The sequence below is a fragment of the Polypterus senegalus genome, chromosome 10 (assembly GCF_016835505.1).
Source record: "Polypterus senegalus isolate Bchr_013 chromosome 10, ASM1683550v1, whole genome shotgun sequence".
In the NCBI taxonomy this organism is placed as follows: Eukaryota; Metazoa; Chordata; class Cladistia; order Polypteriformes; family Polypteridae; genus Polypterus; species Polypterus senegalus.
Genome location: NC_053163.1, coordinates 67378029 through 67522207, shown reverse-complemented (window position 1 = coordinate 67522207; position 144179 = coordinate 67378029). Strand labels below are relative to the sequence as shown.

At 38.9% G+C, this 144179-nt stretch overlaps 1 protein-coding gene and 1 long non-coding RNA gene across 3 annotated transcripts; both read right to left on the bottom strand.

Moving 5' to 3' along the window:
• Positions 1–3349: 3349 nt before the first annotated feature.
• LOC120537164 lies at positions 3350–39850 on the bottom strand. The gene is made up of 3 exons (XR_005635273.1): positions 39769–39850; positions 39611–39693; positions 3350–3398 (listed from the first exon to the last, which is right to left on the bottom strand). It is a non-coding gene; the product is annotated as an uncharacterized LOC120537164 (long non-coding RNA).
• Positions 39851–62448: 22598 nt separating this feature from the next.
• On the bottom strand, positions 62449–126398 carry klf5l (Kruppel-like factor 5 like). 2 transcript variants are annotated; one of them, XM_039765893.1, is made up of 5 exons: positions 126345–126398; positions 126037–126199; positions 92249–93077; positions 87322–87381; positions 62449–64779 (listed from the first exon to the last, which is right to left on the bottom strand). In XM_039765893.1, the coding sequence occupies exons 2-5, from the start codon at positions 126127–126129 to the stop codon at positions 64601–64603; spliced, it is 1161 nt and encodes a 386-aa protein (XP_039621827.1). In that variant the 5' UTR covers positions 126130–126199; positions 126345–126398; the 3' UTR covers positions 62449–64600. The 2 variants fall into 2 exon arrangements, with proteins under 2 accessions (XP_039621827.1, XP_039621826.1); XM_039765892.1 differs by lacking the exon at positions 126345–126398 and having other exon boundaries at positions 126037–126338.
• Positions 126399–144179: the final 17781 nt, after the last annotated feature.

The following is a 144179-nucleotide window of genomic DNA, read 5'->3' as shown; positions in this document are numbered from 1 at the left end:
TAATTCAGCTTACAGAATGGAGATATGACAATTGGTAGATTAGTGCACGTGCAACAATGTGAACAAGACAAAAGAGATGATCGCTGACTTTAGGAAGACCCACGCTGTCCACACTCCATTGCATATCAAGGGCTCTGCTGTAGAATTTGTCAAGAGCACCAATTCCTTTGTGTGCACCTGGAAGGTGACCTTACCACCTCCACAACCTTAGAAGACGTGTCTCCACCCATTCTCACCCCATTCTACAGGGGCATCACTGAGAATATTCTAAGCAGGTGTATCACTGTCTGATTTGGGAACTTCAGTGTCTCTGACCATAAGGTCCTACAATAGGTAGTGTACACGGCAGAAATGATCATTGGGATCTCTCTCCATCAAAGACATCTTTATAAAGTGTTAAATCTGCCAAGCCCATAGCATTGTGAAGGGTCTCTTCCACCTTTCCCACACTCTGTTTGTCCCAGTTCTGCCAGGTTTCTGCAACAGCTACTTCGTTTTCTGGGCTGTCCAGACTCTCAACTCAGTGCTGTCCCACTGCCCTCAGATCAACATTTCAAAATTTTTCAAATAAACTGGTACATTGTTTAAATAAAAAAAGAACTGAAATTTTGTATAGTAGTTTTTCATGTGAAATTGCATTATAAGAAGAGAAAAATAATTGAAATTTTATATTGTCGTTAGGGTAACAAGGGTAACATGCCTTTAATGACCTCTTGGGCACAGCCATCAGCAGTGTGTCTGTCTGCGGAGAGAGTGCCGACCTTGTCGAGAGGTTTACTTTGCTTGGCAGTGACATTCATGTCTCTGCTGACTCTTCCTATGAAGTCAGTAGATGGATTGGGAGAGCATAGGGGGTCATGAGGTCACTGTGTGACGCTCCCGATATCTATGCAAAAGGACGAAAGTCCAAGTCTTTAGAGTCCTGGTGCTTCCTGTCTTGCTATATGGTTGTGAGACATGGACGCTATCGTGACCTGAGATGAAGGCTGAACTCCTTTGGTACTGTGTCTCTTCGCTGAATCTTTGGGTACCGTTGGTTTGACTTTGTGTCGAATGACCGGTTGCTCATGGAGTCCCAAATGAGGCACATTACCTGCATTGTGAGGGAGCGTCAGTTATGGCACTATGGCCATGTGGTGCATTTTCCCGAGGGTGATCCAGCTCGTAAGATACTCATTATTGGGGACCCAAGTGGCTGGACCAGGCCAATTGGTTACCCATGTAACACCTGCTGTGGCAGATAGAGGGTAATTTCTGGAGGGTGGGACTGGACCACGTGTCTGCCTGGGGGGGGTGCAAACCGGGATCCCAAGTTGTTTTGTCGTGTAGTGGGTGCGGCAACGCACGGTACCAGTGCATGCTCCCCAACTTGACTTGATTTGACTTGGTAACACACAGATATTGAATTTCACCTTAATCAGATAACCAGAAATGATATCTTAACAGGTATCAGCACTATTGCATATGCATTACTACCATTATATAAACAGAGATAAATAATTTAAATTTTGTATGATCATTACTTACTGTTAGATATTAAATTTGACCATGATCAGGTGACTGGAAGTGGTATATTACTTACCACAAGAAACAATCAGATTTTAAATTTCAGTTTGATCAGATCTTTGCCAATTAAATTTGCATTATAAACAAAGATGAGTGATTGAAATTTTGTGGGAAACACACAGATATGAAGTTTCATTATATTCTGACAATTGGAAGTGGTATCTACTGTACCTGAACAGGTATAAGGAAAGTTGAGTGGAGAACAATCCAGATTTTTCATGCTTTATGTGTGGTGCTTTATGAAAGACTGGGAAACTAGGCCTCATCAATGTCCTTAACAAAATAACTAACTATAGTTAGTATACGAAAGTATACTTCTGACGTTTGGTATGGGTCACTGTCACATATCTGGTATAATAAAAGTTTATTGCTTCTTAGGATTGATGTTTTTATAGGTGTCGAATTTGTGTCTTATTTACTCAGAACCAGGGATTTTCTAGAATTTACCCCACCACTTTGATTGACAGTTGATTCTGTGATATTGTTGAAGAAGGTTTATCTGTTAAAGAAATGATCATATTTTGACATTTAGCTACTTGTTACTGACATTCTTAAAGCAACTTGTGTTTTACAATTGTTTTGAGCTGTTTTTTTTTTTTATTTCTTTTTTGCTTTTTTTGGGTTTGTGCTTCAAATACACTACTTTTAGTGATTTAATAGTGTTTGTGACATTTTCTTTATTGTGCTGGTTCTGAATTTCCATGAAAGGTTATTAATTTAGTTAACTTAGTGTTAATAAATATTTGTGTTCAATTCTTATGTATGATTGGCTACATATGAACACTGTTTGGTTTTCATTGTCACACATTATTTTGCCATCAGAAGACGTCTGTATTTTTGGTAATTACGGTGGTTGTTTGAACTAATTTAATAAATTCTATTGCGATCAATGAAATCATTGTTTTATAATTTTTCTGGTAAGAGATCATTTTTAATTAAAGTATAGATATTCTTTAAAATTAAAAATTTTTACATTTACATACTGTACCTTTCACTTTGCGGGTCCTCCCTGCATGGAGTTTGCATGTTCTTACCGTGTCTGCGTGGGTTTCCTGCGGGTACTCCGGCTTCCTTCCACAGTCCAAAGACATTCAGGTTAGGTGCATTGGCGATTCTAAATTGTCCCTAATGTGTGCTTGGTGTGTGTGTGTGTGTTTGTGTGTGTACTGCAGTGGGTTGGCACCCTGCCCAGGGTTTGTTTCCTGCCTTGTGCCCTGTGTTGGCTGGGATTGGCTCCAGCAGACCCCCTTGACCCTGTGGTTAGGATATAGCAGGTTGGAGGATGGATGGAAACACAAAATAATACCGTAATTGGAAATTTATATAATCAGGTAAAAGAACTATGAAATAAACTTATGTCACAAGTTGACATATTCATACAATTATTCTATAATCTCTGCGTATATGAGAAAGCTGAGTGGAGAACACTCCAGATTTTAATTATTAGATTTACTTTTATTATTTACTAGTAACAGCGGACTGCACAATAACGTGCAGTGAATACACTTGACTTTAGCATTCCTAGTTTTCATCCTTCTTCTCTGTAGGTTTAGCATTCATTTGCTCAGAGTTTGATGCACTTGCTGCTTCCTGAGCAGCTCTTCTTTTCCCCACCCTAGCGGCCCGCTTCTTCTCACCTTTTATCGGCATCTTTTTACATTAAAGACAGTGTTTGTGTTGCAATTACTTAGTAAGTTTTCTTTAATTTTTCACTTAAGCTGGGACTTAAGTCTTCAATCTGCCTCAAGAATGATTTAAGATATGAAGAGGTAGGGGAAGTGATGGCGATGGTGGTAGGGATGAGAACAGCTGCCCACTGGCGAGAGTTGATCCTACAATCAAATAAACATAAAAAGAGTAATAATTCCAAAACTGTTTGCTTTTAATATAAAGCTATAGTGCAGAGTTTCAGGGTAGTATATGTGTACCAAATTTCAGGTCAATAGGTCAAACAGTTTACGAGCTACAGGTGATTTTAAAATCCTGGACAGACAAACGGACAGCCACTGAAGTGTATTATATATAAAGACTAGCAAAATACCCGCGCTTTGCAGCGGCGAAGAACTGCCTTAAAATTTTTATTAAGAAGAAAAGTAAACCTTTTTAAACTGAGGGAAAATATACCAATAATTATTTGTTATTTGTATGCCACGCTGTCAGTTCGGCCCTCCAGTTGAAACATGACCAAGCTGTGCACTGAGCTTACTCTTGAGCATGCAACGTACAGTTTGCCATGTGAACAGTAATCTTGTCTCAAATCTCACTGCTTGGATTGCTGCTGTCATAATCGGTTTGAGTTTCATGGTTTGTTTCAATTACGACAGTATTTGCAGGACTTGTTGTGTTGAAGTGACATTCGGCATCTGTCAAGCGTTGTAAGCACACAACCGGTTTCATCGATAAAATCACATCCAGCTTTTGAGAGTTTAAACATTCATAAACATCAAAGTGTCCACTACTGAAATCGTCACCTGTGAATCTAAGATGTTTAAGAGGCATTGGCGGTTGTCCAAAGGTGTAAAATATTTGGCCATTTCAGTACACTTGAAAGCGACAACCAAACAATTCAGCGGCAGCCATCAACTGTAAACTGTAAATCACTATAAAGCCACTTGACTTAATATTCATTTAGTGTGATTTTTTTATGCCAGTTTGTCATCACTGGTCTTGTTAACCTAACACACACAGAGAAACACAATGTTTGTCCCTCACTCCCTCCCATAAGGTTTATTTGTGGCAATCTTATTCTTCGGCTGGCCTACAGTGCCACTCGTACCAGGCAGCTGCAGTGATCTTTACTGTGCCTGATCTACTGCCTGCACATGCACATCATCTGCACCTGTGTTCCACAGCTCAGTCAGTGGATCCAAACCATAATCCTTCCTGAGACTTGTTGGTAGTCACGTTCCAAGATCAATGGATGTAAGCAGAGGAGCAGGTCCTGTAAAAGGTGCTTTTCAAGTGTTTGATCAGATCTCTGTCTCTTTCTCACACGCACACCCTCTGTATAGTTTTTCTGGATGGTTCTGCAGCTTTCAATAGCATCTTTTCCCCAGGCCTGTGTGATCCCACCAGAATTTTCATTCCAAAATGTTACTGGTCTGGATGAGTTAAAGATATGCTGTAGGCCGATGAGTCTTTAGAAGTGTTGTATGTGTTGTCTGTAGTGGGTCGATATTCGAATCTCAAAAGGTACCACTTTACAGTCACTGCTGCTACACTCTGACATTAGCAGTGTATGGGAACCATCCTCCCATCAGTTTTCAAAGTTGTTTCAGCCAGTTCAGGGTTGCAGTAGTGCAGAAAATAAACAAGTAGATCTATCATTTTTATCTCCACTTCAGTTTTCACATTTAGAAATCTAATGTTATCAAATCCAATCTACACAATGTCGTAATGCTTTGTTGTAGTTATGTCAATGTGGTGGGTGGCTGCACTGAATGAATGAATGATAATTGCTCAGTCACCGGAAGCAAATGCGTGGGCAGCTTTCCTCCTCCTTTAAATGGTGGAGGATTCTGAAAAATGTTGTTGAACCTCCTAAGAATCAGAATGATGACACCAGATGACTGATTCATAATTACACAATCCGTTCACACATTTCTAAAATAGCACCTGGTCAGTTGTGAATAGGTGCAGGACCAAACTGAATCATTAAAATGAAGAAATTGTTGATCTTGGATTGGTCTAAATGTCATGAATATAACACAACAATGGAGGTTAGTCTTGAGTAATCGTATATGTCTGAGCCACAAAATGAACTAAGAGGAACACTTTCGGGCCAAAATTCCTAACATCAGATTTTTATCTGTTTATATGAAAACCGTGGATACTTAGGAACGTTTCGAACATGCCAAAGCTTTGCTTGTATCTGTGGAACAATGACTGTCATCATTGACATGCCCTTGATTAATGCTCCTGTGGAAATAACAGATTTATCTTAAGGAGCATGGGTCTTTCTGGTCAGATCATCTTTATCTAGTACCATACTCTAATGGACAGTACTTGATCACTTGGCTAGACTTTAACGCATAAGGTTACAGATTAATTCCGCTCTTACTTATGGTGGAGGATTTTATATATGGGGATTGCTACCATAAGCTATTGGCCTTACTGATCTGTCTCCCTTTCTCAGCAAAAACAGTTCATCATTTCTTTCTATATTCTACTAGGCTAACTGAATAAGACTGTTATGGAAACAACTGAATCCTAATCTTTTAAGCTGGCTTGAATAAAAACATTAGACAATTTTGCCATCATCCTCTTCCCCACAGCAGCTTCAGGAGTGTCAAGGGTTCATTCGGTGATGGAGCAGGCTTTCCTGATAAATTTGTTCAGGCATTGTGCATCTTCTGAGCTCAGGTTGCTTCCACAGGAGACTGCGGCATAGAACACCACACTGGCTACTTTGGATTGGTAGAACATTTCCAGCAGCTTGCCGCACACATCAAAACACCTGAGTCTGCATAGCAAGTACAGTCTGTTCTGGCCCTTCTTGTACTCTGCACCACTTTCACGTCCTCCATCTGAATGGTGACCGGTCTTAGAGGCTCCTTGGCATGCAGGAAGTCCACCACCAACTCTTTTGTCTTGCTGATGTTGAGTTGCAGGCGGTTGTCTTTGCACCACAAGGCAAAGTCCTCCACAGCCTTCCTGAATTCTGACTCGTTTCCATTATTAAGGCAACCTATGATGGAGGAGTCATCTGAAAATTTCTTTGGGTAGCAACTGCTGGTATTTTACTGGAAATCCGTTGTGTAGATTTGGCTGTATTATCTGTCCTCTGAGTCTGTATCCTTGTTCTTTATGTTTTTGCTGCTGTATGCACATGAATTTTCTCATTGGATTGATAAAATTTATTTAATCTAATCTAAAGGCTTTTTATATTTAAAAAAAAGACAAGATGGTCTCTAACTTTTCTTTACCATGTGAGTAATGTATAGTTAATTTCCTTTCGCAGATATACACTTAAAAAGCCCTTTACTATCTACACATGTTATTAATAATAAAAATCATAAATATACAAGTGTATGCTTTCAGCTCTGAGCAGGAATGGGTGGATGTATAATATAAGCAGTTCATTGAAAACACTTTACCACTAAAAAAAAGCAGTTGCCACTTTTGGCCACCAGGGGGCACATGCTTTCAAAATTAAGGATAATTAAACACAGAGGAAAAAAAAAACAGTTTAATTAAGAGACAGGTGCACAAGAGTTATAAATGGTATATATTTGTTTATAAAGTTCACAGATAAGATATTCCCACCCATTCTTGCCCTTTTAATTTACTAAAGCTATGTAGAAATACAAGATTTACAGGTTGGACCTCCTTGAAAAATACACTGCTGTGTATTTATTGCGGTTTAAACATTGATCCTTTTAAAATTTGCCCTGAAGGCCTTCCTATCTTCTTTTTTTTCTATTTTCTTTTTATTGTCAGTCAAAGGAAGTTTCATAACTCCGACTTGAGCAGGTCTTTCGGTCTCATTGTCACAGAATGAAAATAAACAATAAAAATAAAAGATTGTGAGGATGAATGATTAACATGGGGAGAGCTGGCCTTCAAGAAGTCAATAAGAAATGGCCGCCTTTCCTGTTTTAACAATTGTTCCTATTCTTTGTGAGCTTTATTTGCACAGGCTTGTTTTCTTGAATCTAATAGTTGCCATCGCCGCTCAAAGAAATATTTTTAGAGGACTCGCTTTGATGGATCAAGAAGCCTGGAGGATTAATGCAAATAAAATGAATACCTATTATTACATTTCAAATGAAGTCACGCACTATATTTAGAGCAGCTGCTTTGTTTGTTCTTTAGCCTTAATTCTCATTTTTAAATCAAATGCTGCAATTATCTTGTTCTGATGTGAGTGCTTGGTCTTTAATAAACTAACAACCTTAATGTAATATAGCACGTTTCGGTGTTTAATCTCTTCATTGTGTTTTAAATTTTGAAAACTAACCTAGTGTGATCATTTACTATAATTGGATCACATGCGCCATGTTTTCTTGCTTTATTTATTCTTTCTTCCTGGGGTCCTTCTATAATGAACACTAACTCTCTAAGTACATTTTTAGAAATAGCTCTTTCACTGAAATACTCACATTTGATGAGTCCAGGACTAGTTTAATGTTCAAATAGGAGTGGTGGCTCTGAGGCTAGGGATCTGCACTGGCAATCGGAAGATTGCCAGTTCGAATCCTGTAAATGCCAAAGGGGACGCTGCTCTGTTGGGCCCTTGAGCAAAGCCCTTAACCTGCAAATGCCGAGTGCTTTGAGTAATGCAGAAAACTCTATATAAATGCTAAGAATTATTATTATTATTAAATAGCCTACACCACAGCCACTTGCTCTTCTTAACAGCACCTTCTGCTTATATTATATTCTTTACATAAATGTAGACATGCTATTTTAAAAAACTCTTCAATGCTGTTAAAGCAGAAGCTTTGTTCACAGGTCCAAATGAATCTTCTCTTCAATTAACAAGTAGATGCTGATGATTTTCCGCATTTTTAAAAATGCAGTGGCATTTTGTCCAAATTTTATAAACTTAACAGCATTTACCTTTGGCAATAATCAACCCCTTAAAATTGAATGTAATGAGATTGAGCACCAATTTGATTGAAGTCAGTCTGAAATTTGCCTGCAGTTACATCTCAAGCTTTATGTCAAGCTTTCAGAATGGTGGAAGATTTACGACACTGTATGAGGTGAACGGTTCTAGATGTGGTATTTCCAAGTGAATACATATCACATATCATCCTTGAAGACTCTCTGTCTATGATACGTAGTTCTTATCTATCTATAAAACTGTTTTAAACATTCTCATGCATAATTTCAGAACTGATGAAGATGACGGAAACCATCTTCTAATCATCAATGTCTGATGGTGACCATTTCCTGTGCGGAATAGTCTCAGATGGAAACTTTGTGTGTTTCTTCTGTTTTGTCATCTGCAAGATCACAGGTACAATGGAGAACAGTAGTCAGGAGATTTGAAAAATTGAGTGCTGTAACACAAGTCAAAGACAATGTCAAAGTGATATGGCACCCTGCAGCTAAGCCTGTATAATTGAAAGGTGGAAAAATAGAAAAAAACATGTGTACATGCAAAATGAGTCTTCCTCCAACTTTTATCTTCTCAGACTGACTACCCAAGATGGAGTCTATTCCGGTTATGAGGAATCCTGGGAGGAAGAGGAAGGCCATGAGGTCATGGAAACAAGAAAGAGCACTGGTAATGAAAAATCAGGGGAAACTAATACAGGTGCCGAGGTGTGAGGGCCTGCTTTGGTTCACAGAATATGGTCTCTGCTTTCTCGTCCCATACCACTGTATTAGGAGCTCGCTTCTTTGTTAGATCAGTTAGAGGCGCTGCCTTCTTGGAGAACTGAGGAGTAAACTGGTGGTAGTACCCTGCAAATCCCAGAAAGACTTGAATCTGCCTTATAATGGCATCAACTATAGCACACTATGGATGTATAGTACCTCTGCCTAATAAATTACACAAATTTTTGCCCTCAATGTTAACTCAAAATAACATTTTTTGGGGATTATTTTTAGCCTGGCTTCACTCGATGCCAGGAATAGCACATGTGCTTTCTGCATGTGATCCTCCCATGTGCTGAAGTAGATCACAACATTATTGAGGTAGATGGCACTATAGGATTGGTGGTGTCAAGTCACTCTATCCACCAGACGCTGGAAGGCTGATGGTGCCCTGTGTAAACCATGAAAGCGAGCATATAAACTTTTTTTTGTGGTTTTTCAGTTTTTTCAAAATTCATGCATTTCCATTACCATTTTTTTGTTTCGCAATTTCAAAAAGCGTATTAAGGAGGTTAATGGAAATGCAGCTAGAGTCTGAGAAGCAGGCTTTCAGGAATGCTGATTAAGAGACAGAGGAAAGGCACTGAAGGTACATGTAAGGTAAGAGATAGCAAATATTTTTGAATAATTCTATTACCTACCTTCGACATTTACCAGACTAGTAATTAATAATGCTGACTAGCTTTAGTTTAAGAGTAGCACAGTGGTGCGGTGGTTAGTGTTGCTGCCTCTTAGGTCTAAGGGCCTGTGTTCAGTGCAATGGCTGGTCAATTTCTGTCTAGAATGTACATGTTCTTCCTGTTTCCACATTGGAAAATATGTAATATATTATATATATATATGTGTAAAATAATATATGTATATGAAAATAGTATCTGTAAGTTCATTGGTGCTCTACAATGAATATGTCTTGAGTTAAATGCTTCCTATTAACCATGAAAAGAATTTCAGGTTTGGGAAATCAATGAAGGATCTATGTTATTAGACCTATAAGAAACTTATCACAGAGATTTTATGTTGAGTCAGGGCAAATCTCTTTTCTACAAAAAATGTGCTTTACTTAACACAATGAAATCCTAAATAAACACAAAGACAGATGCAGATTTCCTTTGATGAATGTATTCTCTGAGTTTAATGTTTTGCTGCCTAATAGCAGGGAATAGAGGACTTATCTAGTGTAATGAAAGCACAGACAATGATAAAGAGTTGGGAACACCTCCCTGGGATCGCGTATCATTGTAGGGAAAACATAAAAGACAGCCATTAGCAAAATATTAAGGTACTTCCAGACATGAGTTTAAAGTAAAACTGGTTCAAAATGGCAGAGTTGTTGGCTTTAAATGATTCCAGCAGGAAGGGGGCAGGTCCAGGAGGGTGGGCAACGGTGACATCAGTGGTGAAATGGCTGCTAATCTTCCATTCTGCAGAAGGAGGAATGGAGAAGGCATTAGATAACAGTGCCACCTCCTGGTTTAGTGGGTTATTACCATCGTCAGTGCCCTTAGGCTGCCTCCAATGCGTACGTGCGTAACACTAGAAAGATAAAGGTGCAAGGTGACTGAGAAGGCAGTCCATCAAAATCCACATTCATGATTCTTACTGGCACTTGATCACAGGAGGCATATTATCACCACCAATTATTTTAACACACATTACATTAGGGTGTTAATGTAAGCCAATGGGGTGGCACGGTGGAACAGTAGGTAGTGCTGCCGCCTCACAGTTAGGAGACCCGGGTTCACTTCCTGGGTCCTCCCTGTGTGGAGTTTGCATGTTCTCCCCGTGTCTGCATGGCTTTCTTCTGGTTTCCTCCCACAGTACAAAGACGTGCATTGGTGATCCTAAATTGTCCCTAGTGTGTGCGCGTGCCCTGCGGTAAGCTGGCATCCTGCCCGGGGTTTGTTTCCTGCCTTGCGCCCTGTGTTGGCTGGGATTGGCTCCCTGTAGTTAGGATTTAGTGGGTTGGATAATGGATGGATGTAAGCCAGTGTGAAAATGTGCAGAACATGCAAGCACCACATGAATTTTTGTGCACCTGGGAAGTGAACTGAACATAATGAAGAGGAGTGTAAAAAAATAAATTGACTTGACTTGGTTTATACTTCTTTACAAATAAAACAAATTTGGTCATACATTAAGGAGTAAGACTAATAGCATTTTATTTAATTTTCCTAATTTAGGAAACTACCCTGAACTTCACTAGATTTTTGGAGTGCTTGTCAGCTGTCCTAACTAACTAGAAGCTGCTGGTAGATGAGAAAGGCAGAAAGTTTTAGAAAAGGTGGACAACAATGAAATCATAAAAAAAATCAGTTTAGAGGGATGGAATAAAATTTTTAACAAATGTTGTACATTCCATACACACGAACAAGCCGTATGTTGTCAGACCAAATGACAGTGTGATAATTTAAATGAAGACAATGATTAAAACATGTCACAACCAGCAATTTCTTGAATTTTGCATTGAACTTTAAATACCTTTGCAACATATGAGGTAATACGTAAAATACAACATTTCACCGCCACTCCATGTGAGGTAATGTTAAACCAACCTGTACTCAAACAAATTGGCATATAAAAATCATTGCCTAAAGTGTGGATCAGCACAAATAAGGGAACTGCAAGCGACATCACTGCATCAATACACAGGCAGTCATGGACGCAAACTGTATTGCAGTAGCAAGCATATTACTCTGTTAATAAGTGTGACAGGATGGGTGACTGGATGTGAAATGTCAGACAGGTGTTCTGAGCTTTGCATTCCACAAACTCCTGGAAAATTAACTTTACCACATACATGCTTGGTTAAGGTTCAAGAAGACAGGTGTAGATTCCTGGGATGTTAGATAAATAAAGCCTCACAGATCGATCTATTCATCCATCCATGATATAATGCATAATCTATCTATCTATCTATCTATCTATCTATCTATCTATCTATCTATCTATCTATCTATCTATCTATCTATCTATCTATAATATAATACTAATCTATCTTTCTATCTTTTGAACTGAAGACTTATTCCCGTATGAATAACCCAGCCACAGAGGATGCAAAAACCAGTGTGTTTCTTCATGTCGGTCCCAAGCCCAGATAAATGGGGAGGGTTACGTTAGGAAGGGCATCCGGTGTAAAATTTGCCAAATCAATATGTGGACTACAATACAAATTTCCATACCGGATCGGTCAAGCCCCGGGTTAACAATGACCTCCGCTAGTACTGTTAGCCAACCGGGTGCTGGCGGAAATTGGGCTACAGTTGGCCGAAGAAGAAGGAGAAGAAGGGGGGGAGACGTGGCAGAAGGCAGGAGAAGGAGGAGGAAAGTAAAGAGAGTGGAACTGAGGGTAGGAACTTTGAATGTTGGCAGTATGACTGGTAAGGGGAGAGAGTTAGCAGATATGATGGAGAGAAGGAAGGTTGCTATATTATGCGTGCAAGAGAAAAAAACGAAAGGGGTGTAAGGCCAGGTAGATTGGAGGTGGATTCAAATTGTTCTATATTGGTGTGAATGGGTGGAGAAATGGGGTAGGAGTTATTCTGAAGGAACACTATGTCAAGAGTGTTTTGGAGGTGAAAAGAGTGTCAGGCAGAGTAATGATTATGAAGCTGGAAATTGGAGGTGTGATAATGAATGTTGTTAGTGCATATGCACCGCAAATTGGGTGTCCAATGGAGGAGAAAGAAGATTTTTAGAGTGAGCTGGATGAAGTGATGAACAGTGTACCCAAGGGAGAGAAAGTGGTGATTGGAACGGATTTCAATGGGAATGTTGTTAAAGGGAATGGTGGAGATGAGGAGGTGATGGGTAGGTATGGTGTCAAGGAGAGGAATGAAGAAAGTCAGAGGTTAGTTGATTTTGCCAAAAGGATGGACATGACTGTGGTGAATACGTATTTTAAGAAGAGGGAGGAACAAAGGGTTATGTGCAAGAGTGGAGAAAGATGCACACAGGTAGATTACATCCTATGCAGAAGAGTTGATCTGAAGGAGATTGAAGACTGCAAAGTGGTGGCAGAGGAAAGTATAGTTAAGCAGCATAGGATGGCGCTGGAGATCAAGAAGAGGAAGAGAGTGAGGGCAGAGCCAAGGATCAAATGGTGGAAGCTGAAAAAGGAAGACTGCAAGGTTGAGTTTAGGGAGAAGATGAGACAGGCACTGGGTGGCAGTGATGAGTTACTAGACAGCTGGGAAACTACAGCAGACATAGTAAGGGTGACAGCAAAAAGGGTGCTTAGTGTAACATCTGGAAAGAGGAAGGAGGAAAAGGAAATCTGGTGGCAGAATGGGGAAGTACAGGAGAGTATACAGAAGAAGAGGAAGGCAAAGAAGAAGTGGGATAGTCAGAGAGATGCAGAAAGTAGACAAGAGTACAAGGAGATAAGGCACAAGGTGAAGAGAGAGGTGCCAAAGGCTAAAGAAAAGGTGTATGATGAGTTGTATGAGACGTTGGACACTAAGGAGGGAGAAAAGGACCTGTACCATTTGGCTAGACAGAGGGACCAAGCTCGGGAAGAAGTGCAGCAGGTTAGGGTTGTAACGGCCGACCCCTTACTTGGCCGGCAGCTACACCTCCAAGACCTGTGGCATGGATAAATTACTGAGGTTGAATTTAATTATCAAGTCGTACCTTTAACAAATTAAACTTTTCCCCACAATCGATGGTGTAAATAAGGACAAAAGAAAAGGAGATATGTAAACTTAAACTGATAAATTGTATTAAATGAAATATATATGAATGTATGTATATATATATACATGTATATATATATGAATATAACAAACCCTCCCTTGCCCTTGTAACATATAACAAACAACACAAATAACAAAAATAAATGAGATACGGAAATGAACGGTCGTGAACTTGAGTCCGAGTAGCAATTGTCCTGAATGCAGATGACTGGTTAACCGATATATGGAGTGTTTGTAATTCTCGGAACAAAATGGAATACCACAGATGCAATGTTTGCTCTGAGGATGTTGATGGAGAAGTTTAGAGAAGGCCAGAAGGAGTTGCATTGCGTCTTTGTGGACCTGGAGAAAGCATATGACAGGGTGCATCGAGAGGAGCTGTGGTATTGTATGAGGAAGTCAGGAGTGGCAGAGAAGTACGTAAAAGTTGTACAGGATTTGTATGAAGGAAGCGTGACAGTGGTGGCGTCTGCGGTAGGAGTGACGGATGCATTCAAGTTGGAAGTGGGATTACATTAGGGATCGGCTCTGAGCCCTTTCTTATTTGCAATGGTGATGGACAGGTTGACAGATGAGATTAGACAGTAGTCTCCATGGACTATGATGTTTTGCTGATGACATTGTGATCTGTAGTGATAGTAGGAAGCAGGTTGAGGAGACCCTGGAGAGGTGGAGATATGCTCTAGACGGGAGAGAAATGAAGGTCAGTAAGAACAAGACAGAGTACATGTGTGTAAATGAGAGGGAGGTCAGTGGAATGGTGAGGATGCAGGGAGTAGAGTTGGCGAAGGTGGATGAGTTTAAATACTTGGGATCAACAGTACAGAGTAATGGGTATTATGGAAGAGATGTGAAAAAGAGAGTGCAGGCAGGGTGGAATGGGTGGAGAAGAGTGTCAGGAGTAATTTGTGACAGACGAGTATCAGCAAGCGTGAAAGGGAAGGTCTACAGGATGGTAGTGAGATCAGCTTTGTTATAGTGGCACTGACCAGAAAACAGGAGTCAGAGCTGGAGGTTGCAGAATTAAAGATGCTAAGATTTGCATTGGGTGTGACGAGGATGGATAGGATTAGAAATGAGAACATTAGAGGGTCACCTCAAGTTGGACGGTTGGGAGACAAAGTCAGAGAGTTGAGATTGCATTGGTATGGACATGTGCAGAGGAGAGATGCTGGGTATATTGGGAGAATGATGCTAAGGATAGAGCAGCCAGGGAAGAGGAAAAAGAGGAAGGCCTAAGCAAAGGTTTATGGATGTGGTGAGAGAGGACATGCAGATGATGAGTGTGACAGAACAAGATGCAGAGGACAGAAAGATATGGAAGAAGATGATCCGCTGTGGCAACCCCTAACAGTAGCCGCCAAAAGAAGAAGAAGAACACTTGTTCCCGTATGAATGCTTTTTCTCTCGCTGCATGGATATTTTTATGTTTGCTATGGTCTAGTATTGTTCTCCATAGATAACCATTCTAACAGGAAGTTTGTTATTTTTGTTTTGCATGAAAACATGAGATTAAAATTGTTTTTCAGTTATTCCTACTAATTACAAGTGCAAAGCAAAAAAATATATATAATTTTTGGGTAGAGTATTCCTTTAGGGCAAAAATCAAACCTGTTTGAAAACCTGTTTGATTTTGTTGGGGCGGGTAACAGACTGGTTAGACTGAGTCGTTGGGGATGCAATTGCCCTTGGCTTGTTAAGATTATGTCATTGAAGTCTGAGACTAAATATCACTGGAAGAATCATGTAATGTGGCAGGACCCTAATTTGCCATATGTTAGGGTTGCTATATTTTTTATTTTGCTGTCTAACTTTACAAGTTATCATACCAAGACGTCCATAATTAAAGATCCTTGTCTTAAGGTTCATCAGCAGGGTGGAACACCTCAGAATCTTCTACAGACTTCTCAACAGCCAGTGTAGTTAGACGGCTGCTTTTATAGCCATACTTTCTGAAGATTAAGAGATCTGATCAAAGTCCTGGATGTTTTCCATAAATACCTGGAGGGACATTCTGTAAATGTTTAACAGCCATTTACACACAATGCATTATAACCTTCTGTAAAACTGATGGAAAGTTCATTTTTTCAACTTCAAGATTAAAGTATATTGCCCTAAGAAACCACAAGTTTTAGCAAATTCTGTAAAGAGTTAAGTTGCTGAGTAGATCACCTTTTAATCAACTCTCAAAAGGTTGCATTCCATAAGCAATAAATTGGAGCACTTTTAATAAATGCCTCTGTGTTTTCCGAGCTGATCTAAGTTTTGTGAAAGCATGAAGTGGCCTTTAAAATCAGCCTTGATATAAAATTGTACCCTAAATATTAGTGTGCTTAAAGCAGGTCCTCACTGTAATGCTATATGTTTGACTGTTTACACAGGAACATGTGTTTTCATTCATTTTAATTGTCAATAATAATTATTTGTATTTATGTAGCACTTTTCTCACTACGCAATGCACTCCCCACACATGGAGGACCCAGGAAGCAAACCCACAACCTCATTACTGCAAAGCAGCAGCGCTCCCACTGCACCACCTGCATGTTAAGGCTGTGCTCCTGTTTATTTGCCAGTAAGCATTTAAAAGAGACGTCGGGTGAACAGCACCCAAGACCATGTATGGCACTATAAAAGATCTCATGCCATTCACTCCTCTACCAAAACCCAATGTTACATTACTCGACTTTTAGCCATTGGGTATGTTAGACTTGCCAGTTGATGTTGCTGATCTCGTCACCAGATCATGTCAATTAACATGACTGTCACTCACTGGGCATGTTAAATTTAGACAGCCTATGATGACTTTCTGGCAAAGTCATTGCTCAACCCTTATTCTGATAGCCAATAGCATGCAGATATGGTGAGTTCAGCTACAGTCTCAACCTTTTTTGTTTTTTTCCATTTTGTTGTGGTATGTAAAATATGAAACAGATGAGACAGATGGTCCTCTCTTCTGTTAGCAAGGTCCAAAACTCCTGCATTCTATATTCCACATTATTACATTCGATGCTTTGTGTTCCTGGATGAGCATTCATTGGTTGGCAGCTCTCAGATGAGCATTCATTGGGTGTCTGCTGTCCTGCACATAGAGCCCACCCGTATGACTAAAGACAAAATCAAACCGTTTTTTTTTGTCAGTGTGGGTCACGGACTATTTAGACCGACTGGACAATTGGCCTCTACAGTAGCACATTGCTGACTGCCTTCGATTTACTATTGTTATGCAAATGAAGGCTACAACTGAAAATTGCTGGTAAAGCCATCAAATGTGACATTGCCTTAAATGGATGGATGGGAAAGTAGGCAGCTGACCCTATTGGCTGGCATATACATACAGTTGGGTGTTGTTATCTTGGAAAATGGCATTGGGTGCCATTCTACAATAAATAATAGAGCCTCAGTGAGATATACAGTACTTTACTATGTTTAGGCATACTGTACAATTTGTTTAAGATGTTTATTTTTTCACTCCTGCATTATTGTGTCAAAACAAATTTTATCAATACATTTGTGTATTTTGTTAAAGAAAGTAACTTTGCAGTTATTTAGCCCAGTGCATGATAAACAAAGATGACAAAGCGGTGCTAATGATCAATGACATAATGAGCTGATTTAAGAAAACTGATTAAATGAAATGGGTGGAGAAAGAGTCAAAATAAAAAACAACCAAGCTTGAGGGCTTCACCCTCAAATCATCCATGGCAAGTGTAAGCAACGAGTCCCATCAAAATCAGCAAGGTCTCTCTTTGAAGAAACTTCCCAACAGACAGGAGTTTCCAGATGTGTTGTCCATCTCCTTCTGAAAAAGCACATGTCAGAAGGACAGGCAGTGGTCAGCCACAGAATGTGAGTGCAGCTACATTAAAAGTACATCAAGCTGATGTAACCTCGAAGTCTGATGAAGTTTAGAACTGTTTATCAGCACTGAACTCACAGAAACCACTGCAACCCAAGCCCCTCCCCACCCCCTACAGTTCAGGGACATCTTGTCAGAAACCTGCTGTCAGAAAGCCATTCCTCCAAAGAGGAAAAAAAGCTAGGAGACTTTGTACAATAACGCAAGAACTAGGATGCTGAATGATGACAGCTATTGCTTTGGACTGTAAAACTTTTGGTTCAAGTGGGGGCAGTTTATCTGTAAAAGAACTGAAGAGCAGTACATGGAAGAGACTTTTCAACCAGCAATGAAGCATACTACAGGTTTACTGCAACGTTTTTTCTGCATTTCTGCAAAAAGAGTTGGTGTTCTTCTCAGAATGAATGAGATCCTCAATAGTGAGAAGTAAAAGCAAATTTTCATCTATCTTGCAATATTATCAGAGAGACGTTTGATCTGACCAAAATTAATTTTTGCGGCAGGGCAATGACCAAAAAACATAGCTGAGTGCATAATAAACTATCTCCAGCAAAAAGAACAATCTGGTGTTCTACCACAAATGGCATGACCTCCATAGTTATCTTATCTTAATATCATCAAGGCTACCTGAGATTAGCTGGAGAGAGAGAAGCAAGGGAGACAGCACAAAGTCTGCAGAAGAGCTGTGGCAAGTTATGCAAGATGCTTGGAAAAAAAAACACCAGACAATTTTCATATCAAACTGCATTGCAGTCAACCTAATTAGATGCAGTAGTAAAGGCAAAAGGTCATCACACTGAATATTTATATTATTTAACACTAGACTCCCTGAAGCCTACGAAAAAACTTGTAATCCTTGTAATCTTAAATCCCTTTGCACCTCTCCATTAGCTTCTTTTGTGTTGTAAATGTGTCGATCAGCACAAACAGCAAGCAGCCTGCTATCCCATCCTCCCCACTGCCAGAGCTCATCTCAAGCTAAAAGTTCTCCCAGCTCAAGCCTTTTTATCAGGGTGTGAGGTGCCTGGAGTTGCATAGAGTAAATAATATATCGTTATTTGAAATGCATTTCATGTGTGTTCCGTGTCTACAACAATCTGGGTAAATGCAGGATTACAGGAAATGTGAGGCAAGAAATGTTGAACACATAACTAAAAAGGAAACATTTTTCATGTTATAGTACTAATGACAAAATTTTGACATGGAGTGTATAATGTGTGAAGACTGAAGTCCAAATATCAAATAAACACTTTCATAAAAGGTACACGTATAACAAAATAGGTGGGTTTTCATTCACGAATATAAAACAAGAAAAAGAAATTGGGACAGGGTATAACACTGGCATGAATGCTTGGGTGGCGCAGCGGTAAGAACTGCTGACTCATAATCAAGAGGTCGTGAGTTTGAATCCAGGCACTCTCCAGAATTACTATTTTGAGTAGTGAGCTGCTCTTATTCTTACTATTACAAAATAAAAACATACATTTGATTTGAGTCTGTAACAGCCGGTGTAAATGGTACTTGTAAAGGTTAGCTTTGTTTTTTTTATTCAGTTTTATTTTCTCAATCACGTTCATGATCATCCCGATCTGACACTGCTGTTTTATAAAAAAAGACGTGCTATAGCAGAGGTGAACTCAGATGAGGATGAGGGTTCTGCATCAGAGAAAGAGAACAGAAGCCCTCCCCACAACAAAACATCAACTCACACATAAGAACAACACATGCAGCAATCCTGCCAGTGAATCTGACACATGCATTTCCTTCAGTGAAACAGCAGGGCATGCTGAGCTCGCCAATGTATTGTGCAAAGTCCTGTTTGTGATTATGTTTTGTGATGGTCTTTATATAAAAAACATTCATATGTTACTTATATAAAAGCCAGATCGAATGTTATAATAAGATGGCCTGGGATTACAAGTTTTTTCATAGGCTTCAAGGATTCAAGTGTTAAGACTTTTAAAAGTATTTTTTGATAACTGGAAACTTTTCATTTTTTTAATTTTGAAAGCATCTTCACTTTACAGATTGTCTAAGATTTTTGCACAGCACTCTACCTATTTGGCAAAAATGTCGCTAAAAAGCAATAGAACTGACTAACTTCAGACCATGACAAGTGGTGCTGTGACATTGTGCCACTTGGACTTCACTCCTGTCATGTCATATCCATGTGTGAAGGTAGGAAACATCAGTCAATACAGAGGAGCTGAGCCTACTGTACTATGGCAGTCTACGCTGTTTGAGTCCAGACGTGGTCACCAAAGACAAGTGCTCATTGACCAACATTTTAACAGATGCATTGGATTTATATCCTCGTGAGCCTTTGTTCCATAAAAATATAAATAACCTATGAATCACTGCAAAAAAAGACATCCACAAACTGCAGAGATGGTGTGCTTCAAAATCGTCAGAACCTTGCAGAGCTTTCTTTAGAAACATATTACCTCCATATTGTATCATATGCTGCAATACATTGAGGTGACCACCAAACTACTAGAAAACCAATGATCTGTCTTCTATCAGGCTCGATCAGCTAGGCCGACAGTTGACAAATTTGTCATTAAAATTACATGGTGGTCTGTAAAAGTGCCTGATGGTCAACAGTTGTCCACTTTTTATAGAAAGGTGAAGTGGCAGATTGACCATTTAAATAAGGTTCAGCACAATATGGACCAAGCACTGAATATACATTATTTTATATATTAACAAATACAGAGAGTGCAGAAGAGACAGTAAGGACAAGAGAAGAGGGGAAATAAATCGTAACAGAATGAATATAAAATGTCACCTTCAGGATGCAACAAAGGAGAAGTGAGTTTAGAGCTGGGGTCTTAAAATATAGAATAAAGGAGCATCACACGCAGACATGAAACATATTAATATGGAGGTGTTATTAGACTTAACTGTGATATCTGCAGTAGGAGTTGTGGTATATGCCCAGCCATTCATCCCGGCCAATACTCCCAGGCCACTAGATGGAGCCCTCCCTGCAGCATGGAGGTGCCCGGAATGCCAGCAGGGAATCATGGGCAATGGAGTGTTTATTCACACCCCTGCTGGATACCATGGGGGCTACCAGAGGACGCTGCAGGGAGGATCAAGGACTTTTTTCCCTATAGCCCAGAAGTATGTCCCAGTCACATGGACAGAAGAAATGACGTACTTCCGGGTTGAAGAAAAAAGGAGTTTTCATTAGACCTGGAAGTGTTGCCAGTCACATGGACAGTGAGAAGAGAAACACTTCCGGGTCAAGAACTAGAGTAGAGTATTATGGAGTGGAGGGTGCTTTGTGACTTTATTATTGTAATAAAGTCAATTATTGGACTTTTATCTCACTTCTGGCATCTGGTCTGAGGGTTCAAGGGGCACCCCCTATCTGTCACAGTGGCATAGCTGGTAGGATACTCTGACCGTCGGTTTGGCAGAGGACCTGAACAAAAATTTCTGTGGTCAGAGAACCCCAAGAAGACAGTGTCAAGACATGCAAAAAAAATCGCCAGAATCCACGATTACCAAGTTCGTCATAGGGAAGAAAAAGGGTAAGCAGAGCGACAGCGACAGTGGAGGATCCAAGCTCATCATGGATGATTCTCGGGATGAGCTATGGAGTGGCAACACGAGTAGGAAGGGGCCTCCAGAGAAGGAAGACTACCACGAGGTATGTGCCGGTGATTTAATTGACAATATCTTTAAAATAACTAATTTCGTCCCGTGCACATACCTCGGAGAAGATCACCTGGAGGCTCTGTGGGAGGCAGAAGAATCTCTTGAAGACGGTGGTGTGCTCCTGTTTGAGCCTACGAGCGAAACGGACTTCTGCATTTCGGGTGCTGGTGAGGAACACGTGACCTACCCCGATGGTTTGTGGGACAGAGAAGGTCCGCGTCCTGCTGCTTTCGACTTCGCCCTCAAGAAGACGAACTTGGACTTTCTGAAGGAGAAGGGGGAGGCGAGTGAAGCGCTGCTCAACCCACAAAAAGGTAAGGAGGGCTGGGAAATGACTGATTGATCCGCCGTTAAATTAATTCAGGCGGATCGCAGTCAGCCAAAGATGGCGACCCAGTCCTCTGAGAAAGAGAACTCCAAATCCCAGCCACCCTTGCAAAGCCTGTCAGAGCACGTGCCAGGAGTCGGCGTGCTCATTGGCTCCCGGCCGGGAGGTAGGTCAGATGATGGCTCAAGCCCACCTCCACCCGAATTAACTAATATTATTAACTCGCAGGAGCTGGAAAAACTAATTCAGCCCATGAGCAGTTTCTTGCAGGTGTTAATGAACATTAAGAAGATTATTGAGAAGCTGGGAGCAGCGGCCGAAGTGCCTTTAAGACAGGTGGATGAGTACCTGAAACGATTTGGTCGAGAGCCTCCTATAATGATTGATTCAGTGGTAGAGGTAAGCGAGACCTGTACTGTATATCATAAAGGGACGCAGTGTTAACCGAGCCTGCAATTGGTTAGTAGAGGGTGCCAATTCTCTGCGAGCCCTACAAGGGAGTCAAGTACATTGACCGAGTGGACGGGGGAAGAACCGAATGAGCCGGAGCAGCTGAATAGTGCTGTCTCCCGGAGCGATGCGGTTCTGAAGACGCCGCCACTGGTCATTTACAAATCAAAAGGGGTCCAAACAGTAAAGGGTCTCTCTTTGACAAATAGAGAGACTCAGACTGTGGGAAAACCCCAGATTAAACAGGAGATCCCAAAAGTGAAACGGGGGTCTCCTGGCAAAGTAGAAAAGGAAGCTGAGAGCTCAGGTGCAGCGGTGGAAACGTCCTCAGCAGATAAAGAGGCGGAGCCTGAATGTCCTAAATGCTTCCAGTCTTGCAGAGGGATACAAACGGGGGGACGGTGGCTGTGTTAAGAATGCTGCTGGCCGGGCCACATATGGTGAAGTTGTCCTCGGAGGACAGGGGATAAAATCTATTTATATAATGTTCCCCCTAGGTTCTCCTGGGATTATTAAAGACAGTGCCAAGGCCCGACCAATAGCTCCTCCTGGAGGAAGACGTCCCTTGCGGGGCTGGCCGCTTCGAATCATGATTCTTCGCTGGGGGGGGGAGTACTGTGGTATATGGCTGGCCATTCATCCTGGCGAATACTCCCAGGCCACTAGATGGAGCCCTCCCTGCAGCAAGGAAGTGCCCCGAATGCCAGCAGGGAATCATGGACAATGGAGTGTTTATTCACAGCCCTGCTGGATACCATGGGGGCCACCACATGATGCTGCAGGGAGGATCAAGGACTATTTTCCCTACAGCCCGGAAGTACGTCCCAGTCATGTGGACAGAAGAAATGACGTACTTCTGGGTTAAAGAAAAAAGGAGTTTTCATCCGACCCGGAAGTGTTCCCAGTCACATGGACAGTGAGGAGAGAAACACATCCAGGTCAAGAACTATAAAAAAAACTGTGGGAGATCCCAGTGTTGAGCTGAGTTGGGAGGAAGGGTGACAACACGTCTGGGAGTGGAGGATTTGGTTATTGATTGTGGATTTGTGTATTGTTTATGAGTATTGTGGAGTGGAGGGTGCTTTGTGCACTTTATTATTGTAATAAAGTCAATTATTGGATTTTTATCTCGCTTCTGGCGTCTGGTCTGAGGGTTCAAGGGGATGACAGTGCCCCCTATCTGTCACAGAGTATTTCCAGTTACTATAAATATCTGCACTTCATGCTGAATGAAATGAAAGCAGAATTCACAGGGCACAGAATGGACATCCAGGTCTAACAGACAAGGGAATACAATGTTTTAGTGGACACCTCCATGCATAAGAAAAGGCTGCCCATGCCCTTCGGCTCAGACTTTCAACAACTAGGTGTCATTGTACTCCTCTACAATAGGGGCTTTTCTGAAGACTGAAATGTGATACTGTAAAAAAAAAAGGAAAGGTTTGGAGTTTTATCGCAGAGTTGTCCCACCTGATTAAAAGCAAACAAGTGCATTAGTGTTGGGGAATGCTGTATTCATTTTAAAGCACGGTGTCTCCGAGGATACAGCTATGCACTCACTCCATTGCAATGCAATCACATGCTTTAAAGTGGCTTTTTGCCTACTGGCTCAGAAAGCAGTTGGAAGAAGATTGGAACTTGACAGATATTGTAAGCAAAACAAAAAAGTGGACGTTTTGTAAGAAGCGGGTTCTGCCAGATACAATCTGTCTCATTAAAAAAATTCAGATCTGATATACTGCAGATGTGCAGTATACAGTATATAAAATATCCATGTATATATGAGTGACATGTGAGGGGCATAGCAAACACCAGACACAACTGAAGCACACAAGTCTTGGTTTCAAATAAATTAAATTTATTTTATCAAAATACCTTCTGCCAGGTTTTCCCTGTGTACGATTCTCCTTCTTCCTTAATTCTTTGTCTTCCTCCTCCACTTCTCCCCGGTCAGCGTTGCCCAACTCCACTCCCAACTCTGATGCACCCTGGGAGTACTTCAGTGCAACAGCATTGCCATCAAAAAGCACTTCTGGGTCAGGCTTAATCTCCCTTTTGGTGGGTAGCACCCAAGTTCCCTAACAGGGGGATCCATTAGTACTGCAGTTCCAATGTTGTCCTGTGGATGCAGAAATCTGAGGTCCAGCAGAGAGATGCTGTCACCCAGAATACAGGGGGAGATTCATATCTCTGGGAGGAGGTCTCCCACTGTCCTTCCACTGTAAAGGCCTTGTGGCTAATAGAGGCAACCAACACATCCGGAATGCTCGCTTATCCACATCCTTTCATTCTAAATGCTTCTTGGGCACGAGATCAGCCAACGCAATGTGTGGCAATATATACAGTTAGGTCCATAATTATTTGGACAGTAACACAATTTTCCTAATTTTGGCTCTGTACACCACCACAATAGACTTGAAATTAAGCAATCATTATGTGATTGAAGTGTAGATTTTCAGCTTTAATTTAAGGGCTTTACCAAAAATATTGTATGATCCAATTAGAAATCACAGACATTTTTCTAGATAGCCCCTTCATTGCTTTTTTTCAAATGCATTGTGGTGGTGTACAAAGCCAAAATTAGGAAAATTGTGTCAGTATCCGAATACTTATAGACCTAACTGTATATACACAGTATGCTGTATATACTTACACAAACTATATATATAACCTAATATTCTGTTAGCCTTCCTAATGGCTTCAGAGCACTGACTGTACGTTAATACAGGGTTTATTAACAGGTTCACTGGGACTCCAAAGACCTCCTCATAAGGTATACTTTCAACTTTCCAACCTGCCATTAAGTATTTATATTTAACATTTTTACTTCCTGCATATAATACTTTACATTTACTTACATTAAATTTCACCTGCCACAAATCTGCCCAAGCCAGTATGCTGTCCAAGTTCCCCTGTAATGAATCAATGGATTCTCGATTATCTGCCAATCCATCCAGCTTGGTATCATCTACAAACTAAACCAGCTTGTTATTTATAGTCCTATGCAAATCATCTCTATATATTAAAAATAGCAGCGGCCCTAGCCCCCTGACCCCTGAGGGACACCAGTCTTAGCATCATCCAATTCTGATCACCCCCTGGGTCCTGTGTCTGAGCCAATTCTGCACCCATCTACACACAGCACCCTGAACTCCCACAACTTTTAGTTTGATGCCCATCCTCTCATGTGGGACCTTATCAAATGCTTTATGAAAATTAAATTTTATACCATGATAAATAATATCTTAAAAATAAATATTATGCAAGATAAATAATATCACAGATATTATCTTACACTGTCATTAGAAAACATAACGTTAATTTTCACTCGTACGCAGATGACTCCCAGTTTTACCTTTCTTTTAGACCAAATGAAGTTTCTCCGATGTTATCTTTAATTAGTTGTGTTAGTGAATTAAAGAAGTACAGGGTGGTCCAGATCTAATTATGCAGATCCAGATCGTCTGGTTGACTTTGATTTATATGGGGATGATTCCAGTTCAGCACGAAGATGATTCTTCATGTCGTCAGTTCACACACTTCTCCATGGTCCGGGATTTTTCGGGTATTTTCTATGTAATAAACTTAATAAGTTATAGCGTAATGAAAATTGCATAATTAGATCTGAAGCACCCTATAGATGGATGAGAACCACTTGTCTTTAAACACTGATAAAACAGAGATGTTAATTATTGGAGGGAATGATGCTGATCACAACAATATATTGACATTATTTAACTCATTTTACTGAATCAGCCCGCAATCTCAGTGCTATCTTTGACTCTAGCTTGTCATTTAGAGCACACATTACAAAATTGGCCAAATCGTGTTTCTTTCATATTAAAAATGTTAGGAAATTGAGGCATTTTCTAAGTATGTGGGATACTGAAAAATTAATTCATGCATTTATTTCTAGTTGGACTAACTTATCAATAGCACCTGATGACTCTGACTCTTTCGATACACTAACACAATGTCTTACTGATATTTCTGAATGGATGAATAGTAATTTTCTCAAACTAAATAAAGAGAAAACTGAAATTTTAGTAATTGGCAATAATGGATTCAATGAGGTTATCAGAAATAAACTTGATGCACTAGTATTGTAAGTTAAGACGGAAGTAAAAAATTTAGGGGTAACCGTTGACTGTAATCTGAATTTTAAATCGCATATTCATCAGACCACTAGGACAGCATTTTTTCATTTAAGAAACATAGCTAAAGTTAGACCTCTTATATCATTGAAAGATGCTGAGAAATTAATTCACGCTTTTGTTTTCAGTCGACTAGATTACTGTAACGCACTCCTCTCAGGACTACCCAAAAAAGACATCAATCACTTGCAACGAGTGCTGAATGCAGCTGCTAGAATCCTAACTGGGAAAAGAAAATCCGAACACATTTCTCCAGTTTTGATGTCACTACACTGGTTGCCTGTGTCTTTCAGGATTGACTTTAAAATACTGCTTATGGTTTATAAAGCCTTAAATAATCTCGCTCCATCTTATATATCGGAATGTCTGACACCTTATATTCCAAATCGTAACCTTAGATCCTCAAATGAGTGTCTCCTTATAATTCCAAAAGCTAAACTTAAAAGAAGTGGTGAGGCGGCCTTCTGCTGTTATGCACCTAAAATCTGGAATAGCCTGCCAATAGGAATTCACCAGGCAAATACAGTAGAGCACTTTAAAACACTGCTGAAAACACATTACTTTAACATGGCCTTTTCATAACTTCACTTTAACTTAATCCTGATACTCTGTATGTTCAATTCTTCATAATAACTATTCATGGTGGCTCTAAAATCCGTACTGACCCCTACTCTCTCTTCTGTTTCTTTTTCCGGTTTTCTTTGTGGTGGCAGCCTGCGCCACCACCACCTACTCAAAGCATCATGATGCACCAACATTGATGGACTGTAAGCCAGAAGTCTACGTGACCATCATCATCAGGTCCTTCCATGAAAACCCTAAATACAAAGAGGACTGTTTCATTTATGTTAGGTAGAATGCCCAGAGGGGACTGGGCGGTCTCTTGGTCTGGAACCCCTACAGATTTTATTTTTTTCTCCAGCCTTTGGAGTTTTTTTTGTTTTTTCTGTCCACCCTGGCCATCGGACCTTACTCTTATTCTATGTTAATTAATGTTGACTTATGTTCATTTTTTATTGTGTCTTCTATTTTTCCATTCATTTTGTAAAGCACTTTGAGCTACATTTTTTTGTATGAATATGTGCTATATAAATAAATGTTGATTGATTGATTGATTGATTGATTGAACTACTGCAATGCGGTGTTCACTGGTTGTTCAAATTGTTCTTTAAACAGCTTCCAGTTAACCAAAATGCTGCTGCAAGAATTATTACAAAAACAAGAAAATACAAACACACAACAGTTCTTAAATTCTTACACTGGCTCCCGGTTAAGTTTAGGGCAGATCTGAACATCCTCCTTTTAACATTTAAAGCATTAAATGGCCAAGGTCCGGCTTACTTGTCTGAACTTATAATGACTTACAAACCTGAGAGCACATTAAGATCTCAAGATGCCGGTCTGCTTATGATTCCAAGGATTAATAAAATAACTTGGGAGGTTGAGCTTTTATTTACAGGGCCCCTAAACTGTGGAATGGTCTGCCCACTACTATAAGAGATGCCCCTTCAATCTCAGCTTTCAGATTCCGGCTGAAGACTCACTACTTCAGTGCAGCATACCCTGACTAGAGCTGCTGATTAACTGTGTATATTGCATTACTGCCATTAGTCATTAGCACTAAAACGTAAGTAATATGATAGTTATAATTTGTTACTAAACTTTACTTATTCTATTTCTCTTCTTGGTGCTCAAATGTGGCACTTGGTCCAACTGCCCTGCTGCCGAGTTGTTTGCCTGCTTAAGAAAAAGTCTCTGATGGATTGTTGGGAAGAGGAGTCCTTTCATAAGACTGCCTGGCCCAGCACTGACTCAGCTGTGGAATAGCCAGTAGAGGGACAGCAGCTTGATGGCTGAGGTCTTCAGGACTCTGAACAAATCATCTGCTCTTGCATTCTGCTCTGTATTTGTAATATTACTATTATATTATCGTATTGTATTGAGGATTACTTGTGTTATGTTCTGTGTATTGTATTGATCCCTTTTTTATGACACCAACTGCTCACCCAACCTACTTGAAAATGGGTCTCTCTTTGAAATGCCTTTCCCAATATTTCTTCCATATTTTTTTTTTTTGTCTTCTTAGAAAGTCAAGGCTGGGGGGCTGTCAAAAGACAGGGCCTGTTAAAGCCCATTGTGGTACTACTTGTGTGATTTTGGGCTATACAAAAATAAATTGTAAAATTGTATTATATCTTAAGTATAGTTTTTCAGATTCAACTATGCTGAAACTTTAAAGCTCATTTTTAACATTAAGAAAAGAAGAGCAGCATGTAGATGTCTAAATGTTACCATTAAGAATCTTCTTAGATCAGCAACAAGGATATAAAACACATAAACAATCATTTATTGATTTGCTATTGTAACGGAAATACCACTTATGCACTATCTTTGCAAAAGGAAAGGAGTATTTAATGTCAGATAAACTCGCACCCCACCCTCTCTTGAAAAGCTGCTTGCTGGAACAAGTGACATGTCTATTATGAAAAGCTACATTAAGAGCTATTATATACTTTCTTTCTGCTTTGGTGCCTGTCACAACATGCTAGGCTTGTGAAAGAGTGCTCTGAAGAAGGTAGCCAGAGCCTGTTTTAGTTCCTTCTCTTTTAATCAGTTACTTTCTCCTGCTTTTTCAGGTTTCTGTGCTCTTTATCATAGAGATGAGAGCCTTTGAACTTTGTGAGCTAAGGAGACTGACAGATTGTATCTGCATTCTGGTGTAGGCAAGTTTCCCACAATTAATAACAGAGGCTTAATGTTAATTCATAAACAACACATATATTCAATTGCTTTTGTTATGTCATAATACTTGTTTTTAAGATAGTTTTCACCACAGATTTAAACAAAGGTTTTTAAAAAATGTTGTTGAGTGAGATCATTATGTCTTTATGCAGGTCAGACTCAAAATGTAGGCAGGAGCAGAAGCAGTTGGAATGGCTCTGACTGAGGCAAGGCAGAAATGGCAATCAACTGTTGTCAGAGACAAAAATCTGTCCCCTCATTTTCTGTCATCTTTTTGCCATTTTTGGGCATGGGATGATGGAGCCAATCCCGAAGGAAAAACCTCTGTAGAGAGATTTAATTCCCTGCAAGGATGAATGCTTTTTTGCCAGTAGCAAATACCAAGCACCATCGGCGAAACCTCAGGCACTGATTTACCATCACTGATTTATTCACAGGCCTATATCGCAGGATCAACAGAAAAAAAATAACCAAAATGAAAATAAAAAATTGGACTTGTAAAAGAATTCGCTTTTATTTTTGTTATTGTATCAACTGAGTATATTTGTGGAATGGCATAGGTAAAGAAATCAAAGGTTTATACACTATGTTTTTTAAATGGCAACCCTGTTGTGTCATCTGTCTGTCATCCACACCGCCTCTCTATCAATGTCCCTACTTTCGTGAATTTGTTTTTTTTGGGTGTGATTGGATTCAATAACTGCAGTTACTCCTTGTTGGGTTGTAACCATGAACACTGTCATGTCTGACTTGTCCTGTTAGTTCAAGGCGGACAGTTTATAGTAATTAAATTATGAAGAAAAGCCAACAAAGGAGTTAAACAGCAACTATTTGATTCTGCTTTGAGTTACACTGCACTTCCACTGTTGATCAAGCCTCATCTAACACCCCCCTGCAAAAGTACATGATACTCCTTTATATATTATAGTAGATAAAAGCATGTGATATATATACATATATAATGTTAATATAATGTTTAAGATCTGGTCACTTTGTCTGCTAGTCTGGATTCAGTCTGTTAGGATGTTTACCTTGCTCTGAGCCTGAAGGTGTCATTGTTGTACAAACTGTAGCAAAAAAAAAAAAAACATTGGCACCGTCAAGGTCAAAATTTTGAGTGCCAATGTGATGTGATGGATGGCACACTTGGGCGGGCATCCCAGGCAGGATGGAGAATGATTCCTTAACTCTTTGATAATACTGGATGATAGACCAGCCCTATGATGCCATAAGAAACAGGGCAAGGATCTTTCTGTCACACCAAGAAGATGCCAACATGACAGTAGGTACATTGGCATCCTAGCTGGGTTGGACCCAGGAATAGTACATGGCAAGGAGGCCAGCATAATGGAAGGACAGGGGGAGACAACCCAGCAGGACTACAGCCTCCCTTGAGATGATAGGAAGCAGCTTCCTTGGGCGATGTTACCTGTGTGGATACCTACAAGGCACTCTGGATATTGTAGTCCCATAGAACAGCTTTGTCAGGTTCTGTGGTTGCAGCCACAGGGTGTTTCAAGGATTTCTCATCCCTGCTTTATTGGACTTCCATTTGACCCTTAAGTACTTCCATGAAGCTATGGGAAGTACTTCAAGGTCCTAGAGAAAAGAAATCGCTCAACCTTATCCAGGCGAGTCAGAATTGGGTGGTAGTGGACCAAGCTCACCTGGGCAGACAATCTGTTCCAGGCTGAAAGTGGATTTTGTTGGAGCTGGAGAGACTGATGGAGATGAGCTTCAAAACAGACCAAATCAAAACCATTGGCTATGAGAAAGGAAAGGTGGTAGACTCCTATCATTTCACCAATGCAAGTAAAACTGTACCAACCATAGCAGAGAAACCAGTTAAGAGCCTTGGAAAGAGGTTTGACAGCACACTGTGGGATACAACTTTAATCTAGTCTGCCTGTACGGAGTTAGAGAACGGGTTAACAGCAGTAGACAGGTCAGGACTGCCAGGCAAACTTAAAGCCTAGATGTTCCAACATGTTACTTTGCCAAGAATTTTGTGACAACTCCTAGTGTATAAGGTATCAGTGTTAACTGTAGTAGTATTGGAGAGGAAGGTTAACACTCACCTCAGACAATGGGTGAGTCTGCTGAGGACAACGGCTTCAAATTGTCCTTTATGGATATAACACCAACCACAGTTGCCAAGTTCCTTACAGGAGGTGACAGGTGACAAGAATTATGGAGATTAGATTAGATTATTAAATTAGAGTATTTACTTATCAAAGCACATTTAAAACAGCATAGGTTGCGCCAAAGTGCTGTACAAAAAAGCATTAAAATAAACCCAAAAAAACAATCATGCATCCATCCATCCTCTAACCCGCTGAATCCGAATAGGGTCACGGGGGTCTGCTGGAGCCAATCCCAGCCAACACAGGGCACAAGGCAGGAACCAATCCTGGGCAGGGTGCCAACCCACCGCAGGGCACACACAAACACACCCATCGGCCAATTCAGAATCGCCAATCCACCTAACCTGCATGTCTTTGGATTGTGGGAGGAAACTGGAGCGCCCGGAGGAAACCCACGCAGACACGGGGAGAACATGCAGACTCCACGCAGGGAGGACCCGGGTCCCCTAACTGCGAGGCAGCAGCGCTACCACTGCGCCACCGTGCCGCCCAACAATCATGCAAAAGCAGATTAATAAAGCAACCAATTATAACATCCACCACAATCCCATCATACACAATGAAAGACAGAAGAAAACAAGTAGGTCTTAAGCCAACTTGTTAAAACCTTGATCGAGACTTGAAGACTTGATGTGCAGAGGTAAGTCATTCCAAAGCCTGGGAGCAACAACTGAAAAAGCTCTGCCTCCCCTAGACTTCAGCCGAGATCTTGGCACTACAAGGAGCAGTCGTCCAGATGACCTCAGTGCTCTTGGTGGCACATAGGGGTGAAGGAGGTCACAGATATATTTTTGAGTGAGACCATGCAAGGCTAGTTCATCAAATATTGTTGAATCTACAGGGCTTGTAGAATCCATGCAAACACCACATCTGAACTGAAAGCCAGGTAAGGAAATTTTAGAAAGTTGATTCTGTTCATCTGGACATAGTTGTTTTTTTTTCCGATAAAATCACTCATCCAAGTTCTTCAGAAATGTTGCAGAAGAGGGAGTCAAGGAACTCAAACATATCCAAGGCAGGCATTGAGGTGAGAATGGGGAGGAAGTGGTGGGCAGAGCAAGAAATCCAGCAAGCAGAAGCAAGACAGCACCACAGTACGGTGGTGGGAGTGATGACACAAGGCTGAGTGAGGCTGGGATCAGATTACCCATTTCAACACTGCCAGAGGGAAGGAAAAGCATGGCTCGGTACAAAGGGTGGTATAAGCAGCATTAGGAAGAGAGGTTGCACAAGATAGTAGCCATGAAAACACATGACATCTGGACAAGGTGGACCAATGCTCTAGAGAAGAAAGTGAAATGGGCTAATCTGTGGAAAGCCAAGCTGGGCTGGATAGAGTTGTCTTGTTCAGGCAGTCTATGATGTGCAACATAGTCCAATGAACTTCTGCACCTGGGGTAAAGCAAAAACACCGGAATGCCCATTGTGTTTGTAATGTCAAACCGTAGAGCATATTATTCAGTTGCTGCTGCAAGGCACGATTGGGGGGATGATGGGGTGGGGCATAAATATTGCTGATGACACAAACAAGTACTGAAGGTAATCGTAGAAGCCATCAGAACAGGAATAGACTAGAGCAAGCAGTTCAGCCTCATAAAACAGGCCATTATCTTCATCTGAGCTGGGGAGCAGTCACCAGCTTCTGCAAAAATAAATGCAGAATTATTGCTCTCTACAAGGGAATGGCTGTTAATGGTGAACCTAGAGAAACAGCTAAGGTTCCTTCTGCACATTACAGGACACTTCACCAAGACCAGATGTCCTCCTTGTGTCTGAGAGATTTAGAGATTTTTAACTCTACTGTATTATCAGGTACATCTTTCAAAAGTGTTATGTTTAGGAAATTTGATAAAACACTTAAATCATAGACCCTTTGAACTAACAATAGCACATCAATTAATGCCATTTTTACGTTATGTTGGGAAGATTGATTGGACAAAACCTTTTAAGGGAAACTCTCCAAGTATGAAGGACTTGTTAGTGAGTACAGACAAGGAGGCTGGAAAGCAAAGTGCTTCCCAGTCATGGCTGGCTTAAGATGTTTTATTGCACAGTCTCTCGCCAGGGTCTTCAGTGCATTAGGCATTGAAGGACAGAGAAGGAGAAGAGCCATCTGTGATACCATCGAAGTAGCAGAAAAAAACCACTGTAACTGCCACCACTGCCTACCTGCAGCATGAAGACAGCCAGGCAGCCGACCTACCACACATTCCTGCTGGCCATTGAGCCACCAATTTGTCACCTACTGCTGCCAGAGACACCAAACAGGCACAGACAGCAGCCATGGGATGCAGCAGACATTTTATGTTGGTTTACGTGTGAAACCATTGCTTTGTGTGCTTTTCAGAAAACTGAGGTTTTTGGAAAAAATATTCAGCCCTCAAAGAGTTAAAATATCTCAATGAAACATGAGTTGTCCTGATAAGTTTCATCTGTAGAATAATTGTGACAAATTTTAACAAAATCAGTCCCCCGGGAGAGGAGCTGTTTCATGTGGACAGACATGCTATTGCAGTAGGAGATGTTCACATTAAGATTCAAGAGTTTATTCGTCACACACACACAGTTATACAGGTAGAATGTGCAAGGAAATGAAAAGCTGGTCTACTCCAAGATTGTGCAAACAAAAGCAAACATAATAGAATAAAATTAAGAAAAAGAATAAAAGATTAACTACATTAAAATTAACCAAATTAAAAGTGAAACTAGTTTAAAATTAAGTTAATCTGAACCAGTAAAAGGTATACAGTGACTGTGGAGTAAATTATAACGAGTTTTAGGTTACAATGTTTGTTGGCATGTCAGAGTTCAGGATCCCGATGGCCCGAGGGTAAAAGCTCCTTGAGTCTTTCAGTTTTTGGCATTTGGCAGCGTCGCCACTAGTCTGACTTGAGTGGGCTGAACAGTCTGTTGCTGGGGTAGGAAGAGTCCATAATTATTTGAATTGCCCAGGTTCTGCTGTTCTTGGTGTGGAGGTCCTGCAGAGACAGCAGTGCTGATCTTAAGATGTGCTCTGTTGAATGCACTGCTCTCTTCAGGGCTTTGCAAACCGGGACTGAGCAATTCCCAAACCATGATGTGCAGCTCTTTTTTAGGATGCTTTCTATGGTGCTGTCATAAAAAGTTTTCACAATAGGTGGGGACCTTGAATTTCCTCAGCCACCTCAAGTGATAAAGGTGAGGTCTTGCTTTCCTGACCTGAGTTTGTGTGTGCTGGGTCCATGTTAGGTCCTCGGTGATGTACACACCCAGGTATCTGAAGCTGCTCACTCACTCAACAGGAACTCCATTTACACTGATAGGGCTATAGATCTGCTGCTGCTGCTTCCACCTGAAATCCACCACTAGCTTCTTGGGTTTGCTGACATTCAGTGAGAGGTTATGAGCCTGGCACCGCACTGCTAGGTTCTCTGCCTCATCCAGATAGGCCTCCACATCATTGTTGTAAATGAGGCCTAAGACCACTCTGTCAACATCAAACCTGCCAATGGTGTTGGAGCAGTGCTTGGCCACACAATTGTGTGTGTAAAGGGAGTACAGCAGAGGACTCGGTACACAGCCTTGTGGAACTCCTGTGTTGACTTGTGAGTGTTGGAGAAACAGTTGCCTGCTCTCAACACCTAAGGTCTGTCTGTTAGAAGATCCAGCTCCCAGTCAGAGAAGGGGTAAGTTCAGTCCCAGGTCTTTAAGCTTTGTGGGTAATAAGTGTAAGACAATGGTGTTAAAGGCCGAGCTGCAGTCTATAAACAATCTTATATAAATCCACTTGATGCTGTCTACGTGGAACAAACAGGTGTGCAGAATATGTAGATCTGTTTGTACAGTATGCAAACTGGAGTGGATCAAAGTTCTCTGGAGGGAAGGAGCAGATGGAGTCTTTAATAATCCCCTTGAAGCACTTCATGGCAAGAGACAAGAGTACTACACGGCGACAAATCATTGAGGCACTTGGGTTTGTTGTTCTTTGGAATTGGTACAATAACAGATTTTTTTTAATAGTTAGGAACCACAGACTGGACTAAAGAGTCACTGAGGATGGATGTAAACACTCCAGCTAGCTGGTCGGCAGACGATTTAAGAATGCACCCAGAGAAACCATCTGGACCTGATGCTTTCCTGCAGGTCACACACCTCAGAGTACGAAGACCATCATGCTCTGAAACAGATTGCAATTCCGCTGTTCTGAGCAGTCCTAAAGCTAGCCCTGTTCTCCATAACCAGCAGGTTAATGCTAGCTCTGTTAATGTCAAACCACACATAGGAAGCCTTCAGGGGCCTCATGTATAACGCCGTGCGTAGAACTTGCACTATACCATGGCGTAAGCACAAAAGCCGAAATGTGCTTACGCACAGAAAAATCCAGATGCAGGAATCTGTGCGTACTCCAACTGCCACGTTCTTCCGCTACATAAATCCCGATCAGCGTGAAAACTAATGCTCGTGCACGCGCATTATGTAACGCCCCAACTCCTCCCCGAATTACGCCTCTTTGAATATGCAAATCAATATAAATCGCCCTTAAGTTCAGCCTTCTGTGAAAAGACAATGGGAAAAGCACGGGGGGAAACATAACAGTTTCAGCGAATACCAAGTGGAGGCAAAGGAAAAATATACTATTTGTTTAATTAAACCGTGGTATAATCAACAAAATGAAGTTGATCGAGTGACATAGCGTGTTGGAGAAACTTTAAAGCTCAGATATCAGTCGCCGTGAAAAGGCGAGTTGTAGCCTACCGTCTGAGTGTCATATGAAAGCTTTTTAGGGTACAGAGAAAAAAAAGGCACACATTGGGAAAAAAAACACGAAATGTCAACTTCAGTTTCGAAATTTCAACTTTAATCATGTAGTTTATTTTGTCATTAAAGTAGAACATCATAAACGTCATCTTAAAATAATTTAATTAACCAGTTTCTTAAATCATATTGTAATTAAAGTAGCACGTTAAATGTTTTGTTTTGTATTTGATCTTCTATGTGCCAATGTGTGTGAATCACTACTTGTTTCTTAAACCGGCTCTCTTCCTCTGACAGGACAGAGAATCCATTACATTCGTGATATTACAGCTCTCTGAATAACTAAAATACTGAGATGTATACGTGATATCATTTTCATGATGATAAGAGTTAAAGCACGTTATTAAACATGGGTTTTACAGCGCAGCGATTGTGCACGACCATCGATGAAATTATTTATTGCAGCAGTACTCAGGGGCGGCTCTAGGCTTGTGGTGGCCCTGGGCAGAAAAAGAATCGGTGGCTCCTTCGCCCGCCAATGTCAGTGAGGTAGCTTATGCACGGCGGATGGCCACGTCAGTTGCGGACACTGGATAGCCGCCTCGTGCTCATGACACAAGCATTTAACTTTTGTCGAAATTTGCCGCTGCGTTTTTAGCTGTGTCGTTATTTTCTCTTTCTGTTTTATATTCAATGTATATTGGCGTGGCCGCCCATGCAGCTCTTGCTTTTTTTTCTCCAAGTAACCGATTGCCATCTGTAATAGATGTTAAGCCATTTGTAAACTTAGAGCGCTGATTCTTTAAAAAGTTTAAGGAACACTGAAATATCTTTGTAGTACATGTTTAATTATTCAATCCTTCACGCCAGTCCCAGTGAAGAATATAGATTATTTAAATGAAGTTAAAGTTTTACCTGTATAATATAATAAACATATTTTGCTGCATTTCATCTTAAAAGTTATATCGTCATCATATGTAAATACGCGCTTTATAAAGTGGCTCAGGTTGCGCAATATTATAACTGTAGTGCAAGTTTACAGTGGGGTAATTGTACTTATAAGTACTTATAAGTACAAACAGTTCTACAAGGAGCAATTGATTATTGGGATTAAACTGTTTCTGAACCGCGAGGTCTGTACAGGAAAGGCTTTAAAACGTTTTGCCGTGGCTGAGACAGCGTGTCCTTAAAGCTGTATATCGATAATTCTCTTTCCGATCAGCTGCTGCTGTGATTCACACTCAGATACAGTGATATAAATACTCCGAGTCGTGCAGTGAGAGAAATATGGAAAAAGATGATCCGCTGTGGCAACTCCTAACGGGAGGAGCTGAAAGAAGAAGAAGAAGAAGAAGAAGAAGAGAGAGTAACAACACTAAAGCAGTTATGGTATTTGGAATACTATGGCTGTTCCCTGGACCATTAAATTGTTACGAGTTAATTACAATCAGATGCATTACACTAATAAACAATATGCCGTTAGTTTCGGTGTATTTATAAAGCCGCGTCATGAAAATAATGAGTAATCGCACAAGAACAGTACCATTGCTTTGACGCTGGGTGCCGCCAGTCTGCAAAACCGAGCGGAGAACTTGCGTACGACAAGGTATGAGGTACCGTGGAAAAGTGCGTGGCTTTACGCCAAGTGTAGGTTTTATACATCGCGATTTGAACGTGGAAAAGTTCTTACGCAACATTTCTGTGCGTATGCACCGTTTATACATGAGGCCCCAGGTCATCAGCCAAACAATAATCAACAGATACAGTGCGTTTACCTCTAAAGTCCGCAATGGTCTGAAGTCTTTGTAACATTCGTCTGTTGTCCCACAGATGAAAGGCAGACTCTACTGTTTCCTTGTACCAGCTCTTTGCCATCTTCACAACCATTCTCAGTGAGTAGCAGGCTGTCTTGTACTCACTATAGTCTCCAGTCCGTAATCCCGTTTTATAAGCTGAGGTGCGCACTTTCCTGGATGGTTTTGTCCACCCATGGTTTCTGACTGGGGAAACGGCAGATTGTTTTTTTGTTGGAATGATGAACTCTGATAGCGTAGCAACAAAGCTGACAGTCCACATTATCAAGAACATCCTGCAGCATGACATCTGATTAGGAGGACCAGTGTTTGATTTTTCTCATCACAAGAACCTCTCTCATGATTTTACGAGGAGAAATAAAATAGTAGCCCGGTCCAACCTGCCAAAAGTTGGTTCTGTGAAAACACTTTGTAGCCGGACTTGACCGGAGTGTAATAATAGTCCAGTGTGTTTCCCCCTCTGGTTGGACATGTGATGTGCTGGTGAAAGTTCGGCATGTCCCCGCCACAGTTAGCTTTGTTAAAGTCCCCTGCCATGATAAATGCTGTGTCTGGGTGCTTGGTTAGATATTCGCTAAGCACATTGTGGAGTTTAGACAAAGCCCTGTCTATGTTCACCTGAGGGTTTATGTAGACAGAGGTGATTATTTGTGACTGCACTACAAAATAGGTATAAAATCTGGAAGCATACATTTTGTTTCACAGTGAGGCCAATGATAAAGAATCAACTGAGCAAACTATTGTGGGGATTGTGCTTTAATTGTGCCTATAAATTGCTTGTGTTTGACAATTTGCCAATTACCTTTTTGCATCAAAGCCAGTAAATAGCTTCTTTTACATTTTCTATATCTCCTTTATTTTTGGTTTAGTACTGAAATGAGTCCAAACTGCAGGAGTTACATTTTAGCTGTGAAATAGCATCTATCTTTAATGTCCTTATCATCACCAGTTTAATGGCAATTCTCTAGATTATACCCAGTTTTGCCCCTCAAAACATTTTGCTTCCTAGCATATTTTAAGGCAAGATCCTATATTTTCATATCATCACATACTACCTCCAACCAAATCTTCTTTGGCCTTTATCTAAGTCTGAACTCCTCAATAACTTTCCGTTTTAATGTCAGAGAAGCTCCTTTAGAAGTCAGACTGGATGATACCTCGTCACCCTTGTTTTCACTGCTGTGCTTGCACTTCTGTCTGCAGTCAGTTTTTTAGAACCAAAAACCTAAGTAATAATCTTAGTTTAAAAGCTTAGATCCAATAATTAAACATAGGAACACACGTTCATTTTTGTTTGATTATTCATAATCTTGGACAATGAGGCAGGTGGCACCAGCTTGTAAATCATTGTATCCATGACATCACAAGATATGACTTATGAGATATGCTTTGTAGTAACAGGTCATCGCATCATAGTGTAGACTCCAGGTGGGCATCAAGTTGGAAAAGGACTATGCCACCCCTAGTTTACTGGAAGAAGACCTTCTAGAAGCCAAACTCTCTCTCCACACAGGTCTTAATCAATTAAAATAACTTTAATACTTTGCTCAATAAAGCAATTATAATCTCTAAAAAGAAAAAAAAAAAACACACCACAATTTAGCTCCTAAGAAAAGGTATAGTCAATAACTATAACAAATTTTACCGTTAACCTAGGGGTCTGATCAACCAAGGTTATTAGCCTAAATTAATATTTCAATCCACACACCACCTAACAAGCACAGGTTAAGTTGGTAAAAAATTATAGTGAAATAGTTAAAGATATATAAAAGTTTTAAAATATGAAAAAAACAAACCTTTGCAAACCACATCAAATACCACATATACAACACTCAAAACTAGCCTGACCCACAAAACCAGGCTGCTTCTCCAAAACCCAAATTGTCACTTCAAATACCACCCTTTGGTTGACCAAAGACCTCCATACAACATTCAAAATTAGACATTTTGTTAATTTAAAACCTAATGAAATTAGCCCAGTAGAACTGCTGAAACAAATAATACTATAAGACAATGAAGTTTCATATCAAGTAAATATGCCTCAAATAAATCAAAAATAAACAGAAGTCAGTGCTCTCTCTAAAAATGACACAGAAAACATGAGAGCAACATGATACAAAGAAAAATCTAATAAAATACCTCAAGTCACTTTTGAGTAGGGTTCAAACATACAATGGGTTGCCCAATATTTATTTGGTCTCTGACAAGGAGCCACGGTTCACCTTAAAGAAAATTAACATGTTATATATCTAACAAAAGAATTAAAACATTAATTAATAAAATGAACCATTACATACCAGCAAGTAACAAAGAAGGATAATTCAGTGCCATCACAAGGTCCAACTGTTTCTCCACAGTGCTATGCCTGGCCTTAAATAGCTGCCACAACCCCAATTAAGATACTCCTGGGTCCTAGTGTCCCTGAACTACAATAGAAATGGGTGCTACAACACATACATAAAAAAACAAACAAACAAACAAAGAACTACATACATAATGATAAATTAATACAATTTTAAGCAAAAGATACAAAGAAAACACTGATATATTTATATAACAATATAGTGGTCTGCCCAAAGCAATCCTTTCATAATCTCCAGGTTTACTCTGATGCAGGTGAGACAGGCAACTGCTTAAGGTGCTGAATATTAGACAGCAGCAATAAACAAGGTGTCTTTTTTACAGAAAAAAAAATGATTAAAGCAAAATTTACACAATGAATTGAAAACTGTGCTAACATCTGTTTTAATTTTTTATTTTAAACTGTTCTAACATCTAAAAATAACTTAATTTGCTGTTAAGCACCCTAAACGGATCAATAATCTTCTCCTTGTTATCTTAATTTTGTGCTGTTTTGTTGCTTGTAAAGCCTCAACTACCTAATACGTCATAACAGTTAATTTGGTAAAGGTTTAAAGATATCCCAAACTCCCCTATCTCTCTATTATATAAAAAAATCCTGGGATGAGACGAGACTTTTCACCCTGGGACGAGACAAGACTTTTTCAGAGAGATAATTTCATGTTCCGCGAGACGAGACTTTATGCCAAGAGATTTAACCACGCCCGGGGCCGGAAATAAAAGACAAAGAGTAGAAGACAAAGTAGAACGTCATAAAGAATTCAAAAACTTTGGCGTGATACACATGCAGAGCAGGTTAGAGATAATGAAAGCACTAAAATTCAAAAGTCTCAAAAAATGATAGTAAATTATTGCTTATGGAATTATGGAATAATAAAACAGCGAATAGAAATTGAATATATGGCCATAGGTGATATGACAGAAGTATGTAGATATTGTTCAGATTTGAACTTTAAGTCAGAGACTTGCAGATCGTCTAATTCGTGTTGCCATCAGGGAAAAGTAGTGTTTCTTCCCAATGAAGTGATGTATCCACGAGAATTAAAAGATTTGTTGTTTGGTGAAAGTGAAATCCACATACGCGAGCGGCAGAGACGCAAAGTGGCTGATGTGTAGCAAAGCAAAGCCCCCTAGTTATTTTAAAAATAAATGAGTAAAGTCTCTAATCTCTGCAAAATCATTTTTTTTTTTCAATTAGGCTACCCCCTGTTTATCACATAATGAATATGGTTCATTCAACGCAAAATTCTTCCCACTGTCACAACTGACAGCAGAGCTCAGGTGTAACGTAGTGATGGAATGGGAGCGCAAAGGGAAGGAATGCCACTGAAAGCCATGTAGAATGGGTGCAGACTTGAATGGCAAAAGGATTTCTATCATTTGTCATATATACGTTGAAATGCTGGTACTCCTGAAGAGAGTTACAATGAGACTTACTACGATTTGCAGTGCAGTTCAGTGCAAAGATGATCTGAAAAAAACAAACGTTGAATAATGATTATTCCATTTCATTCTGTTGATTATTTTGGCATTGATGGAAAGGCCTAGCTGAATGACACATTGAATGGAGCATACAGTATAACCATACACATATGACTGTAGACGTTATATGAGCATTTTCGAGATGGCTTGGCAACCCTTTTGGTTGAACACCAAAGCTGATTTAAAAGAGCAGGTTAAACAATTGAGACATGGCAAAGCACAAAAAGTATTCCTGCCACACCAGTAAAAGTCACAAATGTACTTTACAGTTTATAAACCTAGTTGGTAAATAATAGGTGATATAAATAAATATAAATGTTTATTATGTCCAGTATATAGACGCCATCATATATACGAGTTTTAATTTATGCGTAAAAGGCATTACCCTTTAAAAGGAGTTGGTTTAGAATGGCAGCACTTATAGCATTTTCCCTTTTTGGATACACAACATCTGATTTGATTTTTTAATCTGTTCCAGTCATCAGTCATCTTGCACATCATCGCAACGCCAGTTTCAAGTGAGCCTTCAACAATTACAATATCCAGCCTTCAGCCATCCGCAGCCCAGGGCTTTACCTTTTGTTCATCTTGCCATTGCTTCACTACTCATCTCACGTAGTCAATAAGGGACCACCTGAACTACAATTCTGGGCAGTGCTCCTGCGACTCCTTCCTGACATCTGCCTTGAATCTTTCAAACCATTTCCACCACTTCTGTTTAGAACAGGCTTATGCCGGCTTTTCCTTTGTTCTAGGCAATGAAATCAAAAAAGGATTTAAAATGCTATATATACAAAAAGAGAAGAGCACACAGCTCACCAAGACTGCTCCTAAATAAACGCTCCAGGGCTTTGTGTCCTTGGCTCCCCACGGGTGTATTCCACTCTCAGGACCCCAGCTTCTATTTTCCACCTGTGTTTGTTGTGACCAATTCCTTGCTGCATTCTAACCCTCCAATGACAGCTCACTCTGTAAAACTGGCCATCCTCCATGTTCCAACTTCTGGGACTCTGCACTAAATTGATTCCCCTGTCTCTTGTGCACACCCATCTACCCTTAGACACATCTTCTTTATGTTTTCCCTGGGCATTTCATCTCTTTTACAATTTTCATTTATAAAATTTAAATTATTTACATTTCCAGAATTTTCTTGGCCTGCCAGTTTCACAGCTCCAAGACACGGTCCCAAGTGCCTGCAAGCCGCCAGCTTACTGGTGCCTCAATTCTGTACTTTCATCCTCCTGTCCCAGGTAAATGCATCTCTAAACAAAAAGGATACACATAATTATAGTTTCTTCACATAACTATATCTTATGGTATGACCCATCACAGCTTTCTATTGTAGAGCATATTCATTTCAAAACTTTAACTTTCCAAATACTACATGATAAATCTTATTTGGAATGCACCATCTTAATAAACTATTACGTGCTAACAAAAGTATTTGCTCTACTGATGACCTCCATTTTGGTTAGACATGCAGGTTTCAAACTTTTGGAATCATGCTTTTAATCAAAAAGAAAGAAAACCTTTAATAATGGAGGTGAAGGGGAGAAGAAACACCAGCAAATCAGACCAATAGAATTAATTGATGGTCTGTCCTGTCTTTCATCAAAATGAAAATGCTAACCAGAAATCAAACATAAACCCAGAAAAGAAGGTTGAAATTATTAACAGCAAACACTAACACCAAAAGCACATAGAAATCTTTAGATTCATCTGCAAACTTGAAATGACCAGGAAGTGCATGGCTCTGACCTTTTATCCTGTTTTGATGATGATGTCTGCACCACGTCCCTCAATGTGATGTTGCATACCTACATTGTAGCAACCGCTGCTTAAAATGACCACCTATGTGAAAACTTAGATAGTGATGGAAAAGGTCTAAAAAATTTCCAACCATCTGAACACAACATGCTAAATGGAAAACAATGTCAGAATTGGATTTTGCAGTCCAGAAATCCATAATTGCATATTAAGAAGGCCAAAATAGGCTCAGAAAAACATCAAAAAATTAACAATTACTGTAGTAGCAATAGCCTATATATAAACGTATCAAAAAATTAAAGGAGCACTTTGAAAACACATCAGATCTCAATGGGAAAAAAATCCTGCTGGATATCTTACTGATATGGACTGAGGTGATGTGTTATGACCGAGAGGATGCCACATCATTTGATGGAAAAGAAAAGTATCAATGTATCAAAGTGAAAATATGATGCGGCAGGCTAGTCCATTTTGCCCAAATTTCATTGCAGCAACTCCAAATCATACTCAGTAGTTTGTATGACCCCCATGTGCTTGTATGCTTACCTGACAACGTTGGAGCATGTTCCTAATGAGACGACAGATGGTATCCTGGGGTATTTCCTCCCAGATCTGGACCAGAGCATCACTGAGCTCCTGGACAGTCTGAGGTGCAACCTGGCGGCGTTGGATGGACTGAAACATAATGTCCCAGAGGTGTTCTATTGGATTTAGGTCAGGCGAGTGTGGGGGCCAGTCAATGGTATCAATTCCTTCATTCTCCAGGAACTGCCTGCATACTCTCTCGACATGAGGTCGGGCATTGTCGTGCACCAGGAGGAACCCAGGACCCACTGCACCAGCATAGGGTCTGACAATGGGTCCAAGGATATCATCCTGATACCTAATTATAGTCAAGGTGGTGTTGTCCAGCCTGTAGAGGTCTGTGCATCCCTCCATGGATATGCTTCCCCAGTCCATCACTGACCCACCACCAAACCAGCCATGCTGAACGATGCTACAGGCAGCATAACTTTCTCCACGGCTTCTCCAAACCCTTTCACATCTGTCACATGTGCTCAGTATAACCTGCTTGCATCTGTGAAAAGCACAGGGCACCAGTGGTGGACCTGCCAATTCTGGTATTCTATGGCAAATGTCAAATGAGCTTCATGGTGCCGAGCAGTGAGCACAGCGCCCACTGAAGGAAGTCGGGCCCTCACGCCACCCTCATGAAGTCTGTTGCTGATTGTTTGGTCAGAGACATTCACACCAGTGGCCTGCTGGAGGTCATTTTGTATGGCTCTGGCAATGCTCATCCTCTTCCTCCGTTCCCAAAAGAGCAGATACTGGTCATACTGATGAGTTAAGGACATTCTACGGCCCTGTCCAGCTCTCCTAGAGTAACTGCTTGTCTGTCTCCTGGAATCTCCTCCATGCCCTTGAGACTGTGCTGGGAGACACAGTCAATCTTCTGGCAATGGCAGAAGTTGGACAACCTGTGGAACCTCTGTAGTGTCCAGGTATCGCCTCATGCTACCAGTAGTGACACTGACTGTAGCCAAATGCAAAACTAGTGAAGAAACAGTCAGAAAAGATGAGGAGGGAAAAATGTCAGTGGCTTCCACCTGTTAAACCTTGTCAGGGATGCCAGGGGCTATGACCCGGCGGGGCGCCAGGAGGGACCGGAAGAGGGTCAGAGCCCGGCCTGGATCACGTGGGGTGCGCCTTCCGGGTTGTTTTGGGAGCCACGGGTCAAGGGCTTGGAAGCTCTTCCCTGTAGGGGCCCGTGGCCACCGCCAGGAGGCGCCCCAATGCCTTGGGGATTTGTTTCCCCAGCACTCCTGCCACACCAGGAAGTGCTGGGGAAGACTGAGGCGGTGCCGGGGGCAGCGGGAGGACAGCCGACACTTCCGCCACGCTGGGGCGTGGCCAGAAGATGCGGGAACACCTGGGGCTCATCCGGGTCCTCCATAAAGGGCCGTCTCCGTCATTCAGGGCTGGAGTGGGTGGAGGTAGGGGCGAAGCTGTGGAGAGTGGGCGGCCGAAGAAGGCATTGTGGCCAGGACATTGGGTGTTTGGGGTTTGTGCGTGACTAGGTCTTTGTGACCATTGTTTGGGGTCTTGGTGACCAAATAATTGTAAATAATTTGTAAATAAGCGTGTGGTGGTGTCAAAACAACATGTCCGCCTGTCTGTGCCCGGGTACCGTTCACATCTGGCGTAGTCGGCAGGATGCTCCGCCTGTTACAAAGCGGAGACCTGTACAAAAATATTGTTGTGGGCGGCCGGTGCAGCAGGGACCCCACCCGTACGCGGGTGCTGCGTGCACACAGCCCAGCGGTAAAGAACCCACGGACCGCCAGGGAGTCCGCAGGAGGCCGTTATTCCCTGAAGCGGGCGGGCGGCGTGCATTGGAAGAGTGCAGCGGTCTCCAGCGAGCGCGCGTTGCTGGAGCGCCGGGGCGGCATGGCGTCCAGAGAGCCACGCCGAGGGCGTTTCCTCGGTATGGCGGGACCTGGGAGGTGAGTTCCCTGCCTATCGGCAGCCGGCCCTTAGGGGCGGGCGTGTGTTGTTTTCCAGGCAGGGACCTCCAGGATCAGCGTCAGTGGCGGGCGCATGCTGGTTTGCGGGGCTCCGGCAGCACAGCGGCAGCGCGAGGGCTGCGAAGGAGGAGCGCTGCAGCTCGAGGCGCTGGCAACAGCAAGGCTGCCGGCAAACGCGTCGCCGCCGCAGAAAGGGAGCCAAGATGGCGCGGACGGAAGTCCCTCCCCTGACAGGCCGCGATTGGGCGGTGTGTCTTGCGTGCCCGCCGATGACTGTAGAGGCGGGACCAGGGAATGTCCATCACGGGCAGGGGAGACCCGATTGGGCGGAGGAGAGGCCCACAGGAAGTGGCGGCGTCGGAGGCCGACAGTCAGGTAGGCTCAGCGTCGGTTAACTTCCTGTCTTTGCGGCTGCTTTGGCGGAGCTGGGCGTCCCTTCAGCCCGCCCGGGCAGCGTGTGTTACAGGTGCTATGTGCCCTCCGGGCTGAGGTGCTGGTACTGGAGAAGAAGGCTGCGCGCGCTGAAACGTTACTATCGACAGCGGGGCGGCGCGGCGCTGGAATCTCCAGCGGAGAGGTACAGCGGAGGCGGTGAGTACAGCCGACTCCGTAAAGCATATGGGAGGGCTGCTGAAAAAGGCTGTGAAGACAATGATCAGTTCGAGTAAGCAGCCCTCCGACAGGAGTGCGGCGCCGCGGACTGCATCTTGGCGAGGGGAGTCCGTGAGGGCGCTGAAGGACACGGGCTGCTAAGTGCCCGGGTCCTAGCGCCCTCCGCCCGAGTTGGCTGCGGTCTTGCGCCGCACTATAGGGACGCAGAGCGGGACAGAGCGCCTTTTATTCCATAAGGAGTCTCAAACCGTCATGGCGTCCCAGAGTGAAGGAGGAATAAAGGGCTGGGTGCGATTCCTCCGATAAGGTGAGCAGCGTTGCTGGGTGCAGCGTGTGGCTGGCTGCCCTCTGGGAGAGCAGAGGGAATCCCTGAGGCGGCGGAGAGAGCGGGCGGTGCCGGCGACTCCATCGTCGAGAGGGACACGGAAGCGCGGAGAGGGTGCCGATCAGGCAAGTGCGGGGTGCGGTTGGAGGGCGCTGCCCGTGCGTGGCACGAGCTGGGTGCTGGCAGCGGTTCTGCCCTGTGTTCTCTTTGTAGGGGCGGACCCGGCGAGTTGAAGGAACCCCGTGGCGGAACAGCCCTCTGATGTCGGGCCGTCTGCAGAAGGATCTCTCTGTCGGTGCGCGGTGCGCTCGCAGCTGGAGGAGCCAGCGGGGAGCAGTGGCTCAGAACAAAGGCGTGGAGGTCCCGGAGGGTGCCCACCAAGGAGGCCCGGGGTGCGGTAAAGGGGAGCACAACCTGTGCGAGGCACAGGGATGCACCATGGGTTGGTGTCTGGATTGTGTCTCCGCCCCTGTCCCTGCTAGGAGTGCGGGGCGGACCCGGCTGTCCTCGAGTGGGGCCCGTTTGAGCTCTGCTGCCCTCGCGGGGCAGGTCGCTCTTACCCACGAGTGGTCTTAGCTGGCTGTGGGGCACTGTCAGGGATGCCAGGGGCTATGACCCGGCGGGGCGCCAGGAGGGACGGAAGAGGGTCAGAGCCCGGCCTGGATCACGTGGGGTGCGCCTTCCGGGTTGTTTTGGGAGCCACGGGTCAAGGGCTTGGAAGCTCTTCCCTGTAGGGGCCCGTGGCCACCGCCAGGAGGCGCCCAATGCCTTGGGGTTTTGTTTCCCCCAGCACTCCTGCCACACCAGGAAGTGCTGGGGAAGACTGAGGCGGTGCCGGGGCAGCGGGAGGACAGCCGACACTTCCGCCACGCTGGGGCGTGGCCAGAAGATGCCGGGAACACCTGGGGCTCATCCGGGTCCTCCATAAAGGGCCGTCTCCGTCATTCAGGGCTGGAGTGGGTGGAGGTAGGGCGAAGCTGTGGAGAGTGGAGCGGCCCGAAGAAGGCATTGTGGCCAGGACTTTTGGGTGTTTGGGGTGTTGTTTGGGGTTTGTGCCGTGACTGGGTCTTTGTGACCATTGAACTGGGGTCTTGGTGACCAAATAATTGTAAATAATTTGTAAATAAGCGTGTGGTGGTGTCAAAACAACATGTCCGCCTGTCTGTGCCGGTACCGTTCACAATAGCCATCGCCCTGCAATCAAGGCTGGAGTCGGGTGAGGAGGAAGATGAGGTCGGTGCAGAGGAGGCGAGGAGAGGCCCAAGTGATTTGTGTGTGGAGAAAGGACTATTGAGAGCCTGGACTTTGGGGAACTGGGGGGGTTTGGTGGCGGTACACATAGACTTTGTTATATATTTTAGAAGTGTAAATAAACGGTGTCCGCCTGTGTGTGCCTGGGCCGCTCTATTAGATATTGTTCTGTGGACGGCCCAGTGCAGCAGCGGACCCCACACAAGACAAGATGGCCGCGGACCAGAAGTCCCACCCGCTGACAGGCACGGGATTGGCCGGTGTGTCTTGTGTGCCCGCCGATGACTATAGAGGCGGGACCAAGGAATGTCAGTCTAGTGCCCAAGAGGGACCCGATTGGGCCAGAAGTAGTGGCCCACAGGAGGCAGGCGACGTGTGCGGCTGACGGACAGGTAAGCCCACCGACATCTGTCTCCCTGTTCTCCCAGGTGGCTCTGTGCGAGCTAGAGGAGTCCCTGTGGCCCGCAGAGTCGCCTTTATTACAGGTGCTACGTGCTTTCTCCGTGGAGTTGGAGAAGCTGAGGGGGACGGCGATCGCGTCATCTGGGACGCCGCAAGCTGCGGAGGAACGGCGCGACGCTGGAGCCTTTTGCCGGAGGAGTACAGCGGGGAAGGTGAGTGTTGCCCTCACCGTACAGCATAGGGGAGAAGTCGCCGAAAACGGCCGTGATAACAATGACCGGCAACAAGTGTGCGATTCTCCAACAGTGGACGAGGTGGTGCAGGCTGCCTGCAGAGCGAGGAGAGTGAGATCGCAGGGGCTGGCAGGACAAGGGCTGATGAGTGCCCCGGGTCCTAGCGCCCTGCGCTCCAAGCCTGTGGCTGTCTCCCGTCGGTCTGCATGGACGCAGATGGGGCTGAATTTGAGCTTTCGTTGTGCTCAGACCCAGACCATCAGGGCGTCCAAGAGAGGAAGGAGGAGCTGAGGGATGTATGCGGGTTCCTCCGACAGGAACGGACGTGTCGCTGTGTGCCCATCCGGGGTGGTATAAAAGAGGCCGCCTCCCTGCATTCGAGAGCGGAAGTCCCTCCTCGTGACAGACGTGGGATTGGACAACGTGTCCTGTTCTCTTGCCTATGATTGGTTGAAGGCGAGAGCAGGGTATGTCCGTCCCGTGCACCGAAGAAATCCAAGTGGGCCGCAGGGAAAGGCCCATAGAGAGCAGTCGGTAAGTGGAACTACTCCCAAGGTAAGCAGAGGAGGAGAGGAGAGGCCCAAGTGATTTGTGTGTGGAGAAAGGACTATTGAGAGCCTGGACTTTGGGGAACTGGGGGTTTTGGTGGCTGTGCACATAGACTTTGTATATATTAGAAGTGTAAATAAACGTGTGGTGATGGCTGAAACGGTGTCCACCTGTGTGTGCCCGGGCCGCTCTATTTCACAATATATATATATATATATATATATATATATATATATATATATATATATATATATATATATATATGTATATGTATATGTATATGTATATATTTAAATTGCTAAGGGTTGTGTTCTTTTGTCACATAATTACACCACTAGGGCTAGAACCTTGATCTTGGTATTAATCAAATCGATGCATCATGGAAAGGCAGCCTCTGAAATTGAACTCAACAACAAAGTGGCATGGCTGAAAGTGTTACCTGCTGCTAAGCATCTTACTGGTGGGCAGAAAGTTTAATTGTAATAGAAGCTAAATCCTTGCAAGCCCATCTATTGATAATCTACCAGGACATGCTACATAGGTCTTCCAAATTCATATTTCAGTGTAATTATTGTGTTTATTAATAATAATAATAATACATTTTATTTATTTTTGTATTGGTCATTGACCCTGAAGAAGAACTCCTTAATAGGGAGAAGGAAAAATAAGACCAGCGACATCTGTGAATTTGAGCCTTCAGTTTAGAGCAGGGGTGTCAAACTCTAGTCCTGGAGGGCAGCTGTAGCTGCAGGTTTTCATTCTTACAATCTTCTTAATTAGTGAGCAGTTTTGTTGCTAATTACTTCTTTTAATTAACTTGACTCACAACCCTTAGTTATTTCTTTTTCCTTTATTAGCAGCCAAACAATAATGAGACACAAAACAAGCTGCTACATGACCAGCTCACCTGTGCCCATCACACAATATCTGAAAGTAAAGAAAGGTGAAGGTCTTAGTAAGGCTGATCTCTCAGGTCACCAAAACACTTTGGCAAAGTTTTTATGAAAAACAGAAAATCAACCGTTTTGGAAATGTCTGCTGTGGCAGAACAAGAGCAGCAACAAGACATGGAATTAAATAACGGGTTTAATTAATACAAGCATCGGCTCCTCATTAAGAAACAGGTTGGAGTTTGAAGCCCCAGTTTAGCTGGTCATCTGTTGGCTCATTTCATGCCTTACTTCTGTTTGGATGCCATTTAATGAGGAAACAAATCAATTCAGAGGACTGAATCCTTCTAACAGGGCTATTAAAATGAAGGGAAAAGAACTGAATTAGCAGTGAAAACTGGGCACTGATTAGGAAAAGGGTGAGAATGAAAACTTGTAGCCATTGCGGCCCTCCAGGCCTGGAGTTTGACACCCGTGGTTTAGAGGTACAGTAAACCCATTCCCAGAATCCTCATTCACACAACTCACTCACATGCTTGTTGAGTAAAGACAGAAATTGTCAGGAACTCTGTGTTCTTGTTCTTTTCCTGGTGACCCCATAATTCCTTAGCTAATATGTTCACCTTGACAGAACTCATTATTTTAGTAACCTAACTAATGGTTTATTTTTTTCTTGGATCTATAGCAACTGTGGTAGTAGTAAAGTAAAAAGTTTGCCAACACAAACAAAACTTTGAGCTGAGCTGCAAACAAAGTTGTAGCTAATGGGGGCCCAAGTTCCCTTGTTTGTTGCTGTTCTGGGGTTGGCCTCAGCATTTGATTCATTGCACGTTTTCTTTTCAGTTGCATCATTAATTGTGGTGGATTTTTCTTGGTCATAGTTCACAGTAAAGTATAGTACCCTTCAACAGAAACAAAGAGTTCTTAGGAGTTCTATATGGAGCCTGTAAGCACGTTACAGAGGATAAGTGCCTAGGATGGATCCTAAGAATGTTCAGGTGTTGAGATTCATGTATGCAAAGATAGTAGGAGCCATCATACAATCCCCATCTGGGATGGCCCGAGGACTTTCAGGAGGGTATTTCTGAACCTTTATGTAACAACTGGGTTGCAATACAGGCTGCTCCCTGTAAATGGATTATTAAGCTTTGATTTATTATCTTGATTACAGAACTCATTAAAAGAAGGGACCAAAATTAATGTTCTTCATGGACAAAGTAGCAGTGTTAGGACTTGAGTACAGTACAGAGGAAGAATAAGTCCTACAAAAATGTCTCAAACAATAAAAATCATGCTAACACAGAGCTAGATGAGCTGGAATATTGTGTGCAGTTCTGGTTGCCACACTACAGAAAAGTAAACTGAATTTACATTTACAGATACCTGAAACGCATTTTAAGATATCTGGAAATGTGTCTATGATGTATCAAAAATAATTATAGATACATGAAAATACATCTACTGTACTTTAAGGTATCTAAAATGCTTTTTCAGATATCTCAAAATTACTTCCTGTGCAACTGAAGGTATCTAAAGTACATTTCCAGATGCTGAAAAATCACCTCCTCTAAAATTATCTGTTCTTTTAATGGAACTTCCTGTCTATGTTAAGATATCTCCCGATGCATTTTAGATATGTGAAAATGAACAGGAAACAATTTAAAGAGATCTGGAAAAGCATTTGAGATCTCTTGAAATGAACAAAACATTATTTTAAGAGGTCTGCAAATGTATTTGAGATCTCTTGAAATGTGTAGGAATTTATTTTGAGATATCTACAAATATTTCAGATATCTCAAAATGTATCTGAAATATCTTAAAATGAACAGGAGGTTATTTTAATATATCTTGAAATATAAATAGGATATCTTAAAAGGCATTCCACAGTTGTTTGAGATATCTAGAATACATTTTTAGATATCTTAAAATGGGGCTCCATTTCTGATTTCTTAAAATGTATTTCAAGATGTCTAGAAGTTTATTTCAAAATATATTTAAAAAAAATCCATAGACATAGAATTATTTCAAGATATCTGAATTGCATTACAATACAATTTATGATACCTTAAACAAATTTCATGATATCTTAAATTAGTCAGGAATTCCCATTGAAAGAATAGGAAATTTTGCAAAAAGTGAATTCAGGATATCTTTAAATGTATACAAGGTAAATTTGAAACATCTCAAAACGTATTGCAGATATCTGAAAATGTAAACTGCATTGAAATTAATTTTGAGATGCCTCTGAATGGTAATCGGCTTGTTATGAACAGCTGCACTTGAAGCTGTGCAGAGCAGAACAACCAAGTGCACCCCAGGACGTAAGGACATGTCCTTCTGCGACAGACTCAGAGAATGAAATCTGTTTAGTCTTGAGCAGAGGAGACTGAGTGGGGATTGGGGACCTAATCTAGGCCTTCAAAATCCTCAAAGGCATTGATAAAATTGAGGTACCTGAATTCTTTCAAGAACATCAGTAGAAATTAACAGGAAGTGCATTTCTGGACTGAAGCCAGGAAACACTTCTTCACGCAAAGAATTGTGTGAATCTAGAACAAACTACTGAGACATGTGTTCAAATAGAAACCTTGACAACCTTTAAGAAGAATATGGATAAGATATTAGAACAGCTTAGCTATTAGCTAAACAAACAAGATGGATGGCCTGAATGTCTTCTTGTTTTTGTCAAATTATTTATGTTTAGTTTTCATCAAACGTAGAATGGAGAATACATGTGTATAAATGAGAGAGAGGTCAGTGGAATGGGGAGGATGCAGGTAGTAGAGTTGGTGAAGGTGGATGATTTTAAATACTTGGGATCAACAGTACAGAGTAATTGGGATTGTGGAAGAGAGATGAAAAAGAGAGTGCAGGCAGGGTGGAATGGGTGGAGAAGAGTGTCAGGAGTCATTTGTGACAGACAGGTTATCAGGAAGAGTGAAAGGGAAGGTCTATAGGACGGTAGTGAGACCAGCTATGTTATATGGGTTGGAGACGGTGGCACTGACCAGAAAGCAGGAGACAGAGCTGGAGGTGGCAGAGTTAAAGATGCTAAGATTTGCACTGGATGTGACGAGGATGGATAGGATTAGAAATGAGTACATTAGAAGGTCAGCTCAAGTTGGATGGTCGTTAGACAAAGTCAGAAAGGCGAGATTGCATTGGTTTGGACATGTGCAGAAGAGAGATACTGGGTATATAGGGAGAAGGATGCTAAGGATAGAGCTGCTAGGGAAAAGAGGAAGGTTTATGGATGTGGTGAGAGAGGACATGCAGGTGATAGGCGTGACAGAACAAGATGCAGAGGACAGGAAGATATGGAAGAAGATGATCTGCTGTGGCAACCCCTAACAGAAGCAGCTGAAAGAAGAAGAAGTTTTCATCAAACCTAATTCTACTGCTTTTGACCTGCCTGGTTTATATATAGGCATAGCAAATGACAGCAAAGGTCCATAAAAAAAGATCTCTGTAACAACGTCTTATAAACGTTCAGGTGGAATTAATCACTCTAGAATTAATTCTAAAGATCACAGTGAAAGTAATGTCTAGGAGGGTGAGGAACTGAGATGAGACAAAAGCCAATTGGCATATGGATAGAGCAGCTAGAAATGCAGTCCTAATTATGATTGAAGTGTAAAGTTTTATGATGGGCAAGCGGGCAAGCCACCCCACCTGACAGTTAGAGTCTAGAGCCTTTGAAGATCAAGTCAGTGGGGTAAGCTTAGTTTGTTGTGTATTTGATTTAATTTGATACTTTGTGTTGTTCACTCGATGATCATTTCTCAGTGTGCCTTGTTAAATATAATAACAATTTTGATAACTCTGAAGTCACTGTTTTGTTTGACTCAAGGCGTTACGTGTCATACTCTGTCTATCTATCTAAGTAAACTCTGTGATGAACTGCCTCCATTTTAAGGGTTGGTTTCTGACTTTTGCCAGATGCTACTGGGGTAGTCTTTAGCTCCCATGCACTTGAAAAAATTGCATTGGGCAGATAAATAGTAAATGGATGGAGGGCAGATATATACCTGGACAAGGAAGCTGTGTAAGGGTGGTCACTGTGTGTGCTTCAAAAAGAAAATAGTCAAAGTAGGTCTAGACACATCATGCCCCTCCAAGAATGTTTTCAAACTTACACCAGCAAATTAAAAATTGGGCTAAAACAAAGCTGTTGAGAAAGTGATCGCTCTTACAAATACTTTCCATTCCAAAGTGAAAGGAGCTGCAAAAGGGTCCATGAAAGACAATGGAAAGGGACATGATTTCAAGATTAGTGAAAAATGCACTAAGGAAGAAAACGGACAAATTGAAGCAACAGAATTTCTCATACTGCAAAACACAGCACAGTCCATTTAAAGCACCAATACTGGGGAAACATTTCAGAAAACAAAAGTGAAGATATCACTGTTAATACTTGATATGCACACTATGGTCACTTTATTAGTTACCCTTATCTAGAACTGGCTATACCCTTTCTGCCCCCAAAACAACCTGAATTCTTCAAGTCATGGATTCAGAAGATGGTGGAAACTTTCCTACAGATTTTTGTTCATGGTGATTTGATAGCCTCATGTAGTTCTTTCAGATGTATTAGCCACACATTCATGCTGCAGACCTCATTCCAAAAATTCTGCATTGGATTAATGGGAACAATGCAGGAGATGTTAGCAAACTGACAGCCGCAGTTATTTTTGTGGAAAGAGCTAGAGATGATGCCTGAAAAGACTGTGGCCATTAAAGGATATATCGGCTCAGAAATAACATTTTCAGCATTCAAATGATGCTAAAATGTTATTAGGAGGATGAATTTGTGTGAACAGTTTTTTTTCCAGATCATCATACTGCCAGCACCAGAAGTTCATTCAAATTTTGACCCTAAAATTGTCACCTTGCAGCACAAATTGAAACTTGCCAGACCAGGAGACATTTTTGTAATCTTTAGTCATTCAGTTTTAATGAATCCTTGTCCTTTCAAGTTAGAGGTTTTCTGGTTTCCCTGTCTTTTGAAGAACATTTTGCATGTATTTTGATCATTTATAGAACATTATTGAAATGCTAAACCTGAGCGCCATTTTGGGACTGTGCAGGACTTTCTTCTGAGTTTGGGGCTGGGCTGTCTGGGGTGAGACTTATTTTGGGGTCAGATTCAGTAAAGTTTTGGTCAAGCTTGTGTGATTTTGAGACCATTTTTGCGCTGCAGTACCATTATAACATACATGAAGCACAATCTCACAAAATAAAGCTGTTAATAAGATCATGGTTACAACAGAGAATTTATAAACAAACAATAAAAGTAAAACTAAAACTGACAGCTGAAATTGGAGCCACATTCAGGTTTATGGATAGAGCTAGAGATGATACCTGAAAAAAAGCGGACTGTGGCCATTAAAGGATATATGTGCTCAGCAACAATACGTACAGCATTTAAATGATCTTCAAATCAGCATCAGAAAGTCATTCAATTTGGGGCAAATTTTGATCCTAAATTTGTCATCTTGCAAGTCTTGATGACCGAGTACGGATGAAGCAAAACTCCTTGGGAACATAACAAGATATAGTCTAGCCTGTGCAAGCTTTATAAATGAGATTATAAATTGTAAATTGCAAAATGTGTTTTTTATAATGTGATTATTATAAATGTGACTTGGATTTTTCCGTTTTGTGCTGCGGTGTCGTAACAACAGCCATAAACAACAATCTTAAAAAATAAAGGTATTAATAAGACCACGATTACAACAATAAAATTCTAAACAAATGGTAAACGTAAAAGTAAAATTGACAGTTGTGATCTTGTCTTCCTGCTCTTAGCTAGATGAGGTCTACTCTTGTCACATTTACCTATAATAGCAGAGTTTTATAGAGGAGTTTGCATTTGACAGGATGTTAGTGCATGCAATCACTATCGTGAACTGGGGAGTTCCCCCAAACGAACCCCTTCCAAAGTAGCTGGGAGGTAGGTCTTCAAAATGGGTAACTGGCCAAAAAGTCCCAAGAACTGCACAAAGCCCCACAAGAGGAAGGGTCTATCAACCTTCCACTTGTGTAACAAAAAGGGTGAAGAATTTTTCTGAAATAAATGCTTTATTACACAAAAATGCTTTCTAGCAAAAGAAGCTGAGAGGAGCACAAAAGGCACATTAGAAGTTGTATTCAAAAACAGGAAATCCAGTGGCAAATCCAGAGGTAAAGAAAAGCAAACAGGTCAAAACCTAGAAATGCAACAAAAAGCAAAGCAATGACCATGGAGAACTAACCAACTCCCATGGCATACAATGTACCGCAAGGAACGGTGTGCTCCCTCGGCCCTTATAGGGTTGAGTGCAGTCCCTTGTCTGAGATGGACAGGTGGCCCCGCCTCTGGGGGAACCACCCACAAACTACAAGGCACAGAAGTAGAAGCATGGACACATAGAAATGAAATAACACACAAAACTAATAAAAGAAACAAAGATGAATGCAAGTGCAGCAATATTAGCATAAGCAAAGGAAAAATAAGTAGACTAAAAAGACATCTGAAAACAAGTCAGGGGAGGAACCCTGGGTGAAACATAACACTCACTGCGTCCGATCGAGTCAGGACTTTCAAGAAAAGAACAAACACATCTAATGCGGACACAACTTACGGTTGGAATTGGCGTATGTATAATACGCTACCGTGGCTGTCTGTTTGTCTGTCCAGGATTTTAAATCACCTGTAGCTTGTAAACTGTTTGAACTATTGAGCTGAAATTTGGTAGACATATACTATGTGATGTCTACTATAGGGTGATGATTTTTATTACTCTTTTTATTTTTATTTTATTGTTGAATCAACTCTCAGAAGCAGTCAGCAGGTACGGTACGGGTGCCATTCTCATCCCTATCACCTTCGCTGTCACTTTCCCTACCTCTTCATATCTTAAATCATTCTTGAGGCAGATTGAACATTTAAGTGCCAGCTTAAGTGAAAAATTAAGAAAAACGTACTAAGTAATTGTAACACAAAAACTGACTTAATCAGTTTTAACGTGAAAAGATACCAACGAAAAAAAGAGAAGAAGCAGGCTGCTAAGGTGGAGAAAAGAAGAGCTGCTCTGGAAGCAGCAATCACATCAACCTCTGAGCAAACGAATGATAAACATACAGAGAAAGGAAGAGGATGAAAACTATGAGTGCTCAAGTCAAGTGTATTCACTGCATGTTATCGTGCTGTGTGCCATTAATTGTACTCCATAATACACCTTACACCTTAACACCAGTAAGACCAAGGAGCTGGTGGTGGATTTTAGGAGGCCCAGGCCCCTCATGGACCCTGTGATCATCAGAGGTGACTGTGTGCAGAGGGTGCAGACCTATAAATATCTGGGAGTGCAGCTGGATGACAAATTGGACTGGGCTGCCAATACTGTTGCTCTATGTAAGAAAGCTCAGAGCAGACTATACTTTCTGAGAAGGTTTGCATCCTTCAACATCTGCAGTAAGATGCTGCAGATGTTCTACCAGACGGTTGTGGCGAGTGCCCTCTTCTACGCGGTGGTGTGCTGGGGAGGCAGCATAAAGATGAAAGACGCCTCACGCCTGGACAAACTTGTTAAGAAGGCAGGCTCTATTGTAGGATTAAAGTTGGACAGTTTAACATCTGTGGCAGAGCGACGGGCACTAAGCAAACTCCTGTCAATCATGAAGAATCCACTGCATCCACTGAACAATGTCATCTCCGGACAGAGGAGTAGCTTCAGTGACAGACTTTTGTCACTGTCCTGTTCCACTGACAGACTGAGGAGATCGTTCCTCCCCCACGCTATGCGACTCTTCAATTCCACCCGGGGGAGTAAATGCGAACATTAATTTTATTTTAATTCTTTTCATTTTTATTACTATTTAATTTAATATTGTTTCTTTGTATCAGTATACTGCTGCTGGATTATGTGAATTTCCCCTTGGGATTAATAAAGTATCTATCTATCTATCTATCTATCTATCTATCTATCTATCTATCTATCTATCTATCTATCTATCTATCTATCTATCTATCTATCTATCTATCTATCTACAATTTAATGTTTGGTGCTTCTCATGACGATTTTTTAAAGCTCTGTCTTTTTTTAGAGATTTTTTACAATCTAAGAAATTCATTTATCTTAGTTTTTCTTTATCACAACCACTATATACAAAGCGCAGTGTGTTGGCTTAACTGTGAAAAGTAAGTAAGTAGTTTGCATTCACACAGTGAGTTCAACAAGTTCAATAGAAGGAAAGCTTTTTTTAAAGGCTGTTTGTTAAAAAACAAGGAAATACCTCATGTTAGTTTCATTTTCATGATTTGCATTTCAACGGTGTTCATTTTCTTTGTTATGTTTTACAGCTTCAATTAAACATCCAGCAGAAATATATGAGGTTAATGATGTCCCCTTTCCTTCCTCGGGGCATCTTGATCAACTTGTGCAACTTGATCTGCCTGTTTATGACATTAGTGAGGCACACACTGTGGTATTTATCAATCAAACAGGCCTTATTGCACATAGCAAAACGGCCTCAATAAGCAGATCTCCAGCTACTCAGGCATGTCATCAAAGGAGAAAGAAATGAACCTTCAAGCTTGCTCAGGGTCACAAAGCTCAACAACACTCTCCCTCCTCTTATCACTCTCTTCTTTTGACTCAGTGAATTACTGCAAGCAACAAATGGAGTTTTATGCCTGCCTCACCATCGAGGGTTTGTGGAAGCTGGAGATCATACAAACGCATCATGGGCTGACCTGAGGGTTAAGGGTTAAACTAGAAGCTGTAGGCTGTATGACAGTGTTTCTCAACCACTGGGGCTACTGGTGGTGGGTTGCACCCTCCTATTCTTTATAATGGTGGTGGGCCATGCAAGGCTGCTTAACTGATCAGCATTCCCACGTGATATATTTCTGCTCCCTGCTCTGACACACTCAAGTCATCCCCGACACCACACCCTGACCATCATCTTTGATCATTAACAAGTAGGTTGTGACATAAAGTTGAGAAACATTGCTGTAGGCCTCATTTTAATGCATGTGTTCCACTGTCACAATAAAGCCGTCCTCACATTCGCTGTTACCACTTATGTACGAGGCGTCTGCCATATTTGTTGTCTGTGTACATTGCAATAAACCCACAAGTCAATCAGCAGCAGTAAAAGTATTTTTACACCCCCAAGAGCGTCTGCTGTCCAATAAATCATGTTTCCTTTGTTGTCTGTTCTCTTTCATTATTAAAATATGCATATTGCACACTTATATCCCAAACTGAGCAGCACGTCACAGATGAGTTAGTCTGATTTTATCAAAGATCCCATCTACGTCAAGCCTGGTACAGTGAAAGGCTCAATTACCATTATATAGCAGAGGTTCAGAGCATTCTAATAAGGTCTGTGATTGGTTATTCATATTAAATGTCACAGTTGTGTGTAAATGGGAGCAAATATATTGGGTGTGTGACAGCTCGTTTTTATGCATTGTTAAGCACCTATGAGAATGCAGGTTGATTGTTTGACTCAGAATAAGACTTGATGTTTATACTGGGGAAATATCTTCTTCAAAAAAGAAAACATACAGCGGAGGAAGTCCTACAAAAATGACAGAATTCTAGTGATGCAGAACATGAAGACATTGAATCAGATTCTGATCACGATTTGACTCTAGTGAGTAGAACGCATTGGATGAAGGACTCGATGGCACGCTTAAGTTGTAAGTACTGCTTATAATATAACATTGAAGCGTTATGGTGTGCAGTTTAGTAGTTTAAGTGTCATGGGTTCAATTACCATACCTGGATGACGTCTGCTGAATGTTCTCACTATGTTAGTTTTCTAAGCTGTGCTCTTTTAAAAATCAGGTTAGAGTATCCATAATGTTTCTTAGCGCACCAGTGATTATTTTTTTGCCATACATTCACCTCTTGAAATTTCACAAGAGGACAACCTAGATCAAATGTCACTGTATCACACCACTTGTGTCGCTGGTTCTCAGGCTCATGAGAAAAAATAAAAGGCATTTCATCTACTGAGGTCTTCACGCCATAATTTCCACCCACTGACCGAAGGAATGGAAAGTACTGTGTGGTACTTTTTATGTGTCTTTACTCATCATTACACATCTATCCACCCATCCATTATCAGTGGATTATACCCATTTTAAAGTAGACAACCACTATAGCCCACTCCAGCATGAACAAAGCCAGGATGGGGCAGCAGTCAAGTACAGAGCTCACTCATGCACACAACTAGGAATCACCAATAAAATTAAGATATCCATCTTTGGAAACATGAGAAGAAAACTGTAGCACCTGCGAAAGACCCCACAAAGACATGAGGTGGATGCAAGAAATCCACATTGACAGTGATGGGATTGTGACACAGGATTCTAAAACCATGAGTGTCATCTTGTCATCGACAATGAAAACACTTTTACTGACAAAATGTGTGCAATGAATATAGGAAAATGATTGCTCTGTTTTCCCAGCGTGATCTTTTAAAAATAAGCAGAGCATTTTTGATAAAGACATGATTTTTTTGGAATTATTCTGCATACGGCGAGATGGCCACATTACATTCACATATTCTTTCTAAGGCCAACATCATGTTGCATAGTCATTAAGCATTATAAAAAAGTAATATGAACTAAATATGGATGAAAGCTGAAAAGGAAATTATAATGCATGCAGTGCAGTAATAACACAAATAGTAGGATTGTGTGTTATTAATTTACATGCTAGATCTTCTTCGAAAAATCTTCAGGGGAAACATTTTGTTACAATAATACAGTGGTAAAGCACAGGGGAAAACTAAATTGAAGTCATGCCAGATCCGTCTTCAAAGAGACTACAGCGACAGTCGCTATTATGCCTAAATACACGCTGGAAGTATAAACAAATACGTGTTTTTCTTGAGAGCAGAATGTCTGACGGATCCACCAGAGGAGCTGCTTTTCCCACTCTTAAATGAAAATATGCTTTAATTTCTTCAAAATGTCTTTGTTATTCAGACATTTTTCAGATGTGAGTTACAGTGATAACTGTCAAGCTTGCTCCTCTGTTTTGCTGTGTTTTATCCCTTAATCCCCCCCGCCAACTTGTGTTTTTTCTTGACTTCTTCGTTCTCACTCCTTACCCCATCACTTTCACCTCTCAAGTGTCGCCCTCATTGAATAAGCAGTTACCTGAGAGTCTTTTTTAAGACACCTGATGCCACAGCCTCTTTGCCCACCACACGATGAACCACCTTAGCATCCCAAATTAGGACCTGAGCAATCCCAGTGTGTGCAATGGACAGAAAATTAAAAAGAAAGAAAAGTTCTAAATTAGCAGTCCCAGTCCCTGTACGTCATTATACAGATGTATTGCTGTTGATATAAAGGAGCCCCCATTGTGTTTCTGAACCCACTTTTGCTGAATGATCCGTTGGCTGAAAGTCCTCAGTGTTGGTGAGTCAGAGAGAGGATGCGCAGCATTGTTCATAATGGCACTCAGTTTTGTTTTAACTCCCTCCTTCGCTACCACCTCCAGGAGGTCCAGAGTGTGTCCTATAACTGACCTTGCCCTTTTTAATTAGTTTGTTGATTCAGTGGGCCTCTCTTTAAGTGATGTTACCAGCCCAGCATACCAAAGTATAGAAAATCGCACTGGCCTCAACAGAGTTGCAGAAGGTGTGAAGGATTAAAGGAATCCAGTCTCCTAAGGCAGAAGAGTCTGTTCTGCTTCTTCTTATATTGTTTCTCTGTGTTCTGAGACGAGTCTAGCCTGTCATTGATGTGGACCCCCAAGTACTTGTAGGAATGGACCACCAACACATCCACTCCTTGAATAGTGACCAGACATTGAGGATCTTTGCTGCGGTGAAAGTCAATGACCAGTTCCTTGGTTGTGCTGATGTTAAGTTGCAGACAATTCTCTTTGCACCAAGAAACAAACTTTTCCTCCTGACTCCTTTACTTTGTCTCATCCCCTTTGTCAGTACACCCCATCAGTGTAGAATCATCTGACAAGTGACACGACCTGCTGTTATACAGTATGTATGGCCTGAGGTTTACAGGGTGAACAGGAAAGAAGACAGGACTGTTGCTTGTGGTGCTCCAGTGTTGGTTACTCATATCTGTATCAGAGACACAGTCCTTGAGTCTCACAAATACATGCAGAATTAAGTCCTACAGAATATTTTGAAGGGAATTATTTTCATGGTTGCTGTATCTCATTTTGTCCATGTGTGGTTTTGCACTACAGCTGCTCCTGCTCGTGAAATGCATCATGTTTGTACATTTTGCTGTTGAAATGTGCCATGTTCTCACTTACCTTGCGAATTATGGCCAGAACAGGATCTCATCTCAACTATGGGCCATATAATGAATATTATAAGAGGAGGGTGTCAGGAAAGGCATCTTTGTGTTGGTAACATCTACATCGGAATCTGAGGGCTAAACCCGGATTATGATCATTACAGCGACAAAGAAAGAGTTGAAATAGGAACTTAAGGTTGTCTCAAATGTAATGCCAGCCTGAATTGCAAACAGGAGAAATTCAGCAGTGTTAGAAAAATGACATTTACAGAGATAGCCATAAAAGAATCACAAGCAAAAGAAATAATCTTTATAATCTGTTTATTATGCTCTTTATTTTACAAGGTTTTCATTTTTCAATGGAAAAATATGTTGTTCTCAAAGTAAATAGTCATTATAATATTTTATACAAAACGTGATTTCCTTAGAATTAGTAAAAATTCTACAATGTATCAAATTCAAAAATATTTTACTACCACCACTTAAAAATCCCTTTTGTTCATAATATAAACATTGCATTATCATCTAGATATATGTACAGTTCACTTTTATTTTTACCAAAAACCAAAATACTGTATTTACAAAAGGGGTTCTGAACTCTGGCCATGCTCTTAATGAAAGGCATTTCTTACTAATGTTAGAAAACTGCCCATTATGTATACACACACACGCACGCACACACACACACACAAACTCTGGCTTGCACACCCATCCATACTTTGTCAGCACACAATATTTGTTTGGCCCATTTTGAAAATTTTATTTCACAGTCCCACATTTTACAATGTTTCATTCAAAAGTCCTTCCTGAGCCAAACGTCAGCAAATGCCAATTCTGTGGTATGCACAGTGCGCTTCCAGATGCAATGGATTTGACAGTCCAGTTTGGTGAACAGCATAATGAGGGCTGCCATCTTATTGCTACTGAATAGAAAAGTAAGTTTGTACTTGTGTGATAAATCTGCGAAAGTCTATTCCGCAAATCAAGGTGGTCTATAACTCTTTTAAATCCGCACACTTCCTTTGCCTCCCTTACAACAACAAAAGCAGGTTGCTGGGCTTATAAAAATAAAGCTGCAGCCATCCACCAAAAGAACACATTTGGAGTTCTCGTTTTCAGCCAAATGTCCATACAACAATCAGAATCGAAGCATTTATCTGATTTAGTTAACTCACTGAACAAGAAAACTTCTCTAAATAACGAACACAGAGATGATGCTACAACAAAAATGCATGTCAGACGACTGTTAAGTGATGAAGAATACTTTCCAGCCTTTAAAATTCCCAGCACTTGGCAGAAGTGCTATGCCCAGTTTCACTGGAAGCTTGGACTGAATGGAGTGTGACACGACTGAACCAGAGCCATGTGACACAGAAAGGGTCAGCTGCTTAGCGTCAGTCATGCAACGGTACCAGCAAGGCACAAAGAATGATGGAGGCACATTTCAGAAGCAAGTCAGTTCTGGCGGGTGGTCCTGACTTTACGTGGCTTTGGCTAATTTTCAGATGATAATCAACACATCCTTTGACAATTAACTCCTTAAGTCATCACAAGACAGAACGAATAGCAAATGACACGTTATCAGACATAAAAATTGATGAGTGATATGTTCTAGTGGGGACATTATGTCACATTATAAAACCGTGAACCGTGACACAGCATTTTAAAGCACAGACCTCTAGGAGACACGTCACGCTTTGTTCTTAGTTTTACCCTAACAGTAGTGCTTTCTCCTCTAGGCGTCTGCAGAATGAATTAATACTCTTTTCTGTTTTTCATATCAAAATAAAGCATCTTTCGTAAAATAAAGAGCCAGTAATGTGCTGCAAATCTAAAAAGCAGTAGTCAGTAAGATCCAACGCTCGTCAGCCTGGCTCGAGATTGTCCTACTGTCAGTGGAAGTGCTTGATTTGAGATGACTATTACACACTGAAAGTCTTTCCTTTATAAAAATACATTTTCTTTAAAAAACACAACATTTTAAAAGTAAAAGGTCTTGGATTTGAACAAAATTCCTCACCTTTTCCCATACCAGTAAATAAAAAAAATAAAAAAATCAATATTTTACAGCAAACATTTTCACTCATTGTCTGTGTACTACAGAAAGGTAAAGAATACAATACATGAACACTAAAAAGAAAAATAAATTATAAAGATAAAAAAATCCCTCTTTTCATATTATTGTACATCCAGTTTTCAATACTCTGGCTTCACTTACACACACACACACGCGCTCACCCTAAACTGCATACACGTATGTATGTGTCTGCTTGTCATGTTTTTAAAAAACAAGAATTTTTTTTGTAATGTATTGGATCTTATTTATGCATCTCGTGGTAGGTTCTCCTTTACATAAAGGATCTGTTATAACATAAGCCCAAAGGAAACAATATACAGCAGGCAACAAAGGGACGAGTCATGGAGGCAAACTTGATTTCTTCCTCGGCGCCAACATCCCCTAATTTTGGTGGCGCTTCATATGCAGCGCCAAGTGGTCTGACCGGGAGAAGCACCGCCCGCAAGCCATGCACTTGAAGGGCTTGGCACCTGTGTGTTTACGATAATGCCGGGTCAGCTCATCTGAACGGGCAAAGCGCCAGTCACATCCTTCCCAACTGCATCTGTATGGCTTCTCTCCTACAAATAAGAAAGAAGATTGAAAGCTTTGTCAACATGTTTTCAACTTCACCTGGTAAAAGTGGTATAAACTTGCCTGTAGTCTAACGAAACTTGGAATATTGTTAGTGTCTAAGTACGTAACACCTTACCCCTTTGAGCATTTTGCAACTTTTCAGCATGCTTGAGGCACTATAGTCTTCAAATTGAGCTTACTTATAAGAATTGTGCATTTCTGGAGCCAACAAAAAAATCATATTAGAAGAAGGATGGTTGAACAAACTATGCTAAGGCAAACAGGTACATATATGAAAATTATTTCATTTTCATTCTTATAAAAAGTTCCTCGTATAAGCCCCATTTGCCAAGTACTAGTTACAAATACAGCATAGATGGAACACTATGTAAAAGGATAAGCAACAAGAACAGAAAAATAAAGTATACACAATTAAATACACACATATATAGTTTATGTAAATGGCAATAAAAGTTTCAAGAGGACTGCTAGCACATTCCTCTAAATATATGAATTTATTAATAATCTCTAAAAAAAACTGAAAAACTAAAGAGATCCAGAAATCACTTATATCGATATGCTGTAATTTCAGCAGTTTTGGAAACCTTCTTTGTCAGGTAGAAATCATTAGAATTCAGGACCTGCCCCATCAAAATGGAACGGGATGTCAGTCCCACGTAAGGCACATCCAGATAGGCACAGAGCGAGTGTGTGCTTGGTGTGTGGGTGTGTGTGCCCTGCAGTGGGCTGGCACTCTGCCCGGGATTTGTTCCTGCCTTGCGCCCTGTGCTGGCTGGGATTGGCTCCAGAGGATCACCGTGACCCTGTATTAGGATATAGCGGGTTGGAAAATGACTGACTGACTGCCGTAGAAACATGTGATATGGGATGATACCAGAAACAGCGGGGCCGCTTCACCTAGACAGGGCCTGAGCCAGTGTTTGAGCCTGCGCTTAAAGAGGTGGGAGACTGCAGCACTAGGCATAATGCAGTTGAGAAATGAGGCTTACTACTTAGTACTAGAAATTATACAATGGTTTTCTTAGAAACAAAAGGAATATTAAAATTTTGAAAAAAGAATTTAAGTTGGAAAATCCATTTTTTACACACAATTGGTAAAATACAACAAATTCCTTAACCTGTTTACATTTTTCAGCTTTTTGGTAATTTAGTAGTGTCAAATTGCAAGAATTATGCTTTAAAGTAGCAATCAACATGTACTGTTTATATATACATATATAAATAAAATTACATATATATATATATATATATATATTTATATTTTTCCTCCAGCAATTTGTCTGAGATACCAGGCAAAGGGCACAAAGTTCAGCTATAATGTAAGAAAACATTAAGCAACTTCACAGAACGCTATCAGCTAAATGCTGTTTGCCCGCAGTTCACAAGTTAAACAACTGAATGCCTGTGGTTCATGTGGCACCTGAGCTGCTTCTTTACTCTGTTTGAAATCCAAATCATTCTGACACATGATATCATATCTCTAGTTTAGGTAATATGTGCTACCCTGACGGAAAGTGAATGACTAAACAGAAAGGTTTCTATAGTAGACTAAAAAAAAACTACGGTCTTTGATGCTGTAATTTACTCATTTGTTAGTCTTAAGTTCACCGCATGGGGTCCTGTATTCAACTCAAATCTCTTTTCTTTTCATTTTCCAACAAGAAAGAGCTCCATGTTTTACTCAAACACGAGATTGCAGACATGAAATGGCTTTTGTACACACTAGTCACTCCTTTATTTATACAGTTACTGCACAATAAATGTGCTTTCAGTGAACGATTCATTGACTTTTGGCTCTGGGCCAGCAGTATTTTTATAGTGTTATGTGTTTTTGAGATAAAAGGATAGCAAACAACAGTAACAAAGCATGGATCGATTCTTGTAAATGCTTAATAGGAGCAGAGCACGCCATAATAAAGGAACAAAACTTGAGCGTTATAAAATACTTTTATTACACAAGTCAACGTCAATGCTTGCATTTATTAATAGGAGATAAAGTGTACAATATATGCCAAATTGTTGCACCATAACTTCACAATACATTTCTGACACCAGAAGTAGAGGAAACAACACTTTATGTGGGGACTGGGAAAAACAAAGTAAAGTGACTTTGCAGCATATAATCAGTAAAAATTTAGTAAATGCTAAAAAGACACAGAGGTTAACAATCACACGGATGCGAATGTAGCTATGTTTGCAAAAAGCATTTTTTTACTATAAACTATGAAGCATGGTGTACTTAATAATAACTGACTGCTTGATTGGTTAAACTGATTATTTAATGTTTTCTTTGTACATAATGAAAAATCTATTACATACAGTATGAAATGGCACAATAAAAAGTCACAGTTGATCAGCCAGCAGCAACAAACAGAAAAAAAAAATATTTCCATTAATATAACAATTATCAGTTTACAAGAACTCCACCAATGTAAAATTCATATAAAAATCCACAAACACTAAATCTGCAAAATGTGTTATGTGACTACAGGTTTTTAATTAAAAAAAAAACAAAAAAAAACTGATACCAATCCGTGATGGAATTAGGCAAACCTACAAAATATAATGCAGAAGAACAATAATCTTTCTCAGATTTCTACAGGATAGTGATCTGTGCCAGGAAAATGGATGTTGTTTCTCTTTATTCAAAGAGGATATTCCTATTGAAACAATGTAAGATTAATTTCCCTTGTGTGCACAGATTACTGTATTGTTTCAGCTATAGGCCATTGGTGCTCGGTGTTAGTGAGACAGCCTGGGATACGCCAAAAAACTATACACCTTGGACATGAATTTGCAGCTGTTTTCTATTTTACAATAAATATTACAAATCTAGTTATTCATTAGCAGTGTGTATGTTTCATTTGGACTTCCTTGGCACTCAAAAAAGTTTTTGTGTGTCATGCTAGAAAATGATATACAGTAACACAAGAGTAAATCAAAGCTCTATCTAGGGTGTGGCCAGCAAATATTAACACTGGCTGTATGACACATTGAAAAATACAACAAGGTGCAACAAGTCACAGAGCTTTTGTGACCCCGCGTATTTGCTTTTCTTACAATATTTGCCAATAGTTAAAATAACAGTGTTAAAGCAATGCTGAGACATATAAAAGAATTAAGAAATATTTTCACCATCTTTACAGTACAGGCAAATAGATCATTATTTGAATAAAGAACACTCATGAAAGAAATGAATACTGAGCTACAGTACAGGTTATGTTTTACATAAATTGTGTTCACAATTAGTGAATGAAATTCCATTTCTGTTAGGCTTACACATCACAGTCATCTTTATAATGTTATTCCATGCTCAGCCCAGCCCATTCTGAGTCTTCAACGTCTTCTTCCAGACTCATGTTGATTGGGAGTGAGCTCTACAGTAAATATGTGGAACCCAAGGCCAAACATAACAGGGACGAATGTGGCTGACAACATCGGAGATGACAATGACTGAAAGTTGACAAACTTTAGCAGCTGAAGATGCAGTTACAAATATAGGCATCAAGTTCAAATTCCAAAAGAGTTAAATACAAGCAAAAGAATTATGAAACCCATTTTAAGAAAATGAGCAAATGTCAAAAACCACAGGAGTAATGGAACTGGGATAAAAAACATGCAACTGAGCAAGGAGTGAATACAGGATGAATGTTCAAATAAAGAAACCAGCAAAACAAATGGCTTCAGGTGACTGCAAGGATAATTGCAGTTACCAGGCAACTGAAAATTGGAGTTGTGGCAAAGCAGAGGCAAACTACTTGTGGTAGGTATGGAGATGGGCACATCCAAGAGCAGGTCATGACACCAGGGCTTAATTTACCTCTGTCTGAAAATGACTTTCAGGGATGTGCAGATGACTGCCATGAAAGTAGCTCAACAGCTTTTTGTATATGCTGTGGATAGTGAACAATTAGTATTAAAGACCCTGCTGTGGTAGCTGTCACTATGTAGAGAGGAGAAAATTACACTTGAAATTAGTGTTTTTCATTTGGTCAGGGAGGTTAGATATTAACTTTTAATTTTTGTATATTTTTTACATTGGCTTTATCAATTTCATTTTGCCAAATCATTAAATGATTTTGTTCCTAAAAATTGACAGTTAAGTAAATTAATAATTTATCTATCCAATCTCCAATGTATACATCACTAAAATCTTGTGGTTTTAGGAAAACTGTTTTTTTTCTGAATTTTAGGAGAAAGAAAAGAGCTGGCAAAGTATTCAAATTCCAGGAACATCCAGTGAACAGTCAAATAACTATCTTTACTTTTCTTTTTTCCACTTTTTAGTATGATAAATTATATGATTTGAAAAACACAGAGTAGAGTATTTTTGTTTAATGTCATTAACAACTGTGAGAAGAGGAATTCCTGGTGGACAACATCAGTGGTGGAAAAAAGAATGCAAAGAAACTTTTTATGTTGGGTTTATATTTACACCCAAGGACACCTACTCTAGAAAAACTCTCAGCAAGGGAGTAGCATAGTGAATTTGGCTTTCCTCTTTCATCCCACCAAAGTTCAGGTTAGGATGGATGCACACTAGATTGTGTTTGACTAACTGGGAACATATAACTTCAGTATAAGAAAACATGTTCTAATCTATGGAGGGGGTTTAATAGTTGGGAAGAAAATCAGAAAAAGCAAATAATTGATTCAGCACAACATAACTTCTTGTTTATCTACTCAATGAATCTGAACAAAAAATATCAAGCTGAGGTATGAACATCCTGTCCAATGTATCCTTATTTTGTGGCATAAAGGAGTCACTACTTACATTTCTATGACACTTGACCGTACAAGATTCCCTTTAGTGACTCAGCTGAAGAAATGAATTGTATATAAAATATTTTAAACACTTTCATCATGTTGTCTTTTAACTTATACAAAAATGATTCAAGCCCTAAATAATTATTCATCGTTCATATTCCACTCTGCAAGAATCTGCCCAGTAAATGTTCTTTTAGACTTTTGTTTTACTGTCATTATAACATGGAGAGAACACTTGCCACACGATTCAGGATGTGGCCTCATGCAAGTGCCATACAGAAGTATAGATTTTCATGGCCTGCACTTAATACATACTATTCACCATAATAATTAGATCTGTATACTGTATGGTGCTGAACTATGACATACTCATTACAGACACTTCCATATTATAAATCTACTTTCTAACTCCCATCTGCAATTATGCATTACATGTAATATGTAACTTACATTAAATTACATAAAGCTACATTTGTCCATAAATATTTGGACAGAGACAACTTTTTTTCTAATTTTGGTTCTGTGCATTACCATAATGAATTTTAAATGAAACAACTCAGATGCAGTTGAAGTGCAGACTTTCAGCTTTAATTCAGTGGGGTGAACAAAACGATTGCATAAAAATGTGAGGCAACTAAAGTATTTTTCTAACACAATCTCTTTATTTCATTTAAAATTCATTGTGGTAACGTACAGAACCAAAATTAGAAAAAAGTTGTCTCTGTCCAAATATTTATGGACCATATACAATTAACTGAAGCTGATAATTTTTTGTGTACATTGACTAAATTTAAGTTTTCAGAAATTTTAATTCATATTAGTTTATTTTTTGTATAGTTTTTTTCACTGACTGGAGGCACAGAGCACTGTGACAAGTTCTGACATAAAATTCAAGTAAAGATTTTACAAATTACTAAATGCATAAAGGGAATTAGTGCACACAAAGACATATATTTGTTACAACACACAGAAAACAAAGTAGAAACATATTAAAATAATGGGAAACCAACAATATCTGTCTAATTAAATGCTGAACTGTGGCTAGTTGAATGAGAATAGGCAAGTGGTTGTAAGGGTCTTGGGGTTTCAGAGAGGATGTGCCAATCAGATTTTTTTTTTATTAAATGCCCTTTACAATACTTCCTTTTGGTGTGTGTGTGTGTCTGTATTTTATGAAGAGGACTGAGGGCGGGGGGTGTGACCTCAGCTGATTAGCCTGGACCTAAGCTGCTATCTCTTGAAGGTTTACATTAAAACATATCTTTATATGTTGATTACTTTGAACCCATACTCATGTAAAGAGAACAAACTAACTTAAATCATATACATACAGTAAAGCCCTTATATTCCATTTTATCTGGGCTGGATATAAAAGCATTGGGCTGTTATAGATACCCCTTATTTATTCAAGAAACTGGATCTGCATTCAATTGTAAACTCAAATCTACAGGTACTTGCTTTGTTCTATACAAGAAACTGAATGCCTCCGGAGGCAGGAATTTCCAGCTCAACCTGCTCTTTTGTATTTATAATGACTGAGGGAAAGAAGCAGACCCAATATGATACAAACTCAGTATTTTACACATGAATCTTCTCAGGTGTTACTGAATTTCATTACGTTTTTCCAAAATCTGTTTATTTATTGTAACTCTGTAATATTTTGATACAATTACTCTTTTGTTTTACTACTGTATATAGTGATAGATAGATAGATAGATAGATAGATAGATAGATAGATAGATAGATAGATAGATAGAAAGAACAAACTTTATTTTGCCCTAGGTTGACACAAAAGAAAAAAAAACTAAAAAGTAAGAAAACTTCTGACTTGGCTTTCACAGTGAGGTATTATACTGTTGGCATATTGCTGTTGGTATAAAGAAGCCCCAGTGCCTTTCTTGACAACATCTGCCAACAGACATTCAATCATTGGCACATGACAAACCTTATTGAAAGTTGCACAATTATCACTTTCCATCAGTATAACTATTAAGGTTTTCCCAATTTATTCTTTAGTACATTTCCATTATAAAGGGTCACTTTTTCCACTACAACTGAACTTCTTTAGTATATCTTTCAGCCAGAGACAAGCTGGCATATCTGAATTTATTGAGGAGTCTTATTGTATTTTATCCATAAAGTACCTTAAGGACCTTCCCAGCATAATATGTACTATGAAAGATGAAAGTCCCTGTCACAAAAAGGGTCCAAACAGAGATCTTCTGAAAAATGAGGTTACAATGTATAACTGAGAAGATCCCATCTCACAATTCCAAAACCAAAGAGAATAGCATGGTACTGGCCACTATTGGGTGGTATACCACTTGGATTTCACATTGGCCCAAGAGATATTCATTGAGCCACAATGTATACAGGTGTTTGCAATTAACAACACTCTAAGGACATCCTCAGGCCTTCTTGAAAAATTCTTTCCAAGAATCTAATAAAGGTCTAGGGATCTTTAGTCAAGCTCCTTTAAATGTGTTGACAGCAGAAGAGGGCTAACTTGTTATACTGGGTCATTTCCCTGTTCAAAATAACACGGGGATGGCAGCCCTGACTATCTTAAACAAATTAGTTGTATGTTATAATTGGATATTCAAATATATTTAATTTGTTTTAAAAAGCGTGACTGGTTGCACACGGACCCTTTTTATGGATTCAGCATACTGGGTTTGAGTCTTGTGTTTAGCTGTCGACTGTGTGGAGTTTACACATTCTCCTAGTGTCTGTTCATGTTCCTCCTACATCCCCAAAGTTGTGTGTGGTAGGTGGATTAGCAACTCTATACGGGCACCAGCAGAAGTGAATGTACGTACATGTGTGTTTGTCACATGATAGACTGGCACGCAATCCTGGTTATTTGCTGCTTTGCATACTGTACTGCCAGGATAGGCTTCGACCCAGTGTAACCCTCAGTTAGTTTAAGTAAGTCTGAGAATGTATACTGGATGTGACATGTTTGGCCATGTTTCCTATTATGTCAGTAGTTTCATCACAAATCAGGAGACTCACACTGGCTCATCAAAGGTTTCACTTTGCTCTTCTAAATCTTAGTCAGTTCATATGATTAGTTAGAACAGGTTTCCTGGCCCTAGGCAGTTATTGTAACTTTACGTATATTTGCTGTATTTTGCTTAATAATGCTGACTGGGCTTTTTGAAAACTTGATTTTACAGGCTTGGCGTGCAATGAACTGTATTTTTATTTTTGTTGTAATGCTCTTAGTGCTCTTCCTGCTTTCTGTTATGATAGCTGGATAGAGGTAACGTTAAAAGAGATTGCCCAAAGTATGTCTAGAAAATTGGGTGAACAGTATAAAGGACTAAGTAAAAATTATTCGGGTCCACCTAATATAAAATGAATATTAAAAATAATGAAAGTAGGATAAAACTATATGATCGTTTACAATTATACCGGTTATAAAAGTCAATAGGTATGTCACATTAGGTGATCAGCTTCACAGGAATGTGCCACTGACTGCCTACAACTTGCTAAGATGAAAGTAAAAGCTACAACTCAAAATCATTAGAAAAGTCGCCTAATGTGACACAGGCTTAAGCTTAAGGTGATTCATAATGATGTTTCTGTCAAGCGATGCTGCAAGTGTAAATCCAAACCTTGGACCTGAATGATTACTGTAGACTGTATTTCTCTGTAGTGCGATGGTCAGCATGGAACCCCACAATTCTAAGGCTGTGTATTAAATATCTGGCCTGGTCCTGGTTTACATTGTGTTTACAGGTTTCCTCTGAATATTTGGTTTCCCTCCATATCTCCGTGACTGGTTTGTTAAGTTAAATAGTGATTGCACTTTGACTGTGTATGAGTCATTGTTACCTGTGACAGACTGGAATCCCAACCAAGGCTGTTTTCAGCCCTGTGATGTTGCTGCAACAGGATAAGCATGAACAGGAAAATGGGTGCATGACACTTGACATAGAAAACTGAACACAACTAAAGCCAAGTGTTTTTTTGTTTTTTCTTTTTTTAACCCAAAGCAAAGTTCACCAAGGTCATATTTAAATTCACCCCAGCACAAAATATATACCTTTAGGGTTTCAAAACTTTGTTTTTGTCGCAAGAACACCTTTAGTGTTTCAGAAGGTGAGACCTTTGCTCATTCTTGTCAGGATGACCTCTCACTTAGAGATTTAAATGTTTGACTGTAACATGCCATTGAGCATTTGGTGGTACTGTGGACAGCAAGGTGGGGTGGAGGGGCACAGCAGGTGTATTTGATTTAGTGCTATAAATGGCAAGGAGGGGGGGTGCCACTTGTCAGTACGATTGCTTAACTTTTTGCCTCTTATCAAAGCCAAAATAAATAGCCTGAAGATAGCAAAGCACTCAATGCGAAAAACAAACTTGTTTTTCACTCCCTGACTTATTAAAGGGGGATCAAGTGACACTAAGGTCTCTCTGAGTGAGATAACTTAGCTGGACTCTAACACATTTAAAACTTAGGATATCTAGATTGTGACATGGTGGCAATACAGTGGGGATTCATTCCAAGAAATATCAAAATTATCTTCAAGATGTGAATTAATTTTACACTGCAACTTTCCACATTGCATAATACAAGTTTAAGTGTAAAAAGAAAGGGACTAACAAAATGTATAGCATTACAAGTGCCCCACCAAAGCATAAGGACTCAAAGAAATCAGCACTTGTTTGCCAACTGCACACACACAAGTCATGGTTAACTGATTCTTAAAGAAAACCTACAAGAACTCCTCCTAGTTCATATTATTGAGGTAAGATCCAGAAAATTATTCAGCTCAAGTGGTATTTATGGAAATACCATTTGGCTACAGATATTATGGCCTTAATGGAAAAAAAATATTTAAAAAATATACATGACATTAACCAATATTTTCCACCTTTGTCTGTTCATAAACATTATTGAAAGTGTGTTTTTTATCATGCATTATGTTTAATGGTCCAATCCAAAAATGAATAATAAAAACAATACTTGTCATTGTATCTATGGGAATCTTGTAAGGGCAGGTGTCATATACATGTAAGCAGACACTTCTTTATGCCAACATATGAGGATGCATTGAACATGATGTTTAGATCTCAGCTTGGTATCTTTTGTAGACATTGGGTGAGTAGAAATGCAAGAGTTATGTTGGGCTGAAGCAGTTATTCTCTTTTTCAGATTTTGTGCCCGCTGGAGAATTGTAATACTTAAAAAAAAAAGCAGTTGTCTTTGGAGCTGCATTATCAACTGGGGTATTAAAAATTAATAAAAGAATCAGCTGAAGTCTTTTCAAGTTAATAGGTTGTGTGTCAGTCAGCGCCCTACCTATCTCATCCCCCTAAATGGGGCTGAAGCTCCTATTTTATGTCTTTTTTGTACGTTTTGATTCTTTTGTTTATGTTAATATTGTTGATCATGTTTCTATGCATCTGTTAATCTCTGTGTGTCACAGGGCCATTTGCCTATTACTGTCAAGGGGCTTCCCTCAGTCCTGTAAAGGATAGAGAAGTAAGCAGTCCCTTCTGGTTCAATTGAATGCATTTGGTGGTTTTGAGGAGCTCTAGTAATTATTGTTATTGAGCCTTTTTTCTAGATTAACTGGATTTTGAACCCTGGTTATATTTTTTGACCACTCTACTGGATTTGTACTTTTGGTACATGTTTGGTTTGGGATAACCTCTTTCAGGAAACTTTTGCTGTGCCTTTGTGCTTCTCTGAGCTTTTCTTGGTGCAATAAATATTTTTATTTATAAAGAATATTTATGGGTCCAGCAGACCCCCTTGACCCTGTGTTCGGATTCAGCGGGTTGGAAAATGGATGGATGGATGGAAGAATATTTATCTGCCCTTTCATGTTCACAAACCAAAGGCTGATGGACCCTTCTCCTTCTGAGGCTTTTGGTACTGATTTTAAGCTTTATGCTAAGGGTCTATCCAAGTCATGTAGTGTAGACTGAAAACTGTGTAGACTGATGTGTTGCAAAACGTTTTTGACCTGATTAATCTTATTTGGTCAGTTAGCAGTAACTTATTCCATCTAATAATCCATTTTCTAGCACTTCACCTAAGCCCTAACATTAAGATTAAATCACAACAGGAAATGGTAAACAATAGCAAGAAAATACCTTGGTTGGGGAGGGCAGCTAATCAAAGTATATAAACATTTCAACAAGATGAGAAGATAAAAATCTTTTTGTCAGCTAAACACAAATATCTTTAAAAGAAAGAAGATAATAGTAACCTCCCACATAAATGCCATGCAGAAGGAGCTCTGGCCAAGGAGGATCTATGAGACACCAGTGCTAAATTTTTATGCTGCCTTAAAACAAATCAAACTGAATTATATTAGAGGCAGAGCTTAATCCACTGCCTGCCCAGACCTGTGACCAACAAAATTGACTCAAAGTGGATGAAAATGCTTTGGTGTGCAAGACCAAACATTTGAGTACCCTGCATTTGCTGTTAAAAATATTTCCATTGGCTAACATGGTAGCACAACTGGAGAGATGGCGTTGCAGTCATTTCAATGTCTAGTGCTATTTAGACTTTGCAGTTGGTCAGGCCCCAGATTCTAAGAGAGACTCTGTGTCCTCACAACTGTGCTATAAAAAAGCAGGTCAGCAAAGAGGCGATCTGACCCAAATAGAACCTTAATGTTAGAATTTTAATCTATATCACAACTTCCAGTATCAGGATCATTTTCCCTTTTAAGGCTTGCATTAAAGAATGATTCTTTTCTATAGTTGTTCTTTGTACAGAACCTGAACCACAATTTTTGTGAAATGTTTAATTTAACATATTTATGATTTGTCATCAGTGTTTGCCAAACTAACAAAGTATATGATTCAAGCAGGAAGTGTAATGCATCACCTGCAGTGATTGTAAATTCAGTAGTGTTGCCAAGTCAAAAATACCAACTAAACTAACAAGGTGGGAAAAACTCAGAGAGTGTGACGCAGACATTTCCATGAGGGTATAATCATTTTATCAAAGCCAACAAACCATGTATTTTTTATTCACTACAATACAATGATGTGGTATTTGATTACCTCAGCTTTATATTGATACTTTTTGTCCCAAGTGGTCTGGCCTGCATGACAAATAAGCAAAAAATACTAAATCAAGTAATGGCCAAATGACTAGGAAAAGACAATCAATTATGCCAATGGCTTCTTTGTAGTAGCTTGCCCCTAACATGGGCTATGCTATGGCAACATTAGAAAGTATTTGAAAGGTTCAAAATGAGTTACATTATTCAGTCTCACAGATCTAAGGGCTTAGGTTCAAATCATACTCACTGCCAGTGTGGCAAGTGCATGCTCTGCATCAGGGGTGCCCACACTTTTTTTATATATACTTTATACTGAGTATCAGAGGTAGGTAGTAACAAGTTACATTTACTCCGTTACATTTACTTGAGTAACTTTTTAAAAAAATTGTACTTCTAAGAGTAGTTTTACTGCACCATCCTTACTTTTACTTGAGTACATTTGTGAAGAAGAATCGCTACTCTTACTCTGCTACATCAGGCAACACTCGAATCGTTACTTTTTTTCCATTAGATAAAGTCTGACAGACAATTTTCAATCTGCTCTGTGTAGCGTATGCTGTCAAGTTGCGCACACGCCTTCCATTGCGTGTCCAGCTCTGACGCGAGGTTTTGGATGCTCCCCAAATCAAGGCGCTGCAGCTTTGAGGACAGATGTTGCATTTTTCGTTTGAAAGCATTAACTGAGTTAATCATATTGACCATGGTTTTCTCTTTTCCTAGCATCTGTAAATTAAGCTATTTCAACATGTTGGTCAGATAGAAAAAAAATGCCAAGTCTAGCGGCCATTGATCGTTATTAAGTTGCTTGTGTTCTGCATGCTTAATGACAAGGAGAAACTCCTTTTTCTCTGGCCAGGGGTCTTGAAATCTCCGCAGGAATTTCTCCCTAGCCATCTGCCTCAACGAAGGCATCTTTTATCATCTCTCCATCTTGGAAGAACTTCTTATGCTTAATGATCGAGTGACTCACCTGGAATGATGCTTCAGTGTGTCTGCCTTTGCTTTTGAATTCAGCCGAGTGAAAAATGACAGCTGTCCGATTAACTGCAATTTTAGTTTCCTCTCCTTTCTCTTTCTCAGATCGCTTTTCGGAAAGAAGTCAGTTTTGTAGTTTTTATGAACAGTTCGAAAGTGCCTTTCTACGTTTTCCTTCTTTGGAATAGCAATGATAGATTGACAGATCAGCAAACGCACTTCGATTGTGAAATTGTGAGAGAAAAAATCCTCTTCCAAATCCACATCCAGCCCATAACCAACACATTTTTTTTTAAATCCCTTTTTTAGTCGACAGAAATTGGAAGGCTAACTAGATCACTTAGATAGCTGGAGTTTTGCAGTAGCTTGTGCGTTTGATTGTGTGTGCGGGATGACCAGTGTGTTAGAAGAAAAGAGATCTCAGACTGGCCGTCCTGTAAGTCAATCAAGTGGCAAACGCCATAGAGAGGATATATAATAGACACATTTAAAAACATTTTTTTGAATGCAACGTGATCTACCTGCACTACCTTTCCGATCTACTGGTTGATCGCGATAGACGTATTGGACACCCCGCTCTACATGTATCCAGTTTTTTCCCAAAATATTAGTTTGTTAGGCTAATTTACAACTTTAAATTGTGAGTGAGTATACATCTATGTATGAGGATGATCTGTGAAGGTCAGATTCCCTGTCCAAGGTTGATGGATCACAATGAAATGGCTACTCTGCAATGGATTGCAGCCCTTTGCTGGATTTATTTCCACCTTGTACCTAGAATAGCACTGGCTTTAAACTGGATAAGCAAGATAGAATAAGGCTGGAAGGTACAGTCTGTTAAATTGGAAAGTTTATTTTAAGAAAATATACCATGGAAAAAATATACTCTTTCTCATACCAAAGGCTTCTAAACAAAGTAGATATGTATGCCATTTTAAGTAAGCCAAATTGAATTTGGGAAGAATGTTTTTAGTCTCAAGTCTTTCAGCTAGACCAATGCAAGGACAATAAAAATACCTCTGTATTTTGCTCAGTTGCTGCAGCCAGACCAAAATATAAACTGAGCATAGTGACTGAGAGAAGTTGTCTCTCACTGATTGCAGCTTAGAACATGTAACAAAAAAAACCTCAGACAATGCAAAGCTCAGCATTTCAAGGTAATCCCTTAAGCATTTCAAATATAGCTTTTGCGTCTAGAATGAGCAAGTAAGGAGGATGGGGGTAGGAGCAAGGGGATTTTTTTGATTTTACCAATTTAACAGGTGCTGTTCTTTCCAAAATGTGTCACAGACTGTTGTCTAGTCTGGGTCTTCTCAACTACAGTCATCGGTAGCCACAACGTCTTTTGCTCTTTAACCTAGCTAAGCTGTCAATAATTTAGCCAGACAAAACAGAATATGTTTATCAGGCTTTCATAATATTTGTAATTTAAATATACGTATATTGGACTACACACTGACGATGCTTCACAGATCCAGTGGCCTGGTTTTAAATGGCAGCCTTGTCACTGTCTGTGTAGTGTTTTTAGTTTCTCACATTAAAAGATATCTTATTCATTTCCTGGTAACAATATACTTGCCAACAACAGCTAAGACACATATAAACTATAGTGCTATATAAGTAAATGGTGTTGTTATAAACTATTCTATAGTGTGACAAAGACCAGCGCAGCAGTTAAAGTTACTGCCTCAAAGGTCTATGGACATTAACTTAATTTCCTACCCCACCACTGTCTTTGTGAAGTTTACACTCCCCCTGTCTTTCAAATAGTAATATTTATTTAAGTTAGGAGCCATACTTACACAGTTACTTCTTATTTTCATATGCCCTTTAATTCAGCAAGCAAATAGGAAGTGGCAGCTTAGCTGATTTCAAATGCATTAATAATTCTTACTAGAGCTATGTAAATATAGGTAATGCACAATATTACCAGAATTATGTTTCATATTTTGAAAGATAGCTAAAGTATTCCAATTCACTCAAACTCTTTTTATGCTTACTGCGTAAGGCCAGACAGAGACATTAACAATGATGTCAGATAGAACCATACCACACTACCTTTTAAAATGGATACTTGTACAGTCATACATGAGAGAGAGATTTAAAGGTTTCACTGACAGTCACAAATATTAAAAGGTCGACATTTAGTGGATAAAAGATTTTGACATTACTTTTTTTGAGAGTCTAACTTCATGTTAGCTGAGGATGACATAAACATCTGAGTTAAACGTATGTTACATAAATTAGGGAGTCAACAAGGTAAAGATCAATGTTGTGATGAAAACAGTGGGATTGTGATTTTAGTTAGATAGAAGTAAGCCACTTTAAGTGTACTATACATTCAACACCAAAGAAGTATCTCCAGAAATGCCTGTGACTCCTATTATTATCATTATAACTATTATTTATTTATGATCTCCTACACATTCCCTAGATTTCATGCTTGTTAACTCCATTTAAAAAATTCTTTATACAAGATATAGCCCTAGGGATTTTATCATGAGGGAACCAGAGGGAATTCAGGGCAACCACTCCTCTAATAAGTAAAAATATCAAATACATCAATTATTTATACAGTTTTGTTTAAAATAGTTTGGAGTTTTTTTTAATGCAGGGAAAATGTGCAAAATTCAATAAAAAAGCTGAAGAGAATAAATAAAAGTGCTCTTTCCCAAGGACACAGATTGCTTCTACATCCAAACTATGTGTCTCTGAGGTTAAGTGATACAGTGCATCCAGAAAGTATTCTCAGCGCATCACTTTTTCCACAATTTGTTATGTTACAGCCTTATTCCAAAATGGATTAAATTCATTTTTTTCCACAGAATTCTACACACAACACCCCATAATGACAACGTGAAAAGAAGTTTACTTGAGGTTTTTGCAAATTTATTAAAAATAAAAAAACTGAGAAATCACATGTACATAAGTATTCACAGCCTTTGCTCAATACTTTGTCGATGCACCTTTGGCAGCAATTACAGCCTCAAGTCTTTTTGAATATGATGCCACAAGCTTGGCACACTTATCCTTGGCCAGTTTCACCCATTCCTCTTTGCAGCACCTCTCAAGCTCCATCAGGTTGGATGGGAAGTGTCGGTGCACAGCCATTTTTACGATCTCTCCAGAGATGTTTAATCGGATTCAAGACTGGGCTCTTGGCTGGGCCACTCAAGGACATTCACAAAGTTGTCCTGAAGCCACTCCTTTGATATCTTGGATGTGTGCTTAGGGTCGTTGTCCTGCTGAAAGATGAACCGTCGCCCCAGTCTGAGGTCAAGAGCGCTCTGGAGCAGGTTTTCATCCAGGATGTCTCTGTACATTGCTGCAGTCATCTTTCTCTTTATCCTGACTAGTCTCCCAGTTCCTGACGCTGAAAAACATCCCCACAGCATGATGCTGCCACCACCATGCTTCACTGTAGGGATGGTATTGGCCTGGTGATGAGCGGTGCCTGGTTTCCTCCAAACGTGACGCCTGGCATTCACACCAAAGAGTTCAATCTTTGTCTCATCAGACCAGAAAATTTTGTTTCTCATGGTCTGAGAGTCCTTGAGGTGCCTTTTGGCAAACTCTAGGCGGGCTGCCATGTGCCTTTTACTAAGGAGTGACTTCCGTCTGGCCACTTTACCATACAGGCCTGATTAGTGGATTTCTGCAGAGAAGGTTGTCCTTCTGGAAGGTTCTCCTCTCTATACAGAGAACCTCTGGAGCTCTGACAGAGTGACCATAGGGTTCTTGGTCACCTCCCTGACTAAGGCCCTTCTCCCCCGATCGCTCAGTTTAGATGGCCAGCCAGCTCTAGGAAGAGTCTTGGTGGTTTCGAACTTCTTCCACTTACAGATGATGGAGGCCACTGTGCTCATTGGGACCTTCAAAGCAGCAGAAACTTTTCTGTAACCTTCCCCAGATTTGTGCCTCGAGACAATCCTGTTTTGGAGGTCTACAGACAATTCCTTTGACTTCATGCTTGGTTTGTGCTCTGACATGAACTGTCAACTGCGGGACCTTATATAGACAGGTGTGTGCCTTTTCAAATCATGTCCAATCAACTGAATTTACCACAAGTGGACTCCAATTAAGCTGCAGAAACATCTCAAGGATGATCAGGGGAAACAGGATGCATCTGAGTTCAATTTTGAGCTTCACGGCAAAGGCTGTGAATACTTATGTACTTTGCTTTCTCAATTTTTTTATTTTTAATACATTTGCAAAAATCGCAAATAAACTTTTTTCATGTTTTCATTATGGGGTGTTGTATGTAGAATTCTGAGGAAAAAAATGTATTTAATCAATTTTGGAATAAGGCTGTAACATAACAAAATGTGGAAAAAGTGATACGCTGTGAATACTTTCCGGATGCACTGTATCTCTAAATTGGCCCTGTAGGAGTCAAAGTGGGTCTGCATGAATGTGCCTTGAAACAGACTGGCATTCTGCCTAGCGTTGGTTCAAACCTTGCAACCAAGGGCTACTGAGAGAGCTGTCTGAAATGGATTAGGGGGGTATCTGAGTGCTTATTGAGGCTTATAAGAAAAAATTAATGGACACAAAAAACAGGGTGGGACCACTGACCAGAAGTCTCACTGTTATTACTGTTTGATCCACCAGTAACAAAGCACCATTTAAAGAAATGTCCCTACAATAGCACCTAAAATTGCTCCCCAAATATTCTACTAAGATATCAAAAAGCCAGGAATCAACTGAAAGGATGGACCCAACTGAGAATGAGAAACAGAAAGAATAAAAAAGAGAAAGAGCATTGAAGAGGGTCTTACATGGGAAAGGCATTATCCATCCATCCATTTTCCAACCAGATGAATCCGAACACAGGGGTCTGCTGGAGCCAATCCCAGCCAACACAGGGCACAAGGCAGGAACCAATCCTGGGCAGGGTGCCAAACCACCGCAGGACACACACAAACAATCACACACCAGGGCCAATTTAGAATCACCAATCCACCTAACCTGCACATCTTTGGACTGTGGGAGGAAACCAGAGCGCCGGAAGAAAACCCACACAGATACGGCGAGAACATGCAAACTCCACACAGGGAGGACCTGGAAAGCGAACCCAGATCTCCTAACTGTGAGGCAGCAGCACTACCACTGCGCCACCATGCCGCGGAAAGGCATTATAAAAATAAAATTTATTACTATTAGCCCTAAAGACTTTCATATTTCATGTACTGTATCAACAGGAGTGCTCCATGAATGTTTCTTCTCACAAAAACTAAGCAATAAATAAAGGCCAGTTACTTTATATATTTAAATAAACTTACATAATTTGAAAATATCAACATCCAGACTAATGTCTAGGAAACTGAAATATATGAAAAATTAGAGCATTTATTATTTGAATCACTCAAAGCAAAACTAAACAAAAGAACTAACTTAAAGGAAAGATTAATGTAAAACTCATTGCTAGAACCAACTTTTATTCTTCTTTGCTTTTGTGTATCTGGTGAAATGGCATTGCTACCACTCGAAAATGTACAAAAACACTATCTGTTTTTATTTTCTGTCTTTGTCTCCTTCTGTCTAGATCACATAAAAACATACAGCACTGATTTTTATTACCCCAACAGTTTGCCTGTCACCCAAACTCCTCCTGACTCAGGGCTCAATGCAGCTCTAGCTGTTCAACTAAACAGTACTCTGGTTTCAGTGATCCTATGATAGAACTCCCTCCAGCAGCGCCATGTTACCCTGCATATATGGAACTGGTAAAGCCCTAAAACAACCAGGGCTGTCTACTCTTTGTGACAACAGATTCTGATCTCTGAGCTATTTAGCCTCTCTCTTTCTTATTTTAATTGTCTTTTTATCTTCCTTTAACTTGTTTACAGTTCGGGCTTTATCAATTAATTATAATGTCTGCAAATATTGCCATTCACTTGCAAAATGTCAATAAAAATATAGTCACTGAAAAGCCCTCCACCCACTTTCTTTCGTTCACTTCGGTAAGACACCTTAGGTGAAAACTGGGTAGTCTGCTCTCCAGCATCTCCTTAGGTTCCTCCCAGGGTGCCTCTTTATCTATTTCTCACTATGGTACCATTTGGAGCTTTCACTTCTTTGACATCATGAATGTGCACCTGTTTCGCCATGGTATTCTACTATCGTGTGGTTTTAACTTTTGTCTGGATATGTTTTGTGACATCTTTGTGTTGCTCTTCGCCAGTCAGTCACCTTTTCAAGATAATATAGCTATCTATGTTGTTTATTTTTTTCAGAAGATTAATTTTTACTGTTTTCTTCAGTAAAATTAATAAAGAAATATCTGAAAAATAGTATATTATATAGAATATATAAATATATATTGTGACTGGTAGGGAGCATTGCAGCACCCCAAACCTCAGACACAGCTTCACAGACACCAGTTCCGGTAAAAGTAAAAGGTTTATTTATATCAAATACCTTGTAAAAAGGCTGCAAGCATGACAACACAATCCCTTTCTTTCCTTTTCTCTTTCTCCTTCCACTCCTCCAGGCAAGCATTGGCCACTTTCACCCGACTCCAACTTGCCCGGATGTGGCAAGATGGTTCCTTTTATCTTTGAAATGTGAGTAACTAAGGCAAATGTCCGATGGAAGCAGATCACTTGGAAATCCAGAAAAGTAGGGATTGTTAATCCCCTCAGTTACCCCTGGAGGCCCACATGAAACCCAACAGGCTCTAGCATGCCACGAGGGCTGCCACTGAGCATATGGGGGGAGAGGATACTTAATAGTGTTCATAACCCCTAGTCCTTCCATTATACTGGCCTACTGGCCAGGTAAGGATCCTTGTACAATCCTGGCTGAAATGCCAGTCCAGGTGTGCCATCCATTACCATAAACAGTATAGATCTCTATATAGTATATAAAGACATTTAAGCAATTTGAACTCAAATAGATTTATGAAACTGATAATTTTACAGATAAATCCAAAGAGAAACCAAAAAGGAAGGCGCCAAACCATTACCAAGCGCCATTACAGACTGAGAGAAATCACCACATCAAACATCTGGCCACCTTGGACTATTACTTGCAGCAGCATTCAACTCCTGTACTTGGCAGAAAAATGATTATTGTCTTAGAAATATTCTCATACAGTAAAATCTTTCTAGGTTATTGTCAAGTTCACCGTGACCGGAGCTTTTCTATTCACCCTAAACTAATTAATTCACTTCATTGTTAATAGACATTTTGGTTTTCTGCACAGAAACAGACTGGCCATTTCCGGAAATTACTTAACCTGCTTGAGATGTGAAGTTCTACTGTTATAGCATGATCATAGTACGAAAGGGCAGAGAGCATCAAACGTGCAAAATGACTAAAAACACTTTCATTTTTACTTTACTCTTCCTGTGGTTTGCTACAGTATTTCTAAATATACATGATCTCAAACAAATGCAGTATGTCACAAATAACATTTTCTAGGAACCCTTACTAAACTTGTACAGATATCAAAATGGTTGAATAATGGGGAAGATATGGCAGCACAAATACTACCAATAATAAAACTGAATGCCAAATGCAATGTGACACAGTGATTGGTGTTGCGGTCTTAGAACATCAGAGCTATCTTTGTGCACAGTTTATACTTTTTTCCTGTATCTACATTGGTATTTCATTATGTAATCCAATTTCCTTGCACAATATCCTTGCTTTAGGATACCTGGTGGCTCTAAATTGGCCATGTATGAGCGAGTGCAGGTGTAAGAGTGAATGAGTGCTGTGATGAACCAAGGTTCTTTCCAGGTTTGGTTTACATCTTCCATTTGTTGCTCCCAGGATTGGCTCCTGCCAGCCTGAACTGGATGGATGAATAATGAATACATATATTAATATGGTCCTATATTCAAGTTTAAAAATACCAGGAAAGTTATCGCTCTCTTTGTGGACTGAAACAAAATGTGCATAAACACTAGTTGGATCCAAATTAAATCCTCCTCAACCAGAAACTTTACATTTGTGCAGTATAGCTTAACCTGCCTCTGCCCACAGAAAAAACAACAAATTTATTGGATCTACATACAAGCCAGATGACTTTTCATGGACTCTCATCATTTGCTATAATAAGAGACGTGACGAATACAAACACTCACTAGCAGCAGCATAAAGCACAAAAAAAACAAAAAACAAACAAAAAAACAAAAACTGACAGTTGACCGCTGCGAGTAGTTGTTTACCATGCGTACTGCAATGGAACTCATTTCCCAAGCTGAGTGCCCCTTCTCAGAGCTGCTAGTCTTGCTCTTTAAGATAAAAACTCAAATCATAATCTTTAAGAGAAGGACTGAGTTATTTTCTTTTGGGGTCAACTATTCCACCTCTTCTGTAACAGTATGCCTTGTGCATATTTCTCCTGCATGAGGCTCCTGCGTCTTGTGTTAGTATACTAAAACCATTGGGTTCAAAAGGGTTTTCTTCTGTCTGCTACTAACCTTTTCTGTACAAGAACTGTTTTCTGTACTCTGGACTAATATCCAAGACACACTATTAGAAGTATGCAGACAAAAGTCAAAAAGAAAAGGGAAAGCCATATAGACAAAAATATGCTGCAAAAGATACATAGATGAATGCACAAATCATAGTCAGAAAATCTAACTTAAACTCTGTCAGTTTTTAAACGGCAATATTTATTAAATGAATTAAGTGATACAAATTAAACAAAAAAAAATCCATGTCTCCATTTATTTTGTTAAATTGTTTCGTCCAAACCTCTCTTTCCAAACACAAATCAACCAATGCCTGGACACAAGTCTTACTGGATTGTTTAATTGGGTTAACTCATAATGTTATAATGCATAGACGAAATCAACCTGTTAAAAGGCTTTGTGGTATAAAAGGAGATGTCAGCACTCTGACAGAACACCAATGCAAACAACACAAAGTGAAACAGTGTGCTTGGACTTGAATCCAGATTCTTGGAGCTATGAAGAAGCAGTGCTAACCACTGTGCCACATTTAACTAATTTATTGCTGTTATTTCTACAGGTGAAAAGCAAGAAGCAACCCTTTCAAGAGGAGAGATATTCTTTTGCATTTTCACTTGTATTCTTTCCAAGTATTACTGCTGTCCTATTCATAGAAGAACACTTTCAGAATATTTCATTGTAATAAGCCACTAAACACCAGCCAAGTCATGTCTGAAGGGACTCTTTTTTTAACTACTGATAAATTTCTTTCCCATGGATAAAGTGTATTTCTTTATTAATCAACAACAGGTACAATACGTTCTTGTTGGCTCAAACATTACAGTTGTCCTCCAAGTTAAAAATGTACATTGAATTGACACGTTATCCATGGACATGTGTAGGCATGCATGCAAAGTTCAAACAACTTGTAGAGTATTATAATGACTAACGTCACTCTGTTAGTTTAGGATTTTATTTTCTTGTTTTATTACAATAGATGCCTGTAATGTTTTTAACGGTTTCTTTAAAAACAAGAACATCTAACATAAACCTTAATGCTACAGAATACATCAGTAATCACATAACTGTAAATAATGCAACACATTCCACCATTATGTTCATTAAGATACAGTATCATCAGCACAACTTTCTAATACCTTTTAAAATGTCCACCTCAACTAAAATAAAACTACCATCAGTCAAAACCCCTGAGAAAGAAATAAGAATTCTGTGACAAAAAAGAAAAAAGAAGAAAAAAGCACACCAAACTGCTCACTGTCATTAAGGAAGCAATAATCAGTGCGAAAATCACTGTTATGGTGTAACATTGGTCTCATCTTACCAGTGTGTGTCCTTTGATGTGCCTTCAAATGGGAGCTTTTGGTGTAAACCTTGGTGCAGCCTGCAGAACAGAACAACATGTCAGTTTCACAGATTATTGAAAATTAACTTTCAGTCACCCATTGTCTACAGGAAAGCATACATGCACAGATTAAAACGCAGGGAAGATGGACTCTTTTTACAAAGAGTTTAAATGCAGATAGGAGCCTTTTTATTGTGTAAATGCTATGACTGTGCAATGCAATGATAAATATTTTTTGTGTCAAGTTACTGTATTATTCTGATTATATCCTAGTTCTTATTTAGCATAAACACAATGTAGGTCACATTTTATTTTTGCATTGTCTTACATAATCCGTTGCATTAATTAATATTTTGCCAATTGCCACATCGGTGGACAATGAACAAGAATATAGGGAATTATATTTATTGTTTTATTTTAGTCTACTTATACAGATACAGTATCTGTGTATTTTGTAGTTGTCTGTTCAAATGTGCTGGAAGTCCAAGTTCAATGAGATACAATATAGGATATGCCTAACAGAAGGAAGCTCTCTGGGGACTTGAGAACTACTACACATACTAGCGAGGATGAATGGGCACCACCATGGGATGTTGCGTACTGCTTGTTTAAATGTTGCGCCCATTACACTGAAATGAGATAAGGGGTCTTAGTGATTGCCAGTGCATTTCACCCACACCAAAAGGAGGCAACAAAGTATTCCCATTTGGAACTACGGAAATCTGGTTGCATATTATGGAGGGTACACACTCGGAGATATAAAAAAAAGGGTTTCTAAAGTGTGAATACAAAGGACTGCCAGTGATTGTTCTAATAACACAGCCACCAGAATCCTGTCTTAGTTACATTGAATGCCTCAGAAGTATCCCTTGGTCACTGCAATCTAGTGGCACTTTAGGCTTTTGAGAGGTCAGTTGGGACAATTAACTGTCAGGGGATAGTGTGAACAGAGGTCTAGAAAGAGAGAGTATGGCAATGCTTGCCATTCTTTCTGAGAGTCAGTGATCACACCCTGTGGTTAAAACAGCAGTTGTTTTTTGCTTATTTTGATTGTTACTTTCTGTGCTGTCTTTATCTGGTGCAATTATACTCTAATAAATAAGTATTCTAATATATTTTTCATTCTTTGGATCTTTTCCTTGCAGTTAGGGTAATATGAAAAGGCGTTTTACTACAATATACAAAAGCATGTGTTGTACGATGTTGTGTTTTCTGCTGCTGTTGTTGATAAGTATCCAAGCTCCATGTTTGCTTGGAGTAAAAGGTGTGAGAGAGACAATTCATATGAAGTAGGAATGGCCATGACTAACAAAGGCTTAAGATAACATTTGTCCCAATCTTATAATAGCATCATCTTGGGGCTTCCCTGGGTGTTTCACCACAAATGAGTTTCATCTATTATGTGATTGATCAATTTCAGGTTTGATCTTGGACTTGATTCATCATTAGCACCTTAAATACTTGGAGATAAGCTACTTCCAGCAAACATTTATGTCCAGGAGACCAGAATAACTTAACTCTCAACCTCCTACTACCTTAGATGGTTGTGAATATTCACACAGTTGAACTAAATTGAATTTTCCTATATTATACTGTAAATGCTATACATAATCATAATGTAAAGAAAAAAACATATAACTAGTTGGTGCTGCTGTACCATATGAAAGAGGAAGCTTTCTAGTGTATCGTATACTGGATTCCCAATGCTAACTTGACTCCTCCAGCTTGCCAGTCTAAAGACATACTATTTTATTAAGTCTCAACTTCAGTCTCAGTTTATCTGCCTAAGCGTCTTATATAATGGAAAGGAACGCATTCCAAGGTTTTGCCCCCTTGTATAAACTTTAATGGTGTTACTCCATCTTTAAAAACATCAAGGCGAACACTGTATCTTCAGGATGTGCAGCTTGCTTTAGGGCACTGTAATTCATTCACTGGAGTTACCCAGTAATCTCTTTGTCATCTATAACTGGTCAAAAATGATGCTGCTAGACTTTTGATGGGTGCACGTAAGCGTGACTATATTTCTCCTATATTAGCCTCCCTTCATTGGCTTCTGTTACTTGGTTCATTTTAAGGTGTTATTGTTTGTACCTAAATGGATAAGCACATTTCTGTCTTTCCAACATTTTACACTTTTCTATTTCATCTTGACAATTTAAGTCTCTGACCAGACACTCTTAGGACTCAGCTAAAGTTTAAAAGTGAGCATGCTTTTGCAACAGCTACTCCCAGGCTTTGGAACAATATATCTGCCTATGTCAGGTCTGCAACAACTGTGGCCATTTTTAAATCCAAGCTAAAAAAGCATCTTTTCTTTTTGGCTTTTAATTAGAATTGGTTCCTTTAACATCTTTATTGTGATTTATGTTTTATGTCTTTTGTTTAACCTTATCATGTAGCTCTTTTAAGCATATTTATTTCAATGTACAGAACTTTGGTGAACATTGGTTGTTTTAAATGTGTTTTATAAATAAACTAAACAAAAGTAGTTTCCTTTAATAATAATTCTTTGCATTTATATAGCACTTTTCTCACTACTCAAAGCACTCAGCAATTGCCGGTTAAGGGCCTTGCTCAAGGGCCCAACAGAGCAGAAACCCTTTTGGCATTTTACGGGATTCGAACTGGCAAACTTCTGATTGGTAGTGCAGATAGATCCCTAGCCTCAAAGCCACCACTCTGCCTTTAAACTTAGCTGAATTGAATAAAAACATACACATTATTATTGGGAAACAGATATTTAGAAAATAAAGAAAATCTAACTATAGTGAATAAACATCCATATTCTACACATTTCAAGCATTTCAAACTGTGATAGTGGAGCGAAATACTGAAATGTAAAAAAAGTATTACACATATTTAAACAAGTTTACTGGAAACCACAGTGCTAGAAAGGTAAGGCTGGAAATAATCTGACGTTTTAGTATAACTAGCATACAAACTGGTAAATGTTTACATACCCATAATCTTTCATGTTAAGGTGTTAGGATATTTTTGAGCAATATAGACTATTGCCAGTTATGGCTACATTATTTAGCCTACTTTAAATGATAAAAGAGGGTGGCACAGTGGTAGCGCTGCTGCCTCGCAGTTAGGAGGCCCGGGTTTGCTTCCCGGTCCTCCCTGCGTGGAGTTTGCATGTTCTCCCCGTGTCTGCGTGGGTTTCCTCCCACAGTCCAAAGACATGCAGGTTAGGTGGATTGGCAATTCTAAAGTGGCGTTTGTGTGCGTCCTAGCTGGCACCCTGCCCGGGATTGGTTCCTGCCTTGTGCCCTGTGATGGCTGGGATTGGCTCCGGCAGACCCCCCGTGACCCTGTGTTCAGATTCAGTGGGTTGGAGAATGGATGGATGGATTAAATGATACAAGACACCCACATAATATGTGGAATTGCATCAGTGCTCTTAGCATTGCTATAAATTAGATTTTAATACAGTATATAAAATGTATTCAGAAAGTATTCAGACCTCTTACTTTCTGCACATTTTATTGTATTGTAGATTTAATTTTAAATGGCTGAATTTGCCATTTTGGCACATTACTATACACTCAATAATTACAAAGTGAAAATATTTTATCAGAAAGATTTTCAATTTATTAATTGTTAATACTCAGATCCTTTGCTGTGGCACTCCAAATTGTGGTCAGGAGCCTCCTACTTAGCATCTTTGAAATATATATAGAACTTGAATGGACTGGAGTCCACCTGTGAGAAACTGAAGGGATTGGATATACAGTAGTTATGAAAGGCACACACCTGTGCATATAATGTCCCACAATTCATATTGGATGTCAGGACAAAAACCAAGCCATGCAGTTCAAAGCCCTCACCGTAGACAATCAAACTGTGGTGAGATACAGATCAGGGCAAGGGTATAGAAGCTTTTCTAAAGCTTTCAATGCACCCAGAAACATAGTGGTTTCAAATTAGTGTGAAACTGAATTCTGGAACCAACAGAACTCATACTAGAGTTTGATATCTGGCCAAACAAAGAAAACTGGCAAGAAGGGCCTTGGTAAGGCGGGTGACCAAGATCCCAAAGGTCATTTTAACAGAGATTCAGCACTCCATCAAAGAAGGTGTTTATAGTACAGTGGCTGACTATTGCATGGATTTTCAGGTCTGATGAGACAAAACTTGAACATCGAATATTGAACATTGAATATCACCTTTCTAATACCAAAAAGCATGGTGGTAACTTTGGGGGTGCTTCTCACTGAAAGGGAAAGAGATGCTAGTCAAAATTTAGGGAAGGAGGAATGTAGCTAAACACAGAGAGGTCCTTGAAGAAAACCTGCTAAAGAGTTCATGCAACCTCAGACTGGGGCGAAAGTTCACCTTTCTGCAGGTCAATGACCTGATATACAGCCAAGGCTTTGGGACAAGTCTATGACTGCCCTTGAGCAGCCCAGCTAATGCCCAGACCTTGGATAAACTGCCCATATCCAGATATTCTAAGCTTGTAAAGACTTTTACCAGAAAGACCAAAGCTATTATTTCTGCCAAAGGGGCTTCTACTAAGAACTTAATTAAAGATCTGAAAACTTACATGAATGAAAGATTTCTGTTTTTGATTTTTAAAAAATGTGTAAACCTTTCAGAAAACATGTTATTACTTTGTTATTATGGAAGTGTAGACTGATGGACAAAATGCCTCCCAATTTCTAACACAGAAGACCTGCACAACATGTCTCATATTGAGAAGGTACATATTCAACATGGACAGACAGATAAACTGTATCATAACAGTGAATGAAAAAGTTAACGTCTAAGTAATTTCAAATGAGTGTAGCCCTCCTACATCCAACAGTTATCCATTCTGCTATTCTAGAATAATGATGATAGCAAATACAGTTTACAACACAAATCCTACTTGCAACATGGTTTTGTATTCTTTTCCTACCTGGAAAGTCACAGTGATGAATCCTTCTTTTCTCCAACTCAGGGTTATTGCGTCTGTTGTAGCGTGGTGTGCTTGCCTGTGTGATGCTGCTAATCATTCCAGGATGGATGTTAAGATGGGGTTGTCCATGCATCAGTTTGAGACCCAGTGTGGCTTCATAAGGAGGAGGTGGAGACATAGTGTTGATGAGCTCTGGCTGGTTTTCAGGGCTCCCAGGCTGAGAGTTTGGTGGGGAAGGAGGTAAACTTAATGATGGGGCTTGGTAAAACTGGCCTGGAGGTACAAAACCACCCTGGGTCCTCACTGGAGTGTGAAAGTGCTTGATTCCAGTGCCATTGGTCATGGTAACACAGTTTAGTGTGTGCATGGTGTTACTGCTGTTTGATTGGCTGGTAGACATAGGCATTGTTACATCATTTGAACTGATGGGCAGCTGATAGACCTGGGGTTGCTGTGGCCCAATCTGAAGTTCATCAGTTAGATTTTCCTGTTTGATGAAAATGTTACTCATACTCTGTGGCATGCTGAACACTGAGGTGAAATCTGGGAGAGTCTGCATTGCTGAAGAACTGGACGATGTAGCTTGCGGAAAAGCCTCGGGTTCTGACTTCATCTGTTGGAAGGTTTTAGTGGGCCGGTAGAGGCCAGTACGTAAATGTGTAGTGTTGGGAAGGATCACATTAATATTAACGCTGTATGGAGATGTTTTCTCTGTAGAAAAATATTCATCTACAACTGACGCACTTTCTCGTCTGTACTTCTTATCCGGGACAACAGATACTAAGGATGCTGTTGTATTATGGAGGTATTTATCCAACTCTGATCGAGTCTGTAGAGAGAATAAAGGAAATAACTTCAGTGGAGTACTACTTTAAAATCTAAAATACAGCATATTTAACAGCATAAATGAAGCATTCAAATATATGATAAAATAAAGCAAAGAGATGTTGTGTAAAGCAAAACTTCACCTCATACCTTTCCTTTATACAACAGAATGGAACATATTTTTCCATCCTTACTTCAGCAGCAATAATACAAAATTAAGTAATATTTGGTAAACATGCTGGAGTTATGAGTACTGGGTAAAAAACTAGAGTAAACAGCACCTTAGGTATGCTGATATGTGTTTTCAATTAATTAAAATAAAATGATGCACTTTAATGCCTTCTTGTTAATCACAATACCAACGACTGACAATAGTTTGCACTTACTTGCAGATATGCAAGTAAGAATTTCACTGTACATTAAACTACATTTAGTACATAATTATTCTAACTGAACCCTGCGTTATATGTCATGAAAACAGGGATACTGTAGAATCTTTACATGAAATTTTTGACAGTTTAGAGTAATGGTGTAACATAAACTGCTCAGCCTTAACCGTTAGTTATGAGTTAATTAGGAAAATGACAGATTTGACAGTTCTAAGGATATAAATAGAAAGATTTTCAGTCAGCATTTGGCTGTAATCTTAAAATTCTATTAGGTGGGAACATTTTTTGACCTAAAAATTTGATAGCAGTTGATCTTGATTAAAAAAGGTTCCTCACCAGTCCAAATAATAAACCAATATTTCCAAAATACGAGTAAAGATTTTTAAGCTGAATAAAGTCTAGATGAAATTTCAAAAAATGTCTTTTGTTTAATGGGGGTACAAACAAATAATCCATTTATGAAAATAAAAGGATAAAAATATTTTAAATACACATTTGATAATCATATTTTAGTAATGAAGTAATAGTTCATTATTTTTAATTTGTAGTACATAATGAAGATAGACATGTTAAAAATGGAGCAGAGAAAGAAATGTAACCAGGTTCCATAGAAAAACTTGACCAAATTTTAGTCTTACATTTGAAAAATTGAGAACACACCATCCACTGAAGTTATATGTGTATCTCCACATCACATAGACACTAATATTTTTAACTGAATAATTCTACATTTGGTTTTGTGGGATAACATCTTAAAAGAAAAGATTAAGTTAAGGTTGAGAATAACTGCAGTTTCTCACTTGCTAGTGACTCAGCTGATTTTCAGATTCAGACTATAATTTATGAAAGTTGTTAACTGCTACTAATGAGTTAAGATTAGGCTTAAGCACCGTAAGTTAATGACATGTTTCATATACTCCATCCATCCATTATCCAACCCACTATATCCTAAATACAGGGTCACGGTGGTCTGCTGGAGCCAATCAGAGCCCACACTGGGCGCAAGGTAGGAAACAAACCCCGGGCAGGGCGCCAGCCCAACACAGGGCACGCACACACACACACACCAAGCACACACTAGGGAAAATATAGAATCACCAACACACCTAACCTGTATGTCTTTGGACTGTGGGAGGAAACCGGAGTACCCGGGAAACCCATGCAGACACAGGGAGAACATGTAAACTCCACACAGGGAGGACCTGGGTCTCCTAACTGCAAGGCAACAGCGCCACTGTGCCGCCCTTTCATATACTAAATTAATGTATATCATCTTCATCATCCATTTTAAACTTAGTTCTTACAGTTGTTTACAAATCATTTTCAATAGACCTTTACATTTGTAAAGCCACAATTCATTAGCTTAGCTATAAATGAACATAAGTGATGAACTATAAACAAAGTTTTAGTTGGTCAATTGATCTTCCTTACATTTTTCAGTATGGTTTTTGTGTACCTAATTGGCTCGCCATTTCTCTGTAACCATAGATCTGACAGGCTATGTGGCATTTTATAAATATGATATTGAATTGTCTTTCTACTAAACACAGTTCATGTTTGGTACTTGGGGGGTGATGAGGTAATAAAAAGACATAATGGCTTATATGGAAATCTAGCAAATTGAAGGACAGTTTTAGGATTCTGGCATTTACAGTAAACCCACTCAAATTCCTCAACATAGAGACAATATCAGATAAAGATTTTAAGAGGTAATGATATAACCCCCTGTGATATGCACAAACTGTAACTACAGATGTTTAACTGTCACTTTGTGAGATATCAAGCAGTTAAAACTGTAATTTTTAATATAATGTATAAATTAAAGAATATTTTTAGCAGGTTAAATTCTTAAGACTCTTTTTATGGAGAATGTTTGCTGGGGAGGCACTCTTATTAGAAAAATAATATAGTCCAAAAATTCCTTTTAATTACAAATGATGGAAATTGGAATGATGAACTATATGGATTTTTTTTTCAATTTTGGATATCAGTATGGTAAACAAAAGAAATCAAAAACCCACAAAAAATAACGTATTGAGATAGTTCAGAGATACTACAGTTTCTGCCTGATATATAGTACTTAGAATGATACTAGTGAATGTTTGTCTTTATTCTGACAGACCGGACAAAAGGAATGATAATGATAAGTCTCACACAATTAAAATGCACAAACATTGTGATATATGGTACTCACTGACAGCCTCATCATGACACTCGGTAAAGTTATTCCATAATCAAGGTTTGTCAGATTGGTTTACATATATAGGCAGACAGAATATTTTTCTAAAGAAATTTGACAGCATGCTAAGACTTCACTCATGCCACTTAAAGACATTGCCAGTAACATCAATACTGCACATTTCATACTGAACAGAAATGATTTACGCAAACACTTTAGCACATCTTGATTTTACTTTAGCACATCCAGATAAGCTAACTGGCTCGGCCTGAACAGTATGATTTGAAATTTGGTAATATTAACTCAAAAATAAGTCTAGAAAGTGTTTTGACCACTCACTTTCTGTATTTTAATCTCGCCTGTTGCTATGACATCTTATTTATTTAACCAGTAAAATCATGCCTAACTGCTATGTTTAAAGTTAGACCGAAATCTCTAATCTTTGGTAGTCAGGTTTCCAGATAAACGCATTAAATTATACTAAAGTATGCTTATCATACTAGATTAACACAGTCTGAATATTTATGGTTAGTGTATTTACTCTCCTGCAGCAGTGCATGTAGGTGTTTAGACTGCATGCTTTTCTATCAGTAAGGCTGGTTAAAAATAGCTTAGTAATTATGTTTCTTGCTCTCTTTATTAAATACTGTAGGAATTCCCTTCGCTACTGTTTTTATTTCTTGAAAGCGTCAATTATTAGAATGTTACTTTTAAAGGATATGAAGACACACCACATTAAAAATGGAACACAGAAAGAAATGTAACCAGGTTTCCTTGAGGAGCAGTAGTCAGGGCTCCTCTGTCTTAGCTCCAGCTCAGATAGATTTCTGGAGATCTGCATTGTTTTCTGCTGGGTACTTCAGTTTTCCTTCCATATTTCAAATACATGTGTTAGCTTAACTGGTGCTTCCGAATGCCTAATATAAGTGTAACCTGTGTTGGACTGGAATCCCAGCACATACTGTAGCCCACTCTGGTATTCAGGTTCGATAATGGAAGGATTAAGAAATGTCATTTAGAAATTGCTTATTAATTTATTGATTTTTCAAGACTTTTTTTTTCCATTACAGGGTTTCATGGACCCATGATCTATCACGGTGGCACAGGGAGCAGTCCATAGAAACTAACACATACACCATTAGCTCTGGGGCAACTTACAGTCTCCAGTTACTGTAAATATTATGTTTTTGGCATGTCAAAGGAAACCACAATGCCTTTAGGCAGAACAAAAAGGCCTGAGAAGAATGTTTAAACTCCACACCGAATGAAACTGGTCAAGAAACTGAATTCCAGGTCCAGTCCAGGTCATAAAAAAATTAATTAAAAAAAACTGGAAATTCCATGAGTTTGGGTTTTCTCTGGGGCACACAACTATCATTTCATATGTCTGTATTTATTTAATTCCGTAAAGAGCAGTTTAATATAAAGAAAGTTAATTTAAAAACAAGTGATATAAAAATATTAAGGGAACACTTAATCATCATATTCTAACAGCAAGTCAATTAAGCATCAAGAATATTAATCATAAGCAATTCTGAATTAACTTCACCTGCATTGGTGCAAATGAAAGTGACAACAAGTACACTAGAAATGCAACAGGAAGACATCCTCCTTATCCTTCTTGACTGATTTGTGTCTAGTTTTGCTTTTTGCTAGCGTCCTTTTCTCTACTGGTAGCATGAGGCGGTACCTGCAGCCCCTTGAGGTTGCACAGGTAGTCCAGCACTTCCAGGGTGGCACATCCATATGTGCCGTTGCAAGAAGATTTGCTGTGTCTCCCATTACAGTCTCAAGAGCATGGATGAGATACCAGAAGAAAATTCACAATCGCTTATTGTTTCTAACTGGACAGACTGATAACCCTGGAGCTCAGTAGACTTGTAAGGTGTTCCCTTCATTTTTTGGAGCAATATATATATACAGTACTAGCCATACGCCACATAATTATTTATTGATGGGTGAACACTTCCTGAAAGACACAGTTGTCCAAAAGGGGTGGGTTTGAGGATACGACTGTGAGTGAATGAAAAGATGTAACTCTGGAGAGAGCAACATACAATTATCTGTGACTGAAAGCTGGTTTTGGCAGATACAGGCATATCTTTTTGAAAGTTTGGCCCTGTGCCTTATTAATTGTCATTGCAAAGGCCAATCTAACAGGAAATTGTCGTGTAAAAGTAAAAGGCAAATTTGAATCTGATGTGGTCAGGGAAATCCGGGGAATAAGAACAGTTTGTGAGGTAGCAGCTGCAATAGTTTTACACTCCAGTACATTGTAGTGAATGCTGGTAACAGTCAGGCGGGCGGGCAAGCCAACAAAAACACTATGCTCTTAGTATGGTATGAATCGGGTTTTTGTAGACAAAGGTTTTCCCTGTTCCTGTAGGTCAATCTAAGAAGAAGCATGTTTGTCGCAGATGGGAATTGCTGTATGCAGCATGTAAAACAGTTTGCGAGGCTGGACGCAGGAGGAGGGTTAGACTTGGCGGACGGGGCTCTGTCATGCATATCCTATGACGCGGGAGGAGGGTTAGAGTTGGCCGGCGGGGCTCCGTCGTGCGTATCCCTATCCCATGGTCTCTGTCTTGCATGCCATGGTCGACTTAGTATATAGAAAAGCAGCCAGAACCAAAAAGAACAATGAAAAGTCAACGTGGCTCACGGGTGCAAGTGGACTGTAGCAGAGACGAAAGTGACTGAGGCTGTGTTTGGTGAGGTGTTGCGTGCGGGCACATGAGCAGGCAGTGCGCATGCCTCGAGAGCGAGGGTGGACGCGGGAAGAGGGTTAGACTTGGTGGGCGGGGCTCTGTCGTGCGTATCCCATGGTCTTAGAGTTGGTGGGCGGGGCTCTGTGAGTTGGCATGTGTGGCTCTGTTGTGCGTATCCCATGGTCTCTGTCTTGCATGCCATGGTCGGCTGCTTAGTGAATTATATATACAAATATATATATATAAAGTTATTTATTTATAAATATATAGTAAGTATTGAGAAAGCAAAGCAAACACCCTAAAGCTTTCTTTTGATATTAAATAAAATCATAACACGCTCATTTCACCTATTAAATTACAAAGTTTTGGTTAGGAGGTTGTGGTTATCAATCAGCACAGTACTCATTTGCCCTTGTAACTGGTGAAGAGTTGCACAACAGATCACTTTCACAGAGATGATGCCTCCACTTCTTCATTATGTTCATAGCTGGTGTCTTTTTATTGTGCTGTACTGCATTTTATTACAGACATACAAGTCACATGTTGAGCAAAGTACAGAGTTAAACACAAACAAATGAGCAAAACTTGTTAATCGTAATAGTTTGCGCAACCCATATCTTATCCATCCATTTTTTGTTGTCATTTGAGTTAGCAAGAAGTGCATAGAAGGTGTACATTAAGTCTGTCAATAATTCAAGCCTACACATGAGCGTGAAGGAAAATGGTAAACAAACCTTTACAAACTTCAATATATAGTATATACACATTTCCAACCTGCAAATCAAGATAGTTTTTGCCACTCATTCAAGGAAGAATCAATTAAAACATGCAAATGCCAGCTGTTATAACTAAAAGTATTCCATATTAAACAGTTCACTGCATATCAGAGTGTATCTATTATCCAGTGCTCATGTGAAACAAAACTGTACTAGTAAAGCAAAAATCTAAATATTGAAACAACTGAAATCTACTAAACACCAATTTTATGAAGAATGTATTTTGTGTCCTGCCTTCTCATGGCACAATTATCAATAAACTCCTCACTGAGCAGTGTCATGTGCCTTATGATAGCTAACCTTGATTAGTCTTTCCAAGTACCTCTGTACCGCATTTGCCGTTTTAAACCAACAGATTTTCTGCATTTAAATGTATGCTTATCTATCCACTGGGGCAAAGAGTAGTATTTTACTGCTGTGAAAAGAAAAGTGCCTTCATGGTTAATGTGTTTGCGGGTTTTTCCAGTTCCACATAAAAAGGTGCTGTTAAGGATGATCCATACAAACTGCACACATTTATTTAAGTCAGATGAAATAAGGGCACAGAAGAGCCTGTTTGGTTCAAAACAAAAGGGGCAGGTATTTAAATACTTTATAGCTCCCACTATAAATATATACAGCTTAATATTGACCACCTATTATTAAAGGTACTGGAAATTAGAACATTAGAACAATCTAGACGAGAACAGGCCATTCAGCCCAACAAAGCTCGCCAGTCCTATCCACTTGTTTCCTCCAAGAAAACATCAAGTCGAGTTTTGAAAGTCCCTAACGTCTTATTGTCTACCACACTACTTGGTAGCTTATTCCAAGTGTCTATCGTTCTTTGTGTAAAGAAAAACTTCCTAATGTTTGTGCGAAATTTACCCTTAACAAGTTCTTGATGAGCTCATTTTAAAATACAAGTCTCGATCCACTGTACTAATTCCCTTCATAATTTTAAACACTTCAATCATGTCACCTCTTAATCTTCTTTTGCTTAAACTGTAAAGGCTCAGCTCTTTTAATCTTTCCTCATAATTCAACCCCTGTAGACCTGGAATCAGCCTAGTCGCTCTTCTCTGGACCTTTTCTAGTGCTGCTATGTCCTTTTTGTAGCCTAGCTAATTATCAGAATTATGGATTATTTTGTGAATTATAGCTACTTAAAACTTTTTTTTAACTTTTATTAGTGTGATATTTTCAAGTTTAAATTATATTTGCACTTTTAAAATGTTGTACAATTGGTAAATTTGGGTAAATTTATCAACTTGTGTATTTTCAAAATATTTTGATTTGTAATTGGTAAAAGCATAACGCTGAATACATGATCCTTATCTTAACATATAAATATCCCACACAGGTTATTTCCTTGTAGTTCCATAGTCATTACTTCACACAGTCATAACAAATACAATTATGCTTATCCAACATATTAAAAAAACAAAAACAAAAACATTCAGCTATCTTGACAAAACAGCAGTCTACTCAGAAATGTCCTGCACAGTTTCAGTTACTCATCTTTAGCCCATGGAGGACTGCTTAATTTAAGAAGTCATGTTTGCTTGCAATAAAAGCCTACAGTCAATAAGAAAATACAGAACTTGGCTGTGAAACCCCGGATCAAATTCCAAAGTACAACATATTCAAAGAAGGCTATAGAAAAGTTTTAAATATCCAGAACTTACACCCTTCTATCTTAATTTCAAAGTGCTCCTTAAAACTGTAGCAAGAGAACCTTTTTACAGTGGTTAAGAAATTAGACTTACGTTTTAATCTCATTATTATCTGTTAAAATTTTAGTGCTACCACTCTGTGATCTTGTAAACTGCCAAACTTACTACTGTTAAAAATGTTAATGTGTGCTGTCATAGGTATCAATCAATGGCATGTAACTTTTGGTGATCTGTTCTTCAGTTTTGTGATGTTAACCCATACTCCAGTCTTTTTGTGAGATCTCATCTTCACCGATCACACTGAAGAATATTGTCTTTTGCCCTTTTTACTTGTAATTTCCACATTTAACTACTTTGAAACACATCATGCTAATGCTCACCTACCAGAGCTTTCTTCATTCAATGTTTCACATTTAGATGGAATGCAAAGATTTTTTCAGGCTCATCTTAAACTGTCAACATTGCACTATCTTGGGGTTTACATTGTATTCTGGCTTCAAACTAACTTGTGCTGCTGTTGGTAGTAGTGATAATAGACTGGTTTATAGTTTTATTTATAACTGACACGTTATACTGCTCATTGTATGCAGATTATGTTTGTGTGCATAAGCAATCACTAACAATTCATTTCTGAGTTTGTCATTAGGTTATGGATGTACAGTATATTTTACACAGGAATGTCTACAGTAACAGAAATCTGAAACCGATTGCTTTTTCCTTAGGCCAAAAAAAGTACTCTATTCTTGAAATCACATACTGTGTCAACAACATTACATAAATTATGTCCTATGGTAACCTGTATTTACATCAACTGATTTTGTAGAGGCAATTGCTTCTGTGAATAGAAAAAAAGGTTCAATGTGTGTTTTCTTGTTGAACTGTTTATTTGTACAGTATATTCGTATTACATTGTGTGTTTATGAGGTTCTTAAATCAGATTCAGAGTATTTTTAAAATAATTGATTGTTTTCATACTGTATTAAATCTTTATGAGAACATTTTTTGTATATTTTAATTATGTGAACATTATTTGTCTCATAACATATGGAGACAAGAGAAATAAACTATAGCAGCAGTAATCCTGAAATTAAATAATTTTTATTTAACTGATGCCTTTATCAAAGGGGACTTACAACATTTCAACAATTCAAGACATTTGTGTTTTTCCAGTTGGAGCACAGGCAGGTGAAGTGACTTGCTCATGGTCACACAGTGTCAGTTGTAGATTTTAAACCCACAACCTCAGCCTCAAGCCTTAACCAATACATCACACTGGCTACCTAATAAATTAAACATGCACTTTCTCCTCAACTGATCCTTTTATAAGGATATGTAAGACTAAAGGGATCTGAGATATCATCATGCATAAAAGGTATCATTTCCTTAGTGATCAAGTCACCACGTATATAAACTAGGATCTGCTGCTAAACTACTCACTGTAGTTATTCTACAAATGGAAATGAATACGTAAACGATAAACAGGATATTCCCAATAAGCTGGAAACCAGTTATCTTTGCTATAAAATATACATCTCATAATGCAGAACATGCATGTTTTTTTCTGTGTACTCAACAGAAAAGCACCATGATTTGGGCGTAGCAGAATAGGTAATAAGATTCTGGAAGCAAATTCAACTGAAAAAATGCTTTGATCTTGAGGCAAATTAGCAATCTTTCATATTCAATAACATTTTTACATCTTAATAGAATACAAGGAAAACCCTATTTAAATATAGGTCACTGGACAGAGAAGAAAGCTTTCCAGTCATGACAGAAGACATTTACTGCAAATAAAGTAATTCAGGACAATTTTTAATTGTATTTCCTTCTGCATGCAAGTATGCGTCAGCGCTGATGGCGACCATCATACCAAAGTGCTTTATAGGAGCAGTAAACTAAAACTTAAAGAGACAAGCACTTTAATGCTACAATCACTGAAACATGAACCAACTTGCTTATTGTAACATACTGAAGCACTGGTATTATTTTACTTAAAAGCCTTTTGGTTGAAAATCTAATACTTTGGAAATTAGGCCACACTGATTTTGTCTATAGAAGACTATATTGTTGAGAGCCATTGTAATAATTAATTTTCAATTTAAACATCTTATAAATAATCTTATAGAATAAGAGCAACTTTTAAAAAATAAATTAAAGCATTCCAAAACTGTAAAAATGTTCATACTCCCTCCCTCATTCCTGAAGCACCAAGAATTCACAATTGCAATATATAATGATGCCAATTGCCATCCATCCAGTTCAGGTACAGTAAGGTTTAAAAATATATATATATTTATATTTATTATATTTATATTTATCAAAAAAGAAACATATAGGGACAACATAGAAGTGTCAGGATTAAATGGATAATATTCTGGTTTTGTTTTATTTGTGTATTTATGTTTGTTATCAGAATTCTGGTGATGTCTGCCATTTATGGGTGCCTCCTGTTGTGTTCTCAATTTTATGGCCACTGCCATTTTGTGTTTACAGTGTACTTTAGTGCTGACATTTTATTTATCTAATTGTTATGAATATACATTTGATATAAGTGCCATATGACCCATGACATGACATTCATAAGATGGTGGCACAATTAATGCAGCATCATGACTATCATAGAAGATAAAACAGACCTCACAAGAAAATGTATATTTGAAAATCTTCTACTGTAGAATTTTCAAGTATCCAAGAATGTTATTGACCTGGAAGATCCCTTAAACCTGATTGTCAATCACTTGACTTTGACCAAGGCAATATCTGCATCCCTTTCAATAATTTGCCTAAAAACTTTGCCACACAATTTTGCCTAAAGTGACCAGTCAAAAAAAAAATAATCAAGTAGTGAGGAGAGTGCAGTGTTTTGATTCCCACAATCTCTCTATGCCTCCTCCCAGAGTTCGAACACTTTTGTGTTAGGGAGACTGGTGACAATAACTAGTCCCATGGATATGTAAATGAGTGTTGGCTGTGATGGAAAATATTGCCTTACACTTAGTGTTGCTGACATTGGCTGACGTTTGCTTGAAATCCTGAAATGGAAAACAATGGATTCAGAAGATGGAGGGATGCAACATGAAAGGCATTTAAACTCAGTATAAGCACTTACTCATTTACATTCATTTTTAAATTTTCAACTTATATAGAGCATTATTTCATTATTTTCCAGATTTACAAAAACAAACTTTTTTTTCCATTTAATATCTCACAGCTTCTAGTTAAAGAAATTTGTATAAAATTTAAAGACTTGATAATATAAATAGAGTAATTAGAGGAAGTATGAATAATTGATTGTATTCTATTGTTGTTCCCTCATTGTGAAATTAACACAGGATAGTTTTCTACCCAATAAGCAGTCTTTTTTGAACAACTAAGTAGCTCAGTTTTTGTAAAGCCCAATACAAAGCACTTTTGCTTTCAGCAGACAGTTGTGCTTGTCCTGTTGTGTCTTAGCAACTTTGAACATGTCTCGAAAAGCATGTCTGAATCCCAGCTAAAATGATTCTTTCCACCTCAGCACTGTAAGTGGAATCGTCTTACCAAAGGGCATCAGAGTTTGGAACAAGCCTCTTCACGTGCTTTCATTTTCTTTGATCAGAGTTTGAGAAAGCTCCCTTAACAATGAACAGGCTAATCTCAACACGCAATGGTCCCTCTGGGAGAAGATGACATGTTTTGATAAGAAGCAGAATCATCCCTGATAGCTTTTAAAAGAGAAGTGTCAAAAATGAAAAGTCGTTATTAGTACAGTTTTTGAATAGACTGCCAGCAGGTTCAATATGATCCTTAGGTCTTAGGGTCTTGCATGTTACAAATTGTGAACAGAATGAGTGAAATCATTTGTTTGTTTGCCTACAGTATATGTGGATCACAATAACACTGCAGCTAAAATATATTGTTTGTCTCAAGCTGCAGATTATTGTACTTTTAAAATGTTTTAATTTTTATGTCTTTTTATATTAAAATATAAAACAACAGCATGGAATGATATGCCACAAGGATGGACTGCTGTTTCATGGAAGACGCTAAACAATATGCTGTGACCCTGGATCAAAATCAAGAATGCAATGCAGAGTCATTAAAATGTGGAAATCAAATTTAACCTTACAATGGCATGCAAAATCCTGCTCCTACTAGTCTCACTGTTGTTTAAGCAGGCCTCCTATTAAAACTTCACAGACCTAAATGGCAAAGTCTGATGTTAATAAAAGCAAATACTTTTGGAATCACATTCTTGTGTATTTTTACTCATCTATAATTTATTCATGAAGATAGCTCTGATCAAATGCTCTAGATAAATTAACTCCATGCATTTTTCTCTGCAGAAATGGGTCAAACCATATGTGTTTTGTAGAAACTAACTGTATGGTTGCCTGCTTATTCAAAACAAATAATTTGTGTCCTGAGTTTTAAATTCAGATAAATGAATAGGAATATCACTGATGCCTACTCACTGTCACAAGGTCAAAATATAATAATTTAAAAGCAACAGGGCAGCTTGATCAACTGAGTCAAATGCTTTACGAAAATCGACAAAGGCTGCCAAGAAACTCTGCTGCTAATCTTGTTTGCGCTCCATGAGAATCCTCAATGCCAGGATGCAGTCAATTGTAGACTCCTTAGGCATAAAACCAGACTACTACCGTCACTGGCAGGTGAGCAAGTGATCACGGATCCTTTTGAAGATAACCCTAGCAAGGAATTTTCCCATAACCGAGAGTAGGTTGACCACCCTTCTCTTTCCAGATAAGGACGACAAGTCCCGTTTTCCAGTCAGTTGGGATGACCCCCGTCTCCCAAATAGAAGCAAGGATTGCTTGCAATGGCAGCAGGATGAAGAGGTTTACCCCGGATACCACAGATCCCTGCAGCATTCCCTGCCTTCACCTGGCTCACAAACCTGTGCAATCTCAGTTAGAATTGGTCATTCAAAGCTAATTGGAGGATCAGCCTCAAAAACTGTGGACGCAGAGATGTCCAACATCCTAGCCAGAGATTCAGCTTTAAACAGCTGCTCTGTTTCATCACCTGTCTTGACTGCTCTCCGATAAGTAGATTCGGATGTGCATAATGCTTCAGTTCCTCTGTAAGCAGGACATGGGTCACTGGACCATAGAGAATGGTGTGTCTTCTGCTCACAGATTCCTCTAATAGAGGGGTTCTCAAAATCGGTCCTAGGGGCCCACTGTGACTTCAGGTTTTTGCTTCAACCAGATTCATAATCAGTGACAACTGGTAACACTGATTTCAATTAATTAGCTTGTATTTTTTCTCTTCTCTACTGCATTAAGAAAGCATAGAGACATGAGTTTACATTTATAAGACATTTAGAAATATTTCCATTTTTCCTAAAGATTTAAATGCTTATCCCCCTTTTGTTGATTTCATTATATCTTACCCATTCTCTGTGCAGTTTGCTCCCTTCATTGTATCTTAATAATGACAATTAAAAACAAGCAGAGCGACACCCAGGCAAACAACACTGAATCATGGAAGGCTGCAACTACTTTAGTGTTAGACCCACTAATTAGAAATTAGAACACCAGGAAATAATAGAATGAAAATCAAAATGAAAATATTGTTAAAAAGAAAAAAAATATTATTCCCATATTTTTTTTACCAAACTCAGTTTTCTAATTTCTATATTGTTCCCAAAACACAGAATCTGGGAAATAACAGTTCACTTAATTAGCTCAGGGCCCAATTAAAAACAGAAGCTGGTTGGAACAAAATGTAGTGCTTTTAGTGTAGTGTGGTTACCAGAATTGGGCAATATATAAATTCTCTTTATTTGATTCAATATTTAAGAAAAATCAATATGCAAAAACTAATACTATGATCTTTAGCACTTTTACTTGATTTGCCACAACTTCTTCTGAACTTTAAACAAAACCCACAAAATCTCCAGCACAGTATTCTCAATGTGATTACACTGACTATGCCTATGTCACCTGATGGTGGCGTGTAAGGAAAAAATGGAGCAAGGATCAGAAAAAGAAGAGTTAAGAACAGGTAGGGTTAGCTCTGCTATTTGGAAATGGTTTGGTCTTAACCAGGATGACAAGCAGCACAACATCTAGCTTTCTCGCTTCCCCAGCATAAAAAAAAGGTCCCTGCTAAGCAAAGTTAAAGTAAAGTAAAGTGTTCGCTGTTCCACTACATACCACATGAACAGAGAAGCAGCAAGTGAATGGAGTGGCAGTAACTTACCGCATTGCATTGCAAAACAGAGGTTTGTCTACTTAACTTCAGCCCTAAAAAAAGATAATTACACTAACCATTAATTCATATCACACTGAAGAGAGACTGCCATGCAGGTAAGTTCTTCATCCATTTCACATATTGTATGCTCTTTTTTTTATGTGATTGATTCAATGTTCATGTGCCAGTTATGAGGTAAACTGCATTACTGTCCATTTCTTTTCCATTTTGAGTTTTCATTTTTTATTTAGCTACTGAACTGAGCTTCTTAATTACAATAAAATATATTTAATATTTCATGCATTTTTTTGAATTAACATGTGCAAATATGTTGTTTTGGTGACCTTTGAATCAATTTAATTGGATACTAGTTAATGTAGCAGAACAGCACCATAGATGCATCACTGGAAGCTTCCATTTCTATTACACAAAAATATACTAAGTTTAACCCACAAGATTATCTCCGCTCTCATAACTAGTTAAACAATCTAACTAACTTGACTTCCAAGGAAAATGATGAAAGAATGACAAAGGTAAATGCAAGAAATGTGATGATTTTCAGAGTGTTACGTAAGGCAAGTAAATAGGGTGGGAATATATATAGTGCCGTGAAAGTGTTGCATACTAAAAGCAGTTTCAGCCACCATGGAGTACGGGTTTCATTACACGTTCCCTTTTATGGCTTACATTGAATCTAAATCTGCAGCAGAGATGTAAAGAAAATTTTTCATTTAGTTCAATGTGCTTCAGCGAGAAAGAATTGCTTCTCGTAGTACTGTTTTAAAATGGACTGATACATTTCAATCTACTGGTTGCGTGAAGGACATATATGTTGGATTACTGACAGCTTTAAGAACTGCAGAAAATATCAAAAGCTTGAGACAAGCTGTAGCCATTCAGCACAAAGTCACTTAATATGTAAAGTCAAGTCAAACTTTATTGTCATTCTGCAACTGCGTACAAGTACACTGTGAGATTAACACTAGAATCCCTGAAGCCTACGAAAAAACTCGTAATCCTGGCCCACCTTAAATCCCATCTTTTGTTTTGTAAGTATGTCGATCAGCACAAGCAGCAAGCAGACTGCTCTCCCATTCCCCCAAGTTCAAGCCTTGTTTATCTCGGTATGATGCGCCTGAAGTTGTATACGGTAATAATGTATCATTATTTGGAACACATGCATTTCATGTGTGTTCCATGTCTATCTATGTAAGTGTAGGATGACAGGAAATGCAAGAAATTTTGAACACATACTTAAAACACAAACTTTTTCAAGTTTTAGTACTAATGACAAAATTTTGACATGAAGTGTAAACTGCAATATAAATAAAATTTATTATTATTATTATTATTATAATGCATGAAGACTGAATTCCAAATATCAAATAAACACTTTCACAAAAGGTACACATATAACAAAACAAGTACGCTTTTATTAAAGAATATAACTCATTGCAAGTTATCGCAAACGCTAGATTGCAGTTATTGCTGCTAAGGGTGGCCCAACCAGCTATTAGGTTCAGAGGGCAATTACTTTTTCACACAGGGCCATGTAGAGTTGGATTTTTTTTTCTCCCTAAATAATAAAAGCCATCATTTAAAAACTGCATTTTGTGTTCACTTGTGTTATATTTGACTAATGGTTAAATGTGTTTGATGATCAGAAACATTTTGTGTGACAAACATGCAAAAGAATAAGAAATCAGGAAGGGGGCAAATAGTTTTTCACACCACTGTATATATGTGTGTATATATATATATATATATATATATATAATTGTGAATTTCTCCTTGGGATTAATAAAGTATCTATCTATCTATCTATATATATATATATATATCTATCTATATATATAGGCAAGAAAGAGATACATTATACAGGTAGTTCCCAGGTTACGAACATCTGACCTACAAATTATGCACGGGGCCACATCTGCGACGCATGCACCTCAGTAACTGCCACTCCGTCATCTTCGGCCTGGGGACGCTGCAAGCGGTGGCTGGATGGAGGCTGGAGGGGGGAGTTCACTACCCGCACACTACACTGCCGCAGCTACTGCTCCTGACTGGACGCAGGCTGGATGGAGTGGAGGGGGGCGTTTCACTGCCTGCCCACTACACACGGCTGCCCCGTTTGTTCTCGGTGGACGGCTGGCAATGCTGCAAGCGGTGACCTGGTTGTGGCTGAACGGAGGCCATTGTGGGTGAACAGGGCGGCAGGGGTTAGCATTGCAGTGTGCCTCGGTTGGCTGCCTGTTGAATGGGGGCGGTGGTGGGCGATTCACTGCCTGCCTTTGGTTGCACCGTGTTCATTCTCGGTGGGCGGACTCTGCAGGCAGCATACTGTAGTGGAGGTGACTGTGTGTTGAGCGAATGGTGAATCTGCCCCCATTCATTCTCAATAGTAAGCCTGCTTGTACTGTTACGCACATAGCAGGAAGTTGTCTCTTGTCAGTACATCAGACGTGCTGATGACGAGTGCCCTCCTGCTGTGATAGCATGTACAGTGCTGTGCAGAAGAGCTCATCTTAACCTTTTGTCTTCACCCTTCAACAATGTCTCTGAAACACAACTCTGATGCACGTGCTGGTGATACAGTAACGAAGAGAAAAACCATCACTATGGAAAATAAATAAAAGAAATAATAAAAAGGTCAGAGAGGGGTGAAACTCCATCATTCATTGGCAGAGCACTTGGTTACAGTCGGCCAACAATAGCATTTATTAAAATAATGTACCTGTTCCGACTTATATACAAACTCAACTTAAGTACATCCTACAGTCCCTATCTCGTACGTAACCTGGGGACTGCCTGTACTCCTTTGAATTAATTTTTAATAGTGAATATATGGAACTTTGAAGTGGACTAGAATTATGTTATCTTTCTTAGACAAAAAACAAAACTAGCATTGCTCCAGTAAAATAATCATTTTGAATGCACAGTTATCAATATTGACGCAGACGCATATACCATTAAAACCAACATATAAGTTGTATGTTCAGGGCTTGTTTGCCATGTTAAAGTAAATAACAAAACTCTACACCAATAATGCTTTACATTATGTACCAATGTGGAAGGACAACACGGATTTCTATTCTGTCGTATTCTGTCAGAAATCAGATACATTGGATACTGTGTTTTGCAAAGAAACACACTCTTCATGTCTATAAAAAACAACTATACTTGTAATATGATCTTCCATATTATGCATATTAAATGACCCTTGAGCATTTAATTTCATTGATTAAAACACAATGTGACAAAAAGGCATTCATCGTGTCTGAAACAAACTCTTCAATTACAAAATGCTAGAAAGTAACAAATCATTTCCAACTTAATAAAATATGTGAAAAATATGTAGCTTAGTTTAAATTTAGCTAGTTCAATAGTTTTCTAATTGTAAGTAAGTCACCTTAGCGCTTACCATTTAGTTTCCCCATTAAAAATAAAGTATGTGATCTAGAAAAAACAAACAGTGGCATGTCCATACATGCTGCTTTTAACTAAATGTATAATAGTCCATAGCCTATTAAATGGGCATATCATGGATGGAGTAGCGTGGCAATTCTATACCATATTGGATTTTCATAAGAGACATTCTTTAAGCAGTGTTATTTTCTTCCCTTACTTCTCATTGTTTGCTATGGTGTGCTTTTGTGTTAATTTTCTTTGTGCATCCATTTACATAATGTTTAATGTAAGCATTGTTACAAAGCAAGTCATTATACAGTCAACGTGACATTAATGATCATTTAATTTAATGTTGACTCTATAATGACTTGCTTTATGACAATGCTTACATTAAAAAATGTTTATTACACAGACTGATTGATAAAGCTAAATTTAGGCTGCATGATTTCTGGAAAGCTATCTGATGATTTCTATTTAAATTATAGGTACTAATCTGGACTAGTGTTTCGTTCCACACAATATTGAATGATAAAGTATCAATTCTCTTTGCTCTATTGTAAGGCCCCGTATACTGTTCACTGTGGGCTTTAAAAGATATGTAATGTCAGAGAATGAATATAATGTATCATATAAAGCAGTGCCATTCGATTACAATTTCAGTTGGGCCAAATTTTCAGACCAACAAATTTAGCTGGGCCAGACATTTTCAGCAGCCGGTAAGCAGCAGGTAATGACAAATTTTAAACCAACACAAATAAATGTATTTTAACAAGCAATGCTTATTCATTGTTCACATTTTACAATTGGTCAAATCTGACACAGGCACATCAAAAATGTATAAAAAATCTACAACAAAAAGGCTATAACTGAACAAAATCTATGGAAGTAGCAATACTTTTCTCTACTTTTGAAATAAAAAAATAAACGTTTTTTACCCAAAGCTGACCCAGGCACATCTCAAAGGGCATAAAAATCAAAACTGTGCACAGTATTAGCACTAACATTTGTTTCTCTTTTGAAATATGAGATCCTCCCCCAATTTAAATGGGCAGTCATGAAAGATAAGGGATTTTTTTTTCATAGATCTTAAACTATTTCATTCATACAGTTTTAATCACTCATATGACAGAGGTTAAATTGAGTTCCAAAACAAAACCTTTCCTGTTGAAATTGTTTCCCTACCCACCAAAAAAAAAAAACTACCTGAGTAAATGTTTAAAAGCTAGGCACCACGTTTGGCGTGAAAGTGGATTGGTATATTTATTTTAATGATTTATCTTTAAAATGTCTTTGTACAGAGTTCTTGGGTGTCAAGTAATTAATTATTGATTATAATTATTACTATTATTATTCTTTTATTAAATCTTAATTTCTGTTTCTATGTTGATGAGCTCCTGTTGAAGAATTTATTGGTAACCGAACATATAGCGTGTGTGCCAAAACGATAGAAGTAACAATTAACAAAGTTTACTGTCTGCCTTCAATCACAGAGCTCCTAGGTAAAACGACTGAAATACACCTTCAACAATAAAACGTAGACAGCGGGTAGGCAATTGCTCATACATGTTTATTGACGGACAGGCTGGCATTTTGTATGAAGTATTCACTAAATCAAAAGAGAAACGGTATGCAAAGATGTGTGAACACAAGGATATCGGTGACAATCACACCTTAGTGTGCTGCACCAAATCAGAAGGGACAAGTGAATTCCACAGGACACAGATATCTTTATAACAGGAGATCTATATTATGGGCAGATGAACTTTAAATGCCTACCTTTTGTTTTGATGACCGGTTGCGTCATATTCAGACCTTTGCTCATTATTCTGGTACAAGCATAACCAGCCTCTCATAAAAATTTACCATTTGGAATACTGGGCTGTCCCATCAGCAGCGTCGTATATGTAGAAATATTTTTCTGCACGTGTCTCCACCTCTGACATCATTTTCACTGCTAGTCCCTCGCACCCATCACAGGGGATTATAAACCAGCCTTTTTGTGGCTCGTGGATATGCAAGAGGAGCCCAAACTGACCCGTATGTTAACAACACATACGCTCAACAATTAAAAAATAGCTTTTAGCAACCGTTACAATATAATTAATTTAAAGTTTCAATGATTTGATTCGCCACTGGAAGAACTAAGTGGAAATGATAATCACCAAAGCCTATTTTTAGCTGCATTTGGTTCCATTTTAGTTGTAGTCTGGAGCCCTGGTGGGACCACAAGCTGGGCCACTCAGAGGCTGCTTCTGGGCCACATGTGTCCTGTGGGCTGTCATTTGAATAGTCCTAATATAAAGAAACAGAAAATGTAGCTGAGGAACTCTTGTACTTTACATTTTTATAGTTCTTTCCAGTTTATTCTGTTCATTAGGAAATGAGAATTAGAGAACATTTTAATTGAATTGTCAGTAAGCAGAACTTAAACAATCATTTTGTAAGAAATTGTGTGTCAATGTTTTTCATAGTGTTTTTTACTCTGAAACTACACTGAATGACAATCTGGGTAGCTGGAATGACTCAGCTTACGAAATAAACAATGTAGGTTTATTGGGTCAATATAGTCACACACACAAAGTACAGTGAAATTCTTACTTGCATGTAGTGAAAAGTCAAGCAAAATGACACCTTTTATTGGCCAACTAAAAAAGATTGCAATATGCAAGCTTTTGAGGCAGCTCAAGCCCCTTTTTCAGGCAAGATGTAATCTTGATGTAATTGCCTCGAAAAGCATCGAAAGCTTGCTTATTGTAATCTTTATAGTTAGCCAATAAAAGGTGTCATTTTGCTTGACTTTTTACTACATTCATAATGGCTAACATGGTACAAAACCTTAGTATGCTATGTAGTTAGCTATGTTAGCAACAAGCCATGGATTACAAGTGACATCAAGGGCCTTTTGAACCAGAAGAAAAGAGCTTTTAAAGGCGGTGATCACCATGAGCTTAAGCGTGTGCAGAAGGAACTCCGAATCCAGTTCAGAGCGGTGAAGGAGCAGTACAGGAGAAAGCTGGAGTAGAAGTTGCAGAATAACAGCATGAAGGAATTGTGGGATGGGATGAAGATCATCATTCGCTGCAGTTCGAAGCGGGGTGCCACCATTGAGAGGGACGCGGAGAGAGCAAACCAAATGAACAACTTCTTTAACAGGTTTGACCACCCTAACCCACTCTCACCTAGGAGTACTGCATCCTCCAATCATCCTTCTGCTGATACCAGCATTGTAGAGACATCCCCACCCACAATTACAGCAGTGCAGGTGAGCAGAGAGCTGAGGAGGCTTTGTGCCAGCAAAGCAGCGGGTCCAGATGGAGTATCGCCACGACTGCTAAAGGCCTGTGCGCTGGAACTGGGGAGTCCTCTACAGCGCATCTTCAACCTGAGCCTGGAACAGGGGAGAGTCCCGAGGCTTTGGAAAACATCTTGTATCACCCCAGTCCCAAAGGTATCACGTCCTAGCGAGCTGAATGACTTCCGGCCTGTTGCTCTGACGTCACATGTGATGAAAACCATGGAGTGGCTGCTGCTTCACAACCTGAGGCCACTGGTCTGCCACGCCCTTGATCCTCTGCAGTTCGCATACCAGGAGAAGGTGGAAGTGGAGGATGCCATCATCTATATGCTACACCGATCCCTCTCCCACTTTGACAGAGGCAGTGGTACTGTTAGAATTATGTTTTTGGACTTCTCTAGCGCCTTCCACAATCCAACCTCAGCTCCTTAGGGACAAGCTGACAGAGATGGGAGTAGATTCACACCTGGTGGCATGGATCGTGAACTATCTTACAGACAGACCTCAGTATGTGCGTCTCAGGAACTGCAGGTCTGACATTTTGGTCAGCAATACAGGAGCGCAGCAGGGGACTGTACTTTCTCCGGTTCTGTTCAGCATCATACATCATACATCAGACTTCCAATATGACTCGGAGTCCTGCCACGTGCAAAAGTTCGCTGATGACACTGCTATTGTGGGCTGCATCAGGAGTGGGCAGGAGGAGGAGTATAGCAAGCTAATCAAAAACTTTGTTAAATGGAGTGACTCAAACCACTTACACCTGAACACCAGCAAGACCAAAGAAACTGGTAGTGGATTTTAGGAGGCCCAGGCCCCTCATGGACCCCGTGATTATCAGAGGAGATGGGTGCAGAGGGTGTAGACCTATAAATACTTGGGAGTGCAGCTGGATGATAAATTGGACTGGACTGCCAATACTGATGCTCTGTGTAAGAAAGGTCAGAGCCGACTATATTTCCTTAGAAGGTTGGCGTCTTTCAACATCTGCAATAAGATGCTGCAGATGTTCTACCAGACGGTTGTGGCGAGTGCCCTCTTCTACGTGTGCTGGGGAGGCAGCATAAAGATGAAGGACGTCTCACACCTGGACAAACTTGTGAGGAAGGCAGGCTCTATTGTACTGTAGGAATGAATCTGGACAGTTTAACATCTGTGGCAGAGCGACGAGTGCTAAGCAAGCTCCTGTCAATCATGGAGAATCCACTACATCCACTGAACATTATCTTCTCCAGGTAGAGGAGTAGCTTCAGTGACAGACTGCGCCAACACAATGATTAGATAATAGAACTACATGACCTTCGAAACATCTATCTCTGTTACTATCTAAATCTAAACATATAATTCTCATAAAAGTATATTACCAACAGTGACCTCATTGTAAAGCCATCTTTTCTTTATCTCATAAAGGATACAGACATTTTGTTCAGCATTCATCAATAGGCTCAAATAACTATAAGATCCTTTGAATTTCATGATATGTGCTCAGTATTTGTTCAATATATTGTTCTTTCCACATTTTGGAAGATACCTATCAGTAGAAATGCATAACTTACATAAAAAATCAATTCAGCACAATCAGCATCTTGTCAAAGAATATGCAACAGCTGCTGAAGATAAAATTGTGTACTACCAGCTTGATTCAGTCAGTGATATTGTCTGGATGACAGACAACAGATTCCTTAGACTGGTTTCCTATATAAAAAGGTACAGAAAAAGAACCAAAGCCAAAAAAAGCAAATTTGACATCATATTCATGGAGAACTCTGAGGCCTCTAGGCTAATCCAGATGGAGGAAGGCAATACTGTAAGGATCTTAAAAAAAAAAAAAAAAGATTAAAGCTGAGTAGTAACCATGAGCATGTACACGTTTTAACAAGTTATTTTCTTTGCGCTGTCTTTTCTTAAACTTCCCCCCATGCTGACAGCAGCACATATTCACTTGAAGAGAAGCTTTAATGAACACATAAAACAACCATGGCATGAAGAGAAAGGAAATCAAATAAATGCAACAGTTACGTGAAAATAGGACATGCAAATCTACAAATAAAAACTATAGATATACACATTTAATAATTTATTATACATAGTTTTAGAAGAACATATATGTAAAGATAACTGAAAACCTATAAAATATGTAGAGATACAAAGGTTGACATACCAATAACAGTCAAACATGTCACTAAATTATAAAAGCAACATTTTCAAATTTGGCTACAAATACAGTATAAAACTAAATAAAACAAATACATGCTACAAAAATTATGAATTGCTATGCAGTTATTGTCAGAATATAAATTTATAAATCAGTACAAGCTGGGTACAGCTGTAAATACAAGAGTATTATGCTAGTTAATATGCCTTGTTCCAGTGATCTGTGCCTTTCAAAAGGTCTTATCATACCCATTCTTTTTCATTGATGCATATTCTTGTAGTATCAATGAAAATGACTGAACTCTCCATTCACCATTTAAGATAGTAACATAAATGTTTTTGTCTGTGAAATCTTTTTGTCAGCACTTGAAGTAAGGAATGTTTATAAACATTTCTTTAAGTATTCTATCTGTTATGCAAATGTTGTCTTTCTTAAAGCTGTTTTTCTCTTAATTTAGTTGTAACTGTTAATCATTTATTTCAATCATTAATCATTTTTTTGATTTTCCTTTAGGAATTGCAGGTAAGTGGATAAAAGGCAGGAAGCCACTCCAGACGGAACACCTGTCCATTAAAAGGGAACACGCAAAATTCTCCTGTTCCAAGCCAACATACTGAAACAGTTTAGATACTGAACTGATCTACTGTGTATATCTTGGAACTCTGCAGAGAAGCCGGAATAAGCTAAGAAAAACCATGGAGACATCAGGAGGACATACCGTAATTAAATGTATTGTACCTGGGTCCCTAGATTTGTATGGCAGCAGTAATAACTGTTCCTCCACTATGCTGCTCCATAATAAACAGGTCATTAAAAATGCAAATATGTTCGGTCAGTATTGTGTTTAATTGTCTGATTGTGTTTTTTCCATAACAAGACTTTCTTTTGAGAAGAGTGACATGTTTGTCACCTAAAATCTACTCACATTTCGCTTCAAATGCAAATCTTGTTTTTGGTTGTCTTTAAAGGTCAAACACAAAAGCAATGCCTTCAGTTAACAAGCTTTTGGCATACTGCTGACATATATAGCTAAAATGGAACAATATATTGAAGAGTTTGGCAAAATGAAATACTATGTTTTTGATATTATGTTCAACAAGTGTTCATGTTGGGTCATGTTAGGAGAAAAATAAGAGCCATACATTCACCAGAATTCTATAGGATTATACATAAAATTCAAAACAGAATCTTTGAAGTGTTTTTCTTCCCTTGCTTCTTCTTTCTCTAAAAAGTTTTTCTATCGAGTACCATATATATGATTTTTGTGGCCATTCTATAGCTACTTTACAGACAGGCAAAACAACCTGCAGCGAAAGAAACCTTGATTACTTAAGCCACGTTACATTCTCTCTACATCACTTTTCATTTTCCACAATGCCATCTTTATCTCCATCACTGATTCAGCAGCATCCCCGGAACATGGCAGACTGTAATGGTGTTCAGCCAGGTCCAACAATTTGGCTAGAACTGGTGTATTTTAAACTAAAAGTTCACATGTGTCTTTCACAGTCAATACTTGATTTACCAATATTACTTTTGAGTAAATCATTGAATTGTCTGTATACTATGTAACAAACTATTTATTTATTTTGCTTCCCATCGTTGTGCTTGTTCCCTTTGAATTTCTACTCTATAATAAATGAAGGCAACTGACGTACTGTTTAGCATAAATCAGGATTCAGTTTCTGGCCTAGTTACAATCTGTGTAGAGTTTGGCTAAACCAACCTTGTATGGTAAATAAGTGTGTGGACCTTATATTTTCCTGGAAAAATACGTTAAGATTCCCTACCTTCCTTTAATGGGAAAATCACATGAAGAAAAAGATAACTGGATGTTTAAACAAAGTTGTGTTTAATGAGCTGTGCTCTGCCAAATGGCAAGTTTGGCTCTATGAGAAGAGGAGAGTGGAATCCATATGGCTGCAGTGGAAGCAATCCAGTATTTCACATGATTCTAGTGTAATACACAAGAATAAAATCAATGGTGATTACTTGCTTGTAAACCACGTAGTCACTACTAGTGAACAAAAAAATGTATTTTACACAGATAATTTTGATCAACTTCTTATTTTAGTGTACTTCTGATTTCAGCAATGGGTTAATTAGCAAAAATAATCCCAGACAAAAGTACACAGCAGGAGGTTGTGCTGGACACGTGTAGCTGGTTAGGTGTGACATTTGTACTGTACAATTTAAAATAGCTGATCTGCTCTGCCAGAATTTATGAATGATGCACTCTAAATAGGCATCTCTGTGCATTTTCAATAATTTGATTGATGTTTATTATTTAAAAAGAAGCAACTTTTTTCTAATGTATTGTTTTTTTCAATGTGTTAAAATTTTACCTCCAATTAAACGAAACATCCAGTAAACAGAAAAGAGAAAATAGTGTATCAACCCATGTCACTATTCTCAGAAGATACGGTATGCATTGCCAAGGCAGGTTAGACTCCAAAAGACATTATAACATTTACAAAACATCACACACCAACCTAATCATTCTGTTCAATTGCAGAGAGAATATACAACGTAAAGGGGATAGAACAGAGATGTTACTATATGTGTGTGTATATATATATATATATATATATATAAATATATATATATATGTATACTGTATATATGTGTGTGTGTATATGTATAAAAATTTTATCTTGTTATATACTTTAAAAACACAAAATGTTATGCCTAAGAAAATTAAGCTCCTTTGCTAGATGTGATTCACAGTATGAGAAGTAAAAAACAATAATTATATTACATGAAGAACATTACGAAACCAAAGGCACATTCTTTTTTTATTTGTACCTTTCAACTATTTGGCAGGCATCTTTTATGACTGAGCACACCTGTCTATGGCATGTGAAGAGTATGACATTTGGAAGCAACGAAAAACATGTATCATTTTTAGATATCTAGGTAAGCATTATAAAACCAAAACCACCATTATTCTCACTCCTTCCCATGTCACATGAGTAAAATAGATTTTACGTAGTCTAGGCCAGAGTCATATCGAGGGCTCATGGTTTCTGGTATGCCATAGACATTGCCTTAAGTACATTGTGGGTAAGGAAGGAGAGCAGTGGACAACAACAACAACAACATTTATTTATATAGCACATTTTCATACAAAAAATGTAGCTCAAAGTGCTTTACATAATTAAGAATAGAAAAATAAAAGACACAGTAAGAAAATAAAATAAGTCAACATTAATTAACATAGAATAAGAGTAAGGTCCAATGGCCAGGGTGGACAGAAAAAACAAAAAAAAAACTCCAGACGGCTGGAGAAAAAAATTAAATCTGTAGGGATTCCAGACCATGAGACTGCCCAGTTAGACAGTTAGTCTAACATAAAAAGCAAAGTAGTGAGTAAAAGAAAAATCTCGGCAAACATTCAGAGTACATTTTAACAAATTTGAGTTAATGCTTTACCAAGAAAGGCATTACTCTAATGTGTTACACTTTTACAGTACAATATTTTGAAAACAATATTCATCTATGCAATACTGAAACATAGAAAAAAATTTAAATAGTTATCTAATGGTTTATTACATATGTCTTTCCAAAAATGTCAAAATGAGTCTGGATTTTATGATGGAGCAGTACTTTATTAATTGTGCCTGGCTCATAATGAAAAGACTTAAATAATAATAATAATTCTTTACATTTATATACCGCTTTTCTAAGGCATAATCAGCAAAACCTAAAAAGTTGGACAACTCATATGCAAAGACATCAAGCTGGGCTTAATTCTTGCGCATTTGTTGGGTGCATTGTTATTTCTCTTCTTATTGAAAACAATCAATAATCAGTGCAATAAGTGGGAAGGTCATGCAAAATTGCAGATATAGCAAGTATACAATGTGATTACATATAATAAAACTTTGTCAGATTGTGGCCTTAGAATATAATTATAATGACTGGAATAATTACAGTAAGGTAAAATAATGCAGATTTGTACAATAGCACAGTAGAGACGGTTGCTATTTCTCAATGTTTTGGCCTTTGTTTAGATGTTAGCTGCAATCCCCTTTGTGTTATAAAGTATTTGCATGTCCTAAAGTGGGCTTTCTCAGAACTCAATTTTTATTTTTTTCCCATAAATTCTTGGACAATATACATTTCTGTATTTTCTCAGTCAATGTAACATTACTTCTGTAGTGCCCTGGTAACTTCCAGTCTTGACAGGACAGTCCAAGACATGCATTGAGATGGGCAGGATGGAAATCTAAATACAACAGTTACTAAAAATTTCATAATTCTGAAAACATACACTGTCTTTGAGTATATTATTAGAATACTAGATTAGCAATCCTAAATTGAGTGTTCCTAATTCTCCATGAAAAATGCAGGGTTACAAATGAAAAAGTTGAAGTATTTATTTTGTGTGTGGGTGGAATGTTTAATTCATGAGTAAAGCTATTTACTGTTTAACAGCCAGTTCAAGTGCATGTAAAGCAACGCTTAATGCCTAACTGCAATATGTGTCACAGCAACGCAGGTTATAATGATGGCAACCTTTGAACTTCTGTCTTAATAACCGGTGAATTATGCCGTTTAAAGTGTTGAACAGCTGCTTATCAGCAACTGCTTTATGGCTATACTCATTTTTTTCTAGATACACATACAAAATAAGAGTGTTTACTTGCCTGAAACAGGGCAATATACAAATAGTTACAAATATGTAAAACAAAAAATAACTATTTTACACTTCTAGTTGTGGTGTGCAGGAAACACAAATGTTTCTTTTGAATAAAAGTTAAATGAAAATTTCTGGTTTACCAGATTTTTGTCATGAAGTACTCGAGTGATTCCCTTGCTGATTCTTTCTAGACATAAAATATATGTAGATATTCATATAAAAGTATAAACCAAACAAGCAAGAAAGACATTTGAAAACTTACTAGTTTTGAAATATTTTGCATTGTTTGTTTTATCACTTAATATATTTGCATATACACATAAAAAACAAATACGAAAAGTATTTTAAGTAAAATGTCAATATTGAAGATTGTTAAATAGCAGCAACAGCAGGATATGTGTGCTGCGGTTACATTTCAACTGAATTTTGTGCGTAAAAACGGGCATTAGTAATAAATGCGCTTATGTCTACAATATGAGAGCTGGTGCTTTAAACTGACTTATGCTCATGAAATCAAGCCCTCATGCCACAGCAGGCTCTTTTCATCAGGTCCGTAGGGGCACAATACATGAGCAAGAACAATTAATATGTCCAATATCTGTATAATATTTAAAAAAAGAGAACTTCTACAACTGAACTTTTCATCTCCTCACTTGGTGCCTTTTACTGTACAGTAAGCAAACATGTCCTAATGGTTGACAGAAAGTACTTTCTTAATGGAAAACTCAGATGTTTCTCATTATCATTTTTGCCTTTTCTCATAACATATCATATCATTCTCAAAAATGTTTAATCAAATTCAAAATCACAGGGGTCTGGAGCCTAGAAGAATCAAGCAAAAATTCCAGGCGTTAATGTAAATAGAAGTTCAATAATGGTTTTCAGGCACCTAGCATGACTGCAACTGTGTAACCTTCTGGTGGCTTGAACCTTTTCTAAGATACAGTATGTATTGTTTGAGCTTGTTTACTCTGTTTTGCCTGTTCTGGGGTATAGTAGGGACCTAATCAATATAGGCAAATACACTGATATATTTTATGTACAATTCAAATATTTGACCAATTTCAGCAAATTGCACAACCATATCCAATTCATAGGTTGAGAGGAGCTGTACTTTATTCCAGCGGATATACGGCAAGATACGGCTCTCCATTGCACAGCCAACTCACTCATGCATCCACATCCTCACTGACACGGGGTAAATTTGCAAACACCAATTAACACAACACACAGATTTTTGGGATATAAGAGGAAACTCAGAGAGCCTGATGGAGAACCCATGGATATAAAGGGGGATTAGATAAACCCCACAAGGACAGCAGCTAAGAAGGATATTGGAACGCAGGATTGTGTACATGGGACCTATGTTTCTGTTAACAGATGATTTTCAAAGATGTCACACTGAAATCTGTTAGTTCATAGGCTTTACTATTCGGACATGTCCCCTGGGCTTGCTCATTAAGTGTTTTTAGCAAGAAATGTGGACATTTACAACAAGAAGGATGAGTGATAATGATCTAATATATATATATATATATCTTCAGTATCTTCAGGTCAACTAACAGATCTGGACTTAAGTTAAATTTAATTGTGTTGTCTTACATGGACTGAATTGAAAAACCACCTGCCTACATTTATTCTGATACTGCCATAATACATTGATTTCATAGCAACAATTGTGGTGGAAAGAAGCAAAAAAACAAATCTTATGGACTTTGAATGTGACAAACATATTACTGCTAATAATAGTAATTGAATTTTTTGCCACTAACTCTAAATATGTTATTATAAATAAAAATGATTGTCCAAATAAACATCAAAAAAAACTTTTTTGCAATTTATGAAAACTATCACAGAATCCTATAGTAATAAAGTATCAAAGGGATTTTTGTGGTATGTGCTGTATGCAGTAAGTTACACTAAAACTCAGAGGCAAGGAGCACACACTGATACAGCGCATTGCCGCACCCACCACATGTCAAGCCACCTCAGGATCCCAGATCAGGACCCAAGTGCAGCCATGCAACAGGTGACACCTCAGCACCACACTAGTTCAGATGGATTGGAAACCATGTGAGGTTTTTTATGGTGCCTGGAGTGCCAATTCTGCTACCAACCGCCAGGTTTTCCCTGCAGGTTGGAGGGCCTACATACAGGGCTGGATGCAGATTAATGTCATGGCCAGGATGGAGCCTGCAGATGAAGGGCCTTGCTCAAGGGCCCAACGGAGTGGAGTCACTTTTGGCCTTTATGGGATTTGAACCAGCAACCTTCTGATTTGCCAGGACAAATCCCTAGCCTCAGAGCCAACACTCCACCCCAAAACTAAAACTCACATTCAGAATACAGTAAATGTGAGAGATAAAGCAGAAGTTTGTTCAAAAGAACTCATACAAATCACTGCTTTAGCCATTTACTTTTATAAAAGTCCAAGTGTAAGCTATTGTCTCATTTTCCTTGGGGTGGCACAAAAGAAGTTACTAGCATTGCTGCTTGAATGTTTCAGAGCATTGAGACTGTCTATGAAGAGTCTCTCCATGTCAAAGTGGCTTTTTCTCCAACTTTTGAAACACATTTTTGATGTATATGTGAGGTTAATTAGTCACTCTGAAACGGGACCTGTACGTGTAAATGTGGCAAAAGAGAGACACATTGGAGCCCTTTCCAGGGTTGGTTCCCAATCTGTGCCAGAATTATGTATCAGTTTTAAAGCTTTTTTTCCCTAAATTTTAAATCAAACGGATTAAACATTTTACAAAGAGGAAATATATGTAACCAGGGACACCTGCAGTCAAAGTACATTTAAACTTTATTCACCATTACTCCCACATACTCGTGTGGACACACACACACAAATTTGAATGGTATCTGCCAACATTTTAGTTTAACTGCCATCTCAAACTAGGCAATATGAAAGAATTAGGTAATAAAAGTAGTAATACTGTTATAAGTACAGCGAAATTCATACTTAGATGCATGACCAACATGTTACATGTTGCCACATTATACATAACTTACTATGGGTGTATATAAATGTGCTGTGTAATCGACTGGTGCCACATCCAGTGTTGGCCTCTGCCGTATAACTGATCACTGTCCACACAAGATCATATAATCCGATTAAGTGGGCTCAAAAGAGGCCTGAGACAGCTTTCTCTTCAAAGGAATACTGGGGAAGAAATTAAAAGGAGCAAAGGAAACAGAAAAATACTAGTACAAGAAGCAAAGAAAATCAATGAAAAGGAGAGAAAAGTGATAAATACTAAAAAAAAAAACAAGCAAACAAAAATATTTGCATGATTTAAGTAACAAAATGATGAGCCAGAAACTTAATTTACATGTCTGGTTATTTTCTCCAGTCTTTATACAATATATGATCACCATTTTATATATTTAGTATATACCTATATATATCTTTATGTGTGTGTATAATGTGAAAATCTCACCTGTATACAGTACTATATGTACCATATATGTGTATTTTTAGTACAGCTGTACTAATATTTAATTTTCGTTATGTAAATAAGCAAAACATTAAATGATAAAAAAAAATGATTGCCAATATGTACAGTCTAATTTGTGTAATATATCTTCACTGTGACAGGATAGATAGATGATTTTATTAGAACATTTTGTTAAAATAATCTGACCGTCCTTTTTCAAACCTACATATTCTGACCAGTGTTGCAAGGAAGCCAGAGCCTATACTGGAAAGCATCGTGGACAAGGCAGGAACAGTCCCTGGCAGGGCTCCAGTCCTAATTAAAATAATATTTTACTAAATGCTATTTATCTAAATTCATAAAATTTGATTAAAAAATACTGATAAAAAACCTCAGCAAAGCTGTAAAGCTCCGCTGACTCTTTTTTTGTTTGTTTCTTGGTATATTCCATTATGGATATAATAAAAAATAATGGAAAGAAAAACATTAACTAGCAATTAAAAATATAAAATTAATGTGAAGAAAATGGTGAACGTGCTAGTAATAGAAAATTGAAATGCTGACAAGAATTTAAGATAAACTACAAGATTCCAGATTGTGTAATGTTTGTTTTCAAGAAATGTTGAAAATTGTCTTTATTTAATTTGAACAGTGTGGCCTCTGTTAGTGTCCGATAGATTTCACTACATGCATGTATTCATTAAATGGTGTTTCTTTTGTAAATGCTGTTGGTAGCTTCTGAAAACTGCATGGCAAAGATTCCCATGGGTTTGCTTCAATAAGTAATGAAGAAGTGGAAGAATATGTGCTAAAACCACAGGAGATAGTGGCACCAATGTGAGCCTACCACAGCTTGCCAAGTACCAGCTGGGTGCTGTGTGTTAGTTCGTTGACTTTATGTTTTTCTGCCAAACCAGGGCCCATGTGAACTGTCTGAAGAAAGTCCAGCGAGCAGCACGGATTTCTGTATGCCTACAATGAAGCACGGTAAGCAAATACCTGTAAATGGTAAGTGGTGGAATTCCTTGTAGATTTTCGTAAGTCAGATATTTATATCTATTCTGTCTCATAGGAATACATCGATTTTCTTTCTTTTTTCGTTCTTTCTTTTTTTCGTAATGCAATGATGGCTAACCCGAGATTTTGCAAAACCTGCTTAGATTATTCCTACTGCTCCGGCCCGGGAGGTATTTATTCTTTTGTTATTCGTATTACCGGAATGTACAAAAATGAACAGAAATACCAAAGGTTATTCGCTAGTGCAAAAGTGTCAATGGCAGTATCTTCACTATAACGAATTTCAAAAATGTACTTTCAATAACTGACGTAGATTTTAAATAAACACAGCAATTAATACTTTAAAAATATTTTTGTTGTGACATTCTCTCTTCCAATTTGTTACAATAAGTGATGAACATTTCCTTAAAAATATCGTTTGTGTACTTCATTTTTTAAAATACAGTAAATAAATTATCATCAAATAAATAAACTAACATCAACCTTAAAATGCTAAGATACGATGTTTCGAATCATGAAACGAAAATTCGACATTCTAACAGTAAAATCGTAACATCCGCTCTTTTTGTGTCTGCGGTCTCGTAATTAAAAAAAAAAAAAAAGATCTTGCACCTAAAATTCACTTTAGACCAAAATGTGTAATATTTCCAACTACATTTTCCAGTTTTGGATAACAGTCACCTCACTCATTTCTGGATTTTGAGTCCAAGCCTAGCTGCCCACTCATCCATTTTCTTCGCCGTATGTCCCAGCGAGGGCCGCGGTAAATGTAAACTTTCAAAAATGGGAAATTAAGCGTACCTCTGTATATAAGCTGCATGATTCAAATAAACAGGAAGTTAAATATAAATTAATAACTGCATGCACTCATTACCTTTACAACTTCGCGCAGATTTCATATTCAAATATCCAAAATGGGTTAAAACAAAAGCCAAATATATTTTTAAGCAACTCGAAACCCAAACGAAAGCAAAGAAGAAAACAGATAAGGCAAAGATACAAACCAAGGTAAACTTGCAGGGCACAGGTAACTCAACAGTAAATCACAGCACTTAATAAATCGGAAAGAAAAGCGTCGGTCTTTTCTCGTACCTGGCTTGCTTCGTAATGGTTTTCTGGGACCCTCGTCGTGGGCTTTATTTCCTCAAACACAGATGAGTCCTCTCCCCCATCTCCTCCAGACATCCTCACAGGTTTTAGCTGCGTGAAAACTGCACTTTCCTCTGAATTTGGAAGACTTACAGCTAGACCAATGCTAGCCATAACGTTTCAAAGAAAACAACAAAACAAAATGATTTTTAAGATATCGACAACACTTCAGTATTAACGTTTTTCAATCCTTGCGAAAGAAACGGAATTGTAACAGCTTAAAAAATTCTTCTGTCACTCAGAAGTCTTACCTGTCCTGAAGTAGGACTACACTTTAGAAGAGGTGCTTGAGTGACAAAGCCGACAGCCTATTGGGAGTCAGTAGTGATCCAAGCCCGCCCACAAAGCTTGTTAGAGAGTTGACTGGCTACCTGGACTTTCTTAAGGTAGCTTTGTATTCGCTCTGTTTATGTCCTTTTAGATAGTGATGACCTCTGCTAATAACTGATTAGTTTTTTTCTTTTAAATTTTTGTTTAATCTATCTATCTATCTATCTATCTATCTATCTATCTATCTATCTATCTATCTATCTATCTATCTAACTCTAAAAGTAATTGTGGACCTATTATAAAAAAACTTATGCTATTTTGATTATTTCAGCTTCATAATACATAATTCATATGCACTCTGATTCTAGTTCATTATATTATTCTGAGATACTTTAACTATTCGATTTATTCTTGTAATGGTTACATCCAGTTTAAAAATCTCAACAGAATATATATGTATATATATATTTATATACTGTATATATATATATGTATATATATATAAACAAAAATACAGTGTAGTATATAAAGTATTGAAAGCTACGTTAAAACCTTAAGTTTATGTTAGGGTTATAATAAGTAATATTCTGAAATTATTTTAAATTAGTCAGCTTTAAACATTCAATTCAAATAAATCTGAATATGCTGGCTTTAAACACATACTGTTTAATTATTGGAATATAAAAATGATTAATTTATTTTCGTGTAAGTCAGTGACTGACTTACAATATGGGTAAAAAATGTTAAAGTAAACTTTGACTAATTTGATAAGTGTAAAATTCCTGTTGTCTCCACTCAGCTCAGGAAATAAATATTAGCAGACCAGCAGTCAAATGAAGACTTTGGCAAAGACCGCACAGAGACCACCTGCACATTGCGCTGTGCTGTTGACAGTCCTTCCCCCACAAGTGGTTTCAGTCCTTTTCAATTCTACTAACCCACCAGGCAGGTTCTGCTTTGAGATCACTTTCAAAGCAAATCGTCCTCACTTTTAATCTCTGTGAACATCCCCCACTTGTGCTGTACCGTCTAGATTTAAATAAAAGAAAAGCAAAAGTGTCTTACTGTGGAGAAAATATAATCAAATAGGTTTATAATTTTCAGTATGAAAAATGGTAAAAAAATGGAATAATGCTCAATGAAATGGAAAAAACCAAGATATAATTAAACCATGAAAAATTGCATTAATTTTTTCTATCTATCTATCTATCTATCTATCTATCTCACATATTAAATCTGGCCAAACAAGACGATAATTTGTGACTAAATGATATACTCTATATAGATGTGTAAATGTGTGAATGGAAGAGGTTTTGTTAGTAGCACAACAAGTGCTGTTTACCTTCACAGTGACTGTCTGGCACTTCTGTGGCTTCTGAGGTTTTTAGTGCCATATTATGTCAGGTTTTTTTTTTGTGCTTTCAGTTAATTGCCTCATTCTGTAACTATTCCCATGATAAAAACATTTTGAGATCAATTAGATGGATTTTTTTCATGTAAGCAATCAACTTGTGAGATAGGCAAGTGATGACTGTTCAAGGTGCTTCTTGAGAATTCTATAAAGAAAAAGCAATTTTCTCTCAAACGTTCCCTATTTTCACTCTTTAGAAACTCTTAATTAGTTGCAATGACAGCATCTGCCTTCTAGTTGCACAATAATGCTGACAACAGTAAAGGACCATTTAGCTGTCAATAAGAGACACAAATCATAAGCATGTTTGCATCTACAGGTTTTGTGTTGCTTTTTTGGTTTTTGGGCATTCCATAGGATCATAAACTATTTTTTAGTAATTACATTCATTCATCATGCACACCTGCTTACTGCCTTCTCAGGAATGTAGCTTGGCTCAGGAACAATTGTACTTGAATTCACAAAAAATTCCTGGTGCACAGATTCGCCAATATCACAAAATTATTACTGGAAGAAAACTGTTTATGGTAAAATGGTTGGGCTCTGTACCAAAGACCATTTAAATCATCCAGCTGTAAAGAGATATGATTAGTATATTCAGAGCCACATGTCACAATTAATTGATGGCATTAATCTTTTTATATTCTTTCTAAGCTGTTAAATCATTTTTAAACCTTATATAGTCAACTGGGTTGATGATTTTCTTACTTTATATGCAGTAATAAATTAATTTTGTTCTCTTTTATTGTAAACTGTTCATGTCTTCTTTGTTCTGTCTTCTTTTTTATTTCATGTTTCTTCTTGAAGTCATCTAGGTCAGAAATGTCTATAACTGCCTTACTTCAATTTTGTCAATACAGCTTTTCTTCACATTTTATCTCATATTCTGCTAATGATGCTCCTTTTGAAGGTTTTAATGAGTAGAATAAAATAGTGATACCAACCTGGAACCCAGAATGTAATGCCTTTGAGCTTTTCACACTGAAAGGATATGGCTTCAACAACAACGTGAGCTGTGAAAATGAATAGATGGATAGGTGAATAAATGTGTAAAGAGTTTAACAATGTTCACTTCATTATAGGGGGAGGCCACTTTCAATGAAGAATTGAACCCTTAATACAGTAAGAAAGAAAGTCTGAGAGTAAGTCTGTAGACCCATGTAGTTGTGTGGCATATAATGGACTTCTGGCTCCTCTCCAAGGATATCAGAATGTTCAGCTTCAAGTTTAATGTACATAACTAGAGTCTATATTTATAAACTTTGAACGTTCCATTTTAACTGATAGTAAATAATTCTGGTTAACAGCTCTTTGGCACTACCCAGCCTTGTGTCTACCCAGAATTGACTCTGGGTTTCCTTAACATTCCTCCCCAACACACTGTATACTTATTTACAGTAACCCAAAATAAAGAGTTGCGATTCATCCTGAAAGCATTTTTTGAGGGATGGGAGGAAACAGACAATCTTTTGAAGAAATCTTTGTGAATGAAGGGCAGCAGGTAGACTCAAAATCTAACACTCCTGGAATTGAAATAAGGCCGTTAAATCTATGAACCAGCAACATTTCCCACTACGCCACTAACCATTTTATATAACCATCCATCTATCCATCCATGTATTTTCCAACCTAATTATATATACTGCTCAAAAGAATTACAGGAACACTTTTTAATCAGAGTATAGCATAAAGTCAATGAAACTTATGGGATATTAATCTGGTCAGTTAAGTAGCAGAGGGGGTTGTTAATCAGTTTCAGCTGCTGTGGTGTTAATGAAATTAACAACAGATGCACTAGAGGGGCAACAATGAGATGACCCCCAAAACAGGAATGGTTTAACAGGTGGAGGCCACTGACATTTTTTCATCCTCATCTTTTCTGACTGTTTCTTCACTAGTTTTGCATTTGGCTACAGTCAGTGTCACTACTGGTAGCATGAGCCGATACCTGGACCCTACAGAGGTTGCACAGGTAGACCAACTTCTCCAGGATGGCACATCAATACGTGTCATTGCCAGAAGGTTTGCTGTGTCTCCCTGCACAGTCTCAAGGGCATGGAGGAGATTCTAGGAGACAAGCAGTTACTCTAGGAGAGCTGGAGAGGGCCATAGAAGGTCCATAACCCATCAGCAGGACCAGTATCTGCTCCTTTGGGCAATGAGGAACAGGATGAGCACTGCCAGAGCCCTACAAAATGATCTCCAGCAGGCCACTGCTGTGAATGTCTCTGACCAAACAACCAGAAAGACTTCATGAGGGTGACCCAAGGGCCCCATGTCCTCTAATGGGCCCTGAGCTCACTGCCCAGCAGCATGCAGCTCGATTGGCATTCGCCATAGAATACCAGAATTGGCAGATGCACCACTGGTGCCCTGTGCTTTTACAGATGAGAGCAGGTTCACCCTGAGCACGTGACAGAAGTGAAAGGGTCTGGAGAAGCCATGGAGAACATTATGCTGCCTGTAACATCATTCAGCATGAGCAGTTTGGTGGTGGGTTAATGATTGTCTGGGGAGGCATATCCATGGAGGGTCACACAGACCGCTACAGGCTTGAAAAGGCACCTTGGCTGCCATTAGGTATCAGGATGAAATCCTTGGACCCATTGTCAGACCCTATGCTGGTACAGTGGCTCCTGGTGCACGACAATCCCTGGCCTCATGTGGTGAGAGTATGCAGGCAGTTCCTGGAGGAAGGATGAAGGAATTGATACCATTGACTGGCCACCACACTTTCCTGACCTAAATCCAATAGAACACCTCTGGGACATTATGTTTTGGTCCATCCAATGCCACCAGGTTGCACCTCAGACTGTCCAGGAGCTCAGTGATGCCCTGGTCCAGATCTGGGAGGTAGATCCCCCACAACACCATCTGTCATCTCATTAGAAGCATGCACCGATGTTGTCAGGCATGTATACAAGAACACAGGGGCCATACAAAGTGCTGCGTACAATTTTGAGTTGCTGCAATTAAATTTTGGCAAAATGGACTAGCCTGCCACATAATTTTTTCACTCTGATTTTTGGGGCGTCTTTGAATTCAGGGCTCTGTAGGTTGATCATTTTCATTTCCATCAAACGATGTGGCATCCTTTCGTTCCTAACACATTACCCAGTCTATATCAGTATAGATATCCAGGAGGATTTCTTTTTCCCATTGAGATCTGATGTGTTTTCAAAGTGTTCCTTTAATTTTTTTGAGCAGTTTATTTTGTGTGGAAACAGCCTATTCCAAAAACACTAACCCTTGTCCAACGTGATACACGAATTCTAGACAATAAAAAAGAATATACATATACAGTAACTGGATTTAGGAAAGGCACCTTGACTTACTTTTTTGATGGTTAGGGCCACTCTAAAGCTTGACTGACTACTGTGTGGTTAGAGTATATCTTTACATTCTGTAAAATCTTTGAATTTTTCTTACTTTGAATTTGAAAGATCCAAAGATACTTGGCAGTTATGAATTTTCTGTCCCACTGTGCTCTTATAGATGTGGAGAAGTACATTTCTACCTGTAAAACTCAAGCAGGTGCCTCTGGTCACTCTAATAGTAATATTGAAGATGTGAATTATGAATCTAAATATTGACCTGTTGATTAATTTAGACTTTGGAGGTATGGAGTATAGTTACTGACATGAAGAAGGGAGACATAAGCCCACATATCCTATAAAATATGAAAGTGATACACTAGCATCTATGTAATAGATGGGCAGCCCTCTTGTTTTCTTATTATACAGTATTTGCTGAAGAAATAAGCAATTTTCTCATCTCACAGGTAACATGGGAATGTAACTGAAACTTCATATAAACACAGCAGCAGCTCTTTAAAGTCATAAATATTTTTCATAGTAATAGCATATTTATTTTTTTGTTTTTTATAATGTATTTTTGGAATCTGCCTACTGTTCTCATTGTTGCTATGAAAAGCATTAGAAAAAAAAAACATTTAAATAGGTAATGGGAGAACTATTATTAATCAGGTTGTATTTGTTGCAGAGCCTACCTTTGTGATTTGTTTTAATATATTTTTGTAATTTTTTACCTTTTGTTTAGATTTTTGGTATTGTTTCTAGCTGTGGGTGCCACCATTTTGTGTCTTTCATGGTTGGAATTGGCATCTCGTTTTCTACCAAGTGGTTCCTAGAACTGCACCTTCTTCTTCTTTCGGCTGCTCTGGTCATATAAAACATGGTGGTAGCTTCTCCTGTGTATCCAAGTTTCTGGATATTTATAATCAAACTTCAGTTTTGTAGTTACTGTCCTATAATTCTCTCATAGACTTGACTTTTGCAAGAGTTTTTTTCAACTCTGATTTTTTTGTTTATTATGTTAGGCTTTGGTTTGGTTCCCTTTGTGATTTTCCGGTTTTGATCCTAGTCTATTTTTTCCTTTTTCTTCTGATCCTTTAGTAAATACTTTTCTCTCTGTTGCCTTTCAAAATAATGCCAGCACTGAAACTATATAGCACAAATAAGTCCTGATTTAAAGAGACTCCTACACAAATCTGAAATCAGATTGAGTATTTGTTAATGCTACTATTTTACCCAACATTTATTAACCTTTTTTTGGCTTTTGGAAAAGATTATTGATGACTTATTCTTTTACCACAAAAGAGAATGGTGTAAATAGTTTAAGGAATTAAATCACAACTTATCCACTAAAATGACAAAGAGAAACTTAAAGTTCATCCTGTTTGCAGACTACAGATGACCATGGAGGCTCAGTAAACTGCAGATGGGCAGGACGGCATAACATATACCTTTTAGAAAACAAATTAACAGTTTATAGTATATTGATATTAAAACCAGGCCTCTACACTGCACTTACCGAATATGTATGTACAATTTATTAATGACTATCTGTGCTACCTGTCCAAGATGGGTTGAAAAATAAGTAATTAATGTAGCCCTTAGCATTAATGTTTTCAGTGCACCATGCAATGCATATGTCTCTGTTATATGTCATTATGTTTGGGATTCGTAAAAGCAGTGTTAATGTTTGTGATGTTTCATGTATTGGAATGACAAATGCAATGAATTTTAATAGAAAAATTGTTTGTGTTGTGCCATCTTCAGGAATGACAGAGAGACACAAAAACGGACAGACAGACACATAAACACTCATCCTTTTATGAAGGTGGACTTTGTCCTTTTCCAAAGCCATTTCTTCTTACTATGATATCAGGCGAAATGCTGCTGAAAATAACAGGAAGAAAATTATTTAGTGGTTTCTAAGAGGTTTTTAAAGCAAAAATAACTTTTATAATAAAATGAAAAATGATTGTATGATGGAATTCCAAAACTGTTTAGATTAACTCATTTGCATCCTCAAATTTCAAAAAGAATGATTTGCAATAATCTCATTACGTTTCAGGTCATGTAAAATTAGTGCCCTGCCCTTTACGTAGTCTTAACAGCACTTTTAACTTTTAACACCTAACTTTACCTCTCCTACACTTTGTTATGCCCTCATGACCTTTCACTTGTTTATTCATTATTAAATTCAAGATTAAAGGATTATATTGACCAGAGAAAATCCTGGCAGAAATGTGCACAAAGCAGGAAGTAACTGTAGAAATGGCAAGAGTCCACTGTATGCAGTGCCTGTGCTAGGTTATTTTGTGCCCCAGGTCAAGCTTATTAGTGCACCAACTGACTGTTTGCAAGCTAACCCGTGTAACTGGGTAGACCCCTCCCCCACGTATGATCAGTGCCCTAGGCAATTGTCTGATTCGTGTTGATGGTAGCATCGGCCCTGACTGTATGAGACACTGGTGGACACACCCATACTCGTTTATCTGGGGGGAATTTGGAATCATCAATTAACTTAACACACATATAAGCAAAAATGTAGCACAGATCTAGGAAGAATGTGTAAACTCCACCCAGGCCTAATGGGCTCTGACTCAAACCAAATATTCCTGACCCTTTGGGGGCATTTGTACTACCCACTACACCACCATGCCAACTTTTTGGATTACTGTAATACTTTTTTTTATTCATTGACTAATTAGTTTTTTCCAGTGATCAGATATCCATTGCTTGAAAAAGCAGCTGCAAAAGATCTAAGACCAAACATAATTAGTATGCTATCCCTCATTGGGTTGAACAATGTAAACGGGCGTTTTCATAGTGAATTATGCTAAAAAAAAACACCTACCAGCTTAACAAAAGTGTAAATTCCAAACACTGTTGCTTCCCCTGAATTAACTTGCCAGATACCAGAGATCTTTAGCCTTCATACTTTTCTAGTATTCCAAAGGCAATTGAACTCTGAGCCAATGCTCATATACCTTCGAGTGTCATGCTCTCTGGAATCCCTCCCTGGGGCTTTCCTCAAGGCTCTGTCAGTGGGATCAGTGAGATCGTACCTGTAAAGCCATTTCACTGTCTCGCATTTACTTTGGACTGACTGTACTTCTTGAACTGAGATGGGTGCTACTGTAGTGTTTGTCGGTTCTTGTTATTGTCCTATTCCATATTATGTGTTGTTTTTGTTTTTTTATTTTTTGTTTTTTTTTCTTATAGGCATTTATCAAAGTCCAGTTTTTGAAAATTATTATGCATGAATTGTCTTGTGTGATGTCTTTGTCACCTGATTGATCTAAATGGTATTTTCTTTGCTTTGTAAACAATGTTTAGTGGAGCATTATCTATATACAGTATAAAAAAGTCAATGTATGTGTGTGTGTGTATGATTGTTCCAGCATCACTTCCGAACGGCTGGAGTGACTTGGTACACATGTTTCTCATTGGTCGACTAAAAATTCTGTAGGGTGAAATCAACCCTAACCCACCCCCTTCTGGGCAGAGTGGGGGCGGGGTGGGGGGTGATCTTATGTTCTTGTATGCATGTTATCATCCAGTTGACACTCGGAACCACCACCAAAGGGCGAACTGTAGGTTACTGCCAGCCTTCTTTATGTTTGAGTACCACCGCACTCCTGTTGCTTTTGAAATTAAATAGAGTTGACCGGTTCCGAGCGTCAAATGGATGATAACATACATAAATGACCGCAAGACAAGCACATTAGTGAGTCTTCATTTTTTGTTAATTTATTTGTATTATTAAAGTTGTGTTTTTTTAATACTATATTTCTCAAACAATTAAAAAAAAAACACTTTATTTTTCTCCCAGGCAACGCCAGGTATTTCATTTCAGCTAGTATAAAATACTGATTGATTAACTGATTGTCATATACTTTAAATAAAGTGAAAAATAACTGGGGGGGAGGTAATCTCTGTTTAATCCGGGTTTTGACATCTCACCATATTTATAATTAGAAGATTCCAAGTCAGCAGTGTCCTTATAGGAGGCCGTGCAACTAAAGCTGGACATCATGCTTGCAAAATTGACTTGATTGATTAAGTAGGTGTTAGATTTGACTGTATGTTTATGGAGGTACAGTAATACAGAGACTATATACAGACTATAGAATTTTGGCCTCTGAGCTGTCTGATTAATAAAAATTACTATTACAAAAGAACATATTCTTCTTATAATCTGACAATTACAAATAAATGAAAAGTACATACTAGCATTCAGTTTAGTTCAGTCTATTTGTGTATAGCACTGTTTACCAGGCTCAGAGAACTGCAACATTTTCACTGGTATATACAATTACAAATATTGCAAATTACTAATTACATAATAGAGTACACATGAAGACACAGGACTAGTTTTTTGAGTTGTACATTTTGCAACCAGCGGCAGCATAGTGGCACATTGGTGGCACTGCTATCGCGAAGTATGGGGACCAGGGTTCATTTCCAGTGTCCTCCCTTTGTGGAGTTTGTATGTTCTCCCCATGCCTTCATGGGTTTCCTCTGAATTTCCTCCCACTGTCCAAAGACATGCAAGTTATGTGGATTGGCAATAATAAATTGTCTGTGTGTGCATTTGCCTTGTGATTGATTTGCACCCTGTCCAGGGTTTGTTTCTGTCTTGTCCCTTATGCTGACTGGGATAGGCTCCAGCACCTCCCCGTGACACTTTTCTGGATGAAGCTGGTTAGGAAATGACTGACTGACTGAAATTTTAAAACCAGGATACCTTCTGTCTTATGTTGATACTATCCCAGTAAACGTGGGCTTAGATAGTAGAGGAATAAATAACAGACACTTTATAATGGTATATTACAATAACTTATATTGTATATTTTTCTTTCTTTGAAGTAATAATGTTTAAGCTTGTCCATCTTAGGCAGAAATGAAATGATGAAGCAATCTAAATAGTAAAGCTTCCTGGCTGGACTATTGTAATGCTGTGCTCTATCACTGTTTACCACATTGCTGCTGTAGATAAACTTATTAATACAGTATGAACAATTCTGCTGCCAGGGTCCTTACTCATGCTACCATTAATTATGGCATATTGTAATACTTAACTTGGCTGCAGTTCAAATCACACATAACCTGTAAGCTACTCTTACTCACCCTCAGTGCTCTTCATGGTGCCTACCCTAACATCAGTAAAATTACTACATGTATAAATTATATTCCCCTACTCAGTTTTTGAAGTGAATTTTGTCTTACATTGGCCTATCAACCCTACAGATCTCCCAGCCCTTGTCTTTTAGGAAAATAAGTCACTTACTAGCTTTGAAATGCACTGAAGACTTAACTGTTTATTTATACCCAACCTCCTCTTTTTCACTTCTGACTGGATTGTACTCACTGTAGAGCTCTCCTTGACCAGCGAATGAACCCCAGATACTAAACATTTCAGTATCCAAAATGAAGTTTGAGCGATCCACTGATTCTGAGCTAAACAGCTGTGTCCTAGTGAATTAGGTTTGCATGTTCTTGTCTGTAAGTACTGGGCCATCTTCTTTACAACATTTCAGATATACGGCAGTTCCCTTACCGTGCAAGTGAGTTGCATTTTTCTGCTGTTCAGATCCTCCTGAATCCTCAGCTCACAAGTAGCCACTGATCTGTGCCAGGGCACCACTGTAATGGGGTCAGCATTGGGTTCTCATGTAGCAATCAACAGTCAAGGCACAAACTTATTGTAGTATTTTTACTCAGATTCACTCATAGGGTATGGCTGAGATCACTGCTAATATATTGAATATGTTGGGTATTGCACATACATTATTACATACAGTATATTTTATACATATTGTGATGTGTCTTGCCATTGCTGTAGGAAATGGAAAGCAGTGTTGGGGTGGAGTCTTGGGGGAACACTGTTTGTAAGGGCTTGGGGCACCTCCTTAGAGAGAGGGAGAGAGTTGAGTGACAGGGATACGGGTTAATTAATGGTGCGAGATGAAAAGGGGAGGTGGTGGCTGGAAGTGGTAGTTGGGGAGGTTGGAGCAAAAAGGAGAACAGCATCAGGTGGTAGAAGGAAGTGAACGTTTTAAGAGAGGTAGATAGGACGAAGGTGATTTGTCTTTATTATTTTGGAGGTGTCCCCGTGACCCAGACAACGGGCGGCGGTAGGGCACCGTTTATATCGTGGCATATTTAATAAAAAGCCAGTCGGCATTTGGAAGACTTCCCCGGACAAGCGGCTCCTGAGTGTGTTTATTCGACTGGACGTCACAATATTTTCCTTTTTACTTGTTTGAATGTTAAAGGAATACTCATCTATGCCTGGTTGACTCCATATGTTCATTTTTGCAGAGATAGGCTTCAGCCTCTGTAATGGAGAAACCAGTTCTCCAAACATGGACGTTCCAATTCCAAATAATTCTTAAACAAATAAATCACTCATTCTATCTATTTAATATTTTACTTACCCCATGTTACTTGTAATAATGGTTCAGAAAACATTGGAATCTCATGTTTTCTTTGAGACAGGAGATAACAGAGTTTCTGAAACTACAGGCGTCTATGGTATCCAACAGCAAACAATATTAAAATGTCCATGAAAAATTTTAATGTTACTCATGTCATATACAGTAATCCAAATGTCAAAACATCCAGTTGTTAGCTCCCAACAGGCATACCGCATGTATTTTTTGCTAAAATACTGTTGAATAACACATTCACATGGGACAATGCCTTTGAACTGAACACCCATCTCTACCCATCATTCATTGGTCATCTTCAGTTGTTCCGAGGTGAATGTAATTCCTCAGTGTGCACTGTCCTTTTTTTCTATAGTATTTAACTTAACAATATTTTAACAAAAAATCATACATTTTGCAAATTGTGAGCATACAACAAGATAACTTGAAAAATCGATTCTACAACACAAGTACAGTAGTGTGAGATTTTTTAATGCACGTTTTTGGTGGTTTACTGTAGTCCAGCATTGTGCTCCATAGACGGCCATTCTGTTAGAAAGTTTTTTATAAGATTCTCCATAAAAACCTGATATTAAAATGTTTTCAGCCATCACCACAAACTACTTGGCGTAGCAAAAATATTAAAAATCACTCCTTTAACCATTATTTAGACCAGGAAAAGCATTATACACGTACTTGTGTATCCATGTTTGCAAACCTGGTTTCTCTGTTTTAGAGACTGGGGCCTATTGCAACAAAAAAGAGCCAGTCATAGATGAGAAGTCATTCAATTGGAAGGCATGCGTACTGATACTATACAATTACACATGTGCCTTCAATGTCAGTTTGAGACTTGCCAATCAACCAAACATGTATATTTTTAAAGTTTCAGACAAAGACTTTAGGATCTAATGAAAAATGTGGACTGATATGAGGAGGACATTCAAACTCCACACAGATAGCATGTAGGCTGGAATGTAAAGCCAAACTTCCAGAGCAGTGCTAATCATCGTACCTTCCCAACATATTGTACAATGAAAATACTGAAATTTACAAAATCTCTTGTCTTATCAATTTCCTGATTTTACAGATATCTTTACATCAAATAAATTATAAAATCAGTAATATATACATAGTATTACAACTTTTTCAAATGAAATCATATACTCCTACAAAACCATACAGAGAGCAGATAATAAAATATATCTCTCTATTATATAAAAAAAATCCTGCGACGAGATAAGACTTTTTGGAAGATTTTTTTAAGTCCCTCAAGATGAGATTTTGGCCATGGGATTTCTTCAAGTCACACCCTGAAATTTTTCAAGTTATGCCCTCCTATCAACCATATTCTGCCACGCACATGGTAATCTCACCTCTCATTCACGTGAATGCTTTTGACAGACACAGTTTCTGCACTCTCAACTTTTATAAATTTTAACGTTTTCCTCACTCTAAATTCCCAATTAAAGAAGATGTATTTTGTCCACATGTTATTGAAGAATTTCATCATGAAGAGTTATCAACAGAAAAAATGAGTACATGGGCAATCCTAGCACCGAGAAACGATGAACTCAAACGAATTAATGCCAAAAATGTTGATCGGTTACACGGCAAATTGGTTAAATGTGTATCAATAGACTACGCTGAAACAGTTGGTAGTGATTGTGCAAAAGATGAAAACATCAACTTACAATATCCTGTAGAATATCTACAACCGTTAAAACCGTCCGGTCTTCCACCGCATAAATTACTGTAGAAAGAAGAATGTATCCAAGAAAGGTAATGTAGTACATCTTCCGCGGATAACATTAGACAACAAAGGAGATCTTGATATGAAATTCATATAAAATGTTAACAGTTTCCCGTTAGAATAGCTTTAGCAAAGAAAATAAACAAATACCTGAGCCAAACATTCAAAAAAATCGATTTATTTAATAGAGAGAAAGAAATGAAATTCAATCACAGGCAGTTATATGTTGTGTTGTCACGATGAAAGTCCAAACATATAATCAATATTCAATGTGATATTGATGCGAGCAACGGAACTGCAGAGAGGCTAGCGTGTAGCGCAGGCATGGGGGTTGGCAGGCGAAGCGAGCAGAGGGCAAGGCCCCCTAGTAATAAGAAAAAATCATGAAGAAATAATGAAATATTCAATGGGTTTGAAATGGTCCTTTATGCTCCAATAACAGAGGACAATATTGATTAATATATATCAGATTCTAAAGAACTTTGGAACTTATCTCTGTAAAGTATTTTTTTAAATTTACTGTTAACTATTTTTTTCTAATTTTAAGTAAAAACATAATAATATTATTACTATGTTTTGGCAGGTACAGTCAATTTAAATATATTTCAAGTGTGGCAAATAATCTAATTTGTTAGCATTTAGTGTAAGTTATGAGGATAGATTCTTCATTAAGCAGTGATTTGTCTTCTGGTGTTACCCTAAACAGAGCTGCCAATGGATTAGGGATTATTGTGAATTCAAAGATTGTTGGGTTGTTTTAAAAATTATGAAGGTTCTACATATTATTGCTTCAGCTGGTCACAGTTGCCATGTCATGGAGTTTTCCAAGCATTCCCATGCCTGTTTCTCTGCTCTCCTTCAGCATCCTTAATATGATTGTGCTAGGTTTGATCTAACCTGTTAAAGTAAGTCGTATGCCCTTTGGATTTGGGAAGAAAGTGAAGTAGCCCAAGAAAATCCAGGAAACCAAGCACACACCACAATGAGAGAATCCAATCCATTCATCTATTTTCTAAACCCACTTTTTCCTGTGCAGAATGGTGGAGGAGCTGGAGCCTACACCAGCAAGCATAGGATGCAAGGCAGAAAAGATCACCAGTCCAGTCCATTGCAGAAGAAAACAATTCTATTAGTTAACTAAAGTACTATGAGAGTGAAGAGAAGGTTGTTTAATTTCTAATAGAGTCATTGCCTGTCTGGAGTTTGTGTGTTCTCTGTATATTCATGTGGATTTCCTCCCAGAACTCCGAAGAGGTTGTGTTAGTTAGACTGCATCCTATGCAATGAATAAAGCAGGTTCAGAAAAATAAATGAATTACAAAAGTACACAAGTATTTAAGTGAAGTGACCCCACACAATCTTTTGCTGCCTGATGAAATCATGATGGATTCCACCTAAACACGACCCTCGAATTAAATTAGATTTGTTTTACAATCACATTAAAACTATATTCCTGCTTTTTCTGCTTCCAGTTTGGCAGTGTTTTTGACCACATTGCATCCTGGTAAATACAGTATTTGACAACCACTTACATGTCAGATCTAAAACAGTACTTACTGAAATGCTCAGATAGTTGAAAGGACTGCTTACTGCATACTTTCTGTACATTAAAGAGACTTGATGTCACCAGAGCTGGAAAGTCTAAACAGAGATTATTGCATCGTCCCAGTCCTTTTAATGGTGGGTAATGCTGCTGAGCCAGTCAACTCGGTTTTCCCTGAGGCATCTTTCTTCTAGCAGTCAGAATTGTTTAAGGAGCAATTTTCATTCCTTTCATGCGTAAAACTGTTCTTTTTTTCATCTGCAGGCACAATTTACCCTAAAATGTTAATTTCTGTCAAGGTAAGAAGCATCACTGTCAGTAGAAAATCACTGAATAAGAGAAGGGGCTTGGCCTAAGTCAAACATCTTAGGCACATTGGGTAGCCATGCTAACACATTTTTAATATACAGTACTAACTGACATATTGATCTTCATTAGATAAAACAGTCTAATGGAGCGCCAGGCCTGATGTCTGAATTTTAAGACAAAAGCAGAGTGAAGTTACTAAGCAAGAGACTGCATATCTGGAAATGGTTTGCTTGCTCTGGGGTGTACAGTAGAGAGTTGCTGAGAATATGACCTGGTGGCCATCAGATGTCTGTTGGCCTTGAAAGTCATTTCTTGAGAAGTGTTAGAATTAGTGAGAGCTCATTTTTGTTTTGGTAGCCATAGCTATGTAGGATGGTAAAGTACAGGTGGGAAGGATCCGTTATATTAGACTGAGCTGTGTGGCGGGTGGGCCAGAATCCTTACCTGGCCAAGACGCCCAGAATGTGGAAGGACCGGGGGAGAGAGTATTTGTGGGACGGTGTCTTCCCCAGGCTGATAGAGGGCAGACCACTTGGTTTCCAGTGGGGCCACCGCCAGGGGTCGCATGGACCTTTCCAGGGCCTTATTTGGTCACGCTTCCGCCACACCTGGAAGTATTGCTGGAAGAAGCTTGTTAGGCTTTGTTAGCTTGTGGAGTCTGTCCGGGTGCCCTATAAAAAGGAGCCGCCTCACTCCATAAATTGGCCAGAGTCAGGAAGAGAGGACAAAGCCAGAGGAGGAGTGGAGGGAGAAGGACTGGCAGCAACAAGTGACTGAATGGCATTGGTGTGTTGTGTTGACTGGTATTTTGGGCACGTCAAAGGTGTAAATAAATGTGTGTAGGGTGGCAGTGTGTGCCCTAGTGGCTCACAGCTGTTTGAGTTTTTCATTACTTTGATACTCTGACAAATGTACGTTTTCATGTGTCTGGTGTTCAAGCTTAAACCACATCTATTTCATATTTTGCTTATAACATATGTCATATTTTTCAGCTGAAATCTAATTTAAGATCTTCATTACTTTTTTCTTTTACCCTTTCATGAGCCATAATTAGAACTCCACATGACATGTGAAAATTATTTTCATATAAACTTCAAAGAGCCCCCATTAACGTACAGTATATGATACATTTATTAAGGGGGATGTCTTCTAAGTCATATCACTGATTTTAGCTTCGTACATACTAAATAACAGATGTTTTTCAAATTTCATGTAAATTAATATATTTAGCGAGTTTCTACAGTTACATGGAATTTGTGTCATCCTGACAATTGTCCTCACAAACCCGTGCACAGACAATGTGTGAAAATCACCGTGGACGAGTGCAGATCTCCCTGGAAAATCATTGTTTATTTTTTAACACCACATTTCACAGAGCAGACTTCCAGATGGTAAGCATAACTTCAGGAATCTGGACTAAATTCCTGGCCTCTTGTGTGATTAGCGCATTTTCTTCTATGTTTATGTGAATATTTTCCCAGTACTCCTGTTTCCTCCCATATCCCAAATAAATTCACATTGCCTTAATTGCTGGTTAGAAATTAGCTCAGTATGAGATAAATCATCTTCAGTAACAGAGTAGCATTTCACTGTAAGCATAGAGGATATTTCTCAAATGCAGGAACATTGTTATTTAGATCTTGCCTTGCTTTTGCAGCTTCAATTGCTTTGTCTGAGGAAATAAATAAGGTGAGACTGCATAGGCAAACATTACCACTTAAAGAGTGATGAACCATTAGAGCATCTGTAAGAACTTAAGACAAAACCAGAGATGACCATTGAGTCCATCAAGTCTGTTTGTTTCTCTAATGAGTATCATGCATAAAAAATATTGAAAATGAGCAGGAAATAGAATTTGAACCAAATCACTATTTTCCTCAGGTATTTGCAGATGGAGTTATAGGTGCACTATCTTAGACAAAAGTTAAAACAAGCTCAGGACCGTAAGTAGACTACTTAGACTCATAGAACATGAGATCAATCTAGACAAGAATGGGCAATTCAGCCAGGCAAAGCTCATCAGTATTATCCACTTAATTGATCCAAAATAACAACAAGTCTAATTATGAAAGTCCCTAAAGTTCCATTGTCTACCACAGGTACTTGGTCACTTATTCCACATGACTATGGTTCCCTGTGTAAAGAAAACATCCTAATGGTTGTGTGAAATTTACCCTTAACAAGTTTCTGTGTCCTTGTGTTCTTTGTTAACTCATTTTAAAGTATCAGTCTTGATTCACTGTAATAATTCCCTTTGTAATTTTAAACACTTCACTTGTATCTCCTGTCACAAAACGACTCCAGACAGATATAAAGATTTGGGGCAGCCACCCATATATTATGTTCCTGGCTGCAAAAAGGTTGAAATAAATCAAGTTGTTCACAAGACTGAGTCCAAAACAGAACTGAATAAGTGGAGGTAAGATGATGGTTTTAAAGGCTGGTGGAGGAAATGATGTAATTTATGCCGGGACCAGAAGTGACGTCTTCGGGACCGGAAGTGATGTCATTAAATGCACCAGAATTGTAAGTGATGTCATCAGAGGCGCAGGAACCTGGCGGGATTTCCCGGGAATGGTCTGCAAGGAATTTAGAGAAACAGTCAGCATACTCCACCATCCCCTGATCTAGCATTACAATTACTCAAGCCCATTAGCTGCCTATTATTCATACGTGTGTGACACTCCTCAATATCTTATTTTGCTTAAACTGAAAAGACTCAGCTCTTTTGATCCTTCCTCATAATTAATACCTTGTAACCCTGAAATCAGCCTAGTCCATCGTTGGTAATCCACTCATTGTGCTATATTACCTTATATTCTGTTAGCCTTCTTAATGGCTTCTGAACACTGTCTTGCAGTTCAATAGTGTCAATTCCACTAAGATTCCTAATTCCTTCTCATAAGGTGTACTTTCAATTTTCTGACCTCCCATTGTGCCATCAAACCTAACATTTTTATTCCTTACGTGTAATACATTACATTTACTTACATTAAGTTTCATCTGCCACAAGTGTACTCAAGCCTGTATGCTGTCCAAGTCCTTCTGTAATGATTTA

What these genes read in the sequence shown, in the direction of transcription:
- klf5l (XM_039765892.1), bottom strand. Translation starts at nt 126,207, where the DNA reads ATGGCTAGCATTGGTCTAGCTGTAAGTCTTCCAAATTCAGAGGAAAGT. An exon ending in TCATCACTGTGACTTTCCAG is followed by an intron (nt 87,382 to 92,248) that starts GTAGGAAAAGAA and finishes TCTGTTCTGCAG; the next exon opens with GCTGCACCAAGGTTTACACC. An exon ending in ACATCAAAGGACACACACTG is followed by an intron (nt 64,780 to 87,321) that starts GTAAGATGAGAC and finishes TCTTATTTGTAG; the next exon opens with GAGAGAAGCCATACAGATGC.